Raw genomic sequence first — 144,179 nt, 5'->3', positions numbered from 1 at the left:
CACAGAGTTTGATTTAAAAAAAATATATAAATAAAAACCCAGTGGTTTACAGATGTGTCATCCAAAAAACTGCTAAGATTGCTTCCAAAAACCCAATCTACCACCCTTTTAGAACTATATAAAATTATGTTCCTTTTACTAATACATTGATGAGACATCTCACTTGGATGTGTTTAACATCTTGATATTTACGGCAGCTTATTTTCCAGACCTAGACAATGAGGAGAAGAATTGATGGGGACGGACAGGCTGACAGGCTCAAAGAGAATTGTATTGTACTGTAAGATGAGATGACTCAAGCGGCTCTTATATACTTGCTTCAGCCATATTACCTGTCAATATTTCTGGTTTGTGCTTTCAGAGTTCACAGTTTTGAATCTCGTAATCTGCAACTCCATACCATTGCAATTTTGTTAGAATACATTCTGTTCAGTTATAGATTGGATTAATCAGTCTGCAGTTTTTTAAAGGCAAAAAAAATCCAAATAAGGAGCAAGCAACAATCCCAAATCCATAGACAGGCAAAGGTTAAAACACACAGGTAAGGCAGGCAGAACAGGTTCTTGAGATGGTACTCAGGGAACAAGAGACACAGAAGATTGGTACACAATCTGAAAAAAGTCGCAGGCAAGTATAGGAAGCACCCAGAAAATACAGATACAGAACCTGAGATATAGGGCTCCGGCAACTAGGATCATCGGCTAGAGAGTCAAGACAAGACACTCAGCAGTGAAATGAACAGCATGGTTTAAGATTAGGGAATGAGGCGCTGGTGGGGAAACTGAAGTGACTAAGGAGTGACACATGGTGTAAACAAAAGCACATGGTGGTAAAATAGGCGGGAAGCTGAGGAAAACATGCATTAACAAAAGCTGTCTGTCTGTCTACAGTACCTACCTATCTACCTACTTACCTACGTACAGTACCTGGGTAGAAACACAGGGAAAGCAAATTAAAAACCACAAGGACAGGGAAAGCTAAATAATAGCACAAGGAAATAACAAGACAGGAATGGAGGCACACACAACTGTGACACCATGCATGAGCATTATTCCAAAGCACAACAATTTATTTCCAATCAATGAAACCCTCTATATGTTCGCCATTCACCTTAAACACTGTAAATCTGATAAATGAGCAGTAAGTGTAGTTTAAAATTGTACTAACGAATGTAGCAAAACTGCTGTATAAACTGCGTGTTTCTTTGTGGAGCAATGATGGAGTTTATTGGCGAAGAGGATTATGGGCGAATGTAAGTCTGTGCCCTTTGCCACACAAGTGAGTTGAGATGACATCAGCTTGTTCATTTTAATGATCCTCTAATCCCTTCTTCTTTGAACAAGGCTCACTCTAAGCCTGGTGATAATGGCTCCGTCATAAGCGAAGTTTAGGCTTGTTTGGAACATCAATTAACTGATTAAGTAGTGTTTTGAGATAGTGAGGATTTGACTGCAGATTCACAGATACTCTTCAGTTATTGATAAATATTATATTAATATATAATATTTTTTTATATCAAGGTAAAATTATTTGAGTGTGAAAAGTGAAGGTGGCGTTTTCAGAAAGGTTTGAGAAAACTTGAAAAGTCTTGCGTAATTTAGGAGTTTTTAGGAATTTGAACCCTTTTGGAGGCGTTAAGCTGAAACGCAACATCTGTATTTTTCTCGTCTACAGAATTGAGTAAGTGGGTGTAGGATGCGCTCCTTTGAAGTCTGCAGAGGGACAGCCAGTCAATCTCTGCTGGTCAAAGTAATTACAGACATGCTTGAAGAGACAGGGCAGAGAGGTCAGAGAGAAGTGCCTGTTCAGACCTGAGATTACTACCTGCTATGACCTGACCTTGTTCCAAAGGTTACAGTCTTCATGCTGGAGCCATCTTTATCTGTCAATAAAACCATGTTTTCATCTTGATCAAAAGATGTAAAAGATTGTTTTTATTTTATTTTTCTGTTCCTGCTAAAACAGGAAATTCACAGAGGAAATTGTAAATGGATCAGAGATAAAATATAAAACAACCCAAAGACGAGCATTGTGAGTTACCTCCTACACAATGTGGCAAAGGCATTGATTTTCATTTTCATTTGGATGTTTTCAAAGTTGTCTTCCCTGCTAAGGTGACACATGATGGATGTGCAGGGTTGTGTTAAGTACTGTATTAAATCTATCACCTGTCATCTGCCATACATAATGAGGGCTTTTATCTTAGCCATGTGATGAACAGCTATACCACACCTATGTAAAAGCAGTAAGTCTCAAGCAGGCAGACATGTTTCATGTTACTGTACAGAGTCACATGCAACACCACCCGATATCGTTGTGTGCATTACACAATGTGCCACATTGTGGTCCGATGCTATGATACTATGTTCTGTTTGTTTACCTGGTACAACACATGCAGTATCATGTGATGAATTGTACTTGCCAGTTTGCTACTCATAGATATATTTTGTTGTGTTATGCAATATCAAGGGCTGTTATTTATATCAAATGTGTGTGTATCTGTCTCCTGGTCTACTATAGGATCAAGGGGCCTTGATAGAGGCTAAAATATTGGCCCCTGGACAGTAGAAATATGACTGGCAGGTCAGCAGACACCTCAAGGCCAGCATTGCTAGACAGCAGACTTTGTTAATGAAAGCTTTCGACAATGACCTATGGTTTACAAGGTCGCACCTTCCCCTTCTATGCTGACACTCCCCTAATGATCCTTGTCCTTTAGGTTAGGGCCCCGACACACCAAGTAGACATCGGACGAGAAAAACGTCCATGAGCATCTGTGACAGACATTTGCCCATAGGTTTTGAATTGTGATATGTTGTTGGGGTATTTGTGACTGTACATTTGCACATAAATTATGTGAAATTCGTCCTCTGTGTTTTCCCCATCTTAACTAGTAGGAACAGTGGGGAAGTGATTAATATGGCACAAGGGGAGCAGTTAGGGGGTTAAGTGTCTTGCTCAGGGACACTTCGACACATATACTGGACGGAGACTTGCATACTTCCTGATCATACTTCCTCCTACCTCTGTCCTGCTCCAAAAGTGGTAACAACTGCATAGCCATTGTGAACATAATGCAGGTTTAATTTTTTCTTGGCATTGTTGTACACTTTGTATTTTGATTGCTGCTATTCAAAACATAACGTTTTACAGGCTCTTTTCAGTCAACCCTTTGTCATGGGTGTAGGACATTGAGTGTGATGTAGTGGTTGTTTTCAGCCAACGTAGGTGTGAGGGCCTCGTAACGGCCCGAACTTAGATGTGAGGGCCACGTAGCGGCCCGAACCTCTAGTTATAAAAACAATCATTAATTATAAAAGCTTGGTGCAAGCGCTTTTCTCGTAGAAAAATTGATGCAGAAAGATAACAAGAGCCTGGATGAGAGAAACACCAGAAGCAAGCTCTCCATATTTGGGCAAGACTGACATCGTCATCGATATGATTTCAGACATCCACATGGGACCCTGTTATTAGACCCTGTCTTGTCATCTTACTACTGTCCTTGTTATTTTTTCATTCTTTTTTTTATTTGTTACAGTTGCTAAAATGTCGAGGAGTGTACTCTTGTGTACTGTACAGTATATGAGATGAGATGTAACACGTTTACAAATCTTGAGAAAGAATTTAATCAATTCCTCTGTGACTTCAATTCTGTCACTGATTGATTAGACACATCAGTGTAAAGGTAGCCAGGGAAAAAGTAGACTCATGAAGGAATAAATCCATTCACCCTCCACTCCAGTGTTATTTATTTCCACCTTATGTCAGTGTATGCGTGTGGGGGCCAATTGGCAATTGGTCATGTTACCAGGCTACACTGAGCCGCTGGACCACAGCTGTCTTCTGCCTTTAAGTGACTCTGACAAAACACTGTAATGTGCATGTCGACACTGGGCACAGGGCGTGGGAAGGCATGTCAAGCTGTATGTGTGTGTGTGCATATGGGTGTGACAGGGCATGACACTTAGCTTTCCTGGATTGCCCCAGAGACTGTGATCATTCATGTGCTATTAGCAGGCATGCAACAGGTCCATAAATCAATGCAAGATCACTTCATATCTCTGTACCACATAGATCTGTGGCCACTGGCCAGTGTTTCAGAGTTGAAACCTATGAGTGATGAACCTGATGAAGCATTCTTGTGAAACGTTTTATTCGTCTTTTGTGTTTCAATATTTTTATTAAACAAAAAGGTAGACAATACACCACGAGCATTACAACACATAGGGCACAACATAACACATCATAATACAATAAAGACGAGAACAAAAGGAAGACAAATCCCAAAATACTTCACACCAAATACAGTATATAATAATCATCACAATATTGCTGCCAACGACATCTCTCCCATGTACAGCTCAGCCATTTGCATCCATCCTCTGCCTCCCAATTAGTATGACAACTAACTGGCATGGACCACTCATCCATATGGCACTAATGGCAGCCATGCCTCTACAAATTTGACCAAGGTACCCCGTAGAAGAACATATGATAGTCTCTCCAAGGGCATTAAGCATAACACTTTTTCAAACCATAGTAGGACACTTGGAGGACAGTCATCAATCCATTTATTAAGGATTGACAACGAGTAGCATAGAGCAAAGCTCCTAATAGATGTCAATTTCCTTTTGTTAATGTGATATTTATGTCTGCAGGTTAGATTCTACATGGTTTGGACACATGCTCAAACCAGTCCTATATTCTGGAACAGAGTTAATGTAGCTCCTGAGTTGTAAATAACGAAAACATTGAGATTGCTGTAAATTAAATTCAGATTGTAGTTGTTGGAATGATTTTAACACACCATCTTTACACAAGTTTTGAACAAAATGTGTCTTTTGTAACGCACACATGGAATGAAGTTCATTTAACCCTTGCATTGTGTCAGAAAACTGCATCCACTTGTGGCGTTAGCGGGTCAGATTTGACCCGTGATTTAAATCAGCCCAAAATACTCAAAAAATTAGTATTTTCATAAAAGAAAATCTCCCACCTCATAGCTGACTTGTAATGCATTCATATCCATGTAAACACCTTTTAAAATATTATGTTGGGTTAGGGCTAGGGTTTCATTTTTCAATATATCTCATTTTCTATTATAAAAATGTTAAAATTCACTAATTAAATTTCCTATAATGAAGGCAATGGATAATGATGTTATCTAGCTATAATATAATAATTAAGAATAATAATTAGAACACACTTCAAAACAAAAATTATTTAAAAAATACTTGTTTTAGTTTTTTAACTTTAAAACATGTTAATATTATTAAAAATAGTGACACTAGTGGTGTTAGGGTCCGAAATTACCCGTATAGAAGGTAAAAAGTCATTTATTTTTCATAAACTCAAACTTTATTTTACTCCTGATAGCAAATGCTAATTGAGGACAAGTCTCTCTCACTCTCAAACATGTAAACATTGAATATTGACAATTTTGGGGGAATTGAGCCACACTTCTTTGCCGGGTCATTTCGGACCCTAACACCACAAGTGTCACTTTTTTTATAGAGACCATCAGAATTAATTAAAAATGATGATAAATAATTTTGTTGCGTTAAAATGGCTATTTCTGAGGATATCATGAAGCCTCGTTTCAATAAAGAAATGTAAAGGGTACTTTTTACCTATTTAAACTTGAAAACGGGTTAAAAAAAAAGACCCTAACACAATGGAAAGGTTAAGAATGTGTATCGGAGGAGACTCATGCTCATCTATACCAGGGGTTTTCAACTGATTCTGAACCAGGGACCACCACCCTTTCAAAGTGTTGTTATATTGTCTCTTCAGGTATGCCAGCATGGAAATACCACTCTCACAGTGATATGTAGTTACAAAAGGTGAAATACATTTAGCTTTTACTGTACGCTCTGGGAAACCTATTGTATGGTCATGACGCAAATACATAATCCCCACCCCTGGCCGTTCCGGCCTGGCGGAGACTTAAAAAGAAAAGAAAAAGCAGGTTGAATTTTGATCTCTTCATGTCCTCTTTCCCACAGTCTCAACAGTTCACCTTGGACAAAAATACCTATGATCTCGTACTTGGACAGCCAGATGATGACATGTGTTGTCAGTATAGAGCTAAGAGATTATAAGATCCTCATATCTTTGTTTATGGTCTTTATACCTGAAGCTGAGTCCCATAAAAAGGGCAGGTGTGGCCCTGAGATGAAAGTGGATGTCACTCAGCATCCCACCTGCTCTGAATACCACACAACCAGATAGCTAATAGGAGAGGGACACTGGAATACAGTATTTCATTAAGGATCACTGCTGGGTGTCGGTTCCCAGCCCGACTCTGCCACTGAACAGTGGCAGGACCTGAATACAGGACAATGGGGTGATTATCTGTCACTCCATAACACTGCCAAGTTGTAAGCGATGCCTTGTTGATTGAGATGCTATCAAATGCCAACATCTGTGGCTCTAGCGACCAGATGGCAAAAGCTTATTAGTAACTCAAGGGGTCTTTCCTTGGTCCCCCGATACTTATCTCACAGTAATACGATTATTATCTCCTACTTTGCCTCTTGCGTCACAGGTATGTTTGCCAACTGCTGTCTTACCCATATTAATTATTTCTTTCGAACGGTAGTCCAAAGTCAAACTCTCTAATTTGATCGGGAGGTTGTATGGTAGAAGTGAAAGCAGTTTGGATTGCAGAAGCATGGAAAGACATTTTGCTGTTTAATATGCAAATTTGTACTGTGTGCATACATGTTTCATTCATTCTTCTAAAGATTGTGTAATTTATAAAGAAACACTGTAGGTAATATTGTTTGTTTACAATCAGAGACAGAATAATTGCCTTCAGTTTCATATGTCATCACATACTGTAGTAATATATATAAGCTATATAATTCACGCACGCACGCACGCACGCACGCACGCACGCACGCACGCACGCACGCACGCACGCACGCACGCACGCACGCACGCACGCACGCACGCACGCACGCACGCACGCACGCACGCACACACACGCACACACACACACACAAACAGGGCCACGGGTGGTGGTGAATAACATTTCATGGCAGAAAAAAATCTGCCTTTCAACCTGGTGGGCTGTAAATTATCTTCTAATAGGAGAGCTATAAAGTGAAATACAATGCTGAGCTGAACAGCGAGAACCCAAAGATATATTGGTACACACCAACGATTGCTATATAAGTTGTTTCCTTTAGTCAGAGAGAGGGGGGGGGGTCATCCTTTTTCTTTGTTCAGTGAGAAGAACAGATGTTTTAATATTACATTTTCAGTTAGCTTTGATTTGGTAATGTAATTACAGCACACTGGCACAGTAAGCTGCTGTATGAATATAGTAAGCTTATCTGGCTGTGTCTGCAGTAATTGCAATCTCTGTTAATTTGGACAATCAATGAATTAACAAAAGAAAAACCCACCACGATCCAATGTCATGCAATCTACTTATCATACAAACACATTATTCTAAAATTGTATTATTGCATTCCAGTATCAGGTGATGAATTATCTCTCTGCAGAACCTATTAATTAGGTTCTTACCTACATAAGGTGATGCAGTATCCAGAGCCGAACACTCTATTAAGTGGCAAACAATAATTCATATACAGCCATGCTCCTAATGAGACCTGTAGTGGTTAAGGGCTTAAATTGCAGCTACGTATTAGATTCTTATAAAGCGAACATTTGTAACTGTCAAAGGTCTCAACAAACGTCTTAATTTTTCTGAAAAAGTATTGTTATATCAGTGGTGCTCAAACCTTTTCTTGTCAAGGACCACCCAGAATTATATGATTTGGCCGCCGATCCCCATTACAATATGTTCAAGATTCTTTTTAAATAGCAGAAGTGTTTTGGGCCGAGCGTTCTTGTATTCCTTCACACTACCTGTGATTCACTCTTGTGGTTTCCTGCTGTTTGCATCACAAGCATCTGTCAGACCCTGATGGTCCTATGACAGGGAAATGGTACGGTAAACATATGACTGGGACATGGTGTATTATTTACTCCTTCAAACTGAGATCACTTGAAGCATCTCTTTGTTTTTCTGTTTTGCCAACTGTAGCTTTAAGCAATACATTACCAAATGTTCTGGTTAGCTTGATAATGTAATATCAGAACTATTTATAGATTTCATCTTTCTTTTTTACCATCACCTACAGTATGACATGTTAACTTCAACACACTGAAACAAACAGTATGATGATTCTTAGCATAACATGTAGGCTAGTCAGTAGTCGGTCTGAACACTGAATGTATGCCAACTTGGTGGAAAAACACACTACACATTACACTGCCAGTTGTCAAATAAAATAATGATAGTCTCCTTGACCTCCAAACCCAAACAGGAATCATAATGTATTCCAAAATGATGTGAAATAGCAGAACCAAAAAAATATTTCTGATATTTAAGACGACTATTCTTTGAAAAGTCGTCTTAAAAGTCTTTGAAAACTTTGGCCATGGCAGGTTACAAGGCAGAGGGCAGGGGAGAAGCCATTGTTTGATCCAACCTGACAAGCAGATGGGAGAAAAATGGGGGAAAATGAATAAAACACAAAATATATGAGATTCCCCTATCTGGCGCTGTTTCTCCCCAGAGACATGCCAAGCAAAAGGAATAGCTGAAAACAGAAGAAGAAGCAGGCACCGGAACCTTGGATTTTGAATTATTGAGGCATTTTAAGGTGTAAGCCTGCATGCACACGATTGTGTTTATGCATAATTTCATCTAGGAGCCTTCATTTTCTGGAGCCCTCATCTATGTATTTATATGCACGATTGTGTGCACTTTGTGAAAAAAATAATCCAGTAATATTGGAATACTATGCAACTCATTAAGGCTGATCGGTGTAGTTACAAACAGTATGAATTCAGTTAGATCTTCAGGTTTTTTTTTTTTGTCATGCATGTATAGCGTAGCCCAATGTGTGACAACTGGAAGATGCTGGTTTGCTTATAGTCAAATAGTCCTCCTCCAAATACTTTTCATAATTTGATAACACTACACCAGGCCAGAATGATCAAAGCTTCCGTCAGTCATTTCTTTGGTGCTTACACAGTATGTTGAGAAGATTGTGGTGGGGTTGATTTATTTCCATGGTCTCAGCCTACATTGGGTACAGAGTCTAATCTAGGGTCTGTCATTGGATGAAACCCAAGCAAGTCTGGTACGTCTGTTTCATGTTATATTAGAACCATGCCAACATTACTGTGGCAGAAGGGTGTATGTTAGTTATATTAACTGTGAATATGTGCTCCCTCCACTGGCTCCTGATTGCTGCTTGCATTCGTTTAATAATATCCTTAATATAATGTTGGGATCAATCAATGGATTTAATTGCAAATAGATCTACTCTATAAAGTTAAAATTATGGCGGTTGGATGGGCGGGCATTGTCTGTCTGTGGTGGGCGTGCAGATGCAGATATGCCCATCATGGACAAGACATTCATGATGTGTTGTCAATGCAATAACACTGGCAATGATGGGCAGGCTGATAAAGTGGCGTGAAGCACGTTATCAGCATTATCAGCATAGTGAATGTTTAGGATTTATTTTTCATTAGGATTAGACCTTTCTCTTAATTCTGTTGAATAACTCTGTTATTGACGTTAACGTAGCCCTTTGACAAGAAATTCAAAGTTAATAACAGAGACAATTCACGCAAAGGCTCTGACTTAGGGGTCCCCTGAGCTCTTGGACCGGTAGGCCTGGGCTCGGTTGGCCCGTTTGGTAATAATCTACCACTGTCAGTGTCATGTATGGCTTGAGCCAGCAGCTGCTTTTGACAAGACAGCTGACAGGCAGGGAGAAGTACAGACATTCAGTGCCTGTCTCTGGCAGATTTCCTGGTCTGTAAATGATGTGTAGCCTACCTCTGCATATTGTGATTGACCTTATAATCTCCAATACCGGTCCATTTGATTAAATTTGTACACTCTATGAGTTAAATTACCACACTGAGGATTTATGGTAAATAATTACACCGAAAGTGGTGACCTACTTACAGTATGCCTGTGACTCCAGTGCTCATTGTTTGGCAATTTCGGCCACTATCAGGAGTTCCTCATGTGAACAGAGTGGTTTAAACCTTATGTGCACTGGATCAGATTATTCTTGATGCAATTTAAAACAACAACCCCTGGAGTCACATATTTCAATAGGTCACCAACTAGTGTATTGCTGGAGCAATTAATTTGCATGTGCTGTATGTATTATACACTGACTGACCAGCTGATGTGATGTGCTTTCCTTTGGCTTTGACTACAGTATATGAGGGCCGCTGTCAGTTAAATTCCATGCTACGTCTGGACTATGCGTTGGACATTCATTTGGCTATAACATTGTAACATCATGTTTGTCTTAGTGATGATAACAACATGCACACACTACCTTTAAAGTTCACTGTTCAAAGATTTGTCTCTATACAGACTTGACAAACCTTTTGTTACCACCGCGCTCTGACTCCTCTGGTGCGATATCCTCTTTGACCAATATCATTTACAAAAGTGATGATCATTTTTGTAATCTCCATACAGAATGTCACTCTGGTTGTACCATAATGATGTCATGACAGTCTTTTATTCTTCTTTCCCCCCATTGACCTTTCATGCCTTTTCATACATGCACATAATTGTCACTAAATTGTCATCTTGCATCTGTCTCTCCAGACAGACAGAGGGAAGTAGGCTGTGCCTACTGGCGGAGATTTGCGCTCCACTGATCACACCTTTCTTGTTGATCGAATTTTGTATTGTTGTTGTTAGCACAGTCTTGCTGAACATGCCGCACCAACATTTTGCCGCTTGTACCTTCTACTAGAGGTCCGGGCCCCCTAGCCGTGCAAGGGGCTCTAGCGAGGGCTCGCTTATTTTGGGGTTCCAAAATCGTGGGATAAAAATTTCCCCCAAAAAGGTTTTAAAAAAAAAATATATATATATATATATATATATATTTTAATACATGGGGGACCCCCTGGGGGTCCGCGGACCCCCTGGGAGTCTTGTGAAACATCGCGGACTCCTTCGGCTGTTTTTTTTTTTTCATGAAGGTGGTTGCTTGTTTCTGGCGCACATCTGGCAACACTGACCTGTCTGCTTGTCTGGCCCCCCAACATGGCAACCCAGATGCCGACTCGGTGTTGTTGTTAGCGGCTGCGTTGAGACACTGGCGTGTTTTAATGTTTTGTGTGGGATGTACATGACATATTAGCGTGAGTGTGGTGTGATAGAGAGACATGAGCAAAGTGAAATGGCGGGGGTTGAAGCGAAGTGGTCGCGTCGCGTGTGTTGTTGTTGTGGGGAGATTACAAAGGCGGCTGCGTGGTGTTGGTTTCGGTTTCGCTACGTCCACGCATGCGCCAGACGCGTTGCTAGGTCTCTACTAGGTTGGGGGCTTAGCCCCCCAGGCAATGGACACATGCACGCACGCATGTGCCGCAGATTTTTTTCTCTCGCGGATTTCGGCGGATTTGGGTACTTTTCCCCCCGTTTTTTGTTACTTTATTTCGGTTTTAGGGTTAGGGGTAGGGTTAGGTTAGGGTTATAGATATATAATTTAAAAACAAAAAAACTCATATTTTTTTATTGGTGGCTTTGGATAAAACATTGGTGGCTATAGCTTCCGAAGCCCCCGCGCAACGACGCCCCTGGCATGCGCGGTGCGCAGGTTTTAACAAACTGCAGCGGCACATCCGCGCATGGGCAGATATGCCTATTGTATTATAGGATGAGTGAGTGACGAATTAACTCTGAATGCTCAAATATAGTTGCTATTTGCTGTGCTATCGTGATTCTATTGCCATATTGTCTGCTGATGTAGCCTGTCTCAGATGTCTCATAGTGGGCATATGGAATAGGATTGAGAAGATCTGTGCAGTGAGCACCTGTGTGCTGAACAAAAACAAAGATGCAGTCATGGCAAAAGGTGGCTGTCTCTCAGTTCCTTTGTTGTGAGACACTGTCATGTCTTTTAGTTTTATCTCCCGCTCACTTATCTCTCTCTCTTCTCTTGTGAGTGAGCTTGTGTGTGTCACTCTCCAGACCTCTGTCAGGGCTGAATGCAGGCAGCTGGGATAGGGGGATTATCTGATCTTGGAGACCTACTGTGCAGGTGACATTACAAACCCACTTCGGCCCCTCCCATTTATGGCTCTTTTTGACTACGTAGTAGGGTAAAACCTAGGACCTTCCATAAACAAAAAAACCTGTTCTGCGATGTTTTTATGTCTGCGTTAGTGCGTTTATATTATAACCCGAACCACCGCTGAAGGGGCAGGTCATAGAAAGGACCTAATAAAAAGGTGAAAATTGCCAATCTACAAGCTTGCAGATCTGATATTTTTTATATTTTAGAATCATTTTGAAAGTGTGAGTCTGGGGTTCCCAGAACTCAGACTTAGTACCACCCTTGTGCGCAGGGCCCACATTAGGTTCTGAGAACCGTATCTGAAACCAAGCCATAGCGCATGTTTCACGGCTTTGCTTGCTTAGTTCTTTTAGTTGATCAGAGTTAATGGGTCTCCCCATTAACCGTTCTCACCTGTTAAGTAGGACATGTCCTAATTGCACACGGCTGAGTGTCATATTGAGATGCATGGTTAATGGGACCCTGTAGTCATATGCATCCCTCCAGGTGAGTTCTTATGGGAACAGGCTCTCGTGGCCACAGTAAAAGACCTCCCTGGATGACCATAGCTATTATCCAGGTACCCCTCTTTCTTCAGCATTTCTTTCATCCTTTCTTATTCGAGAGGGAAACGGTCTGTGCCCCAGAGACATTTGCTGACACTTAACTGTGGAGGGTAATTTCCTGTTACTGTACCTTTACAATGCATGCAGCCAATAAACACAAAGGCTGGAAGCAACAGTTGAGCTTTAAGAATGACATTGGCCTGCATCTCAAGACTCAGGTGAAATCAACATAATTGCTTGGTATCATATTATTGCTATCGGGCAGAAACCTTGGATCTTTTTTTTTAATGTATTTATTAATGCCCTACTTCATCGTAAAATTTCGTATTTTGGAAGAATTGTTAACTCTTTGCCTGCCATTGACGAGATTTCTCGTTTTTCTCTGCATGGCTCAGCCTGCCATTGACGAGAAAAACGAGATTTTTGAGATAAAAAAAACAACATTTTCGTTTATCACAAAGGAAGCAGGAGATAACGCGATGCGAAGATGTTCTGCTCCATTCACTTCAATGTTAAAAAATAAACATTTAACATTTTACCTATTTTTGCAATGTATTTTCTCTAGCAGGGAAGGGGGTAGATTGTGTATATGTCACAGGGTGAATGGAGATCCAGGGTGATTGAAGACAGAGCGCTCGTTTTTAGGCACGGGGCTCCTTCGGGGCGAGGCGGGGCTTTTCGAGACAGGGTTTATTAGCGAGGCTCGCGAGGAGGAGGAGGAGGACGGCGCTGCGAGGCGGGGGGTTATTACGCGAGGCTCGCGAGGAAGAGGAGCCTCCTCCTCCTCCTCCTCCTCGCGTTTTAAACCGTCCCGTCCTCTCCTTCTCTCCTTCTCCTCCTCCTCCGAGGAGGAGAAGGAGAGCGCGGAGAGGCGGGGCTTTGATGCGCCGACGGAGACCTGTCTTTTGTTGTTCCCCCCCACATAGCAACCAGGAAGCTAAGCTAGGGGAACCATAATATCTATGAGGGGAACGCTGAACACGCGTTCACACGCACGGCGCGCCGACTTAGTGGAGCTTGAGGCCGAGGAAGCGCGCCCTCGCGCCTCCAGGCGCGAGTGCCCGCGGTGACCGGCCGACGCTCCACTAGTCGACTCAGCGCCGTTTGATTTGTAAACCGATAGGGACAGAATAGTTCTTTTCATGGATCACTGTGTGTGTGTGTGTGTGTGTGTGTGTGTGTGTGTGTGTGTGTGTGTGTCAGGGAGAAACTAAAACAAAAGCCAGCAGAACACAAAAAAATCTTAACAGTCCATTGAAAGCATGAGCGCGTGTGCGTGCGCGCGCATGTGTGTGTGTGTGTGTGTGTGTGACTGTGTGTGTGTGGGTGGTCACGGCCATATGTGCTTGTGCACAAGCCTGGCTTGTGGCTCCCTCTAGTGTTTCTTCTACAGAATTGCTGGGTGGGTAAAAACGAGCGAGCCTTCTTCAATCACCCTGGTTCTCCATTCACCCTGTAACATATATACTCTAAGTTGAAAGTGACAGTGGTTAAGTCTGCCTGTGGCTGAACCAATGAATAGTATTAAGAAGAGCTTGTAACTAAATAATTACTACACTGGATCCACACAGTTCTTTTTTCCATTTCCTGAAAAGTAACAATATTTGGACATACAAGGTTTTCGTCCCACAGCGACGATATGCCACTTACTTTGTAGCATATATCCTTCTTCTCCCAACACGTTACATGACATATTCCTGTTGTTTGTTCATGGCACTATTAAACAGAGTGAATAAATAATAATATTAAAATGTAGAGCACCGCAGAGGTTGTGGTTTCGAATCCACCGTGTTGCATCCGGCTTTGTCGAGCGTCTATCTATACGAACACAATTGGCCCGTGTTTCGGGGGAGGGAAGCCGGGTGGGGAAAGTGTCTCTGCATGTAATCCTACAGGCTGGGGTGGCACTTGTCATCAGGAAAACAAAGCAAAAATATTTTTTCCCAGATAGAGATTATGATACACTAAACTGCATTTGTACTTGTGTCTTTTTGCGGGCAAAAATAGTGATTGATTACTACTGGCTTCACTTTGTCCAGAAAGCATGAGCAGGGGTAATATTCTTTATTGGTAACAAAGTATAAAAACTAGATCCCATAACAGCTTTGAAACGAGGGCGTGGTTGCACGACACTAAGCTGGACATATTTTTCCTCCCCAAGTGTGTATGTGTGTTGTCAATGCTGTTTAAGTTTAACTATAATTTTGTTATTTACTTCACTAAATACACAACTTTTTTTCCATTTAAAAATGAATCATAACAGCCGCTATCAGTTGTTACCCATGTCTTTTGAGAGGGGCGTGGCTGGATAAGCGTTAATCTGTGCTCACCAATGTACTGAAAAACATGTTTGAATGACAAAAATCGGTTCTGAATGAATATGCAGGATCTTACTTACTTACTGAATAGCCTAACTTCCTCTCACAAAGGATAAACATAGTGAAACCTATGATCTGAATATCTCTCTCTCTCTCGCACACGCGCACGCGCACGCACGCACGCACACACACACACACACACACACACACACACACACACACACACACACACACACACACACACACACACACACACACACACACACACACACACACACACACACACACACACACACACACACACACACACACTGCTGCCCATCAGCCCTGACTCACTCTGGAAGTGCCTTATATTTTGGCCTCTTTTTAATACATACTGCACGCAGATTGTGCAGTCAAGTTGCTACCACTGGTGTTTTCCAAAGCAGACCGTCTAGAGGATTTCCCCTGTCAGTGTCTGTGCAATCAATACAATTCTGATATTTTATTTATACTGGAGGGAAATTCCTACCTGACCCGGCCCAACCCAGGGGCCAGGCCGGGCATTTCTCGGGTCTGGGCAGAGAATCAAACCTCTAATGCAAACAACAGTGATCCTCTTCAATGAGAACCAGGCTTAAATGCCTAACCATTGGCTCCTCTTTAGCACTGTCCTGCAAGGCACATCATTGCATGGTGACTTAAAACCTGCAATGGGGACACCCTCAGTCCACAGTGCGGAATAGAAGGGTTTATAAACAAGAAGTGTTCTTTTCCTGTCATACAACAGTTTTAAAATAAATCAGATTTGCCTGGGGAGAACAAATAGGAATGGATACACCCTTGGAAGGCAATAGTGTTTATGAATGCATTCCGTCTGTGGCCTATTCAATGACCTGGCAACCTTCCGACGTGCATATAATAATGCAAATACAAATGTATTGTCCTCAACATGCCCTCACACTATATGACATAATTACATATACACTGCTGAAAATGTTGTTTTCCTCATGCAAAACAAGATACCACTTTGATGGTACAAGGACAGTATTTTATAGTTTTTGGAGTGGGGTGATTTCTTTTTTACTGTGACTCATGTTAACTTGAACTCTTTGTCAATCTTGTGCCTTGAGCTAATAATGTCTGATGTTAACAGCAGAGCTGCACTGTAAAGAGTCATTGAGATGACACTGCCAATGGGGAATATGAACAGATCACAAAGCGGTTCATGCAAGGACAGAAATCCAGCTCTATCTGAATGCTAACAGTTAAAATGTGGTTCAATATGAATACTATTTGATGCTGTCTTCAGAACTTGCCTCAAACCCAGGGTTGGTGTTATTACGTTAAAACCTATTATGGGACAAGACTGATAATCTTTAGGATATAAGTAACAGTCTCTTTTTTTTCCAACAGTCCTTACTTAACTTGGTCATAAATCATGCGAGTTGAATGTTTTCCTCTGTGGCACTCAGCACTTAAAATCATTAGAGTTACATGAAACCTAATGACTTTGTCACCTGGGTAAAACATCTGTAGCAGTGTGGCATACAGAGCCTTGAAAGACATTTGAGAATTATTACTTTTCCAACTGTTTCCTTGGGTGCACCACTCACTCGGCTAATCATTTCTTTACTTCTGAAAGAATGTAATCAGCTCTGCTAAAAACACTTGAGTGGACTTGAGTCTTACTCACAATAGTAAGGTCACAATAGTATTTACTTGACACATGACTTGGCTTCTGTTGACTTGAGACTAGATCTTTGATTACTTGAAAATGTTTCTAACCTCTGGAGTGGAAAAATATATTGTCAAATGGCCACTGTCACACTAAGAAGCTGTGTAGCAGTATATATTATGATATTTAACCAGCACTGGTCTCGACATGTGATTTATTCTGACTTGACCTGACATGTTTTTCACATAGACACACATAGACTTGAGACATGATTTAAGATGTTTGAGTAAAATTGACATGGGCAAAATGTACACACTTATGATAATGCATTATACTCTGCAAATTAGTTCTTCATATGTGTTTGTTAGGTGTCATGGCCACTGAAACAGGCTTGTTCTAATAATCAGAAGTATTATAAATATGAATCTCACTGAGAGTGTGTTGCCTCTCTATCTCCTAAGCTCCAAATATAAAATGTACTTAATATTGCCTAATTCTTTGGCATTTGACACATAATGTTCAACCCAATACTGAATTCTATGTTAGGAATCCCTCCCATGACATCATTTAATCAAAGCGCTTTTCAGTGCACACCCAAATTCAACCCAGAATGTGTTTATATGGAAAAAATATAGCCCATGTAATATTCTATTTTTCAGTTTTTGATAATGTAGTGGCTGAGCATAAATCAAGTTGATACATTTGGATTGGTCATTCAGTGATGGTGACACATTGCTTCGTTCACATAGAAATCCAAATCAAAACCATGAGTTGCCATGGGCTTTAGTGCTGGCGCTGTGTAGTCTACACTCTGAGAGGCAGAGCAGCCCAGACATGCAGGGCCCACAGCCCCTCCAGCACTACGGCAGACAACACAAGTACCTGCAACAGAGGCGAGAGCTTTTTCCTGCATTTAAAAACACAATGTTACTAAGTCTACTTAGTCTCCTGTCACCCTCAGAACTCCCATGCAGGTATGTATGAGTGCACATCCCTGTCTTCTTACCTAAACTGCCACAGGCAATGTGGGGCAATTATTCTGCTGTTCTCACTGCTCAACAATTCTTCAAGTACATCAAAGTACATATTCACTAATCAAGCATGCACATTATAATGGAGATGTGAGGTCCTCTTGAAGGTGATTGAGTGACCGATTCTTGTCGGTCATCATTGGTCATTCAATGTCGAAATGTATGTTCTTTCGTCCAGGCCATTAGTTATTGTCTCCGCCAGGCCGAAAGGCATGGCGAGAGAGTATGTTTTGCCCCCTGTCCGTCCGTCCGTGTGTGTGTGTGTGTGCGTTCATGATTTGAGGCCTTTTGTTCCAAAAATGTGGTTTGCTAAATTAGACCTGCTGGTGGCGCTATAACAGGCCAATGTGAAAAGGGTGGCATTTCTTCCGATTGCCGTGCAAGGCCTAAGAAGAAATGGCACCCTTTTCAGATTGACCTATTATAGCGCCACCAGGAGGCCACAATAATCTACCTGACCTGGCGGAGACCTGTGCTCCGAGGAGAGCTTTTTCTAGTTGTTAATGGTTCCCTTGCACCTATTTCAGTCATGACATCTCGGCAGCAGAAAGAAAACATGAGTCAACTCTCTCAAGTGAAAGAAACCAATGGTTTCAGGATACTGTTTCATAACTCATCCCTTTGTAATAAGAACAGTTTTCATCACTGTTGGTGTGTGTGTGTGTGTGTGTGTGTGTGTGTGTGTGTGTGTGTGTGTGTGTGTGTGTGTGTGTGTGTGTGTGTGTGTGTGTGTGTGTGTGTGTGTGTGTGTGTGTGTGTGTGTGTGTGTGTGTGTGTGTGTGTGTGTGTGTGTGTGTGTGTGTGTGTGTGTGTGTGTGTGAGACACCCTTGAACACTGGAACCATAACGATTGCTATTCAGTCAGCTTGTAAAGAGGCATGCGTCATCATGGAAGGGGAAGAGCCAATGTCCGAATGCTTCCTTCTATGGTCTCATTGAGGAATATGATAAAGGGTGTATCACATAATCCTGGACTGGTCTTCTTTTTTTCTCTCTCTTGATACAAACTTCAATTACCCCGTGGTACATTGGATCATTGGGGTATTATTTGGTCACCAAAAAGACTCCATCCAAAGAGCCATCACTGTCATAATCCAGATGTTGCATAGCTTAATGTCTCGTGGGAATTTGTGTTTTTGTTACCACCACCCATGGTACTATGCTAACTTTAGATGAAGATATCTACCAAATGACATATGTTAAACCAGATACATAATTGCCTATTACTTTATTTTACTCAGAGTTTTGCATTATTGCAACACAAATCTTAATAAAAGAACAATGAGGGAGTCTACCTTCGTCAGGTTCACATTCTGTGGGTAGGCTGGGTACGAACTGGGCCTCTGAGAGAGGAAGGGAGTACTCCTTCCCTGCAGCAACAATAGAAGATAGGGAAAGAGTCTCAATTGGTTAGTTCCCATGCAATGCTCTAGAGATAACCTTCCACCTCTGGCAACTCTTCAAGGCGCTGGTTTCAATGTCGTGCTTGGAAATAAATATTGACGCTGTAAAACACTAGACTTATTTAATCCTGGATCCTCCAGTCTGAGCAGATATACTTTAAATCACAATTCTACAGATGAGCAGATGAATAAAATGGAAGTGCTGTTTCTTATAATAAGTAATTTTGTGGTAGCTTCATCATTAAAAGAAATCCCATTCCAGGGACAGCTGACGTCAGATGTTGACAGAACATGGAGTCATGTCGAAGTGAGCGAGCTGGAAAATGAAACCGTTGTACCCAAGTGAAAAATCGCTTTCAGCCATAAATGTTCCCAGCAGAACGGCAATTCAGGAGAAAACCTTACATCATGAATATTTCATAGAGGAAATTGTGATGCTTGGAATCTAAACAGTGTTGGTCAGAAGTGTTTTCTTTAAACAAAGACCGAATCCAGCACTAGGTTATTGTTCATTATCATAGACACTTAACTTAGACATGTTGTCTAATCATAAGTAATACATTTACTCATTTGCCTTTGACAGTGACAAGGTGGGACATGCTAAAGCTTAAATTTATACTTCTTTGCATGACGGTGTCACTTGCAGAAAAGAGGTGTCGTTGATGTTGTGTTTTTGATTGATAATCAATACAGCGAACACGGTATAAGAAATTAGACTTAAAGGTAGGGTAAGTGATATTTTTTGGTTAAAACAAAAAGTATTTTGTTAAAAGGTTAAAGCACTATATTCTGATAGTAATCATTGCTAGTGCGAGTGTTTGTTCAGTAACAGGAGTCTCCCCGTCTCTCCAGCTCTTTAATAAACAGAAAATACTTTTTCCGGTAGGTGTCAAACTCTCAGCCAATCAAGAGAAAGTACCCATTTTTAAGCTTCATTTTTATAGTGTTCCAGTTCCAATTTTGCCTGCTCATTTCTTAGTGTCATCACTTCCAATTTCACTTGTTTAATCTATATCCTGATTGAGTTCTCTATCCTGATTGGATAAAATTGGAAATGAAACTGAAACGAAAATGCATTTTCTGTTTTATAAAGAGCTGGAGACTCCTTTTACTGAACAAACACTCTATAGCAATGAGTACTATCAGAATATAGAGCTATTTAACAATTATTTTAACCAAAGAAAATCACTTGCCCTACCTTAAGTGTTGAGCTGTCACAATAATTGTCTAACTAATATGAACCTGACAATACAATTACTTGAGTGGAGCTTGCATGTGAGCTCATCAAATAAGGTCATGACCTCTGAGCCCTGTAGGAAGGCAGGACAGGGGGGAATAAAATAGAGGAAGTATTGCTCTTTTGCCCTGTAGGAGTCGATTTTTGCATCCCCAGGAAGTTACCATGGAGCAATAGTGCCAGTTAGCAACACAATAGTTAGCAGCCCAGTGAGAGATGTTTTTAACCAGTTATATACTGCAGTGTTTCCAAAATGGGGTGCCGAGGTACACTGATGTGTCGTGAAACGAGGCCCAGTGAGACTTGAGATTTTGTGACAACCACACATTATTATAATTACAATATACTAGTCTACTAGTACAAGTAACTTGCAACGTTACTCGTGAACGTTGCAAGTCAGGAACAATGCAAGTTTGGAATGCATGCCCCACCCGGTTTTGCAATACCCGTTGTCAGAGTACCCGTTGTATCTGTCTGTGTCCCTTTTAAGCCCATATATGGAGATACCTGATGTCATCAATATATGCCCATACAGTATATGGCCATATCGGTCGGACCGGCGGTTCTAGACAACCGGATCTCCACATATGCCTGTATTCTATGCCCATACCGTATATGGAGATTCCTGATGTATAAGCTTGGTGTGACGTTGGACATCGTGTAGAGTGCTGTCCTTAACCACAAATCCTGGCGTCAATATTAAAATATTCCCCCTGAAAATAGCTCATCTACACAGATCGGCTATTTGCAGATTATTTTTTTACATGAACAAAATAGGGGTTAAGTGTTGTTTAAAGGGATCTATACGTTTAGTGGAATGTTGACTGTATAACTGTATTCAGTAACTGTATAATGTATTAAACAAATTGGAGTGTTCATTTAACCCTGAAAGTGTTAAAATGTATCCTTACAGGATCTGGCCTGTTAACATAATTGTATTCCTCAGAACCTCTCCACTCTTTCTCTGTCAGTATTACCAGCCATTATGGGTGACCTGATAGCCTAGTAGTGCATACCACATGGGCTCTAATGCCTGACAGTCCCTGGTTCGATTCCTGGCCAGCTGTATAATTTACTGCTTGTCACACTCCTGCTCTCTACCTGTGTTTTCTGCCTCGATACACTGTACCTATCAATCAAAAATAAAATAAATCAAATAAATCAAATAGATCAAATAGATCAAATAGATCAAATAGATCAAATAAATAAAATAAATAGAATAAAATAAATAAAGACTAGCCAATGACAAATGTGACGACGTGACTGGCCCTGTAAAACTAGGAAGTAGGAAATGCTGTTTCAACCGCAAGTTGTTTTATGTGTGTATCTAACCTCCAGTGGTGTAATAATGTTTCCCATGGGTCCTGCCAGGGCAACATGGACTCAGTACAGAACCTCCCACAATGTTTGGTGTCAGGAGGAAGCATGATGATGCATGCCAGGCATGAATCATAAATGACCCACCTATGGGATGAAGTTGTGCTTATTTATTTTCATCAGTTTCAGTCATCTGCTGAATGAAATCACCATTCAGCCTTTGGTAGATGGATTATTTATTCAAATTTAACCGCTTAACTTCACAGCAGCAGCCCAAAAAAGGCACTACAGAGAACCTGTCTTGGAGAACAGAGGTGTATTGAGAGTTGGAGAGACTTTTCCTCTCTTTTTTTGCTCCTGTTGCTGAAGTGTAGTCAGTGATTTTATTCAATTACTGAATGTTTATCCTATGCATAATTTCAGTGTTGATGTAGGGCAGTGGTTGGCAGAAATGAACTCACTTGTTCCTCTACACTGCATGCGCACACAGACATGCATGCACAAACTCATGCACGCACTTCTGCTTGCCCATACACGCACGCGCACACACACACACACACACACACACATACACATACAGTACACATACACACACACACATTTTATCCAGACATATTGTCTCAAACCTAAAGTTAGAGAAACACACACACACGCACACACGCACGCACGCACGCACACACACACACACACACACACACACACACACACACACACACACACACACACACACACACACACACACACACACACACACACACTCACACTCACACTCACACTCACACATACACACTCCAGTAATCTCACAGGGGCATATACGTTTATTTATCCAGCTCGGTCAAGAACTGCGTGGTCCTCTTTCCTTTCCCAATTTGAAGTGTGAAAGGTGGAAGGAAATAAAAGTTGTTTCCTTCATATGGCCTCAGATTCTGCATGGCCATAGTGGGTTGTGGTTCCCTGGAGGGGTGGCAGGGGCTGACAGTAAAGTAATGAAGGGCCTGCAGAATTTGGGACGTATGCGGCTCAACATGTGGCCAAAAACAACAGAGGAAACTGTTGCTCAAAAGCACCAGCCACAGTAATGGTTCATTTGTCGTACGAAGGTGTTGCATGCCAAAAATAGCAGATTTACAAGCCTGTGCATCTGCTTTTTTCAGTGATGAGAAAAAGTTTCAAAAGTTGATGAATAGCAACTTTTATACATTTGTTTCTGATTTAAATGCTAATATTTCTGAAGACGTCATCTACACTCACTACTAGGGCTTTGACTTTCTGTCATATCTGACATCACAATATGCACACTTTCTTACGGTATTTGAACGATGTGCAAAATGTGCAACTCAAAAAGGAAATCCTTTTTTGTTATATGAGGATAGTGAGTCCCCGCATGTGTGTGTATCTGAACAATGCATTGATTGTACTAAGGGCTTATAGCGAGACTAATTTACAACACATATCCACAGGTGTGTATATTTGACAGAGTTCTGATGCTTTTAGGTAGGTATCAACATTGTTCTAAAATTTTAACTACAGCCTACCTTTAGGAAGACCACAGTGAAAGCTACTGTATGCATGTGCAAACTTACATAGAGTGGGAGCCAATTTTGACCTGTTGACTCTCTCTCCTAAAGGACAAGGATAAAATAAAACTCAAACAAAATTCTCAATCACACACCATGTCAAATGAGGAACACATCCTCAACTATTCAGGGCCAGGAAATAGCACACACTGTACCATCTAATGTGAGCCAAATTTAGTGTTGTCACCACATTCAGCCCATGAGCAACAACTTAAAGCGGATACTGAAACCTTAATGGGTTCAACTCATGCAGCAGAAATTCAAGACAACCCCTAAAGCCTGATGTATTACTTAAATAATAGCCATAACTGTAGGTTCTATACCTTTACACACAACTGAGCTGAGATGAGAGATTTCTTTCTCTAAAATAATCACACAGGGTGATGTTCACCGCCTGGTATTGGTTCATATCCCAGAGGCAAAGGCCCACAGCAGGTACTGCTCACACCTCAGATGGAATTCAGGGTGAGCTCCAGACCATTAAAACAACGTCATACACCACTAAGATAGTTGTCAGCAGCAGCATTAAGTCATGTTCTGGCAAGATTTTACCCCAAATATTAAAGTTCAGGCCCACTTAAAAACAAAAAGCCCTTTTGGCGGCAAATGTGGAGAGTTCAGTTCACCTTGGATTTTCATCAAGTGGAATAGCATGCTTGCACGTGGACTATGGCGCTGACACTGACAGCCCAGCACTAGCCGCTTAATTTCTTTTCAGAGGAATTGACCGAAAGAGGAATGTGTAGCAATGTGGCTTTGGAAGAGCTGAGGGGCCCACTACTTCATCCACAGCCAGAAAATGTGTGCTGCCTTTACTGAATAGATAAGTTGTCCTGAAGAGGAAGCAGTCCACTTCGACTCACCAGAGTGATCCTTTTTTCTATTTGACCTCTGCCAAGTCACTTTGAAAAAGAATCTTTATTTTGGGTCAGAATTGAGAGTGATGAGTAGAGAGTGAACTTTAGTCCTTCATATGGATGAAAACTTGAGAGGGACAGCTTCTTTTGACCAAATTGATTCCGCAGAACATCACCTAAAAAAAACCTCTCTTGAGCTCTCAAGACAGGCTTAATATGGTGAAGCAAATGCAAGTAATTTAAATTGTGAGATTGAGTGAGGGACAGATAAATCAGGTGAGAAAGCACAGTGAATGGAATATGATTAAAAATGAGAAAAAATTTCTCATTCATGTTTAAAATGTCTTTACAGGCAATGACTTTACTCAATGACTTTAAAATGTCCAATCAGTGTTTCAATGGGAAGGAAATTTAAATTCGAGCCATTTTAAGGCACATTTTCCAAGCGTTGTCGAACAAATTACGCCCCTCACTCTTATTGAGTACGAGACCAAGATAAGACTCTCCATTTTTTTCTTAGATGGACCCAACATTTATTACATTGTCTGTGTGTCCAAAGTCACTGAAATTGACCTGCAGGTCAAATATGAATTGGAATGAACAGAGCTAAAAGTTTAAGCCCAATGACACCACACATTTTCAAAGTTACTTTAGCTTTAAGAAGTTAAGAAGTTTCCTGACATTCTAAAAACCCATCACATGCACTCAAATAAAGCAAAAAAAAAAAAAAAATGAAAGTCAAATAAAGCTGAACATTTTAGCTCCATGTCTTATGTGAGGGTGGCAGATATAGTCTTGTTGTTTGGCTGTGTGAGAATTAATAATGATAAAAAAATACCAGTATAATTATTATTATTATTATTATTATTATTATTATTATAATTATAATTATAATTATAATAATATGTGATCTTAAATGGTCTTTCAAAATCCCAAGCTGTTATGGGCCAACCTAAATAAACTTGTTTTACACATCAATGACAGTCAGCTAATGTAGGACTAGCCTATTTTAAGTACAATATCAGCATATTGTATCTACTTCTTGCAATGTGGCAAATGGCAGGCTCTGGAATAGCCTGCCATTTAATATTAGAGCCTCTCAGTCCATAGACATTTTTAAATAATTATTGAAGACATATTTATTTTCTCTGGTTTTTGAGCACAGCTAATCTGATGCTCCAAGACCACAGGCACAGACTCCACCTCACTATTTTCTGCTGTGCATATTTAACTTGTTTTTCAATTGCTGCATGTATTATCTTATTGTGTCATTGTTGTTTCTCCTGCTGTGTTGTATAGCACTTTGGTTGGCTTCAGTCATTTGAAATATGCTCTATAAATACAATTTGAGTTGAGTTGAGTTGAGTTCTCTTTGTATGTCATATTATCAGTGGTGGAAAGTAACAAGAAGTACATTTACTTGAGTACTTAAGCACAATTTTGAGTATTTCCAATTTTCAGTAGGCCTTTTACTTCTACTCCACTACATCCACCCGATATACATCTCAGAGGCAAATATTGCACTTTTACTCCACAACAATTATTTGAAAACTTCAGTTAGTTACTTTGTAGATTTTGATTATTATTACAAAACACGCATTAACCACTTCAGCCCTATATACATTTGGCCATTTGAAAATAGCCGATCTAATCAAAAGATGTTTATACACATGAAAACTTGAAATGGGACATTTTCTGCATAATGAATACTTTTACTTTTGGTACTTTAAAGGGTTAGTTCAGATTTTTTGAGTATTTTCTGTAGGAAATACTTACCATTAATGTAGTGGTTGCAAAGGTATTAATTGATTACCCGAGTCCCGTGGTCAGAGTTATGGTCCGGTTCTGATAAATATGAAGTAGTTCCGGTAGATTAGCAGATTTGGTGGGGGCCGCTCATTAAAAATAAATTAATTAAAAAAACTAGCGTCATTTGTATTGTTGACCTATTTCTACCATATAGAGCAAGTTTCGTTCAATTTCGACCCCTCTGTCACATGGTACTATTTTTTGTGTCATATATTTTGTGCGTGAGTAGGCTGCCGTGGCGCAGTGATTCTGGACACAAACATTAGTACCATGTGACAGAGGGGTCGAAATTGAACGAAACTTGCTCTATATGGTAGAAATAGGTCAACAATACAAATGACGCTAGTTTTTTAAATTAATTTATTTTTAATGAGCGGCCCCCACCAAATCTGCTAATCTACCGGAACTACTTCATATTTATCAGAACCGGACCATAACTCTGACCACGGGACTCGGGCAATCAATTAATACCTTTGCAACCACTACATTTAGTGTAAGTATTTCCTACAGAAAATACTCAAAAAATCTGAACTAACCCTTTAAGTACATTTTGAATTCTGGACTTTTACTTGTAACAGAGCGTTTCTATATTGCAGTATTGGTACTTTTACTTAAGTAAAGAATTTGAATATTTTTTCCACCACTGGTTCTCTTTGTATGTCATATTATAAACGATAGCTTAACCGTGGCTGTCTGCTTAGAGGCGGGGTGATTGGGCGGTGGCAGCAGCGTACTGCCCGCCCCGTGGGTGTGTTTAAGGCAAATCGCGCTGTGCATCCACCTGCTAGCGGTGCTTCTCCTCTACAGTCAAGAGCGCACAACTTTCAACAGTGAGAGTGACATTCGCTGCGAGGTTTGGACTGGACCCCGTATACCACCACAATAATAAGGAATACATGACATTTTAGGAGCTGCAATCCTGGACATGCCACATGTACTGCTGGCACTCGATCTGGCAAAAGACGAAACCAGGACATTTGCTTTCAACTGTAGGCTACCATAGCTATAATACATGACTGACAACTGTGGGTCAGTAAGACACGCTGCTGCGCTCAGGTGTAGACCGTCCAGGAATTTATTCATTTCAGCCCAGAAGAGACGAAGGGCAATAATCTGATTGGAATTTCTTCTTTTTTTTGACTCATTGATTTATAAGGAGGAGTCTGAAGTTATTTTATTTCGGATATCTGAAACAAGCAGGTAGGCAATATATATTTGTTGCTTCCTTGGTGGTCTTTGCTTAATATTAGGTTGACTTTTTTGTATTTAATGCAAGATTAAATTAATGTCCGTTGGCCTATATATTTTCAGATTGTTTTTTTGGTAACAAAATCAAAGCCAGCCAATCAACTCGATATATCACACCCATTATTAATGAACAAAGTAACAAGCAAAGCAATAGCTTATTAATATTCAAAATACTTTAGACTATATTATTGTTTTGACTTAAATTTACCATTCTTGATATTAGAATATTCTACTATTATAGCCTAAACCATGCGCTTAGTTTCTGCAGTTTATAGCCCATAGTTTGAATCCACGTATTCCACGCATGACCATGTGTCTCTGTGTTGATACACGCCCGCTTCCATAGTTTTATTTTATTTAATGTTTTTGTATAGGCCATTGGCTTTGTTGGCGACTCACATACGCACGTCCTTATAGGGGGGAAAGTTTAATATGTTTTACAGTCTATACCAGTGGTTCCCAAACTTTTTAGCTCGAGACCCAAAAAAAATAAAGAAATTTGATGTCTCCTTAGGACCCAAGCTAGAAGATAGCAGATCTACAAGCTCACAATGCATAGCGTGAGCTTGTAGATCGGCTATTTTCACTACTTCTTAAGCATTTGTTTTCTAATTCATGGAATTTCTTTGATTTCTATCTATTTATTCATGAAATTCTTTAGAAAAATCATAGAATTTGTTCCTAATTCATGACATTTTTTTTATTTTTAGGGGGTGATTTCTTTGGGATTTTTCTTTTAAAATAACATTTATTTTTAAATGTAGGAAAAACTAAATAAAGGGATATTTGCTCGTGACCCATAAAAATGTGTCCGCGACCCACAAATGGGTCCCGAACCAGTGTTTGGGAAACAGTGGTCTATATAACTTCACATGTGTATAACTTCACATTTCGAGCCAGTTGATTATGCGTTGCGGTTGTGCCTGTGTTCGTATTTTGTGAAATGTAGCCCTATTACATCCTCTGAAACTGAAAGCTTGTCAGACAAGACCGGCCGCGTTACGGCCGATCTACATCTACATCTACACTTTAAAATAGGACTGGATCTAAAAGTGCGTGTGTGCGTGTGTGGGTATATGCGCGTGTGTGCGAAAAAAGTCTGGTGTGTTTCCACAGGCTATACCTATATGCGCGCACAAATGGGTCCCGATGGAATATACTGTACCCTCCTTTCCTTATTATATATTCCACCGAGCAGATCTATAGGCTCAGGAAGAGCAAGCTATAGTGGCTCGAGGTAATGGAGGATTTCATAGTCTTAGCTTAACAGTTGCATGTCATCTCCAACTTGTGACTATTGTCCTGACTGTATAGGCTACACATTTGGATTATTCCATATGTCCAAAACAAGAAGTAGCCTATTGCTGGCATGAAAAACTGATGATGATGGCTGATTCATGACAACATGTAGCATTGTAGCCAGGCTATATTGGAGTTAATTTAACTTTTCTTCTTAAGCCATAGGACTGGAAGTAGGAAAGTCTTATGAAAGCGTGCTTGATAGAGGATTCAGAAATTATGCACACACACACACACACACACACACACACACACACACACACACACACACACACACACACACACACACACACACACACACACACACACACACACACACACACACACACACACACAAACATCTTATGCCACCGCCCCCCACATCTCCCACTTGTCATTTGCTTGTGTGAAATTGTCCTCTGACAGAGAATAGATAGCTGTCAGTAAATAGTCGAAGTTTAAACAGCTGGTGGTTATGCTCTTAAACCCTCTCAAACTAATCAGTCTGATGGCTTCTGGTTTGATTTTGGCCTCAAGTCAGTGTTTGGTGTGAATGAAGTGAAGGGACTTGGTTCTTGCTAGCATGTGACATGATGACTTGTAGAGCAATTACACTGTCAGGAAAAGATGACCCCCCCCCCATATTAAGACACACACTTCTTCTCACAGTCACCACTGTTCGTGGTCATGGTCATTCATGAATTGGGAGGGCAATGTGATAATGGTATGTGGGGCAACACCCCAGAATCAATTCTGAGGACGAAAATGGCAAAGATGAAGAGAGAGCGTTAGAGTGTTACCTGTGATGGCTCTATGAAACTATTTTCAGATTAGTGTGCCTGTCATTGGTTAATGCAATATGTGGAGACCACTGATTCAGTGTTAGATGCGGAAGACTTGTGTATTTTGTTCACAGTCAGCATTTGAGGCTTTCATACAGAGTGCATGACAGTTTGATGAACACTGGTTACACTTTTATAACTGGTAGGACTTGTTCTAGTTTCCTTTGAAATCCTCCGGTCATTATTTTCTCAGGGAAGAAATTACCTCAGTAACAACTTCTGTCCCTGGTAAGTGCAAACAACCTGGTATTAGGTGAACTTATAATTACAGAGTAACACACGAACACTGTCATGAAGTAGGAATGTGTGTCGTGAGTCGGGAGAAGAAGAGACGAAAGGCTACTATCATTACCACAAACACAAGCAACAACAGCAAAGAGATCCTCCCATCAACATGTTCATCACTAACTGTCTCTGGCTGTCTGTCTCTCTCTCTCTATCCCTGTCTTTCTAACTCTCTAATAAGACACACATGCACGCACGTGCACGCACGTGCACACACACACACACACACACACACACACACACACACACACACACACACACACACACACACACACACACACACACACACACACACACACACACACACACACACAGTCAAATATAATATCTTCCAAATGGAATTGTTTACTAAGCAGAAAATGTTGGATTCATCCCACCGACGCTCTGTGGTCTGTGAACTTCTCCGTGATCTGGGTGTTATCCTCCCACAGCAGTGTTGTGTTGCCAGAGTTCAGAGAAAGGAGGACCCCCGAGGACCGTTATGTTGACATCTTTCTCTTTAATGCTCACAAATCCTCTTGACACATACCATGATTGTCATATTCCTATGAACAAATGAAAAGCCGGCTCTCTAAAATCATTTGTTATTATTGTCAGCGTTAAGCCTGGCCTCTAGATCTGGATGTGAGTGTCTCACGCTGTTGTTTTATCTGTCGGATTCTTCTCACATGCACTACCTGTCTGTGTCTGTCTGGCTGTCCCCTTGTTGTTCCTCCAGTGATTGTTCTGCTGTTTCTGTGCTGCTGGAGGTTGGTTGACCACTGACCATGCTGCTGGTCGGTGTGTGGATGGCCCACGCCCTCCTGGCACTGTCCAGTATGGCCCTAGGGAACACAGTGACCACAGTGATTACCAGTGACCCTTTGGCCGCACCCAGAGTCTTCATCCCATTCAAAGGTAAGCTTTACATGTCTAAATACTATTGTGATTTTGTTTGATTTTATGTTAGTGGTTGAAATTTCTCTTGGTTTTGATGTGATGCTGCTGTCACTCCTCTCTTCTCTGTGCAGAGTGAAATTAACTGTGTGTGTGCGTGCATGTGTGTGTGCGTGCGTGTGTGTGTGTGTGTGCGTGCGTGTGTGTGTGTGTGTGTGTGTGTGCGTGCGTGCGTGTGCGTGTGTGCGTGCAATGGGAAAGATCACGATCTCCATGCATCCCTATTCTTTCATCCCTCTCCTCATATGGTTCTGGACCGCTGTGCTATAGTTCTCTCTGATAATGTCTTCATTTGATGAAGTCACCCCGTCTATTGTTTCTTACACTCTGCCATGTGCTTGACTGATGACATGGCAATTAGGCAATTGTAGCGATTGTGGCTTTTGTTAACGTGACGAAGGTTTAGGAGAGGAGGAACTTGAAGCATTACCAGACTCTCATGTTACACCGCAGACCACCCCCCCCCCCCCCCCCCCACACACACACACACACACACACACACACACACACACACACACACACACACACACACACACACACACACACACACACACACACACACACACACACACACACACACACACACACACAGGCAGACAGACACACACCTCGCTGAAACCTCCCGGCAGAGTAGTAAATGCCCTCCAGATGCTTTCACTTGGCTGTATTGTGTATGAGTAATGAAAAACATAAACAAAGATTGCACAAAAGCAAATTCTGAAGTTAACAAAGACAACAACAGTGTTTCATTAGACTGTTTGCTATGCCCTTTAAAGCCATATGGTTATTTTTAAATCAAATGAAACATCTTTATATTGTAATCTCTAAAATGGAGCATCAAAGAGAGACAACACAACAGGGAGCACGTAATAACAATCTAGTCATTATGTGGGTAATCTTAACACAGATGTGTATAGGGGCTTTGTTTGTGCTTTTTGAGCAGCCTATGATTAGGTGAGAGGGTATTTGGGGTGCTGAGCCAGACAGAGCGTATTATCAAGAGCAAATTGCCAGGATCAGCCAAGCAGAGAGCGGTCCCCAAGGCCTGTTCCACTTGAAGATCAAGCTTGTGATTAGCAGCCAGAGAAAGGCTAAGGGACTGAGCAGCCACACTATTTGCTTTGCTTTCCATTTCCCAGGGCTCCGCGACACACGTTGACTTAATTAAGTGGACTTGTACAGTTCATTGTTGAAGGCATTTTCAGTGTCTTTAATCAAGTTGGATTTAATACACCACTGCACACATATCCAGAGCTCAGCAATAATTTCATATCCCCCCCCCCTTTTCATCCCCTTCTTTTTCTTCAAAATGTAAATCTACCAAGTGTCTCTTCACTATGTCGCTCTTTTTGAAGAAGGAACAACGCTTTTCATTTCATTTGAACGGCATTTCTGGGAGCAGACTTATTGCGATGTGATTGTATGAGGAGCATCATTGACTGGCTGAATTGCTCTGAAGCATCTGTGAGAAAAAAGGTGTTCGACAGCAATATTCTCTAGCTGACAAACGGGGTGGAAAAAGCAAAGACGCTGTTGCTTACCAGTATGTTTTCCCCTCTAGTCAATATGAATTTCACAGTCTGCTGGTGCTGTGTCTCTCAAAGGAATGTAACCCCCCACGCACACACACACACACACTCACAAACTCAATATTATGACTCTCTCCTTAATTGCTTTTTTTGAGAGGCCTGTCTCTCACCTTGACCAGCCTGCACCAATTCCCCTACTTTCATTGTGACATTTTAATTCTTTACTTGAGATGCCAGGTCACCTTTGACCACAAATATAAATTGTGTGGACCTGGATATGTGGTTTGGTTTGGGCAAACATATGCAGAAGAACCACAGTGTTTATTTATTTTCATCACACACACACACACACACACACACACACACACACACACACACACACACACACACACACACACACACACACACACACACACACACACACACATACTTTTTTATTATTATTATTATTTTGGTGGGGTGGTTATTTGCTTCCATTATAATAACATCATTTACGACTACTATGGCAGTAAAGGTCAATACATGCTCCTACCGACAGTCAGGACATCTGGTTGTGCAGGAGCTATGAGAAAAAGTTCTGTGACCGCTTATCAGAAGTTCTGAATGAATCAATCTGTAGTTATATGAGCTCCCTTTCCAAAACTTCGAACGGAGCACATGTATTGCGCTTATTTAAGTCACTAAAACTAAACTAAAACATAACAAATTGCAGTATCTATTTCTTTGTGTTGACTGGGACTAATACATTTCTCAAACTGATTAGCTCTAGTAAGGGGTTTAGGAACATGACCTCAGTTTAAGAGGCCCCCACTTACCTTATTAAAACAGGTAGAGTAAATCACTAGACTTCTAATTTGTTTCCCCAGCCATGCCCCCTGTATCGTGCCTCCTTGAATTGTACAATGAGGAACACCAAGTTATGATACAAAGTCAAATTAGTTTCCAATTAATTCACAGCACAGAAGCAGGCAGTTTCCTTCTGCATCTGCATTGTTAAAACACATTATTCAATAAGTACTTTACTCAGTGTAAGATGAGGAAGAACCTTGAACGTTAGACTTTGTTTAGTCTTATCATACCCTACTGCACTGAATTCCTTTTGGACATAGGACAGAGATGATAAAATCCAACCAGTCTGTCTTAGTTTCTGAGTGTAATCAATTCTGGTTGGCCCTCTTTAAACGAGCAACCTGAGTGTTGTATAGCTAGAGTAGGGGGAAGCTAGCTGCCATAGATAATCAATTTGACTTTTTAGGGGGTAGTCGACTCGAGACAAGACCACTGCTGCCATCAATCCCCAAGAGAGTTATGTTTCTCTCTCTGCCGCCATCATGTCAACTAGTCAAATAGCTTTGTAGAATTGCATTTGTTTGAGCTTGGTCCAGAATGATCAAAGCCATTATTAGTTCACTGTTTCCAATTCAGGTCAGTTCTATTGGTACTTGGGGTCAACAGGATGTGGGATTATTTCTATGAGGAAATATAATAAATTAAATGCATCTTCCCCAATTCATTCTTAGAAATTGTATAACACACGTTTTGTAATATTCTCAATAACAAAGCAAACCACTGAATTGACAAGCATAACAAAAGTGTGAGAACATAGCCTACAACCACTCTGCATGCCACACATAAAAGTTACAGATTTATGTGTAGTTTTTCAGATCACTATTTTTACCTCACAGTGTGACATTATCCCTAGAGAATGACAAATCATTTGAACAAACAAATGTGCTAACAGGCACAGTGGGTATGTTTGGTATTCATTTGTCATGAATCAAGACTGAGCTGCATAATATGGCTGCTTTTGGCCCACATTTAACTATGACATTATGTGAGTTCATTCAGTACATTAAATTAAGCAGATTCCAATCTAAATCCATGCTTACGGCTGTCTTTTCAGGCCACACATAAAACCTGGCTTCATCTGGACTACCAACCATGTCTAAACAAACATTAATTTCTTTCAAATGAAACTGAGAGAAACATTTGGCTATAATGCAATATCAAAGAAAGACCTCTATATCATAAAGCAGTGGTTCTCAAAGTGTGGTCCAAGGACCCCCAGGGGTCCTTGAGGGGTTTCCATGGGGTCCCCAGCAGTTTAGCCACTTTAAGCCTATGATTGGCTATTTGAAAATAGCCGATCTACAAGCTCACATTGCGTCACAATGCGACACGTTGTGAGCTTGTAGATCTGCTATTTAGAAAAAGAAGAAAAATGTGGAATATCTTTGAAATAACACAAGTCTTGTATGGGGGTCCCTGGCACAAAATATTTTCAAATGGGGATCCGTGGTCAAATACATATGATTTTGGGGGTCCTTGACCTGGAAAAGCTTGAGAACCACTGTCATAAAGGCCTCTACTTACTGTATATATTTGTTTACAGGGAAAGTGTGCGTGTTGAGTAAAAGCCATCAGTGCCATTCCAGGGATCTGTAAACAGGGGATTTTCTTCCCAGTCTGCTTGGATAAACAGAGAGCAGGTAAACATTAGTTAAGAATAAACAGCGGCACAGGGTCAAGAGTCTCCATGATAGTACATTTTCACTTTGAAGAGGAATAGAGCCACGTCTTGCACCTTAGAGGCCTCTGGGAGTTATCTCTCCTGCACAGTAAAACCATGAGTGTTTAACTCGGAGAGTGTAAAAATTGACCCGTAAGGGTCTCGGAGTCTAATCAACACTCAGGATGTCACCATGTACGGTATATACGCAGCAAACCTCTCACCTTTTTCCCTACCGGGGTTAATAATGACATTTGAATAGCTATGTAATCGTGGCATATTGATGCAAAGGAAAGCCTTTCAAATGCCATATTATGACATCGCAGGGATTACAGCTACCCCCCCCTCAACCGCCACCCGCCCATCAACCCTCCACCACCCTCTTCTCTGGCGTAAACACTACAGACTGGGGCTGGGCGATGTGACTTCAAATCAATATCATGATTATTCCAAACTTCTGCCTCGATTACAATTTTAACGAACGATTATTAAAAAAAAAAAGCTGAAAATAGCAGATCTTGAAGTTGTTAATCAGACTTTTGTGTCAATTCATGGATAAGAATATATAAAAAACCTTGCCTCTCAATTATTTGGTTATAAGTCGGTTATTGGTTCTAATATCGGTTTTGATAGCAGACTACAGCAGTAGGGGTAGCTGGAATGTGGGTCAAATTGACCACAACAGACAAGAATGCTGCTGTGGGGATGCAGGTTTCATTAAGAGAAAGTGGATCTATCTTGTCATTCATTCACATTTCTCATCTGGACCCCTCTTACCCATCCATCTATCCATCTGTAAAGGAATAGCAGCAAGCTCCTATTTTTACTCCTCAGCCAAGTCTTTGGTCTATATCGGGTGTGTGTGTGTGTGTGTGTGTGTGTGTGTGTGTGTGTGTGTGTGTGTGTGTGTGTGTGTGTGTGTGTGTGTGTGTGTGTGTGTGTGTGTGTGTGTGTGTGTGTGTGTGTGTGTGTGTGTGTGTGTGTGTGTGTGGGGGGGGGGTGGGTGGGGGGATCTCCCCTTCGTGGTTAAATGCCCAGCATTCTGGAATGAATCTGCGTGTCCTCAATGTGCTGTAGTTTTGTTTTTCAGAGGTGTTACTATCATTATCATGTTTTTTATGTGATTTCAATGCCCAGCAGCAACATCAGTAGATTAAACCTGAAAAAAGCAGCTTAGTTGTTTATTTATTTATTTTATATAAAAATAACAATGTTTGCTATCTGTTCATCCCTGGGCTCATCCTGCTGCTAACTGACAATCTTCTCACCATTTCTAGTGAATGTTTAAACTGCTTTTAGTATGGTTCACATGGTACATTCACATTTGTCTGCTCAGTTCAGAGGAGTATATTTAGTGATCAGAATTGGCCTATGGCCTATCTCAAACTCTTATAACTTCTGACCTGACTAGCTTTGATAACATTCTGAGCGTGGGGTAGATTTGTTATTTACTAAAATGGTTCATGTTTTAATAGCTATAGAATATACAATAAACATTTGCATTGAGCATCCACCTCCCGAAGATTCATATAAAGTGATATTCTATTATCTCAGGGTGATCGCTGCAAATAGGTTCCTGGACAGCCTGCGCAAATACCAGCCTTTCCCTGTTGCTGCTCATTAGTTTTTACTTTCCCTGTTGCTGCTCTCATTTGCATGATAACGTCAACCGCATGTGGACACTCTTTCACACCAACTTTAAAGGTCGGGTCAGGCGTTGGGTGTTAAATGTTGCTGCATGTGTGCACGCTGTTTACACGCCGCACAGGTGGTCGGCTGATGGCGCTGTTGTGCGCTTGCGTGAGAGGAAATAGCTCCATGCCAGGAGGTGGCAGTAGTCTGCAGAAATCTGTGGTGTAAAGCCAACTGGAAGGCTGTTGAGCAACAAAAACAAACAGACAAAGCATTTGCATTTGTAGCTATGTGCTCGGGAGAGATATTGAGAATTGAGAATATGATATTGACTCTTGAGTGTATTGTTCATCTGCAATGTAGATGTTCGTGCGTCTCTCTCTCACACACAGTCAGACACACACACAGTCACACTCACACACACACACACACACACACACACACACACACACACACACACACACACACACACACACACACGCTTTCTGCCGCTCTTGACATTATGGCATTTGTGCGTCTCTCTTTCGCTCTTGCTCTCTCATACACACACACACACTCACACACACACACACACACACGCACACACGCACACACACACACGGACAGACAAACACAGACACACACTTGTGCTCGTTATCGATGGGCAATGCTGATTGTGCTTGAGGGTCGGGTGAGTGACTCATGCAGACGCCTCACTACCACTGTGTACACACCAAACATTCTACAACCGATTCTCGACCACAGCCGTTTAACAACGGATCGATGGCCAGATGTCGGCTTGGTGTGTACCAGCCTTAACACTGCAACATTCTTGGACCACATGTAAAGACCAAAACACCTCTGCCCCAGTGGCCTTGCGTCAAGGTTTGGCTGCAATCTGTAGTTACTGCTTGTGAGGGCTCAGAGGATATATTCCTGTGGCGGCAATATAATGACTGACAAAGCAGTGAAAACCACTGTTTCTGTGGCCACATCCCAGACCTCAGCTTCTCCCCACATTGCGGTTCGGCTAAAGTTATATTTAGTGTGAAACTCTCTTCTCCCTTCTAACAGTCACACAGAACTCATTTGTGCATGTGGTTAACCATTGAATACAGGCAGCAGGGTGGTGGTGGAGGTTGAAATGCAAATGCAGCCCGGTCCTGCCCAACTTGCATTTTCGATATTGCCTATAACAGCAGTATTTTATCAATAAAGGAGGGGGGTAGAGGTGGGGTGGGGATATAATAACGTCTTGATGGTACAGTAAATAGGAGAATAGAAGGAAGTATGTTACATATTATTAACCATGGAAGCCTGTGAGGTCCAGTCTAAACCCAGTGCTCCAGATACCATGCTAATCTTTCAGTGTGTTGCACATGAACTTACAAAAGGGAGTAAAGAACTGCATGAAACCCTCTACTTTGTAATGTGCCTAGATTCAGAACTCCAGGGGCAAGGTGCAGTATTTGGAAAGTTTTTTTCCATAGGTTTACTGAATATGTATTTTTTTTGTTGGGTGGAGTGTGTATTGTGAACTGTTTATATTGTTGTAATGTACTATTTGTATTGTTAGGTTTTTCACTCCTGCTGCAAATACAATTTACCTCCTTGGTGTGTGTGTGGGTGGATGGATGGGTGGGGGCACGACAGCAGTGTGTGAGTGGCACATACAAACAGTAGCTCCCTGGCTTAGTAATTAACCCAAACTATTTGTTAATTTGTTGGCCTCTGCACGACGTCAGGCAGGCCAAGAAACCATGCAGGGTATTTTAATGGCAAGCAGCAAGAGGACCTGCCCACCTCTTTCCTTATTAGACAGTAGTAATAGTATATAGGTAGTATATACTGTGTGTGTGTGTGTGTGTGTGTGTGTGTGTGTGTGTGTGTGTGTGTGTGTGTGTGTGTGTGTGTGTGTGTGTGTGTGTGTGTGTGTGTGTGTGTGTGTGTGTGTGTGTATATATTTATATATATATATACTAGAGGTTCCTCCCTTTAAGCCAATTTTAATATAATGTGTGTGTATATATATATATATATATATATATATATATATATATATATATATATATATATATATATATATATATATATATATATATATATACACCTGTGTGTGTGTATATATATATTATACAGCGCTGTTTGCTGTGCTGTTCTGCTGCTACTGTGCTGCACTGTCTGCTGCTGCCAGTTTTGCAATCTCACCACCTCCCCCAACATCCACCTGTGGGTTAATAATGGATCTTTGTTTTAATTTCCCTCATTTAACGCAGGATGTCCCTAAGTATAGAGGATAGCCCGCGCCTCATTCTGCATGTGTCTTGTGCCATATGGCTACAAAATTGGAATATCTCATCCTGCCTGGGTGGCCCTTGTGCTTGGTCCATTTAAAAACTGCGGAATGGCTCGCCTCTGGACTGTCTTTCTCTTACATCTGGACAAAGATTGCTGCATGTACTGTTAAAATATCCATTGCTCCCGTGCTCATTATTTTTCTTGCAGAAACTCGAATCGTGTGTTATCAAGTAAACAGTTCTCCAGGGGCGCAGCAGATTCAGGCCAAATCCCCACTGCGCTCTGCAAGGTCCTTAAACTTCCCCCGTACAGGGATTATTCTCGCTGGGGAAACTGAAGGTGACAGAGTGTCTTCTAAATATAGCCTAACCCGTCTTTTTGAATCCTCGATTTCCTGGTGCGGTGCCTCGTATCTTTGCCCTCTCCTACTCGCTTCCTACTCCCACCGTGAAAAAGGGAAGGCCAATAAACGCAAAGGGGGCGGCGTGTTTGGGATTCCTGGCATGGCACGGCTACTCTCTTTTAGCATCCACAGGAAAGAGGCGAGTGTTTAGTGTGTGGACGGTGTCGCCTCTTTGGTCTGGGTTTCACCTGCCGAACATCCTCCTGAGTCGAGTTACTGGCTCTGTCAGCCCCCTCCAAGTGAAACGGAGATCTTCTCTCAAAACAGTGGCTCTCGGTGTGGTGGTCTGTCCAGCTCCTCTTTCGCGGTCATGTTGTTGCATCTGTTGCTCACAGCTCCCTTCCCCTTCCCCACACTGGAAAATACCAGCCAGATCGTCCAGATACTGTGAATCATTTTCTCCCTGCCTGCTGCTGGAGCTGGTTCTGGTCCCGTGTGGTTTTATTTCAGGAACGACACTCATCTGTGATTTCCCCCCGATTCTATATAGAAAAAGTGACAACCTGAATCACAGCAACAAAAAACCTGAAAAAATTCAACAGAGGTGATACAAATTATAGAGTTCCTCAAGGTCTAATGTAGAAAACGGACAGAGCTTTTGCAGGGAGAATGATTGCATAAAGTGTCAAACTCTATTGTAATGTCATAATTCATTGTCTAGTACTGCAATCACTACAACTGCCCCAAAAGACTTGGGGTGCAGAGACTAGTGCACTGTCATGTGGAAACTGTGTCAATCACAGGAGTCCTGTCACCATTAACCTTCATCATGAGACCATTCAATCACATGAACCTGAAGCAAAGTGAGGTATACCCTTTTTGTTATTTTGTGCTGTCCCTTTATTCGGCTAACCACTACAGACAATGATGGAGCATTTAGTGTTCAAAGGTTTGACCTTTCAGGTCCAAATATGAGGGCCCAGGTTAAGCTGACCTGGCGGCTGGGTCTATCTAGCACACCTGTCAAGCTTCACCCTTCAAGGTTGGGCCCCTCTTTTTTTTTCTTTTCTAGGTGGCACAATTAGGACCTCCTGTGGGATTTGGTGCCTTTTCTCACCAGTAAAAACAGGGCATTAGTGGGGACTGGACAAACAGGTTGGGAACTCAGACTGGCTTTGTCTCTGCGTTGCCGCTAGCTTGGAGCACTCTGTATTCTTAGCCCTCATGTTGCCAATGCAACAGATTAAGGTGTCAGGTAGAATAATGGCCCAGACGGATTAGATCCATGGATTCACCTTAAAATGTGTTATGTATATGTTTGCAGAAATACAGAGTACTTGAGAGAGTTCTGTTGGACTGAATCTTATATCAACACCAGGGTGTTTTGGAATGGGTGAGGGATAGGCCTACAGAGTCAGAGCATTGTTTTTTTTTCTCCCCGTTTATACTTGCCCAGCTTGGCTGGTAATGTTAATGTCATGAACATACTGTATAGTATAGAGTAAGGAGGAATAACGTATGGCTGCATAGATAGAATTCTAAGACATGTGTGGAAACACAAGCTTGTCTACATACATGTATGTACAGGCCCCCAAAGGGGTCATCTGTGGTGGAGTTTCAAGCAAGAGAACGTGACCCTGACTGCGGCCGGTTAAGGGCACTCTTTCCCGCCGATGCAGCAGCTCAACATCATTTCTCAGCCTCTGTCAGTGGGAGATCCAGTTGCGTGTATGTATGTCTCTGTGCCGAGAGATACAGTGTCTCCATGCTGACATCCAAATATAGTGTGCTCAAAACACCAGTCTCTCACCCCAAAATGCAAAATATGTTTTAGTAAAATAATTAATTTGCTAGAATGAGTATTATAATATAATACTATATGAAAATGAATTATTTGCAATGTGTGCCTTGTTTCCATAATGCCATATTATGCCATTATGACTTTTTTTGATTGGCTACTTTTAATTGTAATTTGTTATGTTGGTAGTCTGCAACAGTTTGAAAAACATGCTGCCTGTCTTGGTCAGGACAAAAAGATATGTTTAATGTTTCAATTGTTTCCCGTTTTGAAATGCTACAGATAGTGTAGATGTCTAAAAATAAGGCAGTGAACAGGTTCTTCTCTAAAACAACCATGACAACAATAATGTCAGCCATATGTGCCTGAAACCATGATATGGACGTAGGGGTGCACTACACTGCACTTTAGTGTGATGGCCCAGTACACATACAAGTGAATATCACAAGAAACCAACTTGCTGCTTTTGAACTCCTCCAGTTTGCTGTTGCATGACTTAGTGAATGTGGGTCATGAAATCGGCAGAGAGAACATAGACTTAAACATCTGTGTTCCATTCAGTCTGACAGTTGAAATCAAAGTTCAGTGGCTAACATTCAGTTTTCTATATCAATATGTGGCTGAATATTCTGCTACAATACTGAACCTGAACCCTGCTTATAGAGACACAGGGGAGTGGAGCCTCTGGATTCATATTTAAGGTTGCCGACACAGCTATAAGATTGCACTGCAAAATCCTCAGTTAAATGAACACAGGATTTTACAGTGAATCGTTTGAGCAACTTTGCAGATTTTAAAACTGAATCCTATTGTTCTATTGTGACTGAATAACTATTCTCTATGCAAATAGACAAAACAGTTTGAAGGAACGATTCCAGGTAAAAAATCTGCAAATCGGGTGACCTTTAAACAGTCTTTACTGCATGTTTCATCTCTCCTTTCAGCTGTGGCCAGTGCTCGCGGTCTTTACCTGATGCTATTCCACTGCAGTAAGGTGAAACTAAGCTGTTTGTTAAGGCAAACTGTGATAAGTGTGGCCCACAAGAGCACTCATGCAGCACAATGCATTCACTTTGATGCCTTTGTAATGCAGTGTTTTTTAAATGCTGATGTAGAGCTCCGCCTTCGCTGCTTTCTGCTTGCTGGAAGAGTAGGTGTTAAATGCTGTGTGTGGTGATGGACTCTCATCCGCATCCCATTGAGGTCCGGCCGGTGACATCCCTACAGGCTGCGTTTTTTTGTTAACGACCCATCCTTTCAGGCGCCCTCCTGCGGTGGCGGTGGTGCCTCCTTTTTGTTGGCGAGAGAAAAAAGGGGGACACTGGCATGCAAACCCCGTTGTTGTTGTTGTTTAGTGTCGCCCACACACTCTTATCCCTGTGAAGGTCCCCTAGCTGCAGGGGCGTTTGTGTAGGTTTGCCTCTTATTCACAGAAGTTCATTCACATTCTGGGAGACCTGGGGGTGGCCGTCAAACTGGCATCGGGCCTTTTCTTTTTTTTTCTTTTGGTCGATGAATGCACTGCGCGGCATCCCACTGGTCTTTCTCTGCGCGGGGCTATAGATTCCTCTCAGTCCAGGACCCGAGCAACTCCGCTGTGGAGCCGCTAAAGGGGAGACATCGGTTTAGAATGGAGGTGAAAAATGAGGTCTTTGGATGGAGGGAAAATGAATGCCACGAGGAGACTGTTTACATCCTCCCACCCTGGCTGGCACAGCGCCAGGTCAGCAGAGGGCTGTGTGTTGCAATGTGAAAGCTTGGTGGATTATGAGTGTCGGAAGAGAAGTTTTTAAAACAGTTTCGACAATGCTCCTATGTTGTACACTTTGTTAGATCACTCAGCAGAGTTCCTAGCCCCTAGCAGGAGGTACATCCCGCTCTTGTGAGCCTTCTCGTAACTAGATGTACATGCACTCGAGCTGATCAAAAGCCTCTCATTGTTGTGCAAATCCTGATACTCGAAGGGGAGGTTGGAGACTGACTATGTGCGTTAAGTCTGTTTGACTTCTTAACTTAGCTGCTTGTTGTCCCGCTTAGCCCCTCAATGGGGGTTAATGAATACTTTATTGCCACTTTACTGTAAGGATCTTAGTGACCATATTTGATTTCCCCTCCAGGGACGTCCCATGGCGTTTCCCAGAGTTTCATAGTAGCCTGCTTTGCATTTCCTTTCGAGAGAAGACAAACGGGCATAGAGTCCAAGAACTGCTCTGAGAGTTGGAGGGGAGAGAGAGGAATAGAGAGAGAGAGAGGGGGGGGGGAGGCAAGGAGAAGTTCGGCTAAGATTTCATGCCTGCTTTTTTGCTCTCAGTCTCCAAGTCCAGGTCCACGCAGTCTCTCTCATGGGCTACATTGCAGATCAAATTCCACTTGCCCAATCTTTGACACGTTTATGTTTTATCTTCCAGGATGTAAATAAAAGACAGACTGTTGAGGGTGCAGCATGAGGGATTGTGTGGCAGAAACTGTGGTTGGTTTGCGTGGAATGTATATTCCAGGGCACTGTGCTGCTTGGGGCGGCGCGCATTCACCAAGCCTTGTCAGGAACGTCAGACTACAGGATCGGTCCATATCCTGTCACTTTCCTGGTGTTCACTGTAATTTGGCCATCCTCCATGCATTTGTCACCAGTGAGGTTGTATTTCTCCTGCTCATGAACAAAACTACTCCACTTCCCCATGTGCTTTTACACCAAAAACTAACTGATATCATCATCCTTCTTTGTAATGTGTCCCTTTCTCTGCGCTATTGGTGACAAAACAACAACAATGTCAGTCGAAGTTACTAACATAGTGATGAGCATTTGCTATTTTAATTCCCGCATTTAAGTGAGCAAAACCTCCCCTTTTTCGGCCACGATGCATGTGGGGAGTGTGGCTATGCAGGGGAGGATTCCAGGGGGTCTGACGGCCCACATCTGGTCAGTTACAGGACCCTGCTATGAGCGATAACTTTTTAATGGGGTCCCTCTTAGCAGAAAGAAGGCCCAGTGAGTGGAACCAACCAGAGGGAATATTTTAAAAGACTGGCAAAAAAGAGCAATGGCGAATAAACTGCTCTTCCTGTTTTCTTAAATGTGGAAGCTGCGTTGAGTAAAGGTAATTGATCGGAACTAATTAGCTGTGCGGAGATAAACGATGCTGAGGCGAGATGCGGCACTCCTAATGACACACAAGGGGATGGAATGCACTGTGGAATTAACTCTTCAACATCCCTGTTGAGGCAGCAAACTTAAAACTAACGTCATGTGTTTGTGTTTGTCAGATAATCTCCAAGGCACTTTGGGACTTGCCGTCCAAGCTAGTACGTGTGGAAATTGTTATTGAATCAACAGAATTTCCAGCCAAATAATTTATGTCATTACTTGTTTCCAAATGCACCCCCCTCCCCAAATGTTCCACTGGAAATAAAAAGTGCTGCCAGGGGTTCACTGAACTGCACCACCAGCTTGCGACTGAGCTTGTCAGGTCATACACCTGTTACGTGTGGATCTGTCCACAGTTCTACTCTCTTTGGTCACTGACTGGTGTCATAATAAGCGGTTAAGGGGGGTTCTGAGATTGGACAGAATCGTTGGAAGCGCCATGTTGCCAGCCAAGTTGAACCAACCCTCTTCATTCCCGTGCCAGATGGCACTGCCAGGGATGCCAAGCACATGTCTCAGTCTGCCCTATTCTGGAAAAAATAATTGCCTCTGATTAAACAAAGTATTGGCCAAACTGTGTTTTCCCATCTCAGAGGTAACTTTATTATGGTTACTTCTTATGAAGTCCTGGTTGAAATACAGGCGTGTCCTGTCTTCTGTTTGGTGTTCACTTTTATGGTCTTTCATGGAATCATTTTCAAACACAACCTCAGTGTGAATACATCAACCAATCTCAGCAAAATGGCATTTTCAAAATCATATGATGTTGCAGTTGCATAATAATGGCTTGCTTTATTCATGGTCTGAAAATATTTCAGCTGTAGGAGTGGGAATGTGCTCAACTCATCAGTATAATCAGCATAGTGATGTTGGTGTTTTAAACCGAATAGTTAGTTCAAAGAAAAACTGCAGAGGTCAGTGCATCATCGCAAATAATTTGCCTGTTATTCACATGGAAGAAATAACTATGACACAATCGGCAGACGTTTTAGTACAAGCTTTCCTCAGTGCCCATTTTTGGCGGAAATGTTTCAAGGCAAAGTTACGTTTTTAAGGCAAAGGTAACATGGGAAGTTGTTTTATGTTTCTGTCATTAGTGTTTTCACAGTTGCAGTCATTCTCAACTCATGTAGCACAATAAAACCGCCGTTCTCCCTCTCAGCTACATACTTGAATTACCTGCCAATGGCTTTCTCCTGAGATGTCAGGGAAATTCACTTTCATCATTTAGTTTGAGGGCAAGTTTGAACTCAGCTTTGAAAAGAGCTGTCGTGACCCCAGACAATCACTTGCAACACCCGATAGTTTTCCTGTCATAGAGTTTCATCTCTTTTTACTCTCCTGTATAACATAAGCCAATAATTGTTGGTGAGCACGGGGCCAGCAGCACTGTGCTCAACAATGCAATAGATCCTCTCCTGCACTTATTAAATGCATGTTGATTCTCCCATGGGTATAATCACCCTTTCTTCTCAGTGCCATGGAGGCTCCAGTAACAATTGTTGCAGACGAATAGCATTTGATTAAATGTTTCATATTCTCCATAAGAGGGCAAGGCTGTGAAGCTGTGCCTGTGTAGTGATGCCTTAATTTCAAGTGCACCAACAATAGGGATTTTCAGGAGATCAGACCTTTTGCTTTTATTGTTTGACTTATACGTTGTTGCACGCGGGTGTTGCGTGTGGGTGATACACAGAGGTGTCACGCACTGAAAATAGCAGATCTACAAGCTCTGCAAGCTGATCTGCTATTTTCGATGCACAACACCCACACACAACAAAGCAAATCAGGCTTATGAATGGAGGTGCTACTGTTGCTGTTCAGCTTCAGCGTAACTTGATACTGAAGCCTCAGCTCCCACTTCATCCCTCACACGCTTGTTAGGAAATAAAAAAGGCCTTGAGGTTGATTGTGGCATACATCATGGGTAAAAATGAGTCGTTGCTGGTAATGTATCACTGTCAGCCTTGCTGTTCTGCGCGTTGAATGGATATCCCAGACTTCTCTCTCTCGCCTTTCAGGTAAACCAATTGGAAAAACACCTGCCACTATCAAAGCTGGATATTATCAGAGCTCAAGAAAGCTTGTGTAAGGTATTGAATAAATCCTATATGGAAACATGCCTCAAGGTAATAGTTGTGATAAAAAAAATATGACCTTACATAATTGCTTACCTGCATTAAATCATTGCTGCTAGAGGCTGGTGCATAATACGACCCATAAAATGGATAATATACTGTACTAGTTTCCTGGTAATGTGGTGCAGTTAATCTCACTTTGTTTTCACTGCTGATGCACTGCAATTAATCACATTGTTCCCAAATATTTTCTTCTCTGTGTACTGCCTCTGGCTGGGATTCAAGCCATGCACGTCCAATGAATACTCTGCCTTCTCAAGATTGACTTTCCTGGAGAGGCAGATTAGTCCCTCCTCTGCCATAGACAAAGGGGTTCCAGAAGTGTACTGTTTGGATTTATCTTGCTTAATTGCTGCATCAATTAACATGTTTTGGGAGAGAGAAGAGGTATAAGTAAAGAGTGTGAGAGCTATAGATTGAGCAGTGAGAGAGCTATAGATGGAGAGATGGAGAGAGCAGAAAGCAAATACGGGCACATCCGTTGTTCCTGTGTAAATCAGATTAAAAATAAATCTAATCAGATTAACATTGCACTGAGATAGTGCTAAGAGACATCTTTATCATGATCTAAGTGCAGAAAGTGGAAGATGTGAGATAAACTACACCTGTAGTGCTTCTAATCCTGTGTAGATCTACATGAGTTAACAACATGAACCCTAGCGTGACAGAGTCTCTATTCTGGGTTTCTGAAAAAATAGGAAAACATTCTGCAAACAATGTTCTCATCTACAAGCTACAATGCTTGTGTGAGCTTGTATAGATCGGCTATTTTTGGCAAATTGAGCTGTTGTAGAGGGAAAAAGGGAGGGGAAAAAAGGGGCCGCTCAAATTAAGTTGTTAAAGATATGAGACAAGGACCTCCAGGAATAATTTTCCACTGAAATAAAACATTACTTCTGAGAATGAATAGACTGTACAATGACAGTCAATCTATAATGTTTAGATAATGAAAATAGTTTATAAATGATTAATGCATAATTCACAAAGTGGGTGATAATCATCCTTACAAAGCACCATGCTTACTGAGAATGATCTCAGTATTATCAACATTGCTTTTGTTTATCGAAAGGCATTGACTTGCATGAACAGGGCCAACAATAACATACCGACATTAACTGCTTACACACTGGAGTTGGGTTTTGCTCTATTTAGCACAGTATGAGGAATCCATTAATCTCTGTCTTCAAACCAGGGGGACTCTCCGTCATGGGTTTCATGCCCAGTTGATGGTTAATTGCCAGGTGCTGGAGTGTGAAAATGAGGGGAAACCCTGCACCGGAACATGCTGACTCTTTTATTCAATCTTCAATGGAGACTGAGATTTTCCCTCCAAAGAGCAGGCCTTTTAGGTGCATCAAAGCAGGAGAAGCAGGATTTCAGGAATTTTCAGAAATGCATCCCTTCCCTGCTCCTATTCTTACATTTTCCTATATCCCTCCTTATTCACCTTTTGTTTATTTCTCTCCATGGATACACCTATAAACTCTTGTCACTACAAACACATGTCTGTATTGTATACCGCAGGGATAGAGCGAGCGCCGCCTCATTGGTCAGCCCTTGATCGCTTCCTGTCCAAAGGTTTCATACCTCCTTTACCATCGAAGAGCTCACTCTGAACAAAAGCTGCATTTTAGCCACTTCCGAATCTAATACTTCCGACCTCGCCCCCTTATAGCTCATTACCAACAGCCAGGAACTGCTCAGGAGGTGGGCTGCAAGGTCATAGACGAGGATATCCTGCCTGTCTGTCAAACGTCACAGTTGTCAGATGTGACTTGCCGTCGCAGATCTCAACCCAAGCAGAGAGCGCCTGGCTGGTCATTAAAATCTTGAGGGGAGGCAGAGTCTTCATGTCACTGAACCACATGTATTTTTCCTCAGCTGTCAATCTGTCTGTTGGTCTGCCACTATGTGCGGATGTTACCGCAGGCACGAGTTGAGTCGAGAGAGACAGGCATCCTCTGGAGGTTAACGAGGTGGAGCCATATCTGTGGCATGCAGCTGATGGCGGAGGTGAGGGAAGAGATGGGGGTGGGGGTGTAGGAGGCAGTCTGCTTTTTCTCTAGTTTTTTGTAAGACCCTCTCAGGCCTGTGTCCAGATGATGGCCCTGCCAGGGGTCACCGGGGATTCATGCTAAGACCACTGAGTGGCTTCAGAGAAGTTTGATTCAATTAAAGAGTCTCTGTACCCAGACAGAAAGCTGAAGGATTTAGAAGGTCTGAAGTGGATGGCCGGTGATTTAGGTGGTTGACAAACTTTTTTATTTTGTGTTAAATTGTTGTGTAGCCACTGTCAGCAATATGCTTTATTTGTGCCTGGCATTTTTAAACCCTGCTAACCTTCTATGATTGATTATATGTTTCGACCATGTAGCACTCTGGGAGTCCCTGTGAATGAAAAGTGCTATACAAATAAAATGTATTATTATTGTCTTTCGGCATGGCGAGAGAGTATGTTTTACCCCCTGTCCGTCCGTCCGTCCGTCCGTCCGTGTGTCCGTCCGTCCGTCCGTCTGTGACCAGCTAATCTTCGCCACCGTTGTCTTGATCACAGCGAAACTGTGCACACACACTCCCTGGATGCCAATTCCGAACTTCTGCCCCACATTTTTCACATGGGCCTTTTATAGCGCCACCAGGAGGCCAATTTGTGCGAAACATATTTTTTGACAGTACTCCTCCAGATGTTTTCCAAAAATCCCGCAAATCGGTACACAGTATCTCTATAGTCATTAAACGAAACTGATCTTTCAGATTTTTCATATTCCATCCTGATTGGCTAAAAATGGCTTCCAAAGTTTGCAGGAGTGCTCCGTTTTGAACAAAATGCCTCAAATCATGAACACAGCATGCAATTTCCGTGAAATTTTGCTCGCATATTTCCACTATGCCGAGGAAGAAATGGCACTTGAACATTTTCAAATCAGCCACATGGTGGCGCTATAACAGGCCGATTCATGTTTGTACCTATAACTGCACCGATCTGTGTAAAACTTTGTATGCGCACTCCCTAGAGTTCAAGGAAAAACCTTTGCCCTGCATTTTTCACATCTGCCACCAGGAGGCCGACTTACGTAAAACAATTTTTTTTATATTACTCCTTCCGATTTTATCCAAATTTCACGCAAATCGGTACACATGATCTCCATAGTCATGTGATCAAGATGGATGTGTTAGATTTTTCGTATTCCATTCTCATTGGCTAAGATTGACATCTAAAGTTTGCAGTAGTGGCTTGTTTTGAACAAAATTCAGCAAATCATGAACGCACCGTCCGATTGCGGTCAAACTTTGCACGCACCTTCACACTATGTTGAGGAACAAATGCCACCCTTTTAACATTGGCCTATTATAGCGCCACCAGGAGGCCACAATAACCTACCTGACCTGGTGGAGACCTGTGCTCCGAGGAGCACTTTTTCTAGTTATTATTATTATTATTACTATTATTATGTAGTGTGTCACAATATCTAGGTTTAATTTTTTTTGCAGCTGCAATATAAATGCCAAGAAAACATCCTTCCCATATGTAATATAATTCCACATTTCTCTGGATATTTGCATTAGCAAGTTTGCAACCTTCCTCTCCTACTGTAGAATGAGTGGGCTTTCTGTGTTGTAATACACTGACATGTTTTCGTCTACTGCTTTACCCCGGCACCCTTGTACCCTGCTGTGTCCTGCTGTCATGCCAGTCCCAAAAGTTATAAATGACAGTGGATTTGTGGGCCTTTCATGGGTTTATAGAGTGGAACTCCTTTGTGAGTTTCCAAGCGTTTTAGGGTCAAAGCAAGGCTATCATACACTAGGAAGAGTTATGGATGTTCAAGATATGTGTGAAATGGGCGAGTGGGTTCTTGAGATGATAAAAGGAATTCATGAAGATGTATTATGCCACTCTAAAAAAAGAAAAGAAAAAATAATGGATTAGTGGGGGTTGGGGGTGATTCTCTCCAATCAGGAGGAGGAACGTGCAGGAAGATGGTTAAGAGCTTTTCTTTTGCACCTGGTCTTAGTGCCACAGTACTAAAAAGCAACAGTACTGAACTCTAAGTGCACTCGGCCTGGCTGGGATATTGCAGCTCATGACAGATCCTGAGGTTGCCCCATTAGCTGAGATAAGGCAGGCAGGGATACAGAGGCTCAGATCAATGAGTCATAATGGGGAGTTGAGGGCTTTGGTTGCCGCCAGTGCCAGATTGGAGCAGAGAGGGATGCTTACGGTCGTGGCTTAACTGCACCTCAATCTGCGCGATCCATCGGCCTCTTCCCACCAGCCTGCGTCTAGGAGGTTCCTCGCAGAAAAACACACTAGGATTTTCTCTGGGATTTCCTTTAGATTCTATGTTAAATATACTATCCAGGAATAATGAGACAGGGCATCTGTGTTTTCACCTGACAGTCCCTGCCATGCTATAGAAGTGAATGTATTTAATAAGTCAACGTGGTTTGGTTTATTGCCATTTATGGATCCAGGTTTATTGTGGAATGCAGCGATTACATCTGAGGCTTGACCTCCTCATTTAGCCGTGCTCTGAAGTGGTCCTTCAGTAGAAAATATTATTACGTCAAAATGAACCTGACCTGAGTGGAGGATAGGTATTATTTTGAATTTGTTTTCATACAGCTGATGCACAGGCTGATATTCAATATGTTTATTGGAATACTTTCTATGAAAAAGGTTAAACGGGAGAGAGGAGGTTGTTTTTCACTTGATTACATTGTTTTTGACTTAGTTACTGCTTACTTTAATATATTAAGAGATTCTACATTCTACGAAGGCTGAACTTTTCATAAGAAGGGCACAGAAGTCTCGCCCGGAGATCTGGAACATATCTTTTTTTTGGAACATAGCATTCTTCTGTTACATATTGCTAACCTAACCTCTGTCCCAATGCCCATCTGATCATCCTCTAATGAATGAATATGAAAAGCTTATGAACTTTAGTGTTCATAGAAGGAAATGTAGATTCCAGTCTTAAACCACTTTCAACATGGCATCACTATTTAGGGCCTGTCATTATAGGTGAAAAATGTCAAACCTTTTATGGCCGGGGGGCGGGATTATGTTTTCGGTGCCGTGAGCACGTCCTTCAGACCGCCTGTCTGTCTGTTCGTCTGTAGCCTATGTGAGCAGCTAATCTCGGAAACCGATCAGCATGATACTTTGCACGTACACTCCATGTTGAGGGGCCTCTATAGAGCGCACCCCCAAAACAAAACCGCTTTCACTTCTGCCCATGGGGGCCACCACAAATATGAACAGTTGCAGTACAAACAATTCCCCCCGCAGCTCGTGTCCTGACTGCACCCCACAAACTGACACAGCCCTGGGTAGGCAACCCGGCCTGGCGGTGATCTGCGCTCTGAGGAACACACATTTCTAGGGCGTTTTGACACTGTTGTATGACTGAGTATAAAATGGGGCTTAAGTGGTGATGTCACCGTGGGAATGGACAATGACCACTTGTCTATGGTCATCATGCATGTCCAACGACATCATCGTTACGCGCTGGCCTGTTGCGGCCCCCATGTGTTGGCAGCAGACTGCACCACAGTGACCCCTTTTATAGACCCAGGGAAAATGTGAGGTCAAGTTTATGTAGGATTGTTTCAAGCATCGGTCCAGTTTGGTGTGCTGTGTGCTGCAAGCTTAATGATCCCCCATCCCCCGTCCCTTCCATCGTACTCCCTCTCTTTCCTACACTGACTGTCAACTCCAAATGCTCTGTTTTCCCTACGGCTCAATGTTGCTTTAATAGCTTGTCGTTGGTGTTACTCCCTGACTGCGTTTTGGCTGATATTGATCAAACTTGAAAGGGGAGACCCTCGAGTGAATGTGTCAGAAGTACTGGCGATCAATGATTGGCAGTTTGTTTTCCTTCATCAAGGTCACTTTGCCAGTTCCAGTTTAGGAGAGCTGCTTGGCAATCAAGTGATGGCGTGTGGTGTGCGTGTGTGGGTTTGTTTTGTCTCCTCATTGAACCAGCTGTCATTCAGACCAGCACTTTAGTTCTATAGAGAAGAAACAGGACCCATAGAAGACCGTACCGTACCATACCGTTGCCATGTCTCCACTCAACTGGATCTATATAATGTGGCTGTAAGCAGGTTTTTACAGTAGAACAGGTACCACAGATCAACTGCAGTATATGATACAACCGCATGCAGCATTTTTTTGCAGTTCAGTGCAGTCACGGAGAGTAAATCAGAGTTATGTGTTTTTTTAGCCATGTGATTCATTTGACCTATACACGCCTTCAACAAGGAAATGTATGGACCTGCAGTTAAAGCTTTGGCAAGAAAATGGAAAACGTATGTAGAGTGGCATTTTACCCTCAAACGTTATGACATATCACTGTTTAACCTTGCTGCGCCCAAGCCAGTAAACATAGTTTGACAAGCACATTTCCTTTTAAAGGGGGAAATAAATGTTGGGCCCTGAAAATGAGGTCCTGTTGGGCTGTCAGGGCCACTGAGCGGTAAGAGTAGTGAAGCTGTTCACTTATGACCTCTCCATATTTATATGTCTCTATTATAGCGCACGGCCAATATATCGGTCTGGCTGATATCTCAGCCATTATTTGACTTTTTGATGACATCACTATGGGCAATAATGCAGCCGATCTATCCTGATTTTAACGACTTTCAACCCTGTTTTTAATTATGTATGCATGTATGCATGTATAAATGGTAAATGGTGCATTTATATAGCGCTTTTATCCAAAGCGCTTTACATAGATTGTGCATTAGATTCACCCATTCACACACACATTCACACACCAATGGCGGAGGAAACCATGCAAGGCACCAACCTGCTCATCGAGAGCAATTAGGGGTTCAGCGTCTTGCTCAAGGACACCTCGACACTAACTCTTCTGGGGGAGCCCGGGATCGAACTGGAAACCTCACGGCTTCCATCTGGCCGCTCTACCGGCCACTCTACCCTTGAGCCACTGCCGCCCCATGTATGCATGCATGTATGTACGCATGTATCGCAATAGTTATTTGTTATTATGTTTGTTTATTTATTTTTTATTTTTTGCTTATAAGTGAAATGTTCTCAAATAGGAACTTTAACCAAATCTAAGATGTTTAAATTGATTATTTTAAAGTGTAACAAAATATAGGTCAAAACGTCTGTATTTGGTGAGCTAGGAGGACTCTCCAAAACCGGGACTGGTATTGGACCATGACATATGGCATCGGGCTCTACTATTCTATTATCCTTGGGCTTGGAGTGCTGGCTGGAGGATGTGTTTGCATCACACAGGGAAAGTGTAGGTGTGTTCCTAACTTCCTATAGTATAGACTATAAAAGCTAAGCTTTCACCTGTGGAACAGCTTAACCTACAAATATGGCCCAGACCTGGTTCCTATACAGCCCTGATGAAGGAGGCTCTGTCTATAATAGGCAAAATTCTTCCTCAAAGAAAGATGTATCCGACTGAATTCATATGAATTCATATAAATTTAGATACTATGGGCTACTGATTATGTTTCTGAATATTGTAACAAAGATTTTTGTTTGATTTGTGGTGGGGAAAAAAAGATAATTTTATAAAAATTGTCTGCCTTTGATTTTGCTTATCTTTGGCCAAATATGGCCTCTGTGACTTTATTGTACCTCAATGTGCCTGTTGGGTTGTTTTGAACCCTTGTGTAATGATGAGGAGACAAGGGAAAGGTGCAACAGCCGACCAATTATAATATTTGAATGAATTGCCCCCATCAGTTGACACATAATTGTTAAACATAAAATCATGATTTTCTATTTCTTTCGATTGTGAAGCCCTAAAAGCTACTCTAAGCTACTCTCTTAACCCATTAGCTAAAATTAGCCATATATGAGTGTGTGTGTCACGATTCATCAAAAATAGCAGATATACAAGCTCATAGCACGTCACTTTGTGCCACGCTATGAGCTTGTAGATATGCTATTTTTGAAAAATCTTGAACATTTTGTGCAAATCTTTGAATATATATATTTTTTTCAACAAACATTTTTAACTAAAATCTTTGCTTCTGGGGGTCCCTGGCACAACATACATTGAGATGGGGGTCCGATGCCAAATACATATAATTTTGGGGGGGTCCTTGACATGAAAAGGTTTGAGCAACACTTATATAGCAACATAAGTTTTTCAGAAAACTGTTAGGATTTAGAAGACCTTTTGTAGAATCGGCGTCAGGTTTTAATGGGTTAAATGGAGGAGAACCAGGATGCTTTGGCTCTGCGTCCTTTCCCTTTCTTTATCTCACTCCGCACCTCCAACAACACTAGGGAAACAAATATTTTCATTTTTAGGATTATCACAGCGATATTCTGGTTCATGCATCAATGCATGTACGTAGTACATTTCTCCAGCTGAGCTGACTCAGAAAATGTCCTTTTGAGCAATGCTGGTGTTGTGTGTGTGAGTGACATGGCTAATGCATTGCTTAGCACACCATGTATATGATTTGTGTGTGTGTGAAACAGAAGGATGAAGTTGGAGAAAGCATGTGAAGCCCCCCCCCCCCCCCCCCCACCTCTCCCTGTACTCTCTCTGTCTTTCTCTCACATTCGCTTGTTTCCCTCTGTATCCATCCTCTCTGTTTATCGGCCTGACGTTATCACCCTGTTAGCTGTAGGGAGATTACCAGTGACAAACTGGGAGGATTAAATCAGCTTGTAAACTCACTGACCCTGCATCCATTGCCCCCCATACCCCCTCCCCTTAGTCACTATCTCCTTATCACCACCTCTCATTGGCATGGAGCACTGCCAGTCTCCAACAGGAGAGAAAATGTAGGTCTTAACACAGATAAAGAACTGAGGAGTTATTTTAATGAATAATACATGACCGAATAACTGAATGGTAGCCGCCACTTTGGCTCACTTTCCATATGATTATGGTGCCAGTGTAATTCATTACACTGGGTCGAGCAATCGATCTGAACTTGCACATAGGCATTGACTATTTCGAGGGAGTCAGGAAGTTAATTTTTAACTTTTCTCACATTTTCGTTTATTCGCATTTTCACACGGGATTTATAGCCCGAGTTGCGGTCCCATAGCCTGGATGGACAGCAACACTATGGTTCTATGGGACCTGTAATCACGGTTGCAGTTCCATATATATATATAAATATATATATATATGTATATATGTATGTATACGTATGTATGTATGTATGTATGTATATATGTATATATGTATATATGTATATATGTATATATGTATATATGTATATATGTATATATGTATGTATGTATGTATGTATGTATGTATGTATACGCATGCTTTTATTAATAGACAAAAAGAACAGAAGCTTCATTAGAACCAGAAACATGAATCACAACAGATGGAATTCCAACAATTAACGGGAGCTATTATCTCATTCATTTTCTGAAAGAGGATAAGATAGCCGAGCCCGGAAGACCCTTTAAAACAACCTCAGTTTATGAACAGCAGGCTTACATTATCAGAGAGAAGGATGGCGTCCAGTGGCTTTTGCTCCTTAGTCTGTTCTGCCCCGAGGTGGGGCACTCGCAAAGGCTAAAACTGTGCTTGGTGTGCAGGGGTTAACCTTGTCACTCACCCCCCATTCCCGTGGGAGTAGGCCTATGTGTTGGGGTGGGCTGTAGGACGTAGGCCAATTCTGCCCTTGGCCCAGCTCATAGGCCAGAGGACAAAAAAATCCATGTGATGTTTATGAAAGGCTAATCACCTTTATTTCAGACGAGTGGCCTCTCAATAGTGAAAGAAAACGATGAGGGGAAAACACAATCGACCTGCTGACATATGCATGGGAAAATGGGATTAGTCTTCTAATCTCACTTCCTGTCCCCACAGCCTGGGAATCAGGGGTGCCTCTGGACTCAACCGACCATATCCCTCTGTTTGTTGGTGGCAGGGGTGGCTGACTGAGATGTCCTCTATCACCCTCCAACTGTTGTCAGCGTTTCCCCCGATGTCAGGGAAGGCCTCCTGTGCTTGACTAACGCACGGCGTGGTGAACCATGTGGCTCTGTTAAAGAAAATAAAGCCACAAAGGGTATTCTGCCCTGGTAGCCTGTTCCTAAATACAGAGACAGCCTTACAAAGGAGCAAGAACAGCCTCTCCTCCGCCTAGCCTCCCACGGAGCAGGAAGATTTAAGCGCTGAGGTGGCACTATATACGCTCTCAAAGTGACGGAGCAGTGGGAGGCTGATGGGAGGAAGGCACGTGAAGCACAGTGACAATGGCTGCTGACACAATCTGTCCCCTCTTCCTGTCATTCTCAGGAAGAGGCTGGACTGTTGGCCTCCCACGCTGTGACCCCACGTTGCTTTAACAAATACAGCATTTATGTCTGTGGGGCATTATGTTAGGCCACTGGGGTCACCTACATTAGGCTGCTGTGCCGTGCCTATTGAGTTGTAAATCTTCTATTGACTAGTCAGGATGCACCTGCAAGGAGGAGAGATGTCATGTCAATTCTGAATGTTTGAGGGTTCATCAAGGCCTGACCATTGTTTTGTGACCAACTCCTGAACGACTTTAGGCTCATTTGGATAGGATGGTAAAAATTGGCAGGAATGTGCAGGCAGAGATGAGGGATGCCATGCAGTAATGCAAGTTCTAAGCAAAGAATTGAATCCAAGGCATTGCCTTTATGTGGTCGGTAAATGGTTAGTTGGAAATCAGACCATGATAGCTATAAATCCTGTTGGACGGCCTGCTGCAGTCTCAATTTGATATTCTTTTAATTCATTTCCCCCCCACAATTTCCTAGCAAAGTTTTTGAAATTCAAGTATAAAAATAGATATATTTTCTTTACACTAACATGGAATAAGTTGTTGCCTGACAACCATCGTCATTTGCAGCATGACCATCCTTCCAGGCTATGGGATATAGTCTACCATTGTAAATTCAAACAAGTGGATATTAGACCGATCTACCCCGCAATCCAAGACGTGTTCATAAGCAGAACTGTACAGTTGCGGAAAACCAATGTTTACTAAATTAGTTTCTGCCTGCAGACATGATTAGCCGCTTTCAGACCGTATACGCCTCATTGCCATAATTACATAAATAAATGGATCCGGTGTTGATCCAACATCCATCAAGATACCCTTTGATCCGGCCCCGATTCTGATCCAGGCTCAATACATCACTATCGTCTAAAGCTCAAGTTCTATTTTCAATTACCCACTGCAGAGTTTGGGTGAAAATGTATATCGGCGCTCACACACGATGCTTAAGATTTGAGCCCTCTCCATTTTCACTTTACTGCTTTAACACAATCATTGGTTTGTAAAGCAGATCTTGAGAGAAGTCTAGCTCCATCTTCATTACAACAAGTGTTCTGGTCTCATGGCTCTCTTTCTCTCTCTATCCCATTCACCCCCAAGACTCAGACAGCTGAGCCAGAGGGGAAAAGAGGAAAGAGTGTCTGCATCCAATTCTTGGGGATTATAGTCTGACATGAAGCTGGGGCAAACCAGTATAAGATAAGGAATGCTAAAGGTAATTGGGTTCTTCCAATCACTAGTTCTTTCTTCTTTAGGCTATACTTGTGCTTCTTAAAATTCATGTACTGTAGTAATCCTAGGTCTTCTAGAGGAGCTATGATTAAACACGCAGTAGGAATTCAGCAATTCCAGGTACAGTCAGTACTTACTTGCAACTTTTTCTGGCTTCTGTACCTCTGTCAAATTAATTGTCCATGCTGAATGTATTCAGGAAACCAGACGGTATGCACATAACTGTGGCGAGACAGATATATACATGTGATTCATTGGTTCACAGAGTGTAGTAATTCATAGTCTTTCTGCACATGGTTCTCCGCTGAGTTGGACTTAGGAGCACAGGGCTCTTGGAGTAATGGCAGAGAGGTTATGACCCAGGCCTACGCACGCACGCATGCACGCACGCACGCACGCACGCACACACGCACGCACGCACGCACGCACGCATGCACGCGCACGCACGCACACACACACACACACACACACACACACACACACACACCTCTTCCTCTGTTGCATAAAAAACACATCACTATTTCATCCAGGCCGGCCAGTAATGCCACTTTACCCCAGGCAATCCCTGTTTGCTGATTCCACTCAGGCTGTGGAGAGATAACCCTGACCCTGAACTAATCCCAGATTAAACCAGAGCATAAAGCTCTACCGCTCCGGCATGGTGACCTTTGACCTCGGCTCCCAGCTCAAGTTGGTAGTATTCTCAGCCCTTCTGACCAGCGATCCCAACAGTAGCTCCTATCAACACACAGCGCAGGTTTTTTTTATCCCTGCAATAACAAACAGAAATGGCTTCCATAGTTATAGTTCCGATAACATAGCGCAGGTAACATTCAGTCAGGTCACATTTTGCTTAAATGTGAGGTGGCCTAGCATAGAATGCAACTGATTTACAACAGCGATTAATCGAAGATGCACACACATACACACACACACACACACGAGCGCGCACATGCACACAAACATATGCATACACACACACACACACACACACACACACACACACACACACACACACACACACACACACACACACACATGGTGTGTACAGTGGGGTTGCACAGTAGACACAGGGGATGGATGGGAGAATGGTCCACATAGCTGTATTGTTAATAAAACACACCTCCACTAAAACAGAGTGGTGTTTGTGCAGATGTGTGTGATTAGATCAAGGCCCTCCTGGGAGGATCTTGTTCCCTACTAGTTCTCTCCCCTGCTTTCACGTCATATTCAGCCTAGGTTTTCGAGGTGAAAGGGATGTTCACTTGAACAGAGAGCGCAGCTGCAATCTGTCTTTCCCGCTGCAGCGACTGCATTTTATCGACTTGTTAAAACCCAACCGGCGCCTCACTGGTTGATATCCAAATAATAACCTGGAATCGAGGCAGCCCGGCGCACAACAAAGAGATATGTCCCCATGTTGTTCATTAGCTGATAGCACTGTTTGCGTAGCGTAACATCTGTCTGCTGTGACAAGAATTTAGATACAGATGGAGACGAAAATGTAGGCCTCCCCCACACGGTCCTCCCCCAGCCTCCAGTCACACCGACCGACCCTTCCCCCGTCTATCAGCATGGCTGGCTTAGCAGGCAACAGGAGAGGGTTTTAGGTGATGGGAGCCAGAGGCTCCGCGATAAGGCCATCTCTCCGCATGAGAGCCCATCGGAGCTGACAGTGAATACAAATTGGTGCCATTAGCAAGGGGCGGAGAAGCAGGCTGAAGGGACGGGGCACTAGAGAGGGTCCTAATTATAGGGTGGGTGAAACTCCCCCTGCCTGGATGAGGGGTCGAGGGCACTGGCAGTGTTGGTAAACAGAGAGGCATCCCAGCTCATCGTTATGACTGATGATTATGGCCTTGCTTTTCACATGTTGCTTCCCAACAGTGAAAATCTGGGTCTATTAGTGCGGCGGCCCCTCCCACAAAAGTATGGAGTGCAGGGGGAAAAAAAGACGTGGATGTGTAGATGCCCTCTGACTGAGCATAAAGTAACACAGAGGCATGCTGGTGATCATGTCCCTACACACACACACACACACACACACACACACACACGCACACACACACACGCACACACACACACACACACACACACACACCTGCAATGCACCGAAGCCATCTCCCTGCCTAGACATGCATTCATTCATAGAGTGGATGCAGTGAAGCTTGACCAGCAGGTCACAGGCAAAGTATCATAAGAGATTACTGATGCTATGCACGCCAGGCTCTCTCCCTGGCATTAACGCGAGGTACAGATCACATTTCCTTGTCCTGCCAGTCTTTGCCGTGCGGTGAATGACATGTCCTATCTGATGTGTGACTCAGTGGCAGAGCCTCTGACCCCCCTCCATTATCCTCTACTCCTAAAAAGAGAGGACTTAAGCTAGGCTGAGCAGCTGTTGTCCTCTCGTGCTGTTATTGTTCCTTGTCATTTATCTTCGTAGCTAACTGAGTATATACCTGATCTGCGCAATCACAGTGGCATTCTTCAACGACTGTGTCACACCTCCGCACTGGCTTTGAAGCGTGAAGCCCAACGCAAACCCAAACAACTCCTGCTAATGTTTGACATGAAGAGAGAATGTGTTGAAGGAAACTGTTGGAGGTCTATCAAACGTGGCTCTGCATGTACCCAGAGAGTTGCTGATTAGAACTCTTCTGCAAGTCAAAATAGACCTGGTCGACCGTTGGCCGACAACCAGAGGGCGAGGGTTAGAGCGGCAAGGGTCGCAGTGATCCCTTCTAGAAAATAATAATCTCTGACATAGCGCCCTCACTCTTTTGCACAACAACAACGTCTCTGTGTGTAAAAATACAGCCAAGCGCCAATTTATGTTTTGAATCCGTCTCCCGACCTCTTCCGTGACGTCCATAAAGCCAAAAATATGCTCACACCAACTTAAGCAGACTATCCCCAGCTCTGTGTTCAGCCAACCATCAGCTTGGTGAATTTAAACTATACAGGGAAATAGGGACGTCAGCAGTCCAATACTGGAAACGATGCCATCATCTACAAATTTCACCTGTCTTGGTGCTCTGTGATCATTCCTGCATCAACGCAGTTGCTATCTTGTATATACAGGAAGTGCCAGTGAGAAGGTTGTGCTAGATTAGCAGAGTTTACAGAACAACAAACATAATCAGATGCTGGCATCTGGAGATGTGCCAACTCTCTTGCGATCTTGTAGATGCATCAGCTTTGACTTGTACGGCTGTACGGATATTGTGTGTGTTTAATGGGGTTGTGCGTGTATTTCTTATGGCTTTGTTGGGACACTTGGCAGTGAGGTGCAAATTCATTTACACCCAACGGTTAAATACCACACATCATGCCAATAGTCAAACACAAGCTTCAAACGTTAGAAAAACCTAAAAGATTTCATGAGATTTCATGAGTAGTTAGAAACACGTATCACTGAAGGATAACATCAGTCCAAACCCTGATAAACATGAATGCAAAAAAACAAAACCATTTTCTCACTGCAAACTGTGGCTACAATAGCAGTGTGAAAGTAAATCTCCTGGAGCAGCATTTGATAGCCATGTAACTGCTTGGACTGAATGACAGTGACTTGGTGTGTCTGATCACATAGCAGATAGCAGCTGTCTGAGTGTTCAGACTCAGCCCAGTTCCCAAGTTCATCACCACACTCTTTGTAAACCCAGCCACCCAACCTGAGTTGTGCCCAGGACAACAAATGGGTCAGTGTTCAGTCATGCAGCAGGCACTTCCTAAATATTACGAGCGCTAAGAAAAGTAGACACATTAACGAGATGTCAGACAAATCTCGTAAACCGGTGGCAATGTTACCAGGGTGATTCAGCCCATCGCTGTACCTTGTGAAAAGGTGAGCCAGCTGAGTCCAAGCAGGGAGCCTAGTTGACACTCACCTGAATGTCAATAATGTCAACAGCATTGGGATTCCATAATCACAGTTGGAAAAGAAACAGGGCATATTGTAAAGTAATAAGATTTTATTTTCTGAAGCATTCCTGTGGTACAGTGACAGCATTCAAACTATTTGGCTTGTATCCCTGACAAGCACAGCCTTTGATGCCCCCCCCACACCACCCCCAAACACCCTAATTATCACTTCTGCCACTCTGGTGTGTGAACTCACACACGTCCCTAACACATAGGCTGGAAGGAACCGCCTCAGGACACTGCTTACGGTACAGCGTCATTCAACCACAAGCCAACAGGAGATTCCTCTACACCTTTTTATTACACGTCCATAAATGATTTAACCCATTAAGACCGGGAACGCATCTGTCATTTTAGATTTTAACCACTTTAACCATTATTTTATACTTTGGCACCTCAAAAATAGCAGATATACAAGCTCATAGCACGGCACAGAGTGCCGTGCTATGAGCTTGTAGATCTGCTTTTTTTTTTAAACTCATGAAAATGTGTGCAAATCTTTGAAAATATATATTTTTTAAGCGAACATTTGTAACTCAAATCTTTGCTTCTTGGGGTCCCTGGAACAACATATTTTGGGGGTCCTTAACTCACTGAGTGCCAGAATTATTTCTGGCTATGTTGTCACAGTGCCAGAGATTTTTTCAAAGTTAAAAAAAGTGCTTAGGAAGCGAGATACAGCCTTTTTCAGTTATAAGTTAAACAAGGAGTGGATGGAGCTGCAAATCTTCAGATAATGATATCTTGGGTTCTGAAAGTTTTTTTTCCAAAAACACGTCAAACACGTCATTGGCACGTTGCGCCATAGCGGTAAAACACGTGAAACACGTCAATGGCACTCATGAGTTAACATGACAAATTTTGAGAACCACTGATACTATAGCAACATACGTGTTTCAAAAAACTACAAAGACATTTGTGGAATCGGCCTCAGGTCTTAATGGGTTAATCAGTCCCTAATAACCACCTTGTTTGTCCATTGATAAATGTGTCAGCGTCGTTCGGATCAAAACGTCTGCGGCCCGTGTGAGCATTCCAGCCCTCAAATCCCTGTTGTTCCGCTCTGATGAGGCTGTCATCCCCGAATAGAAGGATGTACTGACTGACGCAATGGTTACAGTTGCCAGTTGCATGGAGGAAAACCGCAGAACCCTGGATCGTCCAGGTGGCTGGGAGTCCACATGAATAGCTCTTTCTCTATTTTAGTGTCAAAGCCACAGACCCCAGAATTTCATTCAATTCATCTCTCACTCTCTGCCTTTTATTATTTCTTTCTACCCCCATTCCCCTTCTTTGTTACCCCCAGTAGGCCTACTTTCAACAGGGGCCAGGGCACGCTTCAAGCTCTAACATGCTCTGCTTCATCGTTGGCAGGGACCTGCACTTTTAATTTACCCCGTCTGAAACCAGAGAAATATGTAACGCGGCAGAGCTCCCTGATCAGTCGCATGCAGAGCTCTAATGCGAGCTGCACTGTGTGTGTGTGTGTGAGTGAGTGAGTGAGTGAGTGTGTGTGTGTGTGTGTGTGTGTGTGCGTGTGTGTTTTTACATGTGTTATGTCTTCTCCCTGTTTCTCTCACTGCGTGTTATGCTTAAACATACTGTACAGACTCGAGTTTTCCATGATCCAATCATTTGCCTTATGTGACTTGTAGACTTGCCAGGAAAGTTTAGCATGGGGTGAACTGTGCACTCTTAAGTCATACTAGATGCAGTAATCTTTCCTTAATGAGAGGAAGCTCTCATGTTTCCGAAGCGCACCACAGAGGAGGGTGCATTAGCTTGAATATGATACGCAAAATTCACTCTCCCATTTCCCTCATTTGACAGCACAGTGGGAATTTATTTCACATTCACATTCACATTAGCCTATATGTGTCTCATCATCGCTGGAGATGAGATCTTTTGGGCTGTGCTGTACACCAGTTAACTCAGCATGATCCTGTCCAAACGTATTTCCAAAGTAAACTGGGCCTGTGGGCTATTAATTGGAGATGGAGAGATATGCTATAACATGCAGACCTGCAGCCCTGGAGATCAGAGTCAGCAGCCAACTATTCTCGTAGGAGGAGGAGGGGGAGGGGAGGGCCCATTCTGACAGCGAGGCATGTCTCCCCTCTGTGATTGCCGCCTTTTTCTTTTTTTAACATTCAACCCTTATTTAACCAGGCATGTTGGCTAAGAATACATTCTTATTCATCACATTCAGAGGTTGCAAAGGGAGTGATAGTTACATGTACACCCACGCACGCACGCACGCACGCACGCACGCACGCACGCACGCACGCACGCACGCACGCACGCACGCACGCACGCACGCACGCACGCACGCACGCACGCACGCACGCACGCACGCACGCACACACACACACACACACACACACACACACACACACACACACACACACACCCACACACACACATCATTATAGGCCAAAAAATATAAATACAAAAAATGTTATATTTTATTTTATAATTTTATAGCAGACCTACAAGCTCACAGATCGGCTATTTTTTTTAAATAATTTAGAATTATTTTATGGTTAAGTTGTTATGGGATATTTTATACATGTCGTTGCCTGAGGTTGGATAACGAGAGCAACAAAGGCGATGTGCAATAAGTATATCCATAGCTTTATTCATTCACAAATACAATGTGAAAATAGCATTTGATCAACACTTTAATCACTTTGATCAACATGTCTCACCCTTGGGGGTACACAGCCATTCTGTGAACCGTTGAAGGCTGCTGTTTTGCACTCTGTGGTTTGGTTCCTTTGCTCTTGGATAAGCTGCAGCATCTTATGGTTAAGGAACCATAAATCCATCCACACCATCCACAACAACAGCGTTTGACAGCCGATCATAGTCCATGAGTTCCTTAAGCAGCAGTTGCTCACCATGACACGATACGACTTATCACCCTCTCGGTCCTTTTATCTCTCCCCTCTCCCAGGGCAAGTAAAGGCTGTATTGTTTTTTTTAACACATTATTCTGCAACCCAACCCCAACCCTAACCCCAAGGATATCAATGAAAAACCACATGATCTTTGAAATGTTCTATAAAAAAGTCCAACATGTACATGCAGTGTCTAAACTTTCCACTAATAAATGACTCAGAACTATAATTGATTTTGACATGTTATCGCCATAGGGCAAATTATCTCATCATTTTACTGCAGTCCAATTAATGAAAACCGTTAAAACATCCTACCGATACAGAGCTCTCTCCCACATGTATACACTTATAACAATGTGCACATAATGTACACATACTCTAGCTTTTGTATGACCTTGAGTACGCAACTCTGTGTGCCAGATGATGGCATTAAGACTCAAAATAGGACCACAATGGACATAAGCCTTCTGGCTTTTTTGTGTTATCCTTTTGACCAAAATGTGCAATCATTTGTTTTGTGCATATGCTTGTTGTCAATGAAAAAAAATCGATCAACCCTGTTATGGTCACCTACCAGCATTAAACCTACCTGGTGGCCAGGGCACAGTGTTGAGTTGTGGGAACTGGCGGTAAGCTGCAACCAGCAGCACCTTGAGTTGCATGGGAAAGAGCAGGGGATTGTCCATGTTCAATAGACTGAAGACAGTGGACAGGATCGCCACTCACCGGAGAACTCTGAGCTTCACCTACTGTGTGATCGGCTTCCTCTCTGTATGCTGCTCAAGTTTGTGCGGGAGCGTGCGCACACTCAAGTGTGTGTGTGTGTGTGTGTGTGCTTTTGCATGAGCATGCAAGCAAGAAAGTAAGCGAAAGGGAGACCAACCTTCTTGTGTGTGTGTGTGTGCCTGTGGACGTGCACGTGTAAGAAGGTACGTGAAAGAGTGAAGAGAGAGTTGTAGAGAGTGAAGGATCAGATTCCCTAACCAGCTTACTTTCACCTCTAATAGAGCCATTGCCATTTCATGGCGGGAAGTGATGCAGTCCTTAAACAAAGCCCCCTTCTGTGTGCTCACGGACCCCCCAGAATGAGCCTAAACCCTACACACAGTAATGGGCTACTTTAAGAGTTGATCTGGCTGTAATAGACATGCTTGTGCATTGCGCCCTGGCCCTCTAAATCTGCAGACTAAGCCTGCGTAGGCAGAAAATGCTGTCGTGTAATGTGGCTGCAGAGAAGATGAGAAGAGTTCAGCCTGAGTTCCTTTCCTGCTCAAACTTGTAATCGCCCTCCGCTACATGGGTGCATAGAGACTGTTGACTGTTTACCGTCAAATAACTGGAATGAACACTGCATCCACAAATCCCCCGTCAAGCCCCAGAAAAGGAGGAGGCTCGTCTTTTGAATGTAGCGACGGCGAGAGCAGGACGCTGTCAAACCCACAGTTTGCCATTAATCTTGATCATGCACGAGGCAGCACAACCCCCCCTCCCCTGCGTGTCTTTCCTAGCGGGTTGTGACTGGGTGTTTGCCGAGGCCCAGTCTCAGGCCAGGGACCTGCTGGGCTTGTTTCCACAGGTGGCCTGACCTCCAGAGCACTGCAGCAGCAGAGCTCAGCCTGCTGTCATTATAAGTCCTGGACAGACATTTCATAGAGGCACACTCCCCTGTGTCTGCCTGGAGACACATTATGGGAGGAAACACAAGGAGGGAGGAAAAAATAGAGGATAATGTCGAGTAGCTGGCGTGCTCACATGATTTTGCGTCCAGTTTTCTCTCTGATTTTTTTGTGTGTGTGTTTACCCCTGTTGAGACATTAGGAAGTTTCATCGCTGTGGTATAAAACATCCTTGTGGTTTTTAGGTTTGACAATGAGCACAGTGTTTAACTGCTGAAGAGATCGCCCCCCTAATGACTAAGAGAAACAACTGGTCTCGCAGACTGTTTTAAAGATATATTAAAGGAGATTTCAGCCCAGTCTGCTGGCTTTGATTCATTTATAACACAATTACAACAAAGAGAGGATGCGTGTTTGAATTGCATTCACTTGGGTCCAGTTTATCACACATCAGAGTTGTTTTTGTTTCAAAAGACTAATAATAGAGAGTAGGGCAGGGTGATATGACTTTAAATCACGATTATTTCAAACTTTTACCTCGATTACGATTGATGAACGATTATTTTATAAACGTAACAAATTTTTACACTGCCCACATAGTTCTGGCAAGATCTGTACTGTAAATATTACAGGCTCACTATTTGTGCATGCCACCATTGTACAACGAAGTATAATACAGGGCATAAGTGGGTAATCAATTTAGTCGATTATTACAAAATATTTAATGCAAATTTTTCACGTCAATTTGTTGGTATATAAGGGGGAAAAACCTGCTTCTCGGTTATTCGATTTACCTACATGAGCAAGATGAAGTCGGTTAGAGGTTCTACTGTTTCAATATTTTTTGGGTTAATCGCCAAACCCAAGTACAGAGACTGATACAATCATTATATGTTGCATGATACCTCACATACAGTAATGTAGATATACCTCTTTACATTTGGTTATGGTGGATTTGGGAAGGAGTGACATTCTATTATTAAGGGTCACTAAATGTGGGTCGCATGTTTTTCGCTCAGCATTGATTATTGACTCACCATAGCGTACATTTAGGAGCCCATTATCCATACATTATCAGATCATTACAGGGTTGGATTACATATGTTTTTGTTGCTGGATGTAGAGCGCTCTATATGGTATGTTGTTGCTATGCAGTGTTCACATTGCTCCCTCAGCTGACAGATGGTCCCATCCAGCTACTCTCCGACAACAAACACACACCGAGGAGTCGCTGACAACCTGCCTCAGAAAGGGCTTCAATTGGCCCTTGGAATGTGTTTGTGTGTGTGTGTGTGTGCTGTGTGGGGGCAAGTGTATGAGACATGTGCGTGAAATATGTGCAAGTGCGCCGTTTCCATCTAGTGTGTAATACTTGGCAAACACACATGGATTCTCTACAGTAACATTGTCAGTATTAATTTAACTCTGAGAATATAAAAATCTGATGGACTTTACTGTGTAGTGTGTGAAACGCACACGCGCGCACACACACACACACGCACCCGCGCACGCACATGCACACAGGAACACATGCACACAAACACGCACATAAACACAGCAGAGGGTCAGAGTGGTTAGGGACTCATCATTCAACTTAAGTCTCCAACACAAATAATCACAGCGATGGACCACATGTGTCAGCACCTGTACAGGGCCCTGACAGCTGTCAATCACCCCTCTGACCTATAAACATTCCCCTGGTAGGCCCCATTATTAGATCAAACTGTATAAATATAGCAAATCTAATGCTATTAATCATTGGTTATTGACGTAACCCCGTGTTAAATTTAGACCTGGCATGAAAGAGTGGTGATATCAGATTCCATGGGGAGTACGTTTAGAATGGTCTGTAGATGGCGTTTATTTTAAGACCTGTTGGTGGTGGACATGTGGATGGCACTGCCTTGGCATCCAGACCACTTCCCCGCAAACGCCCAGGCAGCTGCACCGGAATGTATCCTTTAGTACCTTTAAACCGTCTGTAATGAACATAACTGCGTATCAGCTTAGGGTTTTCCCAAGGCATGCCACATTGCTGGGGCTGAGCCACACATTTAGAAACAGGTCCTGCACAAAGTGCTTATTAATCATCTACAGTACCTGCAGCATTTTATGGCCCTGAAACAGTTTTTATTTTTAGACACTCGGGCATTGGGTTATGCTTTGAAACTCCCGACGTTCCACAGTGGCGGTATTACTAGTTTCTTCCTGCTTCCTCTAATCATACTCAACACCCGTGTGCTCATATAAAAATGTGTAAATACTCAACCTCCACTTCGTGTTTTCACAGTTTATCTTTGGGTTTCCCTCGCCCACATATTGGCCACTAAAACAACACATAAGTAGTCGCGGTGGTATCCTGGATGTGTGATTTTTCGCTTTAAAAAAATGTTTGCGGTCTGCTGGTTTGCAGAACTAAGGTAAATAGTAAAACGGGGCTTTCCAGCCGGCTGGGTGAAAACCTCAATGTTTGTCTCAACAGTATATGAGTGCCACCCGGTAAATCCTTTCACCTATAGGCTGTGGAGGAGTATGTTTGTCTATGGTGTGGTGTGTGGAGCCTCTTAAACCGCACGGCCCCGGCCTGCATGCTGTCACTGAACCAAGGGAGAACATATCAAACAAGCACTCCAGCACAGAACTATAGGAAGATAGGGTTACTCTTGACATGGTGGGACCCGTCGACTGCATTGAGTCGCTGCAGAAGCACACCCCTTGACCTTCAGATCATGGCTGATAGAGCATCCATCTAGCTGTCCACTCCACTGTGGTGCGTGCGTGCGTGCGTGTATATTTATATATATATATATATATATATATATATATATATATATATATATATATATATAATGGCTAATGATGGAAGCTTTTCCCCCTAGAAGACCTTGTCTTCCTCTCACAGAAGGCAGTATTGAGCCATCAACACAGCTAGACAGACATTCAGTAGCACTTGTCTCCGATCTTTGGGATTATGTTACAACAGTGTTGGTGGAAAACCATCAGATAACTCGGGAATGCAAGAGTGGCATGTGGAATGTGTCAGTTGAGCACGGATGTGTGTAACTGTGGATGTGTGCATGTGTGTGTGTGTGTGTGTGCACATGCGTGTGCATGTGTGTGTACACGTGCATGTGTTTGTGTGTGTGTGTTGCAGCTGTCATTAAAGGATACATTTCTGTTTGTGTCTGTCTATGTGTTTGTACAGAACTGAGGTCTACTGGTACTGCCCACCACTTTGCTTATTTTCTCAACACGACCGACTACCGAATCCTCCGCATGGATGAGGATCACGATCGCATGTATGTGGGCAGCAAGGACTACATCCTCTCCCTGGATCTCCATGACATCAACAAGGAACCACTCATTGTAAGACATGCAAGCCATACCTCAGCTCTGCTACAATCTCCCCAGGTCTCTTACAGGCTCTGCTATTTTGGGGGAGTATTTATTAGAGCCAGACCTATATACGTTATTTCCTCCTTCTTTTTTTTACGACATCAGTATGAGCAATTAGGCAGCCGATTTTTAACCACTTTCAGCCCCTATTTTGGCATGTGATTTTAGGTGGACATTTTCAAACCTTTTCAGAAACTTAAAACATAGTCTACAAGCTCACGTGTCACAACGTGTCGTGCTGTGAGCTTTCTATCTTTGAGAACGTTTAATCAAGTTTTTCAAATTGAATAGAATTGATTTTGCACACAAAATATGGGTAAAACATGGGTAATCAGTGGGCTAAGACTCTGGATCGGTGTCGAATCCAAAAATCTGGCATCGGTCATTTATCATTTTGTGGCTCCAAAGCTGCAGCCATCTTAGCTATCTCACCTCCAGTTTGTGTTGGAGAGCATCTCGGTCAGGGTGATGGGGGTCAATCACCCCACAGGACTAATGATACAGTATAGCCTTGGTTGAATATCCCTGTGGTAGTTTGAGTCCCTCCAAAAATCTCAATAAATGCAGTGTTGTAGAACGTAAAGTATAGTGTGACAGTTGGATGATGACCATCAAATGATCTCTGTTTTTCCTGCTTACAGCTTCACTGGCCGGTGTCTCACCAGAGAAGGATGGAGTGCATTCTAAGTGGAAAGGATACCAATGTAAGTACATCTGTATGATGAATCTGTGCCTTCTTTTGACCACTTAATACTTTGTTTACCGGTGTCCCCTATAACGAATCTCTATGGCGAAATAGCAGATCTAAAAGCTCACAATGCATCGCAGCTTGTAGATCTGCTGTTTTCACCAAATATTAATCCCAGAATAGGGATGATAGGGTTCATGTGGTTAAATCCCTTCTTAAAACACATTTCTACAAAGTTGCTTCTAATGCTTAAACCTCCTATTTACAATAACATGTTTTATCTGTCTCCTATGCTGTTTACATGTGTGTGTAATGCTACTTTTGTGAAGTGCTAAAGTTTATTATTATTATTATTATTAATAACAATATTATTATTACAACTGTTGACAAAACGCACAACCAAATTTACGATTCAGTTCAATGGATTTGAATCCACCCTGATATAGAAAACCAGCAACAGAAAACATGAAATATGCATGTTTTTTCATCTGTAAATCCTTGCAAAATACCAAAAACGTAGGTCACCATGAAAAAAACTCTCATGATCATTGGAGAGTTTTCATTGAAATAGTGCTCACCTGTGGGACTGTGTCTTGGCCCAGTAAAACGCTGGTTCCCTCCTGTCTAGCCAGGAGTTCTGGAATGAGACTGGAGAAGCCCAATCATCTCACCCAGCTCCTCTCTGCCAGCTCAGGGACTGTAAGACCACTGGTAGACAGTTTAGTCCCAATATATTGATGCCCAGTATTGTTGGTCTGCTTGTGAATTCATAGTGCTCAAGCTTTCATAATTCACACTAAACAATGTTATTTCACAACGGTACTTGCTAGGTTTGATATCTACTTGTTTTCGTAGCACTCTGACTTTAAACTTTGTAAGTCCCTCTGGATAAGCCTCTGCCCAATGCCAAATTTGTAAATTGTGATTGCTGTTCATTTCATGAATGTATGTACATTTGTATGTTTACTTATGGTTTAATCTGTGGCTTTGCATCTCCAAGGGGGAGTGTGGCAACTTCATCCGTCTGATTGAGCCGTGGAACAGGACTCATCTGTACGTCTGTGGGACAGGAGCTTACAACCCTGTCTGTACCTATGTGAACCGTGGACGCAAATCTCAGGTTAGCATCCGATACTGATGCAAGGTCAAGAGTGTGACCTTCATGTCACATCAGTCACACAGACATAACACCGTAAGATGTTGGATTAGTTCATATTTATTATGAATTTACCAAGGAACCACACCATAAACCTAACCAACTCTTTACTTCATACACATTATCATTTCATTTGGATGTGACTCTCTTTCCTACTCTCCTCTCACTTTCTCTTCACTCTCACTAATGCCTGATTTATACTTGGTTTGCCGAAAACAGCAGATCTACAAGCTCACGGTGCATTGCAGCATGATGCGTTGATCGCTTATGGATCTGCTATTTCCAGGGCACAACACCAGCACACAATCAATTATAAATCACCCTTCACTGACTTTCTCCCTTTCTCCTGACACCCCATCAACCAAGTCACCTTACAACAGGTTAATTTCACAATGATTTTCCTCTATCATTAAGTATGTTCATGATCCTGCGTCTCCAGCCTCCTCGCCCCAGGCAGCCAGCAGAGCTTAACCGGCACACAGCTGTCGTCCCCAGTGCACTGTTACACTACTCTGTTTAGTCTCACTCTTTAACGGGACCTCTTGAATTTCCTTCCCTGAGCCAGGCATCACCACCTCCCCATGCCCCCCTCACACACTTTTTAGCACTCCCTTCCGTCCCCACACAGCAAGCCCCCTCTTCTTTAAATACCACACTTATTCACTAATGATGATCATGGGACTTTTAAAAAAAGGGGGATAAATAAAAAGTACATTTCCCTCAGAGCGTTCCCCCTAGAATGCGGTGCAGCATGGACAACCCGCAATAGCTGACGTGCCTCGTGCCGCTTTGTTGTTGCATATGGTTTTTATATAAACCATTTACTAATGAAGGGCTCCATCCATCCATCCATCCATCCATCCATCCATCCATCCATCCATCCATCCATCCATCCATCCATCCATCCTTCCATCCAAAGCGACGCGTTGTGAGCTTGTAGATATGGCTATTTTCAAATAGCCAATGTATATCATGCTCAAGTGGTTAAACTGAATTGAATGCAAAATTAACTCATTTAGCTGGGAACCCCCTGGTACTCCCCCAAGGACCCCTGGGGGTCCCCGGACCCCACTTTGAGAACCAATGACCTAGGCCACCTGCCAGCCAGCATCTCCAGTACCATGAGGCTGGGTAATAATTGGAAGAGAGAGCTCCCATTATGGGGAGCAGGTGGAATGTTCCAGTTCTAGTCTATTAATGAAAGGGCTGTTATTTTCTCTGTCACATGCATTGAACAGACAGGTCTGACTTGTCCCACGAGCCTTCGCTTAAGTAAGATAAGTGTGAGAGAACAGTCTTGAAAGGATATGTCCATACCTACACAGATGTAAAGCACATATACAGACATATTTCATTAGCTTGTTTTGTGCATAATAATTGAAGACATCAGCATTGATGTCATTTGGATAGGTTGCCACTGTAGCCAAGGCGTCCCTTGGGTGTATTTGCTTTCCTTGAACACAATTCCCATAATATCTGAAGTAAGAAAATATTTCAGTTAATAATACTGTGACAGACTATATTATTGACTCAATCACAGGACAGAGAGCTAATGTTGCTCTTACAACCTCTGGTTGAATGGACCGACATGCTGTCCCTACATCTACATTTCCTCACACCAACGTGGAAATGGCAATGATAGCATGCAAAACGCACATAGCCAACGTGGACGGATTGCTCCCATGGGTTTTGCTCTCTCAGTTGCGTAACGTCCAGACTGTGTTGCTGTCTCCTGTTCCAGACTGCCATGCACCTGCAGATGCCCCTGGCCGGTGGGAGGGCTAGCCGCGCAGCCGAAGCCACCGCCGTACATGAGACACTTGGACTAAAGGTGGGACGTGGGGCCCTGTCTGCCCTGGAGCCCCTGCCTATAGGCTAGAGGCCCTCCGTTCTAGGAGCACCGGCATGCTACCGTCTGTCTGTGTCTGACATCATCGGTTGTTGTAGCAGTTTTTTAACCACCGCCGTTGTCGTTGACATTCATCATCGTTTTTTTGTGTGTATAGAGTCCCCCAGGGCTCTATACTAGGTCCGCTCCTTTTTTCCCTCTACACCAAATATTTTTAGCCGAAAATGGCAATCTACAAGCTCACAACGCATTGCGTTGCGCAGAGTTGAGCTTGTAGATCTGCTATTTTCGCCAAATGTTTGCCCCAGAATAGGGTTCCTGTGGTTACAACCAAGCATGCGTCTGTCCTGGACAGTCTGTGTGATAATTAATGTCAGTGTTTGCATCACCTTTAGTTCAGGTCCTTTTCTTTCCTCTTCACGCTCATCTCTCATTGTCTCTTATGTTCTTTTTGTGTAAGCCTGCTTGGTTTTGTGCTTCACAATTGTTTTCACATACTCAGCATTGCATGGAAAGTTAGTAATCAACCTAGCCATTGACAAGTGACAAGTAATACGACACTCAATGGTGCTGTGTGTGTGTGTGTGTGTGTGTGTGTGTGTGTGTGTGTGTGTGTGTGTGTGTGTGTGTGTGTGTGTGTGTGTGTGTGTGTGTGTGTGTGTGTGTGTGTGTGTGGGGGGGTGTGTGGGGGGGTGTGTGTGTGTGTGTGTGTGTTCACATTCATTGTATCATCATCATCCTCCTCATCCTATCCAGCAAAGCCCATAAATAATTAACACATGTGATTGGTAGCACAAACCCCCTTAATATTTCACTTAAGGTTATATCAAATATAAGCTAGAAATCTCAAGTGCATTTTTGGATTCTCACCTTAAAAGAATACTCTGCTTATTTGTTCTGATGTGTGGAGATCAATAATATAGCATATGGAATATACGCCCGATGATGTGAAATGGCACAATTGGCGTCAACACTTTGCAGAGAGTAGTTTTTTTTTGCCACACTATGTTATTGATCTCCGCGAATCAGAACTATGGGATTAAGGTTGAAAATCACCAACGTTCTCCCCCCACACTTCTTACAACCATATCCTGAATGTCATATACAGTATACAGAATCAACTTAAGACAGCAGTACAGTATGTGTTGCACCCTGCACTCTCGTACCCCTCCGCCCGCTCCACCCTGTGTAGGAATGTGGTCCAGCCTCTCCCACACACGGGTGGCAGGGCTAGACTGCATCTCTCCAACTCCCACAGCAGGCCCTGTTGGCTCAAAGCAAACATCACCCATTTGCAGCCAAGTAGAAGAGCAGCAAAAAGAAAAGAATAGAGCCACAGACAGAGAGCCACGCATTCAGTGTTTGAGTTCTGCAACCGCTTCACAAAACATATGCAGGGATTTGAATGGACAATTCTGTCAACCTGAAAAAGAATATAGTGAATCATGCAGCACAAATGAAAGATAAAATCTTAAAGGGAGTGAGGGGAGTTTAAAACAAGTTCAGAAGAAAATCTTAACCCCTTGAGGTACTGTGTCTGATTGTTTATGACCTTTGGAAGACATCAACATGTCAACATTTGGCATGGCTAGGAGCCAGTTGCCAACACCTTCGTATTATAGAACAGTGATTTTAATCAAAGGTGAGAGGGGACTCATACAAGGGTGCATGACATGACAATCTGATGGAGAATTGTTTGGCAGAAGGCTTCCCTCTCTCTCCTGTGGGTGTTGACAGATGAGGACAGGGATGTCTCTCTCCCTCTCTCTCTCTCTCTCTCTCTCTCTCCCTCTTCTTAACCCCAAAACCCAATGAGAGTGAGATATAGGGATCGGGCACACACTGATCTCTGCAATGATGCTACTGGACGAGTCAACACATGTCAATGATTGTTCCCACTTAGCCATATCCTCAATGAACCTGCCTGTCACCTTCCAGTGCATGCATGCAGATTTTGCCACGAGCAGGGAGCATCAGTCATCCCCAGCCAAGCCAGCCTCCATCCGAGGCTTGTTTTCACTGCCCTGGATTACAGGTGTCAGCAGTACGTTTGTACAGCCATAGGCACCACGAGGCTGAGAGATATTTGGCATGCAGCTTGTTATGCAAAGACGAGCAACCGCCCCCGCCCCCCTACCCTTGACACATTGTTTTCTGCATCGGAGTGGCATGTACAGGGATTAGAGATCCTCCGGTTCGCCCTGCATGTATTTTTCTGTGTGAAGGCATGCTCATTATTCTAATACTTCATCCTCCGTCAGGCCTTATAGGTCCCACAGGAGGCAGGGCAAGCGTGCACGCTGCCTCATTTTCCCTGCACTGGGGGAATCACGATGACAAGACGAGGAGCTTTGGATTTATTGCCGTTTCTTATGAGTCTTTCCATTTTCAGGAATACATCTTCCACTTGGAACCGGGCAAAGTGGATTCTGGGAAGGGAAAGTGCTCTTATGACCCGAAGCTCAACAGCGTGTCAGCTTTGATCAGTGAGTATCATTTGGGTCTGGTCACATGACTTAAGTGGGGCCAGGGATCAGTGTAGAGAGTGTGGTGAGGTCCAGCCTGGTTCCTCATTTTTAAGCACTTTAAGCACTAATGGACCCTGCAGCATTATCCCTTGTGGATTCATTGTCTTGTATCTGCTGTTTCTTAATATGGCTACCTCCCCTAACCACAATTTAATAGCCATATTTTTGGCACACTTGAAACAAAAAAAAATGTTATTGCCAGAGCGACCAAGCCAACTGTCTGTCCCATTCTGTGCGTATTTCCCACGGGATAGATTGCAGTGGAATGCTCTTTGCAGCCTTGTCATAAAATCATGAGGAATCTTTCCTTGTTAGGGTTAAAATGAAGGTGGTCATAGACTAGTGGGATCACATTTCATAAGTTTAGCTCCCGTGACTTCCAGAACATACCAAACAACTCACCACCTTTTGTTATCGTCATAAGAAAAAAAATTATGTCTTGAATCTATTCCCATATCTGCACAGGATCAGTCTACTGCATGAAAAATAAAGATGCAATAAATAGGCAACAAGTTGGGTGCTGATATAGTCATTTTCATCAACTCTCACAAATGGGGTGTCCTCAGTGCAGTGCTGAAGGTCAGTTAGTCAGACAGACACAGTTGCCGCCAGTGAAAGGTGATCCTCTTCCTGTGGGGTCAGATGGTGGGTGTAAATCACCAGCACTGCTTTCCCACATTAGCACAGTGCCAACTGACCAGCATGGAGCTGGTCCTCACAGCCAAGGTGAATCTGTCTCTCTCTTCCACTCGTGGGCATCATCGATTGGACACTGTTGATATGATAGCACTCAAGAGTCCACGGCCGCAGTGACAGAGATAACATGAACTGCTAACTTAACCACTTAAGCCCTATACTCATATGACAAATAGCTAAAATAGCTTATCTACTGTACAAACACATGTGAAACATTTTGAGCTCGTATATCAGCTATTTGTTATTTTTGAACATTTTGAAAATGATTACATTTTGTTTTTATCTTTGAACATTTTTGGAAGATTTAATCTCTAATGTCATGCCCAAAATAGGGATGCCAGGTTGAAAGTGGTTAAAGACCACACAGTGAATGTTTACTTGAGAAAGACCTACTGCATTGTGGTCAAAACATGCAAGGGGAGGCTGCAGTCCAGTGTGGGTATCTTGTTTCACCACTGAAAGACCACACAGATCTATACAACACGTCTTTCAGCACATTACACATCCCATTTTATGGTGTCTCACATACAAATCCCCATATTGTCACATCGAAGAACATCATACATGGATTAAGCCTTGACCAAACAGGATTGTATCCATCAAATTGTGGTCGTATTCCCCCTGCCCAAACTCCTACTGTCCTCTGGGCCGCCCATGGAGTTGTCACTCTCCTGGCTGACAATCCACATGCTGTGACACCTGCTCACAGATGAGATGAGGCCCTTACAGCAACTTGAGGGCAGACAGCCAGGCTACCTACTGCTTAACAAGGCTGTGCAGATGAATCTATGTGTACATGTTTATGTGTGGGTGGGTGTGAATGCATGTGTGCTACACTGTACATATTTGAGTGTGCTACATTGTAAAGAAAAAGAAAGAAAAGAAAAGAAAGAAATCTTGATATTTCAAGACGTTGATATTTTGTTTTATTTATTTCCTACACAGGATGGCTAGTCACTGACGTATTCCACAGTATCCTATGGTCCACATGTGTCTAAAACATATGCTGATGATGAGTGCTTGAATCGAAAGGTCTGCAATATTAGCTTCTAGAACGCTGCCAGAGGGGGTTCTTCTTGAAAGAAGACCCCTGGGCTTTTGTGCCAAGGGTGTGGTTGGAATAAAGTCTGGGTCCAAGAATGCTTCTGATCTATCTCTCTCTCTCACTTAGATGGTGAACTCTACGCTGGGGTCTACATCGACTTTATGGGAACAGACTCTGCCATTTTTCGTACTCTGGGGAAACAGACTGCCATGCGAACAGACCAGTACAACTCCAGATGGTTGAATGGTAAATTTCAGAATCCAAATGACCAATACAACTAGTCCAATACGACTAGTCCAATTTAGACAGCCTTCTTTTAAGACAAAATATGATTAGGAACTAAACTTAGTTGTACACGTAGTATAGCTGAAACATAAGAGTTACTATAACTTTTTGTATCTCATTTAGATACAATGTTATTGTTTATTCCCAAAGGGAAATGATCCAGCCAGGGTCAGCCACAGAATGGCGACTCTTGGAGCTTGTTAGCCATTCAGTGTTTGCTTAAGGGCATTTCAGAGGGGCAGAGATGGAACTTAAACCCTATGGTTAGAGGCCTGTTAATGTATACAGTACGTTTATTGTATATTGTATATGTTTAGAAATCCTTTAAGTAATGGCCCCAATAAACAGGAAATGAAGACAGCTTATAAATGACCTCAGACAAATATTACAGACCCATATCCTTTTCACCACCTAATCTTTGTTCCTTTTCCTCCCCCCCCAGAACCCTCTTTTATACACGCACACCTCATCCCTGACAGTGCGGAGAGAAACGACGACAAGCTGTACTTCTTCTTCCGAGAGAAGTCGGCAGAGATGGGCCAGACTCCTGTGACGCAGTCTCGTATAGGACGCATCTGCCTGGTGGGTATCCAATCAGAACGTTGTGTGTGTTTCCGAGGCACTGCTGTACTGTATGTCCGCTACATGCAAGACCAATGTGAAAAATAGGCCCATAGTCTCCTCAGGTAAATTAGACGCTTTGTTTGAGTGGTTCTGTGTGCTGAACTAGTAACTCTAACACCAATGTGCTGGAATCCACATGTGTCTTTAACCTTCTTGTGCACAATGTGATCCTCTGTCTGTGAGATGGCCCTTTGACCTGTGACCCTGTGATCCTCTGTCTCCTTCCCCATGATAGTCCTAAAACTCAGAGGCAGTAATATACTGGCTGAAAGGCAGCGCCTTTAAACTAAATATCCAGCAGAGTCGTTCTCAGTTAAATGAGATTTTCCTGTCAAACGTCTTCTTTCCCTTTTTTCAATATAAACACAGACTGAGCTGAACAACGACAACAAATAGCGGGGAATGTGTTTGTCTGCGCAGAGTAAACCCAGAGCTTATGGTGTATCTTTCTCAGCTGAGTCTTCTCACACTGAGAACATGGTGTTTATATAGTCACTTTTGTGTGTCTGTCCTTGCGTGTGTGCACGTGTGTTCCCTTGTGCGTTGGTGTGTGCCTGTATGTATGCATGCATGCATGTGCAAGCATGCATGCACATGTATATGTATGCGTCTGTGTGCGTGCATGTATGAGCGTTGTTGCGTCTCTGTGCCTGGGTCTGTGAGTGAGAGAATGTAGCGTACGTGTCCCTCAGCTGTTCAGCGGCGTGTTTATTTGAGCGGGTTAGGCGCTGACCCCGCGCACAAACACTCATCCCCCTCTCAGTGGGCTCTGCCACGGCCTCCAGAGACCCGGCCCTGTCATTCTCACTTCCCTGCACATCTGGACGCTCTCACCGCCATTCACCTCGCTGGCCTTACACGCCACGCACACACACACCAAAAATATACCACACCGTAAACTGTAATTATTACACTCAAAATTAGGAAAACATTCCCAAATCCCAAACGGGGACACGTCAGGAAAGAGCATGAGAGGATGGAAATTTTAATTTGAAGTATGTATGCACGCCTTCAATGTCCCTTTAGGGCATTCGAATTATATATTTATTCAACACTATTACCCAGATATATGTCACGATAATGTGTTTTCCTCCATCAAAAGGGAGTCATTCTTAGGGATAATGGGGGGGTCTAAATCATCTAAATTGTATACTGGTCTCATCTCATCCTTACTGGGCTGGAATCTGGCGCCACTCCACCACAGATGGGAGAGTCTAAATAGGAGGAGACAGTGTTTACCGTCTCATCCCCGCGCAATTCGCCGCCTCCGCCCACCCCCTGCCACCCCCACCCTCCCCTCTTCACGCTCTCCCTGGCTCTGCAGACTGGGTTCCAGTATGTACAGTGTGCGTGGGTGGCTCCACCTGTGTTTGTTTTTGGTGGGAGGATGGAGGGAGGAGGATTGGAGTGAGTGGCGAGTGTATGACGGAGACTGTTCTACCCCCCCTCCCCACCCCACCCCACCCCACCCACAGAATGACGACGGAGGCCACTGCTGTCTGGTCAACAAGTGGAGTACGTTCCTCAAAGCCAGGCTCATCTGTTCGGTGCCAGGGGCAGACGGCATGGAGACCCACTTCGATGAGCTCCGTAAGTCTCCACCCCTTACACCACCCATGCTTTCTCACACTGTCTATTCTCAATTAAGCAATGAGGAGGTGGCGTGCTTGTGGCACGTTTTTGCTGTTTGAATTGGTCCGGTGTCAAAAACGGAAACTGACGGAAGATGACATGACCTGACTGATTCCAGGCCATTTTTTTTTTCTCTTTTCTGTCTCGTGCAATCACATCTGTAACATTAAGTGCAAAATAATTAACTGTAGGGCTCACAGTGTGAGTAGTCTCACACTGTCATGCATGCTTGCTTATATGCACACACACACACACACACACACACACACACACACACACACACACACACACACACACACACACACACACACACACACACACACACACACACACACACACACACACACACACACACACACACTCTACACTCTTACTCAGCCCAGATATTGGCTCAAATGGCAACCTGCCATCCCCGCCTTTCCACATCCCACCTATGGCCCGTACAGTAACAGCACACTAATGGTAATTACACACGCGCACACGCGCACGCACGCACACATGCATGTGCTTACGCACACACACACACATATTATCCTATTGCTGTAGTTGTTATTTTCTTTCAAGATGTCTCAAACAAAAGGTTCCATTCTCTGGGCTGTGAAGTGTGAGGTGTCTTGTTGCGCCCATTCACACACACACATGCACACGCGCACGCACACACACACACACACACACACACACACACACACACACACACACACACACACACACACACACACACACACACACACACACACACACACACACACACACACACACACACACACACACACACACACACACTTCACATAGGGTGTAAATGGAAGGCCTCATGGCAAGTAGATCAGATCACCGAGCAGGAATGTCAAGTCTATCACACAGTGAAATCCAGAGTGTTAATTTAACTCTTAAAAGTAAAACTTTCAGAGTTAAATTAACACTCCAGAGTTAGCTGTTCATCATTGCCAGGGAAAGCTCCTTCTCTTTCTCCCTCTTTATAAGTTGAATAAGAGGCTCTAGCGATAAGAGGCTGATGTGTGAATAAATGCTATACTCGCTCTTCACTTTATAACCTCAAGGGTACAAAAGTGTTCAAACCAGTGAGTTTTTTTTGTCATTTTCTATCGATGATACATTATGTGCTTTCATCTTTCATCTTGTGCTCTTTACATTTTGTTTTTTCAGTAAACATGCACATCATGACTGAGCGACAGTCAAAGTAACAAATGATTAATTTGTCTTCGGTGTGAATTAATCACGCTCTTGAAAACCTTGGGGCTGTCTCACTCCCTGGCATTGCAAAGAGCAGCCAATTCGCTTAAATGACGTGAAGGGGTTTCCAAAGTGACAATGTGCTCACTCCAACGTTCCAAATGAGTGTTCTGTCTTTATTGGTCAGGTCATTGTTGACACGGGCACACCGCCGTGCGCACTAGAAAGTTGGCAGTGCACTGCACACCATTCAGGATATTTCTTTAATAAAGCTGTAAATGTGTCTTGCATCAGGCTGCTTGAGGCCTAATAAACAAGGACAGACACACCCATAGTGGAATACAGACAAAACTCAGAGACAGGTATGTCGGTTGGCACAGTGGACATCCCTGCCCAGTCCCCCCCTAGAATGGCAATAAATGGAATATGACTGAGTTTCTTGCTAATGGCTTCAGTTTGAGAGCTTTAAAAAAAAAAACTCCCTCACTTGAGGCTTGGATTTAACAGGAAAATAGGGATTTTTAGGACATTGCAAGGGCAACTGGGTCATTAACGACGTTGAATGCATGTCCTTTAGGCCTGCACACATACTGTGGCATGTGGTGAAGAATCACTGTAGACACTTTACAGCACACTGTAGAAGTTCACGTCGAGCCAAGACTCATTGGGAGAGTGCTGCCAGCCATGCTCGAGTGAAGAGAGAAAAAGTCCCCCCCCCTTGCCTTTTTTTTTGCATGAGAGTATAAGTAAAAAGACATCAGCATCATTACTGGGAAGTTTGATGAAACATCCAGACCAGCTGTAATCCTGGAGTGGCAGTATTTTGTGGGAAGTTATTATGGCCGAGCATGCCTGGGACCGAGGGAGTTTTTACAGTTGGAAGGTGTAAAAGTTTTGGCTCTACCTGACAACTTCTACTCACACACTGACCTACAATGAATCTAAACGCATAATGTGAGGGGCCCCCTTCCAGGCTCATGTGTCCACCTATTTTGTTTTGAAAAAAGAAGGAGCCAAAATAAGCAAGTGGAAGTAGCGGTTGGCCTTACTTTAAGACGTGATCGGACACGCCTGGTCAATATTCTGGCATCATTATTTTCCATCAGATTGTAGAACAATGAAAATGACAAGGAGAGAAAAAAGCCACACAGAAACAACACAAGAGAGAGAGAGAGAATCATAGCAAGTTGATAGAGAATGGATGGATGAAAAAACTGATAGGGAAAAAAGACAGAGATCCAAAATGAATTATTTTTTGTGTGGGCATGGGAAATGTGAAGGCCCAGGTTTTATTGCCATGCAGACGTTCTGTAGGAAGGAGAACTTCTGTAGCCTGAAACGTTTCCTAGCTCTTATTAACATGCGAATGCCCCAGGAGCCTGTCAGGATAGATGTTTTTCTATTGCAGATAATGTTTTTTGTTGTTTCTTCTTTTGTCTTTCATCACAAAATCCTTGATCTGTTTTTAGCAACAGGCTGCTGTATACACGTTCCACGATATAGATGTATATATGTGTGTGTATGTGGGCCCTTGCGCGTGTGAATGATCCAGTCACTTCTGCAGCGCAACAGCTGTGTGTCATGAAGGGACTCATCTGTTGTGCGACACCCATAACAACCCGTCTTGTGTTTTGTTCTTTGTTTTTTTTTGCTCCATGACCGTTCCGCTCCTCTGGACGTAGCAGCTGTAGTGGGCCACAGGAAGGTGGCAGTGTGTTGTTTTATTGTACGTACACAATATGTGTGTGAATGTGCCATGCGTTCGACCTTTGAGGGAAAGGGAGCAGCCATGGAGAGCACAAGGACCGTGTTCCCACATTATGTTCAGCTCTATCCGTTGTTCCAGAAATGAGCTCATAGCCACAGACGGCCGGTCCCTCAAGAAAGTGCGTGACTAACTGACAGAGAGCAGTGTGTGAGGTATACGGGTAGTTTCTATGAAACCCTAAACTCACTACGACTCGGTTTGAAAGCAAAGACAATGCGAGTGGCAGTGGCTCAAGAGAGCAGCCACCTCTGAAGGTTCCCAGTTTAATCCCTTGCTCCTACTTGCTGTGTGTAGAAGTGTCTTCAGTAACCCCAAATGAGCCATGGAGCAGGTTGGTGCCATGCATGGTTTCCTCTGCCGTCGGTGTGTGAATGGGTGAAGGTAATGCACATTGTATAGTGCTTTGGAGAAAGGTTCTATATACACTGAATGCACCAACCCCTGATGCTTCCCTCTCCATTCCATCTACATAGCAGCCTGGCAGATGATTTCTCATGTTGGTCTTTGTGAAGCAGCTAGATTTGGTATAGTACTTTTGGCACTTTATTTGATCAGCTTCAAGTTGAAATATATTTCCTTTAAAGATATTTTTGGGGCCTTTTATTGATAGTACAGTGAAACGAGACAGGAAACTGGGAGAGAATATCGGCGCCGTGCTCGGGAATCGAACCCACGACACGCTGTCAGGTGTCAAAGCCTACAGTAGGTGGGACGTGCCTTAACCACTTGATTACTGGCGCCCCTAATCAAGTTGAAATGATCTCCTCCAAGATTTTCTTTTCAATAGTGTCTTCAGCCAGTGGTCCATTCACAGCACACGTTTCGCCTTTCGTTTCTCTGCTTACCATTGCTGGAAGGCTTTTGTCCAATTGTGGGTAGTGAATAAGCCTCTCGGGATTATAGTTTTTAGGTCAGTTACAGAACAGGAGAGGGACTTATCATTTATCACAGGTTTAGTTTCTCTTTGTCAGTGGAGGACTTTCCTCACAATTACCAAGAGAATGATAGCATCTAAATCAAGCAGTGTCCAGGGCCACAGAGGTTATAGGCAGAGGCCTGTAGGAAGGACCATGTGAGAATGCATAGGACCTTCAGGCAAGGCTTGTGTAATGTACGTATAATCCAGCCCTCCGCCAGGAATGTAGAGATTTATTCTTCCCTCCCAAACCCAAGACATAAGCAATGGACACAGGAAGAATGCTTACACATCTTCCATCTCCTAAAGAGAATCCTCAGGTGACACAGAATCCTGTCAGGTCCTGAATCATGTCATCTTCTCTCCAGTTTAGACTTTGCACTGCAGCACGATGTTATACCATATGTGCACATTCAGAGCAACAAAAAGGCATAGCTCCACTGCTCAAACAGCTGCATGTCAATCCATAATGTTCATCGTGAGTAATCATGATCTGTTTATACGCGTGTAAGATCATATACAATACTGTGTGAGTGCAGTGCCCATCACCTTTAAAAACACTTGTCAGTGAGGCCTTCACCTTGTTGGTCCTTCCTGGGACGATGGTTCAGTTTCCTGTTTTAAAAAGTAGATTGCTGTGGTTTGCCACTTCGCTGTGTTCTGTCAGCAGGATATGGGAGTGACAGGGGAGTAATCTAGAAGGAAGGGGCTCACCTCATTGCTATTCTCTTTTTGTCTAATAGTTTTTCTTCTTACTGCTCGACTGCGTTGCAATTCCTTCTAGCCACTCCCCGAGCTATAGCATGATATAGCTGTGTGCGCGCACACACACACACACACACACACACACACACACACACACACACACACACACACACACACACACACACACACACACACACACACACACACACACACACACACACACTGTATAAGCAATACAAAGCTTGACACATCGACCCTTGACCTTTATTGTCTTGGTGTAAATATGCAGATGTCAGGGACCTACATAGTACAGAAAAACAAAAAGGCCATAGTGTAGATGTTATTTTCTCGTGAATGCCCATGTTTAGTGTGTGATTAGGTGCTTCTGAGAGGGTTGGATTGAATGGACACAGTGTTTGTGCTGTAGAACGTGTTTTGTTTGTCTGTGCAGTAATGTGGTTCTCTTTTTTTTCTCTCCTCTCTAGGCGATGTTTACATACAGCCAACACAGGACACAAAGAATCCTGTTATCTATGGAGTATTTTCTGTCTCTGGGTCAGTACCTGAACCACTTCCCTGCACAATACCAGCAACTCGTCGCTGTCGGACAGAAACCCCATATTTCAACTTTTTATGTCCTTCCATAAATGAATGCCTTACTTCATCGTACAACAGTGTCACACAAAAGTAGCGAAAATAGCAGATCTACAAGCTCACAACGCATCGCATTTTTGGGAAAGTGTGTCTGTGGGTTTTATAAGTATTGAACCGATGGGAAAAAAAGAGCTTGTGACTAAATAATAACTATATTTCATCCATTTTGGCATTTTTGGCATTTCCTTTAACCCTTTAAGACCTGAGGCGATACTTTAAAAAAATCTAAATCCACAGTTTTTGGAAAAAAATCAAAAAAAAATCAAAACAAGATTTTTCAAAAATAGCAGATCTACAAGCTCATAGTGCGGCACTCGGTGCCGCGCTATGAGCTTGTATATCTGCTATTTTTGAATAGCCAAAGAAAGCTAAAGTGACACAGATGCGTTCCAGGTCTTAAAAGTTTTTGACATACAAGGTTTCCACCCGACAGTGATGAACTGTTACCGTAATTGTCTTGTAGACTGGATTGAACAAAATAAATAAGTGCATAATGGGACAAATTCATAGCTTTCATGGAAATTAAAACCGTACTATCCTGACTCTCTATCTCGTACCGTTTCTCCTGTTCCACTTTGCAGGTCTGTCTTCAGAGGCTCAGCGGTTTGTGTGTACTCCATGGCAGACATACGAATGGTCTTCAATGGTCCTTTTGCCCACAAGGAAGGTCCCAATTACCAGTGGGTGGCGTACACTGGGAAGATCCCCTACCCCCGACCTGGGACGGTGAGTGTCACTCCGCCAGTGACCCCACACACCATTCTCACAGCAAGCAGGCACAATAGACAATTAGACATTAGACTCAAACCTCAGATAGGAACCATCTGACTGCATCTGCATAAGCAACAACATCTCTAGTAGTTATTCCCAACCTGTGGGCTGAGGCCAGCTAGTGGTCAGCTATGGTATTGCAAGAGGGCCCCCAAATAATTGGGAAACAGATTTGAATTTTAAGAGTTTAATGATAATATAACATTCATATAAATTAACATCGAATGACATGGTATTTTTCTTTAAAAGCTAAAAAAAAAATCATTGTGATACCGATAAATAGCAACTTAAAGTATACTCTGTTAGTTCCATTCATCCAAGCTGGGACACAATCAATTGATTGATCTATGATCATTAAAATAAACATGCTCTCAAAATTCACATGGCCCACCCATCTGACCACTTAACACGACAGCCAATTAAGTGGTCATATGGGTGGCCTGCCAACGCTTTCCAGATTTGTAAGTGTTCCCTGAATCCAGAAAAGGTTGGGAACGACTGATCTGGAGCAGCCTTCAAATCTGTTTTTGATGTTTATAATAATTCAAGATTTTGTGCTGTGGTTAACAGCTCTGATATTAATGCTCATTGCTCACCTCCAGTGTCCCGGTGGTACATTCACCCCCAACATGAAGTCCACCAAGGACTACCCAGACGAAGTCATTAACTTCATGAGGAACCACCCCACCATGTACAACGCTGTGTACCCAGTACACAAGCGCCCCCTTGTGGTTCGGACAAATGTGGATTATGAGTTCACCACCATCACAGTGGACCAGGTGACAGCAGCAGATGGCAACTATGAGGTGCTCTTCTTGGGGACCGGTGAGTGTCTTTCTAGAAACCAGAACAATTCAATTCAAACTTTATTCCAGACACACAGGGAGTCCATAGAGTACATACAACACAACAAATAAATAAAAACATTAAAAAATACACATAATCATACATAGAGGCTGACTCTCCAGTGTTTACGTAGCCTGGACGAGTACCGGAGACAGCTGTTCCCAGGATTGACTATATCCTCAATAGAACAAACCATAATCAGGTCATAATTGTGGCAAAATGTAATTATCATTTAGATTTAATTTTAATTTTAATTTTAATTTTAATTTTAATTTTAATTTTAATTTTAATTTTAATTTTAATTTTAATTTTAATTTTAATTTTAATTTTAATTTTAATTTTAATTTTAATTTTAATTTTGGCAATAGTCATTGTGTCTCCAATAGGCTCATGAACCATTGGTTTGGGGTCAGAATGGTGAATGACAAAACCTACTGAAAGTTAAACAATAGAGAGAAGAATCCTTCAAAAAAAGAAAAAAACATTCTTCACTATAAGAGTAAAGCCATCTCAGGCCTTTGTGCATAAGACAACGTTTAACCTATTAGTGTCATAGGGTTCATATTGTACCTGACTCCATTCTCTCGTAAATATTGGGAGTTTCTTACTGGTAGGGCAGGAGGATATGGTACATAACAGAGGAACAGAGATAAATAGGCAGAGGGGGGGGGGGGGGAGTTACAGTATGGGTATCCATCACCTTAATCTTAACCAGCGGTGTCAGAGAGATTATGTGTTTGTCTCCATGCTTTTGAACCTTTTGTACACCCAGAGAATGTCATCAGCCCCTCTAAGCACGCACTCCTAACATAAGGTACATAATTCCTTTTAGCTAGGTTCTTTGTGCGTTAGGTGGAAGAGGGGGTGGCGGTTGCGGGGGGGGGGGGCAGACTAATGTCTTTGTGTGCAATGGCGGCCTGCCCCACTGTGCCTTGGAGCCGCTGGAATGTCTGTCCTTTCAGCTGCTGTAAGAGACAGGCATTCAGCTCAGCGTCGGGGCACATCGGAGAAGTCATAATAAATCTCAGGTATCCTGCTCTCAGGAATTCCTAACTCGGCACAGGAATCAAACATGCCATTGGCTGGGGCACGTCTCGGAGAATTCCTCCAGTGCTCCAACAGACGTGGGTCAAGACGAGGAAATCAGGGCTCATCAAGAGGGATATCGTTACGGCGGTGACAGTTTTTACACTAAAGCAAGTAGACCAGAGTCATTGGGCGAAGGTTAATCTGAAGAGTACAGTAAGAACTGGGGGTATGATGATTAGCTGTCACTCTATAGCAGGTTGGGAGAATAGAATGAAGACCCTAGAGGTGGATTTGAGCGTTGTGTGGGGGGTGGGGGGGGGGGCTGTCTCAGATTGCAGCAGGTGTGCGTAGGTGGTGGTGGCATGTGGTTAACAGGGGTGTGTTGTGCCCTGCAGACAAGGGGACCGTTCAGAAGGTGATTGTTCTGCCCAGAGACGACCTGCAGACAGAGGAGCTGGTCCTGGAGGAGGTTGAGGTGTTCAAGGTGAGCTCCACCATGTGCAGATCCGTCTGTGTTCCAGTGGATCATCAACCACACCCCTTTTCTTTGTTTTTACTTTATTCCCATACATATTGAATCACTGTAAAGATACCACATTTTGCTCACAATAAATCATCTTCCTGTTCAAGGTCCCTACTCCAATTACAACAATGAAGATCTCATCCAAAAGGGTAAGCATGTCTGTGCAACAGATTGCCTTGTGGGGCCTATATGTCTTTACTGGGATAAAGAGCAAGAGAGAGGGAATGAAATCAATGAAACGGGAAATAATTTGGAGATGTCACAAGCTACATGTATACAGCTGTGGAACTAATGCCTCCCTCCATAATTCATAGAGGGCCTGCATGCCTGCGAGAGACAATGACCAGAGAAATATGGAAAAAACATTAAGCGTTCAGTCTCGTCTTTCACCATGATTAAAATACTTGGCTTTCTCTGCAATACATGATGTGACGTCATTCTTCAGAAAGAATGGGAGAGAGTTCCTGCTATACAGTCTGCCAGAATGATGAATTCATAACAGCTGATCATAAAAAGTGAAGGTGCATTGTCATGAAAAAATGGCAACCTGAGCATTTTAAAGATGACCTCACCGTTACACCAGTCTGGATTAGTTGACTCGTTCTTCTTTAATGGTTTTAGCAGTTCAGATTGTGGAATGCAGATTGTCTAGCGCTGGCCTTTAACACACTGTCCTCTGTTCCCTTAAATAGCAACAGTTATACGTGTCGTCTGCGATGGGGGTGACACATCTGGCTCTTCATCGGTGTGATGTTTATGGCGAGGCCTGTGCTGACTGCTGCCTTGCTAGAGATCCTTACTGTGCCTGGGATGGCAAGTCCTGCTCACGCTACTCTGCCTCGCAGAAGAGGTGAGCACCAGCATGAGCCAAATTAACCAACTAACTTAGTGACCCACACACAACATTATGTATTGTTGCCTGACCTTGATGGTAAATGAGTCTGCTGCCCGAATCGCTGACTGGCATTATTGGTCCTGAAATGGCAATCTTGAATATTTTAACAACAGTTTATTGCCTTTTATATTTGGGGTAAAGTGTCTTTACAGTTGCACTAATAAATGTACATTAGTGTGCGTATATCCTAACAATATTTGATACCTGTTGTAACCAGTGTCGTCAGTTATTTGGATAAAGTCACATTTTGCAATGACATGACTTTCGACCATGATGGAAAGTTGCATTATTGAGTTTTGATAGCTGAATGGCTTCATGTTTTGTGGAATGGCTTTGAATGGCTTGCAGTTGCTTTATAATATTTTCTCTCCTAATTCGGCGATACTGGTCGGACCCCTTTAGACGAAGCCGGAGGCAAGACGTTAAGTACGGGAACCCCATCCGTCAGTGTCGAGGCTTCAACTCTAATGGTAGGACTTCTCCTCTGTACTCACCCTGTATCTAGTCCCCTGAACTTCACATTGATGGTTATCTGCTATTAGACACATTTACCATAAGCCTGCTTTTTTATATACTTTATTGCTAACAATTCTTTCTTTCTTTTTTACATGTATAATAATTGTAACCAAATCTTTCTTTTTAACTTTTGCTCTTTCTAAAATGTAAATATAATATATTTACATTTTAGAAAGAACAAATGTTAAAAGAAAGAATAGAAAATAAAGAGATCCACATACATGGGAACGGCATGGCTTCATGTGGATCTCGTGCCAGCCTGTGACGTCAGTTGTCTATGACGTATCTATGACCTATGACTCCAAATTTGTAAAAATATAGAACATAATAATATGTGATACAAATAGAGTGGAGTACTTCATTGACTTCCTACCAGTGAGTGTGCAGAAGATAATTGGCACTGATTGGTCCAGAGGTTTGCAGGATTATCGCTGGATACACAGACACACAGGCCCGACCCTCTTATAGATGGTTAGCCTCCTGCAGAGCCATGCCGTAAAAACAAGAATCAAGAGTACATAAACCATAAATGTGCTTGAGTGAATGTGAACAGAAATGTATCTTTTAGAGGGCTGAGTATAGGCAGACCTCAGTTAGTGGACACATACAAAAATTACGTGTAAGAGGGGGGGGGGTTTGATTCCTCCACAGTGTATCCGGCTTTGCCGGCGTTCCAGTAAGCGCAGTTGGCCATGTCCACGGGCAGGAAGCCGGCAGGGGAGGGTGATGTTTGTCGCTGCACTAGCGACATCTAAGTTGGTCGGGGGCGCCTGTTCAGCACTCACCTCCGCACACGTTATGTCCTCCCGGTCCAACTCCTCACTGTCAGATGAAAAGAAGCAGCTGCCGCCTCCATGTGTATATGTTTATGGTTGTCTACACCCTCCCCAGACCACACAGTAGGGGTTGACAGTAATGGGGATTATATACACAGCTGAGGAATAGCCAATGACTAAATTGGGGAGAAAATACAGCAGCAATAAAAACAGTAAAAAATATTACAAATAATAACATGTCTCATATGTACGGATCTAGTGGTGTTTAAAGCATTCATATTCATAGTATTGGACTATATACGCATTTGTATAGATTGTCGGGCTTGTGATAATGCATGTGGCTACCATGGTAATATTGTAATATTTGTCTTTAACCCTGTAGTCAATAAGAACACATTGGAGATGGTGCAGTATGGGGTGGAGGGCAGCAGTACCTTCCTGGAATGTCAGGCCCGCTCTCCGCATGCCATCATCAAGTGGCATCTGCAGAGAGATAACAGTGACCGCAGGAAAGAGGTGAGCAGCCAGATTGTGTATTCGTCAAAAGTGCCAAAGTCACTGAACTCTTAAATCATAGATGGTAAATGGTGCATTTATATAGCGCCTTTATCCAAAGCTCTTTACAGTGTGTGTTACATGGTGGAGGCAGCCGTGCAAGGCACCAAACCTCCGTACAGGGCACCAACCTCTCATCTGGAGCAGTTAGGAGTTCAGTGTCTTGCTCAAGGATACGCAGCCAGGAGGAGCCGGGATTGAACCGGGATCCTTCCAATTCCCAAGCGGCCGCTCCACCACCTGAGCCAATGCTGCCTCAGCAATTATAAAAGTAGTGTCACTCGCTCTCCTGACAGGAGTTAATGACGGATGATTTCCTTTTTTAATCTAGGGATGAAATCAAGATGTCCTCGTTGGAAATGTTATTTGTGGGCCTCCATCTGAAAAATAATGCTACTTTTCATTTCGTTACCTAGAGAAGAGGAGGTTACATTTTGACAATATGTCACATTTGAAAAATGAGTACAGCATAATTCCTTCCAGGGTTGTGTTAGCATGATAAAGTGACGCAGGTACCGATTGCATGGCGCCTGTGTGTGTGTGTGTGTGTGTGTGTGTGTGTGTGTGTGTGTGTGTGTGTGTGTGTGTGTGTGTGTGTGTGTGTGTGTGTGTGTGTGTGTGTGTGTGTGTGTTTGTGTTTCCCCATAGACCTCCAACTATCCTTATCCCCAGGGGAAGGACACATAAAGGAGAAATGGTGAAACCCCCGTCTTACGATATGTAACCCTCAGGCGCTAGTTAAAGTTTTATTGTGGTACTGTGTTCTATTGCTGCCTTTCTTTTATTGACTGCTCTGCTGGATGCTCTGTATTCACACAGGGCAAGGCTGACTTTTGGCTCTGCTGTTGCCTTGCACATCTGATTCCGAGCACAAAAGCTGTCGTCACCTAATCAGAGTCCTGGATAGGGATATGCAGAGTCCTGGATAGGGATACAGGGGGACGTTAAAAAGGGGGAACGCAGAGTTGATTGTCTCTCTGTTTTTACCATATGGCTTGGGGTTAGTCATAAATAAAGTGATTATGACAGGGAAGGAATGCGCACATAGTCACAACACTGTTCAGCTTCTGAACAGTCTCTCTGGTCTCTCCATCCTCCTCACAGATGCGTTCTGACGGCCGGTTGCTGAAGACAGAGCAAGGCCTGCTGCTGCGTTCGCTGCAGCCCTCCGACTCGGGCATGTACCAGTGCACCGCCACGGAGAAGAACTTCAAGCACACGCTGGTCAAGCTGCAGCTGGTGGTGCTGTCGGGGCGGGCCGTTAACAACGTGCTGGTGGAGGGCGGAGGAGCAGGCGGCGGTGGCGTGATGGTGCCGTCCTCGCTCGGTTCCGCCCAGCAGTGGGCCCCCAGTGTGGGCCAGTACAAAGACCTGCTGACCATCCTGAGCCAGCCGGAGATGGGCCTGATCAACCAGTACTGCCAGGACTACTGGCAGCTGGGCGACCCGCTGCTGGGAAACGTCAAGGCCAAAGACCTTAAGGAGCTCAAAGAGCAGAAGAAGCCCCGCAACCGCCGACATCACGGAGCGAGGGGGGAGGGAGAGGAGGAAGAAGACGAGGAGATGAAGACATGAGGAGACGCAGACCATTTTTGTCTGACATGGCCTCGATCGCCCCACCCCCCAGCACCCTACCCTGTCCCCAACCACCCTGTGAAAACTGGTATAGACTCAATGAGAGTAAAGATGTGTGAAACGATCAAAACAACAAACCGACAAAAAGAGATAAACTGAGAGAAAAGAAGCTTAAGCCTGAGTTGTACTTAGTTGCGTGTGGGTGTCACACGCGGAAAATAGCCGATCTACAAGCTCACAACGTGTTGCAGTTCAACGCATTGTGAGCTTGTAGATCTGCTATTTTCAGTGAGTGACACCGGCACGCAACAAAGTATAAATCAGGCTTAACAAACAAAACCCTGCACACAGTAAGATATATGATACACAGTATTTATTGTAGGTTGTATATAGTATCATTCTGTGGATTTCTTTGTACTTATAGAGGGAAAAAAAACATGCTCTTTGTGTATAGGCAACTTTGGGGCGAATATTATTATTATTATTGACATTAATTTTATTGTTGCTGTTACTGTCACTTAAAAAGATCTCATTTGTCGCCAATCAACATCATCACATCATTATGACGTTGACAACTGTCTGGAATGTATGCACAGGCGTGTAAGCTGTTAGGAGTGAACTACGGGACGAGGAGTTATTTTGAATGGGGACGTGTACTGTGGATCACAGGGAATGGGATCCATGTTGTGTCTTGTTTGTATTGACTCAGTGCCAGGACTCTGAGATCCTGGCCTCACCAGAGTGACGTACGTACCTGTGAGACACAACCTCATCACGGCTGCATGTGGACAGAGACTTTTTTTTATTGCAAGGGATCCACAAATTGTTCTTGGTGTCAAAAAAAAAGAGGCATTTCCCCAATGGGAACCTAGACATCCCATGTGACAGTTAAAAATATCCCTACTACTGCAAAGTTGTAGGCTACTGGTATCTTGCCCTGATTGGCTACCTTCCATTTGCTGGTTGAGGCTTGATGCTAAAATGTTGCAACGTATTTGCTACTTGTTAGCTCAGATCCTGTTCAGGATTATGAAAATGTATATTTGTTGAGCAAAAGGATGGAAAAAAAGGATTTAAATCTCAATTGTACTTCTTTTTCTATATTTCCGCTAATATTTCCAGTGAAAATCTCAGATCAAATCACTTATCACAGAAAACGTTTAATGAAATGTCAAGGTTGGGTTCTTTTTTTTAATGAATTATCCCATTGGACTAAGTGCACATTAAAACCTCAGTGTTAATTCATCCATTTGTATATCTGAGTGTACAAAGGTAACCAAATGGATCTGTGTGAGAGTGTATAAATTAATCTTTTGGTTACATTTGTACACTCTCATAGTTAAATGAACACTGAAGATTTTACAGTGTGTGCGGTGCAATAAAGGGTCAAGGTTTTGCACAAAGGGCATTATTGTTTAACCTATTCAAAACATTGGCCATGGCCAAACACCGCAAGCACACTTTGGGAAAGTACGTTACTATGGTCAAACAGAGAGCACAATTCAACCGAAGGTGAATGATGTATGTGCCAAGAGAATTTTGACAAGGCAGCAGGCATGTTGAGGCTAATGTATATTTCATCGCACATCCCTTTCGATCAATGACATAATTTCAACTGAAAAGTCACTCAACATGTTTATTTTCCAGGTGAAAGTATGTCTTGTTTGTAGGGTGACCCTTGTTGAAAGGGGAGTGTGACAATGTATAAATTAGCCCTTAGTTCTGAGCATGAGATATTCAGATCCGTTGACATTCATGTGTGGGTTAAAACATTAAAAATAACACTTGTATACACAACAGAGCATTGTAACAATGTTGTGACACTAACCAAAATATTGGGAAGCTGGCTTTTCATTGTGTGCATGAACCTGTATCTGTAATGTAATTATGATAAGATGCTATGTGGTTGTCTTTCTGTTCTTCACCTCTTAACTGTTAATAATTGATGTGTACAGTATGCTCAGTGTCACCACAATATCTGAGGAGCATTCTCAGTGGCAGCAGAGAAATACTTAAAAGCTGGGTTATACGTAGTTGCTCATGGGTGTCACGCACCACAAATATCTACAAGTTCACAAGTTAACAATGTGAGCGGTGTTGTGAGCTTGTGGATCTGCAGTTGTTGGTGCACGACTAAGTATAAATAAGGCTTAAATGGGGTTGGCAACTCCTATACCTAAAGATCTTCTAACTGAAAACAATACTGTGTGTGTGTGTGTGTGTGTGTGTGTGTGTGTGTGTGTGTGTGTGTGTGTGTGTGTGTGCGTGTGTGCGTGTGCGTGTGTGCGAAACAGATAACATCAATGGACTTTAGTTGGGAAAATATAATGGTAAATGTAGGTGTGGTGGTGCAAGACTCCTGGATACAGCATGTTATGGTGTCTCTTTGACAGGTTTAGAAAGGCCTGTATAAGAGATTCCAACAAGTCTCTATGATCTATGTTTTATACAGGGGATCTTTTTCATTTCCTCTCTATGGGATTTTTGTTCATACCCAGAACCAGAGTCTCTCTTCCAACCAAAACCAGAGGTGTTACAGTAAAAAAAAAAAAAAATCAACAGGTGATGAACGGTTGTACAATTTGTTATTTTTAAGATGTGTCTTTAGTTTTTAAGTGTTTTTATTTGTTTTGTATTTTTGTTTTGCATTATCACTTAAGACTTTCTGAGAAAAAAAAGAAACAAAATGCACAGAGGTGATGTTATTGTTATGATGTGTAAATTACGTTTTCTTTCTCCCTTTTCATTGTTGTTGCCGACTAATAAATTAAAGCTCTATATTTTATAAGAATGGAATGTCCATACCCCTCCCCCTCCCTTCATTGTGATTGGCTTGATACTGGATGTGTCCATGTTCTTGTCCAGAACCCTCTGGATCCTTGGAATAAAGATGTACCTGTTAAAGACATGTACGCACATTTCTATGAGAGCATACTGTAATCATGCTTGTTGTATAGTAGAACAGCAGTTCTCAAACTTTTTAATGTCAAGGAAAGGACCCCCAAATTAGCGGCAGACCTCCATCTGAACATATTTTGTGCTATTTTCAAATATCTGTATGTTGGGTTAAAGTGGTTAAACTTATTTTGATACCAAATTAAGTAATTTTTGCTCGGGACCACCTGGAACCCACTTTGAGAACCCCTAGTAGAAGATCATTTGCTGGGGCAACCCAAAAGCAGTGTTTAAGGAGTGTAACACATGAGCTAAAATGCCTGACAGCGAGTTTGATTCTCGTGATCATTTTCTGCATGTCACTCCTACTTGTCCCTCAAGTGTACATGTGAATGTATGCTAACCCTTAACCCAACAAACCCCACCCCCCAGAATCTCAAATCCATCCATGGGGTCACGCAATATTAGCTGATTGACCAAAAGCCAACTATCCCACTTCACCCAGCCCTAGTGCAGGATAGAGCTTGTTCTCATCCAGTTGCTTATTTCTAACACAGCAGACTAGGCCAGATCCCCAGAATGCATGATATGAATTCCATCCCTTCATGAATCAAGGAACGCAGGCGATGGGAGGCTGAGTGTGGCTGCAGCGCCTCAGAGGGCAGGTCAGTCTTGCATGTGTTAGTCAGGCCCTCCAGGGTTGTACACCTCATAAAAAAAACTAGACTGCAGCAGAGAACAGACCCTTAACCCGTCAGCATGAGACTGACTCATATGATCTAGGTCAGGGTACAAAGTGACAGATAAAGAGGGGGTGTGTGGGCGAGGGTACAGTCAAATTATTAGTTAGCTCCCGTACCGCGCACACAGCTACTCACGGGGTCAGCATGCACGGACGCACGGACGTAAACACGCATGCGCGCACCCACCCACCCGCAACCTGCGTACACACGCACGCACGCACGCACGCACGCACGCACGCACACACACACACACACACACACACACACACACACACACACACACACACACACACACACACACACACACACACACACACACACACACACACACACACACACACACACACACACACACAGTAACAAGAACAATAATAACAATAACATCAAGTATAATGCCATATACTGCCATAATTCATGGAAACCCTTGGTCCACAGACAGGGGTCCGCGATCATCATCCATGGAAGTCTGCAAGACGATAAAGTACAAAAACACTGGGGAAGGAGTCACACGCACTGATGGGACGTGAATGCATACAGATGGAGAGGGGGAGGAGGAGAGAGGAGCTTGGTGAGTCATGAGAGGTCTCCCAGCAGTCTATAGTACACTGCATTCAGTCTTGATGGTTCAAAATCATATGTAGAAATTATTGATTCACCATGGGGAACATTATACTCCCCCTCTCAACCCAGTATGGGTCCATTTGAGGACAGCTCAGGAAAGAGTTCAGTTCACATGGCTCTGAAAGCCATGGCAGGCACCCAGGGGCATTACTTGGTGTCTGGGTATTACAGGAATCTATTGTCCCCCACTCCCCCATCCGGTGCTCTGTTCTGAGCTTATCTGATCTGAGATCAGATAAGCACGAGAAGCAGATGAGGAGTTTGACACCAATTGTGAATACATCATGCTAAATTACTAGGGCCCGCTCTCCCCGTCCCCAAAGTAGCCATTTAAAGTACGATGAGTCATCAACCATAAAGTGGATAGAACCACATCACTTCCAGTTCAGCCACCTCTGCAACTCACAGATGAATCAGAGACTGGCTTGTAACCAAGCTTCCAACATCATTAATGGACAGTAGACCATCAATAAAGAATTACATTATGAATAGGATCTAAAGGATCTTTGCTCCACAGAATCAAAGGACTTACTGTGCACCGGCACGCTTTACTGTACCACTACCCAAAAGAGTGTCATTGTTAGCCGCTATCTCGACTGTGTGCGGTGGGTGTGATGTCACATAATGCTTTGAGGCCAACATCGTTGGAGTGTCTTACAGATGAGGAATTCACCTCACAGTTCTGCTGTCCCTTATCAGTGTGTATGATCAAGTCGTCTGTGGCAGAGGTTGGCAGACATGGCATTCTGTGGGTATCAACCATCCATGCTGTCACTCTCGCAGCACAGACAGCTGAAGGACACTCACCACATTGTTGCAGCAGAGAGCCTCAGAAATCAGAACAGGGGGAGGCAGATGTTTTGCATGCCGTGAAACTGATCCTTTGTTCGTCATAGACATTCTTCAGAAGACCTACAGACTTGGTTACTGTTGCAGTCAAGGTCCTTTGAAGGGATGGAGAGCTGACCACAGTGCTTCAACCTGGATTGACTGGGAAACAAACTAAATTTATTTGATACTTGACAGAGAGTAGCTGTGTTACTGTTCTGTTGGTAAATGCTACTTTCAACGTACAGTACCACAAGTTTTGTGGTTAATAAATTCCAAGTTCTCATGTTCTCAGACATTCCTCTACAGCAATAATACAGCTCTGTGCAGATTAGAAAACCATTGATACTTTACTTTCGCTTTACTTTATTTGTTTATTTACGGGGTAGTGCACTTTAATGGACATTCAATACATGTACAAGAAATTAATCAATTGAACATGTCATGTAAACATGCCGGATTTAGCTAGAAGCTAATTTCCATCCGTAGTTTCATAAATACAACATACACAATATACAACTGCCTACACATAAAATAAAATAAAATAAAATACCATACCTAATTTAAGCTTAACTAACAACCTAAATACCTACTATAATGTCTAATACCTAACCTAAATGAGTTTGGATTAATTTAACACGCCTACAAGTCATACAAAAGTAAGCGTTTGACTTCCAGGCGGCAGACTTCAAAAAAAGAGCAAAGTTGAGTAGATTGACTAGTAGTACGTTTTTTTTCATTTATGTTTTTATGAATAAGAACAACAAATATTACAATGGAAGAAGCACTGTCTATAATTGTTGTACACTATCTACAGGTATGCGGTCAGGTTTAGGCCTGGCTCAGGGAAGAGGACGCCCCTGCCATGCATAGTCCACCATGGGCACCGTTGGAGGTGCGACAGGCCCAAGGCCTAGCAGGAAGTCCATCCCTCTGTATGATATATGTTGTGTACACTATCTACAAATGCACTAAATCTCTCTGTGTGTGTCCATGTGTCAGTCCCCCCCCCCCCCCCCCCCCGCATATCTCGAGAAATTCCGACCGATCTACTTCAATCTTAGTGTGTGTACCGCCGAGGACCCAAGGGCAGTGCCGACTGTCGAGTGGGAAGTCGGTCGGCTCGGCAGGTTGTCCATATATTTCCATATCTGTCTTCCTGCCTGTCTGTATCCCCTTTAAGCCATATGGAGATCTATGATCTAATCATCAAGATGATGTCACAAAGTATTTTGACACGGGTACAATGGGTACAACGGGTATTGCAGAACCGGAAGGGCATGCGTTCCCAACGGGCAACAGCATAGCAATCTGGGAGCCCATTCTGAAAAAATAAAAAGAGGATCTGTTTTGAGAGATTATCAGCCTGTTAATAATAAAGTAAATTCCCAACATGCCTCAGAGGGCACCTATATGCCTACATGTTTAGTGTTCTACATTTTAAAGCTGCATAGCTATGTCCCAGACTTAGCTATTTTAATGTAGTGGTTCTCAAATGGCCTAATGCAGGCGTAAGATCATTGTGTTTGTATTGTGTTGTTTGTTTGTATAGGTATAATGCATAGTTTTCTATGCATTTCGGGGGATTTGGGGGTTTTACCCCCCCAAAAAAGATCCGCCGCGCAGATAGGTGTCCCTTATTTTAATCGGCTATTTGAAAATAGCCAATCTACAAGCTCATAACGCGTTGTGAGGTTATAGATCTGCTATTTTCAAAATGTCTTGAAATATGAACAATTTGGAATAAATCTTGTATTGGGCACAAAATGTTTTCAAATGTGGGTTGGTGCCCAAATACATATTCATTTGGGGGTCCTTGAAATTAAAATGTTTGATAACCACTGTTTTAATTAATATAGTGTTATTCTAACCAATCTGCATGGCAGAGTATATTGGTAAGACCACTTTGGTAGAGGTTTGGGTTGTGTAGTTACCTTGCCATGATGTAACCCCAAAGGTGGGAAAGAAATAAAAAATAATTGCTCCATTGATTAGAAATTGATCATTCAAAATATGCTCCTCATTGACTTACATTGTACGGTAAAACAGCTCTCAAAGTCACTCTTTTAGCACATAAATTAACCCAAACATAGCTGATTCAGGCAATATAGAGCATCACCAAACCCAGTACTGTTTTTTTTTTTAAATAAAAATGTCAACTTCCTTGATTTTACTAATTGAAGATCTGGATCCGGATCCGTGGATCCAGTCCAGGTTTTCTAGTTATTAAAAATGGCAAAATCAACAGGCAGTTGACATTTTTATAAAAAAAACAAAACAGTACTGGGTTTGGTGATGTTCTATATTGTCTGAATCAACTTTGTTTGCGTTCGTTTATGTGCTAAAAGAGTGACTTTGAGAGCTGTTTTACCGTACAATGTAAGTCAATGAGGAGCATATTTTGAATTATCAATTTCTAATCAATGGAGCAATTATTTTGTATTTCTTGCCCACCTTTGGAGTTACATCATGGCAAGGTAACTACACAACCCAAACTTCTACCAAAGTGGTCTTGCCCTTTAATACAACATAACTAGCAACATATTTTCCATTGAGAAATGTAGACCCTGTTGTCGGGTAGGACATCTACTCTTTGACGAGAGTAGGCCTACTGCCTGAAGCTAATGAGCCTAATATCATCTCCACAAATGTGCATTTCTCCTCTGAGTAGTTAGGCACATTGCCTGACTGATGCAAGTGAAAAATCTCTATAAATTGAACGTCACAAGCCTTTCACAAACTTGCAACCTAGTGCAGAGAAATAAGGGACCAATACTGCTCTCTGCTGGATAAATGTAGTGCCACATAGTGTAGCCTAGCTGGGGAACATTGGACTGTAAGGGGGGAGAAAGGGGAAGGGGGGGGAAGGAGGGGGGAAGAAGGGGGGAGGAGGGGGGAAGAAGGGGGAAGGAGGGGGGGAGAAGAAGAAAAAGAGAAGAAAGAAGGGAAAAGGAGAGAAAATTTTAGAAAAATGAAGGGAATGGATGCAATTCTAACTCAGCTTCATGTAAAATCCTGCTGCAAGAAGTATCCGAATATTTTCAAAAAGCACTGAAATGTTAAATCTAGCGTTTCTAAGAAGGGGTGTGGATCCCAAGGTCGCCAGTTCGATCCCCGCTTTGACCAAAAGTAACCTGACACTAACAAGTGCTCATGCTGTGTTTTAGATCATTTTACACAATATCAAATGTGATGTGAAATGTAAACAAGTGTAGAGTGTGAATTGAGTGCTAACATTTAATGTAAACATACACAACAGGACAAAGGTGAAACAGTAAGCACAGCGCTGCAGGGAACCCTGTTCCCAGCAGAAACCAGGTGTACCGACTACCAGTGCTTTTTTGCCATGTTGACACCATATGTCCATACTTGCATGAAAATGTATGAAAATATATGAATAACCTGGCTTTATCAACACAGCTCTCCTTCGGTGTTTAGTGATTGACCTGTAATCACACTATACAATAGCATTGATTCTCAGACTGGGGTCCTGCAGGTTACAGACAGCCCAGTACACAATTATAAAATCCCAGGTCGATCTAAAAACGAATCCACTGTATTCACCAACTCACCAGGTTATTTGAGCATTAAATCATTTGCTTTACCATGTTATAAACTGCCTCACAGAGCCTATTCAAATAGACGATGCTAACGCGCTATATGTCGCATGGTCCTCCCTTGATCAAAGCTGACCAAAAAAAAATCAGGCAGTTTTAACACACAATGTTACATCTGTTTAGTGGCGTTTATGTAGAAAATAAAAGGCACTTTTACCTGTATGCTGCTGCTGCTGTGTGACCACTAGCATAATAGCCTATAGGCCTACTGTCACAGTCAGTGAGACAGATACAAATCCAGGTCTTAATGTCATCAAAAACATATAAAACATAAAATCGATGTTAATGGGGTCTAACCCGGCACCAAGAGACCGTCATTATTTTATTGCCGTGCCTATGATTAATTTAGTGGCATATTAGAGTAGCATAGAGTTTCAGCCTCCATGTTAACAACAATGGCTGCCGTTGAGGTTGAGGAGCTCTTCATTGGCTGTGTTTATTGTAGTGTTAAATGTTGAATTGTATAATAATCATGTGTTTCTATCTTTCATAGTGTAAAACCACGACTGTGAAGCCTCACCACCTCCTTGCCCAATCATAAAATGCTCATGTGTGCAACGGAACAATAAATGGCTTGAACGGAACTCTGTTGTCCCACATTCTTGTCTTGTAGATGTGCCATGGTGATGTTCAATATTCTGTGAACCAAAGTAGAATTCTGTCTTACAGTGGGTGAGGGGGGGCATTGCACAAAACATGACCATCGTCCTATAATTTGAGAAACGTCTCTGTAGTGGTGAGACCAAAATTTGTTCTGCCCGGTTCTCCTCAGTGGCTGGAGCAATTGATCTGAATTTGCACACAGCCATTGACCATTACCATGTGCACGAAACAGTGAAGCCTGTTTTTCGATTTCACCAAATCTCAGCTGTTTATTAGCGTTTTTGTGTAAAATAATGTCGCCATGGTTACAGGGCTTTCCAGCTGTGGGATGGCCCCGCGAGCTGAACTGCCTCCCGGGTTGCCAGATCATGTGCGCATATCCCCCCACGGATGCGTCGACCGGGTATGTTAATTAATGCATATGCAATTTTTATAAGATAACATGAAATGCTCTTTTGAGAGTAGTTATTTTCAATGTATACCCTATTTCCTTGTGAAAATAGCCGATCTACAAGCTCACAACTTTTTGGATAGCAACGCTTTGTGAGCTTGTAGATCGGCTACTTTCACTAGTTTTGGTACAGAGGAGATATCGCATTTCTCTATTGATAAATGCTCTGTGAACCACTGATCTTAGTTTTAGTGAAACAGGGGCTCGGTTCATGGCAGAAGGCAAGAGTCTATGATCTTCAACAGACACCGTCAGGCTGGATGAAGCCTTAGCTCAATCACTAGTGTGACAGCCTGTGAGTCCGAAGGTTGAGGATTCGATTCATGTCTATGGCCATAGGTTGAGGTGTCCATGAGTAATGTTCTTAACCCAGGACTGATAGCCAAAATCCCTCAGCACTTTGCTCAGCTGTTGAGAATGCTCATTTCATTGTTAGTTGCATGGGCTGCTTTGTCTCAAGTTCAATCTATTCTGTTTCTACGTCTTATTGTGCTATTGTTGCATATCGCTTTTTGCCTATCATGCCTCGGACCCGTTTATCGGTGCTTGCAGCTATATATTTTGTATTAATATGCTACAAATAAAGTAGTGGACCTTTTGTAATTCTGTAATATCCCAGTATATGAAAAGAATGAAAAGAAAATACATAATTTTGTACATTATTTTTCATTATTGCTTTAGACAAAAAAGGTGTCTATGGCAAGTTGCAATACACATCATCACCCAGCAGATAGCAGGATGGACCAAGTTCTATAGAACTTATTTCATTTTGTTTTGATATTTGTTTTTAGATAAACTACACTACATTATGTCATGACATAATGCAGTGGTTAGATAGAGCATCTTTCTGGTGATAAAAACATCAAACTTACTGAAATAATACATGCTGGTATGAATATTTGTGAGGTATTAAGTAATAGTTTTTATTTTATGCAGTATAGGCCTACAGTGGTTACAGCAGCAGCTGTTGTTGTTGTTGTTGTTGTTTTTAAGTTGTTCCACACTGATTAATCTATTAATCCAGAGTAAAGTGTTTCTTCAAGGGGAACTTGAGCAAACCCCTGTCATGCAAAAACCTTGCAACTCCAAGATGTCTTCTGCTTCACTGTTGGGTGGAAACCTCATATTATGTCCAAAACCGTTGGATATATAAATGCTGTAGGTGTTATTGAGACCATGCCTGAAGAGAATATGTGACAACATGGTCTGCTAAATGCCTAAATTGTTCCCATTTGATCGTCCTCTGGGCAAGGGGCAGCCATGATTTGTTGCCCTTTTATCTCTATGCTGGTTAGCAAGGCCAGGAAACTGACATTACTTATGACATTCATTTAAAGGGGAATACCACTCATTTTCAACATTGAACCATGTCATAATATACCTTAGAGCTGTTCTACGTCATAAGAAAAAAGTCCCCCCCTTCTATGTCACCTAGAACTGGAGAATTGATTGTTGGGGTCATGTGATCAGTGACATACAGAAGGTGTACTATTTGGCCCGCCCTCTAGACTGCCTCATTCACTAGAATGGTGAATTTCACTTCCAGTTGAAACAGTGCGACTTGAATATAAAGTCAAGACTTGTTGAAGCATTTTCAGCGAATTGATTTCTCTTATCTACAAGTACAATGCCTTGTTAAATGAGATTCCCCATTCTAGTGAATGTGGCAGCCTAGAGGGCGGGCTAAAGAGTACACCTTCCGTAGGTCACTGATCGCATGACCCCAACAATCATTTCTCCAGTTCTAGGCAACATAGAGGGGGGGAATTTTTTTATTTTATTTCCACACAACAGCTCTAAGGTATACTATGACATGGTCCAATGTTGAAAATGAGTGGTATTCCCCTTTAAGTGTTAATGAAGTCATCCTGTTACACAGACACAGATGAAGAACCCCCTGAGCCCTAATGATAGAGTTGGCATAAAAGAGAGTCTCCCAGGAGGGAAGACTATTATGTCCCATGGGGGAATAGAAAGTGTGCATTATGCATTATCGTGCAGGGAGCACAAGTCTCACCGTCCCTAAAGCAGCACAGGGTTTCTTCTCACATCAGTTCACACCAGAAGCTTCATTTCAGAATATAAAATAGAGGGTGGCAAAAAAATAACCACGATCAACCGTGACCATGAGTAACCAAAATTAAGCCCTATTCCATTAATAGCTAAAATAACTGATCTACAAGCTCACACAATTTCACATTGCGATGCGTTGAGAGCTAGATATGTTCGTATTTTGTATATCGGCTATTTTCGCGTTCTCAGTTGTTTTATGTTAGACTATAACGTGTCATGTTAACCACTTAAACCCCAGCATCTGTATTCTGGGAAAACATTCACAGAACATTGCAGATCGACATTTGTCGATGCGTTGAGAGCTATTTTCTAGTTTCAGCGAAGATATTTGATGTAGAGTGAAAACAGAAAAGTAACTATACTAGTATTGAGCCCTGTGGGACTCCGCTCAACAACGTATGGGGTGTAAGGGCTAAATGTAGATGGATCGGCATGGATTGAGATGCAGTCAGCACCAACCTCAAATCAGACTAATCTGCAAAAAAGGAACTGAATTTGAGGTTAAAAGCGAATGCTATAGGTAGGCCTATAGTGGCAATTGCCATCCAATGGGATCCCAGATAGTGCCCCCGGTTCACACTGCACTGGGATCAAAGTTAAGCTTGCATTAATTGGGAGAGCTTTAGCGGATGGTCTCCAATGGGTCCGGGGCCAGCAGCATCGTTTATCCTCCTCGTGCTCCGGTCTGATCCTGAAAAGCCGTCCTGCCACCTTCACTTTCAACAGAGTCTGGAAAGCACAGAGTTGTGCATAGTTGAGCCACTTGGATACAGTTGAATAAGACCACAGATTAAGTGTGAAGCTAATGTAATGCGGCTGTACTGTATGTCACTACTCTGACCAACAGAGGGTGCTGAAAATTACTTGGTTCCAATTATACCTGTCACCTACAATCTCATGTACTTTTGCCAAAATAGAGCTGAGAGAGAGAGCAAAGATAAAAGAGCGGTGACCACAAATGAATAAACAGATTATTTTATTTTGTATTTTATTACCATCAAAGTCTTCAACTCAGTCAAAGAGTACGGTACAGAGCTTACAGATGAGAGACAGGACCTACAGGTGACCACTGGCCCTGTTGAACATCACATCTACATAATATACACATGAAAGTGCATTGCAAAATGAACAGAACACAGTGGGGAACCCACTGGAAGAAAAGCATTGCTTTAAAACTGTGAAACAGTATTTTTATTTGAGCATCTTAACTAAGAGAATGGACAACAATAAATAATCTATTCACAAAAATAATTTCAGATATTCCTCTGATTAAACCTATCATTAAAACTGACATTTATGTAAGACAAAATAGACATTATAAACATGTAACAGCTAAATCTGGATAATGCATCCCGACACCAGTTCACATCAACACAGTTTTAAATGTGTCAGATGCAGGTACATTATAAATAGAAACAAATTAAAACCTCGGATTATGAAAGAAAATAAATGTTCATAATTGTTCCAATCCAGATGACTTACATTCTCAAATTCAATTATCACTTGGTCCTTTATCCAACAATGCCAGGTCTGTTACCAAAAACCTTGACTGTATTGGTGTCTTATTTGATCCCAGCCTAAACTTGACAAACATATTAAAGAATTGTTCAGACATCTCAGGAATACATATCCAGATGTGTCAGTTCAGTTTTGAGTGATAAGACACCAAAATAATCATACATGCTTTTATTATTATTATTAGGCTGTACAGAACGCTGCTACTAGGCTTTTAAATAAAACCAGGGGGGGGGGGGGGGGAACTTTGACGTCCTCGGCTCTGGAATGACCTACCGAGGAGCTCAGGCTTGATAAATCAGTGTCTTCTTTTAAAACAACTTCTTAAAACATGAAAGGCCTTTCCATAATTATTTATTTGATTTGATTGACAGTGCAAGGACAGGGGTTGTTGTTTGTTTTCTTTATTAATCTCTTCTTAAAATTATTTATATCCAAAGGCCTTTTCATAATCTAAATGTTGACATTTAATAGTTTGATTCTCTAAATGATTTTATTTCACACTGGACATTTTATACACATCATCATATTTTTATTCTGTAGTTGCTTATTTCTTCAGTTTTCTGTAAAGCACTTTGTAACTTTATTTTGATAAGTGCTCTATACATACACAATAAGAAGTGGCAAGCCTTTTTACATAAAGGCAGCACAGTGCACAGTGTACAGAGGTCTTCACAGCTTACAATCATAACTAATATGATCTGAGCTTCGCCCACCACACTCTTATTTGAGAGGTGGTTGCTAGGTGTTAGTTAAGTGGCCATGGACATGGGCAGGAGACTGACAGACTACAGATGTTTACTTTACAGGTATACAGTATACATGCACACCAGGAATCACAGTTTCTGCAGCCAGTTGACTATTGCTCAATTTACTCCAAGGTGATAAAAATAACTCTTTCTGTAGTTAATTATTGATACTAGAGGGGACCAAGGACAACTGAAATGGACAGCTCGTAGTTATTGTTCATTATCAAGTATAGATTAAAAAATAATGTGATGAATACATAGTTACATCTTTTTTACAATTTTGTTTTACAACAATACAAGTAAGCAAAGCTCAGGTTTGGTGAAAATGACATGTAACCACAGTAGATATGTACTAAGAATATAATGCTTTCCCCTTTTAACAGCGTGTGGACCATTTACAATTCTTCACAAAAATAACTAAATATTAAAACATACTGTATGTGTTATCAGTGAATAGCCATATATCACATTAAATTAAATCAAACCACAAACTGGAAGAATGAGATGTTCTAACAAACAGATCCTCTAGTCACACGTTGGACTGGATAAAGATGTCATGAGGCCTGCATAATCTATCTACTGTATAAAGATGAGCTACAAATACATTTTGATGCATAGAAACTACTATGTAACAAAGACACAACAAATTTTCAAACCACATTTACAGCAGCAGCACTAAATGTAGAGTAAATAAATCGTATAATGTACTGTGGACCTTTGGAAAAGCGCATTAGTGCTCAACAACGCTTCTATCTAGAGCCAATAGCATCATTATGCCTGACAGAAAGATAAGAATAGGTTGGCAGAAAGGATGACCGTTAGTTGCACGTGAGTATCTTCATCCACCACCAAGTGCTTACGAATGTGAAATAATCAGCATAAGGTAAGAACGCATGCTGTCTTGGCTACTTCTACAAAGGTCTTTATGTACATAATCTTTACAATTACAGCTATGAGGTTCTTTCCTGAGCCAAAAGTGGGCAAAGTAACAGAGTTTGTACGTGTGAAGCTGCCTGTCACAAATTATAGTGACCAATCTTAGTACATAACAACGGGTTGGTGTATACTGTATATAGCAACAGATAAGAAAGAACAATGTTCCCAAATGAGAGGAATACTCAATCTTCTCCACATGGGAAACTACAGCAGTCCCACTATACTGGGTATCGCTGTGCTTAACTACATTTCAGGACCAAAATAACACTGCTTGGTACCCTGTCAACAGCCACTATAACAGAAAAAAATGACTGTAATAGCAAGACTACTGCAGAGAAAGATACAGAATTTGGCTCATTAAAAAGCAATCAAAGGAGGGTTTTGTGTTTCTGTATTCTCTTATCACTAGACACAGAAAGAAACCTTTAGGTGTAAGCCACAAGCTCAGAAAGAAAAGGTCTGTTTTGCCCAATCACAAATGTTTGGAAATATCTGTGGTAGACATGGTAGTTGGATATTAACCACTTAAAAGGGTCATTGTAAAAAGGCGGGATACATGTATTAAGAAAGCAAATGCAATACTCAGGAAAGATAGCACACAGCCTCCATGATATGGTACTAATGCTGCAAGTGAGAAAGAAAGCGGTGCCAGTATCCCCATGCTAGCAGCTAATGTACTGTACACTGAGTGTGCAGGAGTTGACACAGCCTGCAGCGGTCACAGAGGGCAGTATACCTGGTGGCTCTAACCCTGCTCACCCCCAGCCTCAGCAGTGAGCTGGAGAGGGGCCGATGTCTCTCCATTGCAACGCGATGTGGCCTCAACCTCCTGTGGGGCTGGGCTGGCCTGCTCTGGATCGGTGGCTGAGGCTGCTGTGTCGCTCACCTCCACAGCAGCAGGAGGCTCTGTGACCACAGCGGCTGGTGCTACAGAGGGGTCAGTCTGGGGTGCTGCGGGGTCCGCTGTGGCTCCAGCTGCAGGGCTGGCTGCGCTGGCATCACTCTGCTCGGGCGCTCTCAGCCTTTTCATGATGGTGGTGACCCGGACCGCTTTCTGCAGGAGTCAGCATAAAACGTGTCAGAGCAAGTGTTAAGAACTAACTATGACCTTTGTGAAAGGAAGCCCCCTGAAGCAGGCAAGGGGGATACTTACCTTCCATTTAGCTTTGGCAAAGTTCTTTTCAATTTGTGCACAGACATTCTCCTTAATGTTCTTATCTGAAGCTGCTCCCCCAGAGATCCTGAAGTACAGAATAGCATAGAAATGTAATTCATTTCTAGACACTCGTAAAATAAGAATCTTTAGTGAAAGCATACAATCAACAAATGCATGACTCATTTTGAAAACTTTCCAAGCTTGTTCAGGAACAGTATAATCGTACCATTAAAAAAATCACATTGATGTAACCATTTTAATGACATTACTGTGATTACATGACTATGATTTACAGCAAGAGCAACAGTTCCTTCCTACCATTCATGATTAATGGCCTCCTGAGCTGTCAGTCTCTGGTCCTGGTCAACCTCCATCAGACGAGCAACCAGACTCTTGGCTGACAGAAGGAAAAACACAGAGGAACAAAGATAATTTAATGTTTATTCTCCTGTTGGATGAAATACACAAATATTAGATGTTTTCTGAACATCTGAAGAGGAAGAACACACACACATCCAAATGTGGCAGGTGCTGAGGAAACAAACAACAGCTAAATGAAGGAAAGAAACAGCTCACACACCGTTGGGCTCCAGTTGAAAATAGTGTTTTATTGCACCCAATGAAGTGCCTGTGACGTTTTGAGAGCCATGATCTTCATCGGACTGATGACTGAATGTTTTCTGAATATCCCATGCCGAGGGGTGTGTGGGCGGTTAGTGGCTTAGGGAAGGGGTATAGGGAAAGGGTACACAAGCAGCACACTGCAGGGGTGCCCCATTAATGTTGGATTGGGCAAATGTTGGGCATATTGGCAACATTTCTGTATTACATTTTTGTATTTATTTTATTAATACAAAAAGTCAAGAAGGTGTTTCATTTTGTTTAAAATACATTGAATTAAAAACAAATTGTAGCCTGTGTTATCCAATCATCACATGATTGCCAGTCATCACATAACTGCGGCTAGCAGTCATGTAGACATTGGCAGTGGCAGACAAAAAATTAGCAAAGCGGAAGCACCTCAGTGGTGCGCACAAATGGCAAGTACAGCACAGCAAACAACTAAATCTAGCAAAACTACTGAAAATGTCTTGAATATATCTCTCAGAAGGACCAGATGCAGCGGCGATTACCAACGCGGGGGATGCAGTTAGCACTGGGATGAAAGCCATGGGGGTGGACACACCTGTTAGCACTGGGACTTCTGGGACAAACATTGAGGCTGACATAAGGCCTATGGTGCCTCATGCCAGACAACTCCTCCACAATCTTTGAATGCTATAGAGAGACTATAACTTTGCCTCACAAAAATATTTTTAAAAATATTTCTGAATTTCCATTTCTGCTAAGCAGCAAGCTACTGTGGATAGGCTTCAGCTAATTTGTTTTCCAGTTGAACTTATTTACGTGACTGCAAAGAGATATGTCAGTGCTCGACTTTATTCAAAATAAATAATCATAGAAACGGTCGGCGCCTCTGATGCTTTTCTCTCTCTCTCAACTCATACCCTCCTTCGCTGTCCATGGTGCTGACGAGTACCGGCACATACAGTAGCAATGACTGATCACTGAGACAATTATGCCAACCCCTTCCCCTTCACAACAGCATCAAAATCATCCTTTATCTCCCCGACCTGATAAAAGCACAGCACATCTCACTCCTTATTGCCTGTCTTGATAGCTACAGTAATAGAAAATACATGGTGAATCTGCTAAGAAACAGGAAGCACCCAACTCATTCTGCAAATGTATCAAATTTAGCATCTATTCCTCGTCAGCCACAGCCTGTCAAAAACAATTGGACTGATCCAACTGAGGAAGAACTATTTTAATCAATCATTTTATTATCAAGCACAATCTTTGATTTTATATTTTTAACTTAAAACTTGGTTAGAACAACATAACAGTGCAACTGTACTAATGGAAGCAATCCCTCCCAAATTAAGTTTTATGAGTGAATTTGTTTGCATAAGAAAGGAGGTGGAGTTGCCATTTTGTTTGACGATTCCCTCAAATACAACATAGTTTCTTATAGTTTAGTTTTTATGTCGCACTTCTGGTACAAAATCCCAGAAACTTCCCTCGCCATTGGTTTGAAATGCCGACCCTCTGGGTTTTTTTTTTATTTATTTTTTTATCCCATGATTTTGTACCCCCAAACGACATTTTCTTTGGGGGGGTTAGGGGGGGGGGGTAGGGGGGGGGGGGTACTAGAATCCTGCCCGCGTAGCGGGCAGAACTTCTAGTACAGTACATTCGGATGACAGCAAGTCCCTGATTCGACTCCCTGGCCAGGCGGACCATTTGCTGCATGTCACTCCCCTACTCTTTCCTTGTTTCATGTCTCTCTCCACTGTATTATCAATAAAAGCCGGAAACAAATACTTAACAAAAATAAAAAAGTACCTGAATCAGAGATGTCATCCCAGTATGGAGAGTCGAACTCATAATCGCCTGCTAGGATCTTTCTGAAGAGGTTTTTGTCATGGTTGTCGTAATCATCGTCATCGATTTCATCATAGAACGGAGGATTGCCTGACAGTCTGAGGTAACAAAGTCAAATCAGCATCAGAAGTTCAGTGCATGTAGAATACAAAAGAATCATTCATAAACATAATTGGCTAAATATCTGAGGCCATGCATTCTGTTGTCTAATTTCTCTACCTCAACAATCCGTACTAAATAATCTATGAGTGTCACTGTGGTGTGGGTGAATTAAGCAGTTCACACCACAGTAATATGTCCCTACGAATGTTTTCTGTGACGACAATATAAAAATTATAATGGTAGGTTCTCGCGGATAATCGTATGTTTGCCACAGTTCAAACAACACAGGTGAGTTCTCAGTTACTGCTATGACTCTCACTAACAGTGAGATTTTGATCAATTCCTGATGAAGCACCTTTTTTGCTCAAGTTTTCACAAACCTTCCATGTTACATATTATCACATACCCAGACTTTATTAGCCCTGGATGAGAATAGTGATGAGGGTAGGGATAAAAGGGTTGATAGGATTAGGATTATAAACTATAGCGGTCATCAGCCCTAAAATACCACCATGTGCTGAACTGTCACTGTTTTTCTTGATTAAACAATTTCATTTTGTATTGTGATCCTACAAATGGATACATTTACACAGAGAATTTTACTGTATACTGATTAATTTGTGTTGATGAAATACTATTTTCTTGTTGTCTTTGTGAATAAAAAACGCTCTTGGTATGTGATAAGCAAATTATCACATGGTATTCATCATTGCACTCTGTATCCAATCTCAGGCATTTTTTTTACATGAAAAATCTCTCCATTAAGAGGAAGCTATCTACACTATATTATCTTAAAAAAAAAGAAAAGAAAAAGAAAACTCACAGTATGTACATGATCACCCCCATGGCCCAGCAGTCCACAGGCCTGCCATATCTCTGTCTGCCAACAACCTCAGGAGCTGTGGGAGAACAATAAGATGCTTAAAGTCACAGAATGTTGCTGCATCAAAAAAAAAAATCCTGTACGAAAACGTCAACGTTTGAGTGTGTGTCAAAGGGGCATTAGTGTAAAGAACTTCTTAACCACTTTCAACGTGGCGTCCCTATTTTGGGCATCTCATTCTAGCTGAAAATGTTCTAAACCAATAAAAATAGGAGATTGACAAGCTCACAATGCATCGCATTGTACGATGTATTGTGAGCTTGAAGAGCTGCTATTTTCATATTTGACATACACGTACGGTAAAGTATAGGGCTTATGATGAATTCACACCAGCATTCTAAGAGAGTGGTGAGGTCAAGGAGCGATCGCCGCTTTACCTACAGTACTGCAGCAGGAGGCAGAGCCAGCTAAAAGCGGAGCGGAGAACTTGAGAAAAGCTACATTTTGCTGATGCCGCAGTATGGCAAGACAAAACGGCAGCCAACCAGACAGTGGCGTAACGCAGAATCGCAGGGCCTCCCCGCGGGAGTTTCACGTACATGTGCGTGCACAACCTGCGCGCGTACGCGGAAATTTCGGGTCTAATTCGGATCTAATTCGGTTCTATTTGACCAATATAAATCTAATTTCTTCTTTTTTTTTGCTGTAAAAATATATGTATCAGCACAGGCGGGGCCCCCCCTGCTGGTGGCCCCCCCGCACCGCATCACTTGCTACCCCTCCGTTACGCCACTGCAACCAGAACTGCGCTGTGGTCTGAGGCATGGACTAGGCGTACTGTATGCTGAAAAGATAATTATATTGTAAATGTAAAGTAGCGAATATTGATAACAAAGTTTGAAAGTAGCAGTTGTACAGTAGATGTTATATTAATCGAGATTGAGCAACTGAATGGCCAATTTCTTACCTAAAAAATATTGATTGTTTAACAAGCTGCCAGAGATGAGCATTGAGTGTTCTCCTCCCTGACTGTGAGCTCTCCTGCCGGGGACACCTCTCGCTGAACCACAGCTAATTTATTTACCAAGGTGTCACTCATTCTATTTAGCCTTTTTCTGATTTACGTCGCCTGAAAACTACTTCACTGACTCACGGTCACCTGTCCCTGATGCATGTCCACAGTGACATGCTGAACTCATTGGACATACATGACAATGAGCGCTTTCATCCCCAGAGCACAAGGCCATGCTTGATTTATTATGATTGAACAACAGCAGCTCAAGGTACAGTACAGTAATGGTTAATGATGCTGCCTGCCGCCGAGCAGATAAATATTCATAGTCGTCTTAATCACACAGTGATTGTGACTTGTCATGTCTGTTTGGATCACTGTGCGCAATGGAGCTGTCTGTTGCAATAGCCAGAAATTCAAATGTGATGTGTGCAGCTATATGGCGCAGTTGCTTGCTATATAGGTTTGTGTCATTGAATTAAACCTCGTTGCCATGTTTTAGCATTCTTTTGCATTGTGCAATAGCATGTTTTGTTGTTTGTGAAACGAATTGCAGTGTTTTGTTTTGTGGATCAGTTATGGTACCTGTGGGGTGAATATGTGTTTATGCAGCCTGACTTTGCATTAGAGGTATGCTCCTTGAGTAAACGTGACGAACGTGACACGTTAGTCAGATGGCTTTATTGTTGTGTTTTATTATCATAATAACACTATGAAGCCAAATGAAGAGTACAAGTTTTAAAGAAGCTCAGATAGCAGCGGTGGTCTCTGCTGCTTTTGATACATTTTTCTAATCACGGCATGGATGATTTAAGAACAGTGTTGCTGTCCAGGGACCCCCCCCCCCCATAAAAAAAGAAGGAAAAATGTACTTCCTACTACTGCACCCCTAACTTAAAACGCCTTCCCACGGCCCTGGCGTTCAGTGGGTAATATGAGCCTGTTTGTACGAATGTGTTTCTCACCCAGGTACTCTGGGGTCCCACAGGGGTCTTTCATCAGTCCGTTCTCCAGCTTGGCCAGGTGGAAATCACTGATGACTATTTTAGAGTGCTTCAGGCGGTTGTAGTACACCAAGTTCTCCAACTAGGGAAAAAGACAGACTTATACAGTATCACTGTATAATTACAGTTATGAACATTCAGTTTAATTATACTTTTGGTGAGGTTCATAGTGTATTATAATTCTCATTGTTGTAATAGATTATAATAATGATATAATGCACTGTAATCACTGTTATAATGCATTATAGAGTGATTATAAGCCACTATAAGTGGTCATTGGGTGCTTTCAGCAAAGTAAAGGCATTCCTGGAGGTGTAGGTAGAAACATTTTGAGAGTTGTCCTTGTATAGATTTAATGCTAGTTTTTCACTTTACTTATTAAATCTGAATTATAATACACTAGTTCACCAAAAGAAGTGAATAAGAAGCAATTATGAAGTATTATGATCTTTGACCTTATAAGTAATTATATGCTTATAATGTGTTATGATTATGGTTATGAAGCATTATGAGTATTTATGAGTGCATATAATACAGTGTTATAAGTAAATTATGATGCATAAAGTTTATAATGAATTGAGTTTGTATTGCATCATAGACGGGGCGGCCATAGCTGAATGGGTAGAGAGCCCGCCTGGGAAGCATGAGGTCCTAGATTCGATTGTCTGGCCCCGGCAATGTATAAAGGGGTCCCTGAACAAGACACTTAACCCCTAACTGCCCCTCCCCCAGGCTCACTTGAAAAGCACTCAGCTGGATGAAGCTGAAAACTGAATTTCCCCCGTGGGATGAAATAGGTCAAATTAGTATTAGAAAGTGTTACTGAAAAATCTTAAAACCATATAATATATATATATATATTGATATATATATCAATCAATATATACCCACCTTGAGGTTCCTGTGGACAATCTGCAGGGAGTGCAGGTAGGCTACAGCCTCCAACACCTGACGGACCACATTGCTGGTGTCCCTCTCTGAGTAGTATCCCTGGTCAAGGATCCAGTCAAACACCTCTCTGCCTGTGGCGCTATAGAAGTCAAAGGGTGGCCCATCAGGCATGGTAATAAACGCTTATCTTATCTTATGTGCCAGCATAAACCAAAAAGGCCTTGCGAAACGCCCACTTTTCAACACTTTTCAAAAACCAAGAATGCATCCAGCACTCCAGTCACACAGGTTTTGAGAAACTCTCATTGGAAACATTGGATAGAAAGAATGATCAGCTCACTCGCTTGGGTGTAGCTAAACTGTGATTGAGTGGTGACTAAGGGCGGTTTCAGACTGGGTTCGTTTGAATCAAACCGTTCCCGAGTACGCTTGGCTGGCCAGCATTCACACTGGCCAAGATTCTAACGCACTCGAGACCATTTTCATTGAACAGTAATGGTAAATATGTGCCTCATGGGGGCGCTGTTGACTATGGGGCTTTGGGAGAGCGAATGTCATTCACAGAAGAAAAGTCACTCTAGAGTGAATAATAAAGTTTGACTGTGTTCCTGACGTTGTCTTGAGTTATAATAACAACAGATCAACAATACACATCCAAAGCAGTGCATCCGATTGTCAGTGCAGGAATGATCAGGCAGAGAGTGACTGGGTGACAGCTGTCAAAACCCGCCGCTGGCTACTGCTTGCAATCCGACTAGTGACATAAATACACTAATATCAGCGTATCCAATCAATAAAATCCAATGGCCATGTGAACATGAATGAATAAAGGTCCAAAGTAAAAAGGTGGATAAAAGTTACGGTGTTAAAATGATAAAAGGAGCCTGTTTGTAGAGGAGCAGCTGGCGTCAGCGTCTGCCTCTGTCAGCGTGGTTACACATAGGACAAATCACGCGACCACACATGTGTTTTTTGTTTATTATTTTTCACGGCTCGCGCTACTCAAACACTAGCGGGATTATTATTTCTTGTCAACATTCAAGTAGAACTATGAGAAGGTATAACCCAGCTAAAATAATGTGTCATTATAAAAAATATATAAATGATATATGATATATGATTAGCAGTCCACTTCCTTCTCTTGGAACGGATGGATTCACACTGCCGCGTTCCGTTCCCGACTCCGCAGCAATCGGACCCGAGACTACCTCCCAAGGTGGTTTCGGGTACGGTGATGCGTTACGGGGAACGGTTCGCTACGTTCACACTACCACAACATCTGCCATGTGGTCCGGGGTGCGCACCCGGGACCATAGTGTGAAAGCGCCCTTAGAGCGTTCATCTGTGTTTGGGTCCGTGGGACCCAAACTTGTATCGAACAATTCTACTAATTCTGGCCTTACTTTCTGAGAAAGCAAGCCTGTGATCCGATGTTAGGCTACTGTAGAAGATGCAAAACACCTCTGACGAGATTATAATCTCCACCACACCTGTTAGAGGGAAAGGATTTGAATCATATCCACATGAACATCTCCACTGTCATATATGATCATGTTCCTCATGAGTAGAATCCCCAAAACCCACAAATCAAATGCCCTCCATGGAGAAAAAGGAGTACCGTACATTGAATATATCCATGGAAATACTGTACATATTCCCCAAGAACACATGCTGATGAGAATGTGGGGCAGCTAGCAAGCAATCTGAATACCAAATGAGTGAAGTTCAGAGCTTTTCTCATATCTGCAGGGCCTCGGGCTACAACAGCTCATTCCCCATGAGTGCATAATCAACACATACAGTTGTAAGCCTTGGCTGCCGCAATGACACTCGGACTGCCATCGCCTCCTATAATCGGATGGTCGCTACTCACAGTTCAAGGAAGAGGAAGTATTCTTTTCTGGTCTCGTACACATCCACCAGCTGAAGAATATTGGGGTGTTTGACCCTGAGGAGATGATACAGGCCATGAGAGAGAGAGAGAGAGAGAGAGAGAGAGAGAGAGAGAGAGAGAGAGAGAGAGAGAGAGAGAGAGAGAGAGAGAGAGAGAGAGCGCGATAGAGAGAGGAGAGCAAAGGTTAGGAGTCGTGTGAAAGTGCACAGACTACATCACTTATTCAGTTAGAATGTGTAGAGTAGCTTTGATCACCATAAATAACACACTACAGTAATCAAGAAAACCAAGATGGAAAGTGTCCACTTAATCAATTCAGTTTTCACTTCAAGGGCCAGAAATCTGCATGTTTAAATGGCTGTCCATCTGGAGATAACTGGTTTAATGCGAGAGCTCTCAGCCTGTTGATGCACCCACTCGTGCACAAGGCGAGTGATGTGGTGCATAGAATGAACAGTTAACCATGACGATGATGAGCAGTGCACCAGCTAGCACACTTCATGGTATATTAAGTCCTTGCAGCAATAATGCCAAATGCACAGTTAAAGGAGATGTCAGGGCATTTGTTAACCAGTACACTCCAGGCTCTGTAGCAGCAATGCCCCCCCCCCCGCCCCCCCCCCCCCACACACACACACACACACACACACACACACATTTATTTTGTTGGTGTGTCTGTGATAAGGCCATGTTATATTAAAGTAGCTTTTACCAGAGAGATAATGGAAAAGTAGCTGTCCTTGGCTAATGGGAAAAGATAAACATGGCTCAGATAAGTGCTTGCTACAGTATGTGTCATCCCTCAGCAAAATTACGTTTGCTTTACACTTCATTAAAACATAGCCATTTTCCCCTCTTTTAGATGGCAAAGGAGAGAAATGGTTTACACTGACAATGCACTATGTTGTAGAGAAAATAGGAGTCCAGAGTGCATTAAAGCACAAGTCAATGCTGATGACATCGACTTACATCTTCAAGATGAAGATTTCATTCTTTGCAGCCTTACGGACTTTCCTTCCATCCTTTTTCAAGAACTTTTTACAAGTAAACATTTTCATTGTGATTTTGTCCTTGGCTCTGAATATCTCACAGAACTCCTCCCTGAAATGAAAGGGTAGAGGTACAAGAAAATTACATGATGGAATTGAAACCTTGATGATGATTATGATTAAATAATAATAATAGTGTCATTACAGATTGTCAATGTGAAAAGTACAATACCTAAATAACCAAGTACTATATGTTGGGAATGACACTTGATAAATGATCAATATGGATATGGTGACCAAAAAGGCATGCATTGTTCATTTCACTCAGACTTAAGTTAAGTTCAGAATTAGTTTTATTATAATGCAGCCTTTAAGACCACAAAAGACAACATTTAAGCTATATCGTGATGATGTAACAACATGTATAAATTTAGAATAATTCCTATATCGATATTAGACCAATACATATCGCCCAGCTCTTTTAGTTGATGGAATACTCACGATTTAATAATCTGTCCCAGGTCATATTTATCTGTCACCTCTGAAGGACTGTTGTAATCCTTCTTTTCCCCAATTGTTAAACAGCCAAATGGCATGGCCACTCCTGACCTGGAGAACAGAGAGAGATGCGGTGCAGGGGAAATGGAGAGAGAGAGAGAGAGAGAGAGAGAGAGAGAGAGAGAGAGAGAGAGAGAGAGAGAGAGAGAGAGAGAGAGAGAGAGAGAGAGAGAGACTTTTAATCATAATAACAATGTTACATTCTGACATTCCATTGTCCTAAAGGTTTCTACTCAACTTTGGCACTAAAAGTATCACTAAAATGATAACTAGTCTGGGCTGCAGTGCAGAATGTCTTCCTCCAGAAAAAGAAAATGAAAGAAATCACCCGAGTAAATGCTGAGAAAGCTTTTCCAAAGTAGGGGAGCTATTAAACAGCGAAAACACGCAGTATCAAGCTGGCAGATTGTTTCACTTATCTACCGTGATGTGACCTTTCATGATCCCATATTATATAATAAGGAGCAGAGCTAGAAGAGGAGTGTGTGAGGAACTGCTGCAGGGTCTCATCTTTAAAACCAATCAAACATACAGCAGAATGTCTAGAGGGGAAATACAGTATGTAGTGCTGCAGTGAAGCAAGAGCAAATACCATAAATGTCATTGTGTGGGATATCTGAAAACAGGGGGGGATGTATCACAAATTGATTGCCATTTGCAGTAGCCAATGGGACGAAGTTATCAGTGACAATATGAGATCTGCTCTGAGTTTGCCTCTCTCGCATCAAACAGACCAGGAAAATGAGGAAGTAACCTCAACATAATTGTGTATTTTATTTGTAAATCAGAGTATATAAACCATATATTCCCTATTGCAGGGGTCCCCAAGGACCCCCAATATTTTCAATACCTTCGCAGAACTTGGAAAAGAAGACTGTACTTCAGCCATTCGAACCAATCATCGAAAAGTCACCAGAAAAGGTGAAACGCCCACATTCCGCAAATATAGCATGTATCCAAAAAGTCCTTGCGAAACGCCCACTTTTCAACAGCCACATATTGGACTGGGATACTGACATATCCCAGTCAAAAACCAAGAATGCATTCAGCACAGAGCTAAAGTTGAAGGTGGCACTAGAAGAAAGGTCATGGGGTCCCCAAAATCTATAGAATGACCCCTCTTGGGAGCATGGCTGTGCACAGCACAATTTGGGTTTGTACAACGGTAACTAAAGGTCCAGGAGATATGTTGATTTCAAATTTGAAGGTTTGGCCTGATGGTGGTGCTAGGGCAGGCATGTCAAACTTGCAAACTATTGACAGCTGCATGTTCTCGTACTGTCGGAGAACTCTGCAGATGCATAACTGATTCCAAGACTTCACTGAGTGAAAAAAAACACACAAAAAAATACGTTTCAGCTACAGTATAAGCCTTCATCAGTGTATGGTGTCAGCTGATACACATTCGTTTTTTGCCGACAATAAATAGAAGATGATGAATCCATGAGTGATTCATTGTCACAACCATGCACCTGGCGTAGTTTAAAGGATTGACACCTGTGCGTGCTTCTACTCTTTATCCTAATATTAATATATTAATATTACTACTACTACAAACACAGAAGTAAAAAGGCAGTACTGGATGGGCAGGGCCAAGTTTTTCTGTTAGCGTTAGCATGGGCAGAGAGTGCCCACGGGGGTGATGGGAAGCAGAAGTAGAAACGAGTCCGACTAATGTTATTCACCAGCAGAGGCAGGAGACCTTGGCAACAAGTGAAGCATTTCCAATCAAACAGGAGAGCCAACGATTTGTTGAAAAGCACACCGGGAACTAGAGACAAATTAAAGCACTTGTGTGCTGTATCAACACCTGTGTGGCTAATAGCAGCCCCTCTCTATAACAGCATGGAGTAAACATTTGAGAGCAACCCATGCAACTTTACTGCATATTAAGATGAAAGTTTATTTTTTTAAACGTTTAGGCGGTGTGGTGCGCTGGGGGGGGGGGGGGGGGGGGGGGCACGATGCGGTAAACTACTATAAAACAACAGTAACAACACACTCTACCAGCCTCCAGTGGTGGATAGCAGATTTACAAGCTAACAATGCATTGCGCTTGTAGATCTGCTATTTTCAAATGGCCAATATAGGGCTTAAGTGGTTACTGTATGTTTTGTAATAATAATCTAAATCTACAAAGTAACTAGTAACTAAAGTTTTCAAATAATTGTAGTGGAGTAAAAGTACAATATTTGCCTCTGAGATCTAGTGGAGTAGAAGTAAAAGTATTAGAAATTGGAAATACTCGAGTCAAGTGCAAATACCTCGAAATTGTACTTAAGTACAGTTCTTGAGTACATGTACTTAAAGACATATGACAAAATCCATTTGAAAAATAGCTTTTCACTGTTCTCAGGTCAAATATTGATATGCGATTAAAATGCGATTAATTGCGACTAATTAATTACAAAGCCACCAATTAATTAGATTTTTTTTTTTATCGAGTCCCAGCCCTAAAATGTTCTGCAATCTCAATTTATTGATAAAGTGTTGTGCAGAGATGTTTACTGTCTTTTAAGGTTTACTAGTTACTAGTCAGAAATACTGGAGATTTTTTTCCCATTTCATTTTATTTTTAAGGGAAGGGCAGTTTAGCTCATTAGCTTCATAGCTCAAGTCACCTATTTGGCAATATTGTGGGTTTAAAGATGAAAATGGTGAATCCATGATATCACACAGACTGTAAGCTTTGCACAAGAGTTGCACTGGTGAAGGAATCTCAAACTACCAGATGGACATCCTCTATTTAAGTAACAGCTCCTTTTAAAAAATAAGAATAAGATAAGAATGTGAATAGGTATTCAGTAGTACTGATATATTTCAGTCAGTATGCTCACTACATTCCACAGCCTGCAGAGACCCAGCCTATTACAGTATATCACCATTCAGTGTGAGCTCCAGGCAGCTCATATCAACAGCCATGCCCTGAACACCCATACCGATCAGGCATCTACTGCAAAGCAATCTGGGAATCCGTTCGGTTAATTTTCCTCTTCTGTTTTAAAAGATTAACTGCAAAGTAACCAAAGCAAGCATATCTGATCCGTTTTAAATTGGACAAATTATGAAACCATCTAACATGAATAGGTACTCTCAGTAATAATGATTAATTTAGTAATTTGGCTCACTATACATCCCATAGCCTGCGGGTACCCAGCCTATTAATGGGTGCGTTCGGAAATTACGCACCGGAGCACAGTCGCCTATTAGTTTGTATTGGCCAGTGCGCTCAGTGCTGTATTTTCGAACGCACCCCATATATCCTCAACTAATTATTTTAGATTACTGTATTAGGTTACTAATTAATTAATAATTGGGGGAGTAGCCTAGTATTAGTTGTGTTGCATTTTCTTTTTGTATTCCCCTCCCTCTCTCTCTATCTCTCTCTGATGTAGTAACCATTTGGTTTGGTAAATAATTATTTATTTTTGGGGAACTTTTTATTTTACATAATTTTCCAGAACAAAAACAAAAACATTCCTTGACATATGACTTCATGCCTTCAAAAAATGAAAGATTAAAATAAAATAAAAAACTGTTTATATTATTTTTCAAATCATCTGGTATTTCCTTAGGCTTGATAGCAACACGATTGGTAGATCTTATAGCGACTCCATGGCTGGATTGGCCTAGCTTTATTTGCCATTTAATAGAATTTTCTATTTTTGAATGCTATTTGAATGCTCCCTCTGTTGCTGTTAGTGCCTCATCCAACTGCTGCGTAACTCCCCATAGCTTTTTCCGCGTTTGTTCTTTTCCATATTGTTTATGTTCCCTCTCTAATATTTAAATACAAATTTCCAAGCCTTTGTTCTTTCTTCTAGATACTATAGAAGTAATCCGCCCCCTCATCGTGGACTTTCTGGCATCCCAAACTAGCAGGAGGGAGTGACAGTCACATTACCATAATTATTTATGCAACATTCTCAGATATGGCGTCTAATATGTATGTTAATAATTAGACATTTAGTACCTAAAATGATTGTCTAACCCTGAATAAATGTTTATAGTGAGCTGTGTGCTGAGATAATGATTGTACTTTTGTACTGTACTTTTCATTCTATTAATGTAAGTAATATTTTGTCATGCAAATGAAGTCTAACCTTGAGTAGATCTTTGTCATGCAAATGAAGTCTAACCTTGAGTAGACCCCATGTACTTGGGTCATGAAAGTGAAGTCTCTCTCACTAGGGTGAAAATGTCACCAGACATCCACTAAGCCCAACTCCTTATATACTTTATAAATCCTAGGCCATTTTAGACTGAATTCTTATGGTAGTCTGCCTGATTTGGTGTTTAATACGCACACACACATACGCACGCACACGCACGCGCACACACACACACACACACACACACACACACACACACACACACACACACACACACACACACACACACACACACACACACACACACACACACACACACACACACACACACACACACACAGACAGACAGACAGACAGACAGACAGACAGACAGACAGACAGACAGACAGACAGACAGACAGACAGACAGACAGACCGTCACCGGAGGTCCAAAGACGAGGGGATTATAACTTTCACACAAAAACTGCAAGGCTGAGGAACGAACTAAACTGAGCCTACCACTACATTTTCAAAGCTTCCTGTTAAACTTCTCCCACTCTGTAAAAAACAACACTAATGGATGAAGAATCATGAACTCTGGTGGTGTTAAGTAACTAATGCTGTGTACTGGGCCCATTTTGGAATGCAGTGACCACCGTCAACATTTTCACTGCATACTCTGAGTGTTATCTACCCATTGGGAGTTGTGAATGATGCCTTGCATTGCTTTCTAGCCCAGTGTGTGACCTGACTATGCCAGCAGGGTCTGGACGGGGTTTCCTGCTATAGCGCTGATGCTTTTCTGCAGCTGGATTTTTTTGGACTGGAGATGGATAATGAAAACGAGCCAGGCTTATTAGGGTTTGCCACTATGTACAAATGTAACTGTATCTATGCCACCTGAAAAGCACAGTAAAGTACAGGAAATGCCTGATAAATCTCTTTCTGTCTGGGTTCTCTGCACACTTCTGGAATTGCTGCACATTGATAAGCAATGGGACCGGTCAGTCCCATGGGAGGATACCATCGATGAGGCTGAAGGAAGTAGGGATCAGAGGACAGGCCCAACGGAAGGCAATCAAAGAACTTGTACTTGTATAAGTTAGTGTCTCTGACTCTCTGTCCCCTCCCCATCACACGCATGCACAACTCTGACATGGTGAGAAGCACTCTGCAGTCAGGCTCGTTTGCTGATGTATCATTTGATGTACAAATGAGTGAAAATGGATTTCTTTTCATTCACATTCACATCATATAACAAGGTATTACAACAAATGAAAGAGGCAGTGAAAAACATCAAGGCATTGATTTCGGCAGCAGTGTTCAGTGTTCATCTTCCTGAACAAACTCGATTCAGAATTGAATAAACAATCTCTACGTAATCTATCTCTTTAGTAATTGATAACTCAGCAAGGCTGAAGGTCGTCGACGGAGAAGATCTTTTTACTCCTGTGACTGTCTGTCTGTCTGTCTGTCTGTCTGTGTGTCTGTCTGTGTGTGCAGAGCTCATCTCAGAAACTGCTGGACCAAGTGTCAACCTTTTTGTGCACGCTGTCAGTAGGCTAAGGATGATACTCCACCCCAATGTTTTCAAATCGTCTGTTACATTTTGGCCTCTAACGTTCCAAACGTAGGTCGTGCAATTGCAATGTATTTTTCTCCAACTCCAATTTTGCTCGTTCGACGTGGATAATGTGGGCGCAAAGCAAGTCGCAAGGCGCAAAGGGGTTGTGTTTAGTCTCTGAATTAGTCATGGGTATGTTTTTGGCATACTGTAACATATTAGACCATTCAGGGTGTCATCTCCCATTCCCTTTAACCACTTAAACCCCAGTATCCGTATTGTGGGGAAAGTTTTCGCTGAAATTAGCAGATCAACAAGCTCACAACGCGACGCGACACATTGCGTCGTGTTGTGAGTTTGTCGATCGGCTATTTTCAGCGAAAGCTTTCCCCACAATAACAGAAAACAGAAAAGAGACCTGAGGGACTCTGCTCAACCATATGGGGTTTAAGTGGTTAAGAGCCTGCACCTGGCACATTGTATTTAACTGACAGATTCAGCACCTCCTCACCAACCTTGTCTCTGTGCAAAGAAGCACAGAAGGAGGAGATAAATCAAGTGCAAGAAAATTGATGTATCTGCCATTTCTGTACACGAAAATGATTATTATTTTGGTGCCTCCCATCACGGCCCAATAGGCTACATGGATATTCATGGGTTTTGAATTAGGATGGATTTTGATTGCAAACAGTGTGCGTGCATCAGGAACCTGACTATATATATCCACTAGAGCGCCGCTCTTTAAATAGTGGGTAAATACTGAGATGGGGGACAGCGTCGTACTATACAAGGTCAGAGCTAGTCTATGGTATAATCTCTTTCTGTCTATAATTACTCCACCTAAGATAGCAATACACCAAACATAGTGTATGCCTGACCACACCTCATTTTAAGACCAAGACCATGGACACACATATGGGCACAAGTACATTTGGTACTTACACAACGTGCGCTGGGCATGAAAGTGTCAATAGTGGTGGTTGTAAACTAGCAATGACATCTGTGCTGCACTTTGTGCTATTTTGTGCCGGATCTAAGATAGGGCCCTGTCTCTCTCTCTTTTTCCAGCTCCCATTCACTTGTTCATCTTCTTCCTCTCTCCTCATTCTTCTTCTTCTCCTTATGGTGTTCGGTGGCTGAACACTGGGAGAAGAGGCACGTCATATATTTTCTTCCATCCCTGCTGATCTCTTGGGATTGCTCAAAGAGTGTGCGATAAGGGATTTGCCTTCAGCCAAAAGAAGATGATGAGGTCAACATGAAAGTGTATTGTGACAATCATACAAGCTTACAGGCCAACGAGAGGGCAATGCTGCTTAAATGACTAATGTTAGCCTCCTCTACTGCTGTGACCAAAGGTGGTCACAGTGATAATCTATGTTCTGCCCAGTTCAGCTCCATAGACAAATCTATTAGGTTACTACATAATACCTACTACCTACCTACTATAAAATTACATTGAAAATACATTGAAAAAGAAAATGCACTGAATTAGCCCTCAACAGAGTGATGACAACAAGTCATTTTACAAGCACATTAACCCTTGAAGACCGGGCGGGAAAGCATCATTTGTGTCATTTTAAGTCATTTTTTAAAAGCGAACATTTGTAAAATATTTAGTTCCAGGGACCCCCCCCAAAAGCAAAGATTTGAGTTACAAATGTCCCCTTTAAAAAATAAAATATTTGCAAAAATAAATTTTTAATAGCAGACTACTTTTACAAGCTCATAGCGCAGCACTCGGTGCTGCGCTATGAGCTTATATATCTGCTATTTTTGAATAGCCCAAAGAAATCTAAAAATGACAGAGATGCGTTCCTGGTCTTAACGGGTTAAATATGATATTTGTCATCAGCCAAACATTAAATATGGTATTCGCACACAACTTGAGCTTCTTTTTAAGTACGTACTGCACCTCCGGAATTATTTGGAGAGCCAAGGTGCTACAGGTGCAGTACAAACATAATGATTTGTGTTTGATGATTAAAACTGATACATACAGTACAAGCTGTCTTCATGTCCTGTTCGATGTCCATGATTTAAAGGAAACAGTATGTAGGATATATAGATATACTAAAACCGTGAAATACTGAAGCCATAATATTAACTGAAGACAATAAACAGATTTTCTTTCCCGTTTGCAGCTATTACTGTCCAAAGGTATAAGAATTGTCATGTAAACATGCTAATGAAATGTATGGCTTTCTGTCACATTAACATCAAAGATTCTGTGGATGTTTATGGATGAAATGCAGAACATAGCAGCAAGATACTCTGTTAACAGCACTGTGATTCATTCTGTGAACAGTGTACTCAAGGGTGGAATATAGATGCTATGCAATAAATCTAATTCTGCCACTATAGTATGATCCTCGTGGTGCAACTATGGTGGCATAATTACTGTTGCAAAAGGGTAGCACATCCAAAAAAATCAATTAAATGGAGGACAAATTACTCACATTTCCACTTTTTTTTATTGGCACACCAATAAAATGAACGCTAGCGTTCATTTTATTAGTGTGCCAATAAAAAAAGTTAATAATTGAAATTTTTGGATGTGCTACCCTTTTGGAATTTTTTTAATTCCTTTTTTTGATATGTATACTGGACTTTGGGTCTAGCACTCCACTGAGAAAACCCATTGTTGATGCCCAACCTCTTTTTCTTATATAATTATTGTTGCATTGCTGCTCCTAGATAATTAGGAGATAACAATACCAGCGTCCTGAGTTACTGTATCAGTACTGTAGTAACAGAATCAAAGCACATATGAATTATTTCATACTACATGATACAAAACTGCATTAATTCAGTGCCATCCATCTGTATTCACAGTACTACTTCTCATAGACAGCTCGCTGGGGAAGAAACATTCTGCAACATCATCATGCTTCCTCATTACGGCAACTCCCAAGAATGATTGATGGCTTTTCAAACTTTACTTTAAGGTGAAACTTCTCCGAAATGTTTGCATAAAAGTTTTCCTGCACCATCCTCAGGGGATTTTTTATTTGAGTGCACTAATTAAACTCGCAATGCAGCATATTAGAATTGCTGTTTCAACCTTTGCAAGATTAGTAGATTAATCTGGAACCCAGATCCATAATGAAGAGAGAAAAGCAGGATAACAACTACAGTTAGGGAATAAATGGGCTGAGGGGAATTTGCATCAATCAGTGCCGTGTGTAGAGAAGGACCTGAATAGACAGAGGGAGAGGTTTGAACAAGTGGGGGCACATGCTGTACACACAGACACAATACAACTGCATACATTATTCACAGCTGACAGTCTCTTTTATACAGTAAAGTATGTCTCACTGGACCTGCGTTTCGTTAACTCTTCTATCAAGGAATCTGTGTGTGGGGCACCATCTTAATGTGCTAGGAGCAGGAGTGCTGTGGCATGAGCTACAGTATAATAATTACATCCTCCTCTACCCTGCCTTTCTCTAATTGTGAGTTCAGGCTCACAGGCTGTGCTCTACCAGACTGTGTATCTCAACCGTCCATGTGATAGATCTCTCATGAATTGATCGCAGCCCATTTGTCATTCAGAGATAGTCAAGGATCAACGGCTTCACCGTCACACAATGATTCCCAACATTCATGCCGGGATTTACTCAAGGACATGATACGACTAAATGATTAGGGCTTAAGCCTTGTGTACAACAAGCTTTAAAAATGGCAAGAGTCTGTGTGTGAACTGTCATTCATTCTTAACAAGTAGAAGTCTCATGTCCTGATTCATTTTCTTTTTTTTGTGCTGTTTTTCACTGTGAGCACTTTCACTTCTCATGCTTTTGCACTGACTGAATGGACACTTTTATGATTGGCATTGCACTGATAATTATTATTATTTGTTTTATGACGAGATACGGTGAGACACTTATGAAGCACTGACTCTTATGGACACTTTATTTGTTTTTACCGTTGCTCTGTATTGTTGATGCTTCTTGTTTTTCTTTTTGCCTTGTATTGCTGTACACAACTTTTTTCTTTTTCCTTACTCTTCACCTGTAACTCTGTAACCTTAACCGTTTGAGACCTGGAACACCAATACGTAACTATACCTTTCAATCCGGGAACCCCTTTTGGTGTAGTTGTTGCTGTATACAGTACTATATAGCAACATTATTTTTTGTAATTTATTTGAATACAAATGTAAGTTTTTCCATCTCTCTCTCTCTCTCTCTCTCTCTCTCTCTCTCTCTCTCTCTCTCTCTCTCTCTGCTGAGTTGAACAGCACTGCAGTAGTTCCTTCGGTGGCGAGAAACCCTCACACTATTCTTGGCTTCAAAGTCCTTCTCACTTCCTCTTGTTCCTGTGCCATCACTGGCATCTCTCATGGTAACACTAGGAACTTGCCCCTCTGTGACTGATCACTTGCACCAACAGGTCTGCAGGCCTAACATATAAAGCTTAACCACTTTCAACCTGGTGTGCCTATTTTGGGCATATAGGAAAATATGTAGAAAAAAAAACCCGGATCACAGTGCGACCCATTGTGAGATGGTGGTTTAGCTGTTTTAACCATGTAACACCGTCTTACGAAGTATAAAATAGGGCTCAAGTGGTACATTTATACTCCATCATGCAAGGGTGCTCCTTGCCAAGAAGAACAGACACTGTCATACTACAGAGTTCAAAATTAAGCTTAACTAATTTCCCGCCATGGTCATGGACGCATAAAGTCGTTCTATTAAATAGTGCACTTGCCCACCAAGACGCATAAAGTAGTTTTATTTAAAAAATTAGGCACGCTGTTTTAGGCACCGTAACACAGCTCTGGGATGAGCCATCGTCACTCAGAGAAGAAGTATGTGGATGTGACATAATTCCAAAAAACGTCACATCCATCCGCCCTGGCTATGGGATTTTCAGAAAAACACCTCTAACTCAGTTGCTGTTTTTTGCATTGAAAACCACCGTTTTCAGCGGGCCACAGCCCCAAAATGGCGGATCGTGGTTGGAACGTTGTTGTTCCTCTGAATACACAGATCCCTCCGCCTACCCACGGGGACTATTTTTTTTGTTTTTTTTGTAGACAATGTCGCTTCCACAGCGTTTCAAATATCATCGGATTAAGGTAATTACGCTGGCAAGGGGATAACAAACGATGTTTAATACCTTGGCGGGTGAGGAGGCCTTTAGACTTCTGATGAAATCATCAGACAAATTAGAACCCTGTCTTTAGGGTTCTGATTTCTTTAGGGTCTCGTCGTGATCCCGTGATCTATCGTGCTTTATGGCAGTGGTTCTCAAATATTTTCATGTCAAGGACCCTCAAATTGATATGTATTTCGCCATGGAGCCCCATTTCAAAAGATTTTGCACTAGGGTCCCACATAAGAGATTTGTCAAAACAGTTTTCAAAATAGCAGATCTACAAGCCCACAATGTGTTGCATCGTGACGTTGTGAGCTTGAAGATTGGCTATTGTTGAGTTGGTAAAAAAAAAATTGCCTAGGTCTTAAGGTGTAAGTCTAAGTGGTGTGAGACGAACTGTTCCGTGTTTTGCGAGGGACCCCCAGGAACCCCCTCAAGGACCCCCTGTTGTAGCCTGTGTGCCCTAGAACCAGGACTTTTCTACAACATGCTGCCTGTCATTGCATTAGCTTTTCCATACCAAGAGGAAAAGCTGTAAGCACACAGCGAAATAATGAGCAGGAAAAATGAAAAGGGATTGTTGTTTTCCATTATTCTGCTATTCCTGAGAAGCCTGCTGACAGCCTGTGTGCTTTGTTTGCAGGCCTTGCGCAATGGATGCTGTGCAAAGTTTTGACATATAGGCTAGGCTAGCATCTCTCTGAGCCATCATCAGTCACTCTTTCCTACCCTCCTTGTGTTCCCTTAAAAATATGCAGGAACTTCAGATTTCTATAAACACTGCATAAAAATAAGACAAAAACAAAAGCAACAAGCAGAAATACCTGCAGGGAGGATTCCTAACACCGACTCAAAACACCTGAAACACCAAAGTCAAGCTCCTTTAAAACATTGCTTTATCCTTGCACTGAGAAACCTGTATTTAACCACTTACTGCCCTATTTTATGCTTTGTCGTACATCTGTGTCATGCAAACATAGTCGATTGACAATCTTACATGGGGCTTCCTTGTCTTCTGTGGTGCTGCCTATGGTGTTTCCCTGTCATCTATGGTGCTTCCCTGTCATCTATGGTGCTGCCTATGGTGCTTCCGTGATATCTATGGTGCTTCCCATGGTGCCTCCCTGTCATCTATGGTGCTTCCTATGGTGCCTCTCTGTCATCTATGGTGCTGCCTATGGTACTTCCCTGATATCTATGGTGCTTCCCATGGTGCCTCCGTGTCATCTTTGGTGCTGCCTATGGTGCTTCTCTGTCATCTATGGTGCTTCCTATGGTACCTCCCTGTCATCTATGGTGATTCTTATGGTGCTTCCGCGTCTTCTATGGTGCTTAGTATGGTGCGTCCCGGTCTTTTGTTGTTGTATTCTCATGTTCCAGTGTCCGTGTTCAACGACAAAAACACAATTAAATTGTGAATCGCAATTATTTGTGTGATAATTAATCATCATGTAAAATGTCATAATCGTGACAGGCCTATTCCCAACTTGCATCGTTCCCGACTTGCGTCGTCCCTGAGTAGGCCGGTCCCCGAAGGGCATTAGAGAGGTGGATGGTCCAGGAGGGTGTTATAGGTGATAATCTTTTTTTGTGCAAAACCAGCACAGTACAATAAATGTACAAGAATTTGTGTGAAAGAGTATCATCATCTATCAGAAATATTTACTTTTACAGTGTTCTCTGATAAGAGTGCATGGAGACAGGTGTTGCCCCATTGAAACAATATCTCTTTGAGGACAATGGCAGACTTGACATCTACAAACAATCTGGGGGTGGGGCAGTGTTAGTATGATGTTATGCACAGGAATGCAGGAAAGCAAGCGTGAATGCACACACACACACACACACACACACACACACACACACACACACACACACACACACACACACACACACACACACACACACACACACACACACACACACACAAACACACACACACACACACACACACACACACACACACACACACACACACACACACACACACACACACACACACACACACACACATGCATTAAAGTGCGAAATGCATTGCAGTGCACTGTAATACAAGCGTTTGTGTCCTTTTCTATTTGCAATGGCTACGTCTAATGTTGGCCTCACATAGTACATCGAACCTGTCCTAACTCTTGTACATTTATGTCACTTTTAATCCAACATAGGTGACCGGTGTGTAAGGTTTTGTGTTGTGAGGATTATTTGCTACACTAGACGACAGCTGAGCTGACACATTTTGGACGGCAAAGTACGGAGCACATTTCTAGGATAGCTACACATCACAGCAAATTATTCATGGTGATGGCAGGCCTGGGGATGATGAGCCATTAGAGATGCTCACTGGGTTACAACCTGAGACTGTGCTGCTCTCATGAGAAGCTTGTTTAACTCAGCCTGACAACCCTGGAGGGAAACAGCATCTCACACACACACACACACACACACACACACACACACACACACACACACACACACACACACACACACACACACACACACACACACACACACACACACACACACACACACACACACACACACACACACACACACACACACACACACACACGTATTCAAATTTCACACATCAACTATTACCATGCTTATTTTAGTTGTACAATAGTAAAACATTGAAGAAAAGTAATAAAAACAATGCAACAATGTTGCTGTTTGGGTGAACAAAAGAGGGTCTTATTAAAAAATGGTACCGTAAACAAGAAAACAAGACTAAGGGCCCTATTTTCCACCTCGTGCAAAGTGGCACTAACGGGCAGCGGGCGGTTGTCATTTTTACGCCTGGTGCACACTCTACTGATACTAGATTATGTGCTCTGCTGGGCACCCCTTTCTAGTTTTTTATTAATTAGTTTGCCCACTTCCCCCCTCATACTGTAATACATACATCAATTTACTATCATTGTGCTCACATATTCATATATCTAAACATACACCTACACCCAAAGGACCCAAATGGAAATAAGCTATTGGGTTTTATTGTTGTCGTTTGTTACCCTTTTGACAAATATTGTACAAGGTTATGATGCCTCCTGATATCTATCATTTATTTATATACCATATTATGTATGCCACATATTGTTTCATTGTCAAAACTAAATCTAAACAGCTTTGTATGTTGATTTGTGTTTATCTATGTTAATACTACTGAAACTGAACTCTTATGTGAGTATACAGTATGTGAGAATAAAGAAAGTCTAACTGAGTTGTATCTACTGTATAACAATGGCATGCTGACCATAGAGCTGCTCTTGACACCAGTAAATCCTGTTTATGGGAGCTAAAGTGTCCACTGACACAGCTCCTCCTGTCTGGTGTATGACAAACACTGTGCCTCTAAAATCTCATTAGACTGCTATTCCACCATGCTGCTTCAGCAACCAGAAACTTTAATTGCATCCCATAAAATCGACATTACATGAAATATTTTCATCTCATGCCACAGATAAATAATTTGGACTCAATTTTAATTCACAGTAATTGAAGGTCCTCTAGGACTGCTGACTATAATAAAATTCATAGCGCAAGAAAGAGACCGATTGTAAATTGAAGACAGTCCATTAATGATGCTGAAAGGAAGGGAATAGTAATACATGAAACCCCATAACACAATGAATGCATCCCTATTCTGCCAACAAGGATGGACTATTTCCTGTGGTGGAATTTGTTGTACTACAGCTGAACCATAGCAGAACGCAAACTTAGGCCATAGCATGATAGTCTGATTTCATATTGTACAGCGTGAACTGCAGCTCATGACATTTCTGTATCATATCAGGTATTACATAATTGCTAGGCATTGGTATTGTGTTTATGGTACAACAAGATCTTCAACATGAAATTCTCCTTTACTGTATGGTCCTGTAGTGCTACAGTGACAACTGTATTTTCTGAAAGGTCTGATGAGGTGCTGCTTTACAATGAATGCTCCTGATAAACACCAATCCTATATACACACGGTCGATCAATCAAAAACCGTTAAGATTAAAGGAATAGTTCACCCCAAAAAACAACTTTTTTTAATATCCTTTACTCACCCTGTGATGGTTTGAATACATTAAACAATTAAACAAAAAAAATTAAACAAAATAAGAAAACACTTGAAGTAAAAAGTTTCAGTCTGAAACGTCGTCATCTCAACCAATCAGAAGGTCCCATCCCTTCAGGCTATGGAACGCTGTAATCTCACTCACTGCAGCTGTGTGCAGCCAAGCCCCTAGCCCTGGTTCAGAGCGTTAGTGAGTTCCCTCTAACGCCCTGGAAGACCCCTCGCTCTGCGCATGTACAAGGAATTCCACTGCCCTGCCAGCGCTCAAGAGTAGTGAAAATAAACTAAACCATTTCGCTACTCACCGAAGCAAAGGCTGTTTTGTGTTGTTGAAAGTCTATTCTCTGAATGCGCGGGCCGCTCAGCACCCCACCTACTCTGTAAAATACACTTTTTGGGCAGAAAATAAAATATGTCAGCGAGACGGAATTTTTTTTTATTACTCCACAGTGCCCTCTACAGATTTTGGTTGATGGTAAGCAAATCCTCCAGATCTGTAGAGGGCACTGTGGAGTAATAAAAATAATTTCCGTAAGCCCCCAGAACCCAGTGGTTGCATTGAAGCGCATTGGACATGCTGGCCATTCATAGGTACTGCAGCACACATTGGGGCCACTGTACATGAACGAGCGAAAACGGTTTCGACCTATGGGCTCGACTCACGAGTTTGCACACAAGCTTGCGCACAGGGCTGCGCACCGAGGTGACGCAAAACGCGTCACTGATGTGACGCAAAACGCGTCACAGTGGCCCCAAATAGGCCTCGCCCATCACACTTCACAACCCGGAAGAAGGGGTGAATTCGCCTCATGCGCTGGTTGAGCAACTCAATGCAAGTGGATGGGAGGCGATACTTCCGGTGCCCTCTCTATTATTTCTAACTCTATGTGTGCAGCAGAGGGCTAGTGTTTGTAGCCTGCCGCTCAGGCTGCCCAAGGCCAGTGTGAAGCATGTTTGTTACTGCCTTGCTTATTTCTAACTTAAAATGTTTTCAGATGCATATTTTAGTGTGCTGAATAAGTTTAAAATGAGTAATACACCATCTGGATGTCAGCTTGACTGAGATTCAAATACACTGTAATTAAAACCAGGTGTGGGGGAACATGAGATATGGGAATCAAACAGGTGAATGAAATCAAGATGAATTTATATGCATAAGAGTCTATGTCATCACGCAGTTTTCATTTCGTTTGACAGGAAGTAGCCTAATTAAGATTGGCTTTTTAGGGACTTTTGATATAAGAATTCACATGAATGGATTTTTTTGGGGGGGTATCTATTGTTAGGTATGTCCATATTATGACCACGGATTTGCTCTAAAAGTGTGAAAAAAGTATTGTTAATTTCACCACGTCTTAGCAAAACTATATCAAAAATCTGTTTATAAACTCTAAAACAACGGTCACAATGCAGCTTATGCTTTGATTGTTTCTATCCCATACAGCACTTTTTGGTCAACCGTGGTTGTTTTAAATGTGCTTTATAAATAAAGTTTGGCTTGATTTGATCAAAGGCACCCACTCCATTTAGTCTCCCTTCAGTTCCCCCAGGTTCTCACCTGCAGCGACAGCCGCCTCTGTCACTAATCCCACCCAGAACCAGAAACCCCCTTCAGAATACACCACTGTAATAATGCATTAATCCAGGAAAGATAACAGCTAAAATCTTTGCAGTCAGCACTTTTATGTGGCCAGTCCTACCAGACACTGAAGTCAGTAAGAAAGCAAGTCAGCTCTTTTATGTGGCAGCCCTACAAGAGGTCAGTAAGCTGTGAGTTTCAAAACGCCTCAGACTGAGTAGGAGGGTGGTGCCAGGAAGAGTGAATATTGCCAGTGGGTGGGTCAAAGTTGGCAATCCATGTCAGTGTTAAGAATAACAATGGCATATATGTATCCTTCTCCCATCTACAGCAGTCTACTATCTTATCAGCAGGTTTTAAGTGGTGAGATCAAGCAGGGTGACCTGGAACATTTAAATGTAGCAGCAAGGTCTCAAGGTATTTCAAATAGGGCTGGGATTCGATTAAAATATTTAATCTAATTAATTAGAGGCTTTGTAATTAATTAATCGAAAATAATCGCATGTTTAATCACATATCAATATTTGAACTGAGAAGCAATTTCTTTACAGTTAAAACAGATTTTGGTATGAGTGAATCAATGAGTGAATAGCCTACATAAGTTTAAGCAACAAAATATAGTTCTGCACACAACCGTGTTTTTACCCACGCTTCGATCAGAGAGTTTTTTAAATCTAAATTTCCCATCCACTGGGCCAAGCAAAGCAGTCTGATCGGCTTCTTCTCCCATTGTGTGCACTGGGGTTTGTTGTCTGTTGGTTGGTGCACTGGTATGATCAGTACGCCTGAAACTCGTCCAGTGAGAAAGGTTCCGTGGTGCATAAACTAAGCGCGATTAAAATGCAATTAATTTTTTTAATCGCGTTAATTTTCTGTAATTAATTAATCAAAATGAATCAGTTAAAGTCCCAGCCCTAATTTCAAATAATAAATTCAAATAGTAGGCTGGCATCACTGATGTAATTTCTCCAGGACTCACAGAGAGTTGGACACAGGCAACCCCAATGATTAATTGCCTCACATCTGCACACTGTAATTCATGTAATTTCATGAGCAAGCTTTGAATAAGACCTGAAAACCATGGGCTCATTACTGGGGAAAAAAATATTTTGATTGACCTGATTTCTCTTGCAAGGAGCTAAATGTTTTCTCTCGAGTTTGCATGCTCTGTGACTGTGCACAGAAATACTATACACATTTTGTCTCAACTGTACAAGAACGTAAGCAACAACATAACCCTACCCTCTCCCTCTCGCAATCTGTTCCGTCCTCTGTGCTCAGTAAATACTTTTCTTCTCAATGCTCTCATTACTTTTCCACTCTCTCTGCATGGAATCACTTAGCCCTATGCAGACAACCTCCATCCTTCATTGTACCTTCACATTCAGTTGGAACAGCACTATTTCAGATTGTGTCAATGTCTTTCGCTGAATTCACACTAGTAGCGGCAGCGATTTCTATCGTTTCTTTTTATCTCAGATTGAGTGTGTCGGAGGTATGAGTGAGAGCCTTGTAAATAAGCGAGTTGTGATTCAGTGAGAACTCCACTGCTCCGTGCAGGTCAAGGCAGGACAGCTCTGCCTGGTAGGAGAGCTCAAAGGCAGGGAGGAAGTATAGACACTTGATGCTCGTCTCTGACAGCTTGTTTGTGAATGACCTATACTTTTTAGGTAAGAAATAGGCAGTGCAGTTGCTCAATCATGATTAATTTCACAATTAATAGTTTAAAACGTTGTTATCAATATTCGATACTTCTATACAGCAGTGTGTTTCTGCACATCTCAAGTGATGTCAAGTGTGTATGCCTTGTGCATGCCTACTTCAGACCAAACCGCGCCTTTTTCTGACTGCCGCTCTGTCTCGTCGCACTACGGCAGCGGGCAAAATATTTTGTCAACTTTGCTGCTCTGCTTTTTTGCTGGCTCCATCTCCTGCCACAGTAGGGAAAGGTCGCTCTTCACCATATGAATAGGTTTCAGAGAAATGCCACTGCTGGTGTGAATTCAGTGATTGACAGAGAGGCCTGACGCTGTGAGGCCACACCCAAAACTTTATATTTAAATCAAAGCAAACCTGCTTGATGTTTTCTGACGTCTGGCATTGCCTAAACTGAAGAATATACCACTCAAAGCATGTTGAGCGTGTGATGGATATTGGAGGGTTGCGGTGTTGAAAACAAATATGAACAGAGTCACAATGACATCACCCATTGGTTTGTGCCATGGATTCCTATTTTGAGGGCTCGAGCACGTCGCTATGTTGGATGTAGGATACCATCATGGATTTTTGCAGACAGAATTGACTATATTTGGATGTGAGGGTGGAGCTGGGGAGACGCATTTCTATGCCTCTATCCTGTTCACCACGGTAGCGAACATACTGTAGCCACGCCCTAAACTAATTCATACCGTTTATTGTCTATTTGACTCTAAAATTCAACTGGATCATAATTTACTAAATGAATCATGCTCATGGCTTGATGATCTACCCTGGCAAATGTAAAACAGCGTATCAGAGTAAAACAGTTATTATTTAGTGACAGAGCAAACTGCAATTCAATGTACACACACCTCAACTTTTTCCAGAACCATCCTCAAACACTATAAAAGAAGTTTCATCAGGAGCACATTCCAATTCACTGACGAAAAAGCGCATTTACACAAATCAATCTAAAATTCATAAAAAATTACAAATCAATACAAAATTAATCAACTAGCTGCTCATCCTTGATCCATTTCAATAGGATAGCATCAGCAGTTTGGTGTGGGGCTGAAGGGCATTCCCATTGTCTGGGAGGATGTTGATTGCTTCCCATCCCCTGGGAGGCGTTTGAGGCGCTGAAGCAGTTTTGTTTTCCAATATATCACAGATATATGGTTGATGCAGTCAGTTCTTCACTACATAAAATTCAGTTTTCATTCAAGATTACTCAAGTGTTCAAAATTAAATAAAAATGCCATTTGGTCTGGAAAAAAGTAGTATTGCCAGGCAATAACTTGCTTGAAAAGTAGTGTTGCCATGGCAATACTGCAATAATGACGGTGGCGAATGCAGGTTTAAGTTACTTCTGCATTGGCTTCATTATTCAGAGCGGAAGCTTCCTGCTTGGTTATTTCTGCAAAAGAGCCTAAATCTACAACAGGGCAGTGAAAATGTTGCAGACAAGAACATACAGTTTTAAAGAGCTAACTGAGAATTGGATCAACACTTTCTACATATCAATCCGAAGAGTGAGTTCATGGCCACACACTGATTTTAATATGACTGAGGAAATACAGGATTGTTGGTGCGGTTCAGTGACTACGTGCTATAACATAAGCTCTGCTGAAGTGGTAATATTTTAGTATTACGCTAAAGCAATGAGTCAGCAACAGTGAAAACTGCAGTGGAAGTGTGTGTGTGTGTGTGTGTGTGTGTGTGTGTGTGTGTGTGTGTGTGTGTGTGTGTGTGTGACGTGTGACGTGTGTGTGACGTGTGTGTGTGTGTGTGTGTGTGTGTGTGTGTGTGTGTGTGTGTGTGTGTGTGTGTGTGTGTGTGTGTGTGTGTGTGTGCGTGCGTGCGTTAATCTGCATACATATGAAAATGATGTGCATGTGCTGTTCTGAAGAGTTCAGGTCAACGTTGGTGCAGAGATGGGTCTTTGATATTTAATTAAATCAAGGGACATAAAACAAAAATGGCCATGTAACTAAGCCTTAGGCTGACAAGTGTGTGTGCAAGTGTGTGTGTGTGTGTGTGTGTGTGTGTGTGTGTGTGTGTGTGTGTGTGTGTGTGTGTGTGTGTGTGTGGTGGCCATTTAGAAGAGACTTTGTCTGATTAACTCAATTATCAATTAGAAAAAGAAAAGAAAAGCCTATACCTCCGCCAATCAGTTGCCAGTTATAGTGAATGAAGAATTTTATAGAATTTAATAAATGTATTTTGTAAAGTCACTGTGACCTTGACCTTTTACCAAATACTTTTTAGCTTTTTACCTTTTCTTCTCCCCCAATTTAGTCGCAATTGAGTTCTCCCCACACACATTTCTGTGTGTTGTCACTGCTGTTGTAACCTAGTGGCTCACCTGCCAGTGAGGAGACCCCACCGGGACGACGTAGAGCCTTCGTCTTACTCCTCCCGTCCAACGCTCCCTGCTGACAGGTGCCGCCCCAGGCCGTAGGAGTACTTGTAGTGACATATCATCCTCCCCGCCCGGCTTCCCTCCCCCGAACATAAACCCCCAGATTCCGCGGTGGTGGGCAGGCACTTTAACCCTGCTCCCAAGCGGCTGACCATGTTGTGCCACACGTTCCTGGTCCCTCCCCTGCACGCCTTATAAGGGCAAGGGCCGGGCGTCTCCCTCAGCCAGCAGCCAGCTCAGGTGTGGCTGGTCCCAATCAGCCCAGCTGCTCCACATCATCATCAACAGGAGCTGGCCAATATAAGCTGCTGAAAACCGACCCCAACGCTTAAATATTGTCTACTGTGGTCAATGTAACCGGCTGCTGTATACTGTGTCTCTTAGCGTGCTTCAATATTGTAGATCTGTGTGTTTCATGCTAACTTTGTTCTCTGTTTAGTTCCAGGCTCCCTCCTCCTCAAACCCAGTGTCTCCCAGCTCCACCACCACTCCTTCCACCCCTCTCCTGGACCCTGGATGTACGAAACCTCTCACCCCCCATCAGGATCTCAAGTTCAACTGACTTCCCCAGACGTAACTTGTGTTGAATAAATGTCCTTTTAACCCTATTCCTGTCTCTGCGTCTTTGCTTTTGGGTCCCCGGCACGTTTGGCTTCTCAGCACCGGTCCAGCCTAAGAGACCACCTCCTTCTAATCAGATCCTCTTCTAGGACCGACAGAGAGACGGAATGACAGACAGTCCAATCCAATCCAATCCACTTTATTTGTATAGCACATTTCACAACCAGGGTTAAGGGTTTACAAAGTGCTGTACAGAAAATCATGCAAAAAACAAGCTAAAAGACAGGCGGGCGGGAGGACGGACGGGTGGATGCACGGCCAACCCTAAAACACAATTACTCCAGCCATAGCTGTCCGTTGGTGGAGGCATACAAAGCAGACAACAAATGATCTGATGTGTGCGTAATTTGTTCATGTCACATTTTACAATCCTAATTAACCTCACCATGATCCACTTCAATAACTGTGAATCAGACTAAGACAACTGTCTAAATGTTCAGAGTAAACTAGAAACACAATATATCGTGATAGTATGTCTACCAGTTGCAGTTTACATCCGTGTCTGTCCAGACTCATAGTATATTTAGTGAAGACTTTGAAGGAATTTAATGAACGTGTTTTGCAAGGTAACAGTGACCTTGACCTTTGACCACCTACTTTTAATCAGTTCATCAAGAGGACGTTTGTGCCAAATGTCCAGAAATATCCTTGTTCAGGAGGTTGGGACGGATGGATGGATGGATGGATGGATGGATGGACGGGCAACCCAAAAAACATATTGCCTCTGGCCACGGCTGTCCACCGGTGGAGGCACAAAAATAAATAAATGTAAGTCTAAAGTGAAACAAATCTAACACTGCTGTAGCTACTTTGTGTAAGTAGCTGAATCCAACCTTCCTATGAATTATATAATCTGTAGAATGTTAGGCGTAATCTTTCAAGAATCCCGTGTATTTGTATTTGCCAAAAAGTACTTTCAGTCTTTTGATACAAAGATACAAAAAGTGTTTCAGTAACAGGATTACATTTTGGCAATTTACAGTAGTTTCTCTTGGCTGAGGTATAAATAATGTTGCCTGACAGGATGTTCATTAGAATAAAGTTGATGAGGCCCGGACGGCTGGCGTAGCGGACGGCTGGCGTAGCGGTCAGGTCACCTAGGCTGCCATTCACTGTCATTCTACTGTATTCTATCAATAATAATATCTTTTTAAAAAAGAATAAAGTTGCTGCCAAATTGCTTTGATAAACAACTAACACAGATGATACTGTACAAAGAAACACAACAGCAGAACTTCCCTTTATCTTAAGCAATTCCAGGAGGGAAAATGACAATCTACTGTAAAAGTAACTGCCTAAACCACGGAATGGAATGGAATGGAATGGAACGCAAAAACAAACAGCGTTCATGATTTGTGGCATTTTGTTCAAAATGGCCCACTCATGTATACTTTAGATGTCAATCTTAGCCAATCAGGATGGAATATGAAAAATCTAATAGATCCGTCTTGATCACATGACTATAGAGATCATGTGTACCGATTTGCGTGAAATTTGGATAAAATCTGCAGGCTTAATATAAAAAAAATTGTCGGCCACTTGGTGGCGCTATACAAGGCAGATGTGATAAATGCAGGGCAAAGGTTTTTCAATGGCCTCTAGGGAGTGCGCATCCAAAGTTTTACACAGATCGGTACAGATATAGGTAAACACACAAATCGGCCTGTTATAGCGCCACCATTTGATCATTTCAATCAAGCCAATGGTGCCGGAGATTAGCTGTACACAGACAGAATGACACACGCACACACACACGGACGGACGGACGGACGGACGGACATACCCTCTCGCCATGCCTTTCGGCCTGGCGGAGACGAAAAGAAAAAAAGGCTATGCTAAAAGGATAACACATAAAGCCCTGGGGGGCTTGTTTCCATTGTACTCAATTAATGTGATCACATGTCCTGCTCAAGTAGACATAGACCCTTTTCCAACAAGTCTCGTTGGCCCTGTACGCTGCTCAGCCACTCCAGTCTCTGTTCTGTCCGTCTTATAATTATTAGTTATACTGACTTTCAATTTCTGCTGCAGTCAGAAGACCAAAGGCCCACTGGGAATGAGAAACAAATATAATTATACAGAATGAGACAACAGCTTACAGCTAAAGATAAAGATTTAGGCCAAGTGATATTGAAGACTTCAATAAATGTCACACAGGCACAATAGGGACAGTAATCTAAAATGGCATTTAGAACTATGCCATACTATACTATACTGCAGACAAGCAGATGTACAGAGGCAACTGGCCACACACACACATGCACGCACGCACGCACGCACGCACGCGCGCGCACACACACACACACACACACACACACACACACACACACACACACACACACACACACACACACACACACACACACACACACACAGTAAGAGCCAAATGGCCATGGAAAGTGCAAACAGTAATGGGGTCAATCTTCTGAGTTTTGAGGGTCAATCAGTGTGCGTGGCCTTTATGATGCAAGACATAATGCTATAATGTGGGTTGGAAACGCACGTGTGCGCACACACACGCAGCCCACACACGCAGCCCCCACACACACACACACACACACACACACACACACACACACACACACACACACACACAATTGAGTCTGTGGCTTCGAAACGCAGACAAACTGTGCAAACTTAGTACTATCCACCACAAAGCTGGAATCATGCTTCAATTCCTCCCACATGGATGCAAAAAAAACAACTCTGAGGCCTTTCTCCAGTCAATAGTAGCAGTCTGCATCTAAATATACACTTGCTCTGTTGTGTTGCCTTGTCTAGGCACCGATACAGTTAATCTGTTGCGTGCGTGCGCTGATGCTCTGGGAGGCGAGTGCGAGTGCGAGGCTCACGTAACATACTGAGGGAACATGCTGAGAGGAGCAGAGAGGACAGTTTGACTCATGCGATAGGTGGGGGGTTGGGGGGGTCAGTCAGTGTGGTAGGAGGTGGTGTGATGAATGACTGAAGTGTGAATCTATGTCGCTAATGGATGCATCCACCTCCACGAAGCTCTTTGTTCAACATCGCTATAATCTGCTTCTCGCTTAGCTAAGCCTCAGTATGTTCCCGTATGTTTTGTCCCCCACCCTGATGGAGTAGGGGGTACAGTATGTGGGCAATCAATGGCGGTCGGATAAGTCTGAAACCTTGCCCCAAACATGGAGTCATACTATACATCACGTTGTTGGACCCCATCTTGTTTATTCTCATGAGATAGCAATGCTTTCCAAAATGTGGTTGCCAAGCAGTGAATGCTGTACTGCATGTTCGAATCATGAGAATCTCAGGATCCACGTGTGAACGGTGTGGGTCCAACGTGGATCTCGGACTCAATGTGGCCATTATACTGTATGGGGTCTGTTTTCTATGACGCCAGTCATTTATGACATTATGACCAAGGTGTGAATCCTTTTTGTTTCCATTTTAGTCTCAGTATGTACGAGGACTAGCTCAGTGTTGCTTTACATAAAATCTGAAATGCTCTCGCTTTACACCTCACCAGTTAATCTGACCATTCTCTGTGCCTGTTGTTCGTTGCCTTGGTTACAAAGTCCTTCAATGTGGCATCATAATACAGTATGGTTACTGCTGAAAGCCGAAAAAAGCATAATTTTCTTAGGAGGAGGAGGATGTATGTTACGCTGCATTGTGCTAAATTTAGGAGGCATGTGCATCCTCACACTCATATCTCGAAATCCAAGGGGGCTTGTGTTTGGCATTACTCTGTATTAACAAAGGGATGAGAGAAACTAATGTCTTTCACATGAGGGAAGTAACAGTTGTTTTCTGTTGTGAACAGTTCACTGTGACCTCTTCTGTCTAACACCTGTTTCCTTTTGCTGACTCCATTCTTCCTATCTGTTGATAGAAAATTGCAAAATGGAATGGAATGGCAACAAGTATTTGCACAAAAATATAAAACGTGAAATCTGTCAAACATAACATCAAACTTAAATGCTTATAAAAACAATCTTATGTTCCACCTTTCATACTGTACGTGGAGCGGAGCATTGAGAAGGTGCCCAATATTCTAGGGCAGTGCACACAACATATGACAGTTCTATCCTTGGCATGGCAGCTTTAAAAAATTCCCGGGTTGTGGGACACAGCAACGAAGGGTTCATCTTGAGCACCTGCTGCTCAGACAGATCAAAACAAACCAAACCAAACCAAACCAAACCATCTCAGTGGTGCATCTCAAAGGGGCACCACTTGCTCTTTGAATTCTTCTCTCTGAATGATTCATTCACGTTGTGGAATGACAGATGTCTTCTTCATATATGTTGATCCAAGAGTAATTAAACATCCTGCCTAGGGATGACATAAATCATTTACAAAACTGAATATATAAGCATGTATGTCTAAATTAGATTTCTTAGAAATGTTTTAGTTTGCTTATTTCTTAGAAACTTTTTTAATTTATTGTTCTCTCAGGTGGTTAAAATTTTCCACTGGAACTGTGATGTTATTGTGTACTTTCTGTACAATATTATGCAATACATGTGTGACAGCATTTGAACGCATTTTAAAGTGTGAAATGCAAACATCCATGACTACAAAAGACTGATTTATGAACGAAATGCAAACATCCATGACTTCTTTACAATGCAATGGTAACCAACATTGACTCAATTACTGCATGGTATCGCTGCTTGATTCTCGATTCTTGGTTTTACAGATTTTACAGAAGAAAATGTAGG

General features: G+C 42.4%; 2 protein-coding genes across 4 annotated transcripts; one reads left to right on the top strand and one right to left on the bottom strand.

Moving 5' to 3' along the window:
* The first annotated feature begins 26,716 nt into the window (after positions 1–26,716).
* Positions 26,717–95,339, top strand: sema3fb (sema domain, immunoglobulin domain (Ig), short basic domain, secreted, (semaphorin) 3Fb). 3 transcript variants are annotated; one of them, XR_013932942.1, is made up of 20 exons: positions 26,717–27,091; positions 30,263–30,441; positions 69,014–69,174; positions 69,846–69,908; positions 70,893–71,012; positions 72,790–72,879; positions 75,290–75,383; positions 77,293–77,412; positions 77,894–78,033; positions 79,551–79,665; positions 84,773–84,842; positions 85,523–85,667; positions 86,315–86,537; positions 87,983–88,071; positions 88,218–88,259; positions 88,803–88,962; positions 89,395–89,475; positions 90,680–90,813; positions 91,957–92,608; positions 92,695–95,339. XR_013932942.1 is itself a non-coding variant. In XM_080424486.1 (19 exons), exons 2-19 carry the CDS (start codon positions 30,312–30,314, stop codon positions 92,425–92,427), a joined length of 2,448 nt encoding a protein of 815 aa, XP_080280612.1. In that variant the 5' UTR covers positions 26,717–27,091; positions 30,263–30,311; the 3' UTR covers positions 92,428–95,339. The 3 variants fall into 3 exon arrangements, 2 of the variants coding, with proteins under 2 accessions (XP_080280612.1, XP_080280613.1); XM_080424486.1 differs by having other exon boundaries at positions 91,957–95,339; XM_080424487.1 differs by lacking the exon at positions 72,790–72,879 and having other exon boundaries at positions 91,957–95,339.
* Positions 95,340–108,203: 12,864 nt separating this feature from the next.
* camkvb (CaM kinase-like vesicle-associated b) lies at positions 108,204–118,370 on the bottom strand (the record flags this gene model as incomplete). Its single annotated transcript, XM_080423459.1, has 10 exons — positions 108,204–108,512; positions 108,612–108,699; positions 108,933–109,011; positions 111,021–111,157; positions 111,985–112,060; positions 113,962–114,082; positions 114,892–115,030; positions 116,765–116,839; positions 117,755–117,886; positions 118,276–118,370. 10 exons carry the CDS (start codon positions 118,368–118,370, stop codon positions 108,204–108,206), a joined length of 1,251 nt encoding a protein of 416 aa, XP_080279585.1.
* Positions 118,371–144,179: the final 25,809 nt, after the last annotated feature.

Source organism: Gymnoscopelus braueri (assembly GCF_963280865.1).
Source record: "Gymnoscopelus braueri genome assembly, chromosome: 3".
NCBI lineage: Eukaryota > Metazoa > Chordata > Actinopteri > Myctophiformes > Myctophidae > Gymnoscopelus > Gymnoscopelus braueri.
The sequence above is the reverse complement of the archived record's forward strand: the minus strand, read 5'-3'. Positions and strand labels throughout refer to the sequence as shown.

Excerpts from the sequence above, each read along its gene's own strand:
- sema3fb (XM_080424486.1), top strand. The coding sequence starts at position 30,312 with ATGCTGCTGGTCGGTGTGTGGATGGCCCACGCCCTCCTGGCACTGTCC. Across the intron at positions 85,668-86,314 it reads CCTACCCCCGACCTGGGACG|TGTCCCGGTGGTACATTCAC; the intron begins GTGAGTGTCACT and ends GCTCACCTCCAG. Across the intron at positions 86,538-87,982 it reads GGTGCTCTTCTTGGGGACCG|ACAAGGGGACCGTTCAGAAG; the intron begins GTGAGTGTCTTT and ends TGTGCCCTGCAG.